Raw genomic sequence first — 144,179 nt, 5'->3', positions numbered from 1 at the left:
ACTGTAACTTGGATTGTCATCAGTACATGTTTCAAATGCTATGAAATATAACTAAACAGGAATAAAGAAACAAATGTTTAAAAATCTTGACAGGGGGAACTCCCTAATGTTGACTCAACTATCTTCCTTTGTTGCAAAAGCTACTGTAAGTGTAGTTTGGGGACACAGGACCAAGAGAGAAATCTATGGGAAATTGATGCTCAGTATCAGCTCACTGCACAGTAAATGCCTCCATGTGTGATAAAGCTGACTCCTGCTTTCCTCTCCCAGCTCATTAAGAAAATTGGGGCTGGAGAGATGGCTTAGCAGTTAAGCGCTTGCCTGTGAAGCCTAAGGACCCCGGTTCGAGGCTCGGTTCCCCAGGTCCCACGTTAGCCAGATGCACAAGGGGGCGCACGTGTCTGGAGTTCGTTTGCAGAGGCTGGAAGCCCTGGCGCGCCCATTCTCTCTCTCTCCCTCCCTCTATCTGTCTTTCTCTCTGTGTCTGTCACTCTCAAATAAATAAATTTAAAAAAAAAAAAAGAAAGAAAAGAAAATGAAGCCTTTCCCAGGCAATCCCAGCAGGGTGATTGTAGGCATCTATGCTTCTGACAGATGGGCTGAAAACCAGAGAACACACAGATTATATATTACGTGAAGGACTTGGATCCAGTCACTTCACAAACTGGTCACATTTCTCTCAAATCCCTATGTTCTTCTCATAAGGCTAGTCTCATTCCAGAAAGTATGACTCAAATATGTAGCTAGAAACAAATATGCATAAGAGATTGCATGTTTTTAGTGTTCATAGGATTGAAACTCTAATATATGTGTATGCATATATATATATATACGTATATGTATACACACACAGATATGTTAATATTACTATAGTCAGGCATATTGTGTTCTTAAGAATTCTATAATGGTATTCAAATTATTTAGAATCACAAATATTAGCTAAAAACTAATTACCTTTTATGATTTGAAGCAAATTTCTTGTTTTATTTGTACCAAGTTTCACTCCAGGAAAAATAAAATTAAATAAGCTATCTTTCCTTAGCAACTCATTATCTATTTCAAATCATATACAGATTATTTGTGAGGAGCATGCTTCCTAAATAGATTTTGTGTTGATTTCAGCACTCAGTGGCTCCAGACAGCCACTTCCCAACTGAACGACGCTCGCTCGCTAGCCTTTGCTCCCTCCTTTGTGCAGTCCCCAAAGGAATCCCGCAGTTCTGGAAATTCAGTTCATTATCTCCACCAATTTCCCCTAAAACACTGAATTGGTCAATTACTGTGAAAATCTGGTCCAAGATTCCCTGGTATTTTATCATTAATAACATGGCATAGTAGGAAAACAATATATAGAATAATCTAGAAACAGGTCTAATAAGCTAAGGATGAAAATTCTCAAAAATACAAAAAGGATTTATATGACCATAATTATATTAAAAAAAAAAAAAGAATCCAGCCTTATTTTTTTAACCTCTTCCATCTCTCTAAGTTCTACAGGGCTATCAGATCCCCAGCAATAATACATCATTCCCAGTGTATCAGTGGTGGCTGTTTATCTTTTCCTTACCCAGAACGAATGTTCCCAGATTCATATTGGTCGGTGCTGGCAGATTTGGGGATCCGCAGTCCTTTCTTTACAAGGGTTTTCAGAACCTCTGTCTGAACACTTTCTCTGTGTTTCACTCATGTTTCTCTCTGGCCATACAGCCCTCATATACTAGCTACATAGCAGTCATCTGTTCTCTGGTGTGGCCTTTCCTGATGGAGGGACATATTCACTGCCTCTATCACCATATCTTAGATTCTTCACTTTCTGGATAATGCCCTTCATGTGCCAAAGTTCCCCATTTTCATGGTGGGCAACTTACTAAGTATTTTGTTGTGTGTGCTTTTGATGTCATATCTAAGAATCCAATTCCAAATCGAAGGTTATGATTTTCCTCTCCTATATATAATAGAGTCTTATGAGTTCTTTCTCCATTTTTTTATTCGTCTATTTTGTTTTTTGAATGGGAAATTCAGTTGTCCCAGAAACATTTGCTTTCTCTCATCAATCAAATGGATTATGTACCTTTTTCAAAAAAACAATTGATAGTAGATGCAGATCTGTTTTGAACTATGAATTGTGTTATTTTTATGCCAAGTGCGCAATGTTTTCATTGCTGTAACTTGTAGCTTATTCTGGAGCCATCAGTGCAGCTCTCCTGACATTGCTCTTACTATATATTATCTGGGCTGTTGGGATTTGAAATTTTGTGGAAGTTTGAGAATCAGATTTTTCTTTCCTTCTGATGACAGCACTAGAAATTTCACTGGGACATGTTGAATTTGAAGGATACTTTGAGTACTCCTTATATAATATAAGAATATTAAGTCTTCTTATTTATCTGTGAAGATTACATACTTTCCTATTACTTAGATCTTCTTTGCTTTCTTTTGACAGTGGTTGAGGGTATTCATTGTGCCAGTGTTCATCCACTGGGCTAAAAATATTCATAGATATATTAATTCTTTAATCTTCCCTTTGGATTGTTCAGTGGTAGTACAAAGGAACATAGCTGAAATGTTGGCTATGAACTCTGAGACATCAGTAATTGTTTCTTTTTATAATATTTATTTATTCACTTATTTTAGAGGGAGAGCAAAAATAAAGAGGGCAAGTTAAAATGGGCATGGCAGGGCCTGCTACTGCTGCTTTTACTGCTGAACTCAGATGTTTGCACCACTTTGTACAACTGGCTTTCCATGGTATAACAGAGAGCATCAGGTTCACTGAGATGAACTTCCAAACAAAACACAGTTATGGAGGAAGGGATATTTATTGAACCTTAAAAGTCCAGGGGAAGTTCCATAATGACAGAGGAAGTTGGCCTGCTTTCACAGGTCCAAGCAAAGAGAGAAGCCACAAGGCAAAAGCCAAAAGCCAAAAGCTACACAGCACACTTCAGGAATTCCAGGTGGAATTAGGCACTTTGCATATCTTTATATTGGAATTTCAAATCTACTTCACATCTTAAGATCCACATAGTAACACCTCCTTCAGCCAGGTAGCTGCAGATCCAAAGTACAAACTATATAGAACACTCAATATATCGGGTGCCATCTATTCAAACTACTACACATGGTAACTTGGAATTGAACCCAGGCTATCAAGCTTTGTAAGCAAGAGCCTTCAACTGTTGAGCCATCTCTTCAGCACTGAACTGTTTCTTAAATGCAGCTACCTTCATGTGACTGCTTTGGGGTTTTCTAATTATAGGACCATATCATCTATATAAATAGAGGCAGTTTCATTTCTTTTTTTCATATTTGGATGTCTTTTACTTCTTTTGTCTTTTTCTTATATGAATAGTATAACTGGAATTTCCAGTATAATACTGATTAGCAATTGAGTAGCAGTGATAAAGTGGTCACCCTCATCTTATGTTTTTAAATAAAGATTGCAAGAAAAATATTAGACATTTGAAAAGTAAAATAATAAATATGAACTTAACTCAAAGAATAAGCTGAAAATTAAAAACAACTCATAGTTTATGAAGACAAAATGTACACATAGAGCTGCAGAGATGACTCAGCAATTAAGGTGTTTGCCTGCATTGCATAATGGCCTTCATTCTATTCCCCAGTACCCTTTTAAAGCCACATGCACAGTGGCATATGCATTTGGAAATTGTCTGTAGCAGCTGGAGGCCCTGGCACATCCATTCTCATTCTCTCTTTCTCTCTCTCTCTCTCTTCTCTGTCTTTCTCTGCTAGCAAATAAGTAGAAATATTTAAAAAAATAAACATAAAATGAAGTGACAATAATTACTTTATTTTTAAAGCAAAATATAATCCTCAGATTATCAGTTATTTCAGGAATGTTAGGTAAAAGAGACTATTATAGAACACATTTCAATCTGGGCCTTAATTACACTTCTTATTGGACTAAAACCTGTTGGTCCTTGAGAGGCCCAGGCATGAGGTCTAGTGGAACTTCCTGAACCTAGCTAAAGTTTGGTGATCTGTCTCGGGCCAGCTACACCTAATGGCTTCTGGCCTGCTACTTCCACATAGGAGTTGGAATTCCCATGCGCCTGCTTGTGACCAATCATTTCAAAAGTTGCAATATGCTATTGGCACTACACCTCATCCTTTCCTGAGATCCCCACCTTCATTCCCAACATTACATAGACAACCGCTTGTAACAATAAATCGAGTTCCTGCTTCAACAAGATTCCTGACTCAGTGTGGTTTATCTCTGTTGACTAGGAGAGGTTCTGAGTCGTCCCACGTTCACTTTCTTCCTCAACTCCTTGGGAGGAACCAGCAGGCCTGGTCCTTCCTCAGCACTACCTAGTGGGGGAGCCCAGCATCTGGCACCTAATGTGGGGCTCTGGGAACCTGGCAGACTAGTGTCCTGTGTGAGGCATTCTCGTTGAAGAGGTCAATTGGTGCACAGGTGCGGGTGAGTGTAACCTCATATGGTATGAGGCAGTCTTCATATTTAATGTGCTAAACTTTGCTTCTATAACCTGTACTTGCTTGTCAACATCTCTTCGTTCTCTTTCTTTGTCCTTTCACTTTTGGTTCGCTGACAAGCTGCATCTGCGGCTTTTGTATTTCTAACTGGGTCGTATGTCCCTGTGTGGCTTTTGACCTTTAGGTGTGTGCCTCTCTCTCTCTCTCTCTCTCTCTCTCTCCTTGGGCCTGTAAAGGCAGGCCAGCTTTTTCTGCCATTATGAAACTTCCTCTGGATCTGTAGCCTTCAATAAATATCCCTTCCTCCATAACTGTACCTGGTCTGGAAGTTTATCTCAGCAAACCTGAAGCTGTCTGATACAGAACTTGGTACCAAGAAGTGGACTAAAATAAACCTAACCATGTGGATGTTGATCTTTTGGAACCTTTGTTTTGGAGGAATAGGTATGGACTTGGTGCTTACAACTGAAGGTATCTTCTGGGATGGTAAGCCAAATTTTGTGGACTATTCTAATGAGAACTTAAAATGCTAAATGCAAACAACATTGAACTTTGAAGTTTGGCTTATGAGCTTTCTAAGGGAAAGGAAAGACTACAGAGGACTTTGTTGGAACTGGGCTACTGGCTAAGGGCTGGCTGCGTCCTGCTGCCCAGGCCCAGAGAGTTTAAACAAGGTTCAATTTATTATGGATTGATGTACATATGTGGGATAGAATTTTCAGGCTAAACCTGAATGCCATGACTAAATTTAGAGATTTTTCAACTGTTTACAGACTCTTAAGGATACTCAAAAAGTTTTATATAGGGACATAGTCTTAATCTAAATTCATCTTACATTAGACACAGGTGATGCCTATGCTAGGTGGGTCACAAAGTCATAAGTACAGCTGTAATTGGAGGTTTAACCAGGTTAAAAATAGACAAGAGTCTATCACCTTGCATTTTGCAAATGGGTAAATTTGCTATGTAAAAACAAACAACTATAGGATAAGAAATGTCAGGATGCTTATCTCTCTGCTCTATAATTTCATTTTGTTCTTGCTTTCCAACATATGCTACTTAAATTCATGGAAAGCTGGACTCTAAAAAAACAAATAAAACCCCCTTTATCTCAGACCCCATACAAGTTTAAGCCATTTGTCCCCCAGACTCTGACTAGAGACAAAATGGCCAATTGTCTCTGACAGAGGGGAATAAAAAGGTACAACATATAACTGTGGTTCTCTTTAGTTCTTCTCTTTTAAACATCTAAAGTCACATCTGTTAGATAAAATTTCTCACTAGACAAAATGTTAAATAGGTCAACTGAGTCAAGGTATTTAAACAGGTTACAAACTCCTTACATAAGATAAGCATCAGAATTACCTAATGTATACATCAGGGGAAGGGCCCCTTCATTAAAACATTTAATTGGATTAAATCTAATGTTTACCTGATGCCAAGGTTTTAATCAATGGAGCAACTAAGTCTTATGATAAGACCTCACTCATTAACAGGTCAGTGATGCTAATTTGTAATGATGTAAGGGTTATAAAACTTGCTTTAATGCTCTCTCAGTAAAGTCAATTAGGTTCCTTTTTTCATCAAGTTTTTGACTATTGTTAAGATAAAGGCTCACATATAAGTGATTATTTTCCAAAGGTGAAGTACTCATACCTAAAGACATTGTAAATTTAAAGATAGCCTCTGTCTTATTTATGCTATTCTATTAAATGATCATAACTAGGTTTAATCACTTAGGTTTCAGTGATTTAATTTCAGTAATGATAACTTTCATCTTCCTGGGCTAGGTTATGATAGCTTGCTTAAGCTTTATCAAATTTAAGTCATGGCTGAAACATAAAATGTTTTATGTTAATAAAAGTTTCTGTGGTACATAAAATCAATAGCTATCAAGCTTAAGCCAAAATCATGGGTTGTCAAATAATGTTTTTTTTTTTCCTTTCAAAAAGATTTATCAAGGGTTATATTAAAATTTAGCTAGCTGTTTTGGTTTAAAAGAATTATTAAACTCTATGGTTATGTTTCCAATGTTCTCTGGGTAATTTGTACCAACACAGATATCTAAGCTAATCAGAGATATTTTCAAACACAGATGCTAAAAATTTCTAAGTTAACTGAGTTAGTCTATAAATCAATTGGTACTGTTTTTAAGACTGGTGACAGGTTCTGCCTGTGTTTATAAATGTTAAATATTTAAAATGTGAGATATTTATAAGTATTATATATTTACAATATGAAATATGCCTACTTTCTATACCTCATATATAAGGCTTATATTATCACAGTACAACTAAAATTTTAATGATAAAATAATCAGACTCTCAAGTCTCAGTTACAAAAGAAAAAGGGGGAATCCTTACCCCCACAAGACCAACTAAAAAAGATATTTTTTACCCTAAATATTTTAAATTTTTCTAAAGAAAATAAAAAATTTATCCCCTTCTCAAAAACATTGGTCCTCATCCGTTACCTACAGTTCTATCTGGGTAAGATGGAGGGACCCATTGACTGGGGCCTAGAGAGGACCAGCACAGCTCCTCACAGCAGGGAGAGGGTTTGGATGTGTCTTCCCTCAACATAAAAAATGACCCATTTGGGTACTAGCGAGAGACATAAAATATTGGTCCCAACAAGGGGACACTGATAATCACTTCTCCATGGAGTATTCCACCCCTGAGAACTGTTCCTAAAATGGTCTTTACCCTGCTCTGGCTTTGCCTCCAATCTGGGCCTCCCCAGCTGCTTGCAGTACAGTTGCCCATACGACCTTAAATATTTGCTCAGCTACCCTCCCCATCCCCATCGAGCTTTTCCCAATGTTTCCTCTGGAACTTGCGTTTGGGCCCCATCTTCCCCTAATAATTCCAGTATAGATGTGGTTCATCCTTCCTTCTATACTTTTAACACAACTGAGCCCACTGCTCAGCGCTGCCCGCCTTCTGGAATGGTTTGTGGAGGTGGGATGGCCTATGACTTTCTGCCCGCCAATGGATGGGCCTTTGTGCCCCAGCCACCTTAATCCCAGATGTAGATATCATTCCTGGAAGCTAGATACCCTGGCTGAGGTAGTCCTACAAAATAGGAAGGGACTAGACCTACTAATGGCCAAAAAGGGAGGCATACGCTTGTTTTTACTGGAACAATGCTGTTTCTACGCCAATAGATTGGGAATCATCAGGACAAGATCAAGAAACTTCAAGAGGACCTGGAGAAGAGACAGAAGGACCTCCAGGACAGCCCACTGTGGACAGACTTACATGGCTTCTTACCCTACCTCCTCCCTCTACTTAGGCCCCTCCTTCCCCTCCTCCATATCCTCACTGTCGGGCCTTGTGTAATTCACAAAATTACACAATTTATTCACCAGCGGCTAGAGGCAATAAAACTCCATCAGGTTGAGATACATTACCATAGGCTGGCAACTCAGGAATTAAGTTCCTCAGATGACCCACTGCCACCTCCTCTGCCCTCCATGTGACCAATGACAGGTAAGATCTCAGACTGACTGAGACAACCTAAGACAGGCCATGGAGTGGGTTCTCAGTGAGCTAAATACCTAATACCCAGTAACGAGTAAGAACCCCAGACAGGGACAACCTAAGACAGGTGCCATGGTGACTAATGCTCTTACAATAACAAAAGGGGGAGATGTTAGGCCTTGAGAGGCCCGGGTATAAGGCTTAGTGGAACTTCCTGAGCCTAGCTAAAGTTTGGTGATCTGCCTCGGGCCCGCTACACCTAATGGCTTCTGGCCTGCTACTTCCGTGTAGGAATTGGAATTCCTGTGCATGTGCTTGGGACCAATCATTTCAAAAGTCACGATATGCTATTGGCACTTACTCTTTAGTTATGTTTCATGTAAACTGATCCTAAGTTAGAAAACAGAAATAAGCTAGAAAACTAGACAGTTTTCCTACCAAGAAATCAATGACAAGGGGAGGGGTGCCTAACATCAAAACGCAATTCAAGTTATTGCTGCTTTTTAGAAGAGCCTCTTAAAATATTCGTTGAGACTAATTACCATTAAGTTCCAAGTTGTTTCTAACTGTATCAATCTTTGTAAATTTGCATTGCAGAATGTGAGGCTGTGCCATAAGAATGAAAAAGAGAAAAAGAAGAAGAAAAAAGAATTTGTGTTAGGTTAACAAAAGGATAAATGGATAAATATTTTTAAAAGTTATACATCCAGAAATCAAACCAATGTAACTTAAAAAAATAAGCATTTCCATTTGATATGGCTTCAAGTTTCCATTGAAATATTCTTTACAGATTTAGCAAAAAACTCATTTTTGTGTCGTAATTATGGCTTTCTTTCTTATTTTACACTTTTCTCAGGAATACATATTTTTATGTTACAATGCTGTTAAGAAACACAATGCTGAGACTTCTCTGGAGAAGGCCTCTGTTCACCTTTGAAATTTCAATAATTTTTATATTTTTGGGCAAATGTGTGAAGCAATGCAGGTTAATTTCTTATAAAAGAGTGAAATAGCAGTATTGGGCACCAAAGCAATTCACACTATAATGATGACATCTTATTTTATGAGACCAGGCATAAGTTCCCATGAATAAATTCATGAAGCTTCCAGCTCTGACACCAATATCTCAGATGATCTGGTTTATCTACTTTCTTCCCAGCTCATTATGGCAAAAAGTAGCCAGTCTGTTTCGTTTTGATCTTATCTACCCTTAAAAGGTAAAGAAACAAAAAAGAATCAGGTTGATGGAGATCCTTTCTTATTCATTCTTTAAATGGCCAGTAAGCTTCTCTTAGTTTAATAAATTTATTGACAACAGAGCATTCTTTTTTTAGTAAGGCATCTTTATATATGCTACAACTATATTGAAAATATAATTATTCCTATCTCCAGCCTACTCTTTATTGAAACATGCCTTTGTAGTGGATGAAGTCTCATTTATAGGCAGGAAATAGTGTGATGGAGGAGTGTGTTGTCCTTGTGAGCGGTTATGAGGTCAAAGCTACATAATCACATTATGCTGAAGGGGCACATAATGGTAAGGAGCACAGTCTCTCACCCTCTTCTGAGACCTGTTCCTACAAAACTGATGACCAGCAAACCTAAAATCCACATTTATACACAGGCTCAAATATTATACACAGGTCCAGTATTAGGTGCCAAAGATCTCAAACTGGTTTATAGGGAAATTCATTACCCTAAACTTCTAATAATCACATGAATGTGGCATATTTCCAACACAGCATTGTCAATGTGTTCCTCAAAACTCAAGAAAGGATACTGATAAAAATGCATTGTATACCCACAAAGCCAGAACGAGAAAACAGAATGACATGAGAGACTTTGATGAATCTTTGGAAGCAGAACGTGGAATTGATGGAGAACTCGTGTATCACCTAGGAAAGTGGAAACTATTACTTGAGAATGTTCAGCATATGGGAGCAAATAGTAGTGACTAAAAGCTGAACCACGGATGACTGGGGACTTGGAGGCATGAAGGTAGAGAGCAGTATACAGGACCAAGCCCAGTATACTTAGCATTTTGTTGGTGTGGTGACCAAATACCTGATATGAATCACCTCCAGGAAGGATTTATTTATGCCTACAGTTCCAGGGGATAAAGCTCATCATGTCAGGAAAGGCACACCATGGATAGGAAGTTGGCTGATCCTGGTGCACAGGAAAAGAGGGTAAACAAGAAGTGCTGCCAGACTATAGAAACTAAAGGCCAGCCCATGCCCTACTTCCCCCAGCCAGGGTCCATCTACTAAAGGTTCCGTAACATCCCAAACAGCGCCACCAGCTTGGGACCAAGTGTGAACACATACATTTAGTCTAATAACACCCACAGTATAATCCTGGAACAGGGCATCTACTCCCCCATTCCTACCCTCCTTAATCTTTTTCCAACTGTTTATCTTTAATTTCTTCTTCAGATGCTTAGGGCTCAAAAGAAGTCAACAGATGATGGGGTGAACATTAACAAGGGACTAGAAACAGGCAGTAAATTGAGATTATCAAGCCTTGTACCAGACATGTGTGTCTCAAAGAACAGCGTGAGGAAGCAAAAGTGTGGGAGGAGCATGTAGACTGTGACAGATAAAGTAAATGACTAGAAACCTCAGAACAAATAATCTGATTGATCTAGGGACAGACATACTCAAAACAATAGTACCACCATTATTTTTATGCATGTATCTTGACATAATAATAAAAATAAATTTGCATATGAGTAAGAAAGAAATATAAACAAAACTATTAATGTCACCGTGGCCTCTGTTCATCTAACACTGTGGTGTGAAATATCTTTTTGGTGATTTCAAATAGCTCATGGTGACTGAGAATCTCTCATACAAACTATTGTATCACCCCCCTCACTGTAATAATATGGAAAATATTCGAGAAAATCTTAATTTAATAAAGGTAAAAATAAGTTTTCTATTTCATATACATATGTGTGTGTGTTCACACACATATTATTAGAAAAATATACCCATGTTTATTGTGCTGTTGAATTCTATTCTGTCTCTGAAACTCCCTTTGTTTCAAGTAGTTTAATGCCCAGCCTTGGTTAATTGTCTCACCTGACACGAAATCACAAAGATTTTCAAAATATAGTAGTTACACTGTCAAAGACAACTATTTCTCTTTAGTTCACTTGACATTTGTCATTCATGGCTGTTCAGTGAACAGATGATGGAGAGAAACACAAGAACAAAGCAAACAGGCAGTATTTTTGTCAGAAGCATATTCTTTGTTATTTTATGAAAATATGGGCATTTCAACACATATTCACTATGTAGCTGAAGATGAACTTGAGCTTCTGACACTCCTGCTTCTACCTCTCAAGGCTGGGACTATTTCCACAAGAATTTGGGGAGGGAGGGCTTGCCAGACATTTTATAACTAGCTTGCAGATTTTCCAGAAGCATGATTTCAAGTGTTGCTGGAGAAAGTCAATGACATTTCCTGGTGATACTGGGGTACTCCTCACTAGAGTCTTGGCAGAGCTTGCGATAGTTCTGGTGTGCAAGCCGAAGGCAATGGGAAGCAGAGTCACAAGAGTTCTGCAGCCACTGAGCCAGCTACTCTGGCTTTTCCAGAGGCAACAAGAGAGACCACATATTTCAAAAGACAAAATAAAACTGGAGGTCAGAAATTACTAAGTGCTTGCTTTAATGCTGTAAGATAATATTTAAGTAAAGGAAATTTACTTCACATTAAAATATCTCAAGAATTAGAGTATCAGTATTTCTGACTTTAGCTTAATTTAACAGCAGTTATATATTCTAAAAGCTCATTCAGTAGGGAGAAAATTTAAGACAGAAAAACCTAAGGGCACTGAAGCCCCATACTCCAAGTTTACTCCCCAGGCCACACACATCTACACTTCAGCCATAATCTTATTCTTCATGCTGTTTTGCAGGCAGCAGGGTTTCCCAAGTATAACCACTTTCCGCTTCTATAATGTTGCTCAATACAAAGAAAAATCCTCTTCATGACTAACGTTGTGTAGGCTGGGGTTTCAAACCCACCAATAATGTAAAGATTCCACGATGACACTGTCAGAAAAGGCCTATATAAGCCTCAAGCAGCTGGAGCTCAGGAGGCTGGCCAGACTTTAGAAATGATGCCCCAGACTCCAAACTGGCTTGTAGTTATTCTTTCTTGATTCTCCATTCTGCCCTCTGGTGATTAATTGTGAGTAGTCCTCCTTTCTTCTCTAACATGTCATCTCAGTTTTCATCTTTTCTTTTGAAAGTTTCCAGATCTTTAAATATGTTCACAAAATGTAAATCCATACTTAATTACATAACAACAGCTTCATGTCCCAGAGTACTCTGCCACTATTCACGTGATATTATTGTTTAATTTACTTTCCTTGTTGCTGTGACAAATGACCAATAAGAGTTACTTAGGGAAGAAAGGATCTATTTCATCATACAATTTTGGAGTAATTCAATAACGGTCATGGATGCCAGGACAGGAGGCAACCAATCCCTGTGCACCCTTAGACAGGAAGCAGTGAAAAAGTAATACTGGTGCTGAGGTCATTTTCTCCTTCGAGGGAGGGTGCTGCCCACATTCAAGGTGGGTCTTCCCCTCCTCAGTTCAAACCCTCTGGAAACACCCTCAGAGACACAGAGGAAAGTGTGTCTGCCAGATGGTTCTAAATCCTGCCAAGGTGACAATGAAGACTGGTCATCATAAGCTCTTTGCACACATGTGAAGAAGTACCTTAGTTATACACTGATTTCCAGTCATTTCCTATGATCACTTTCTTGAAGTTTTAAGAGGCTAACCCAGTGCACTTTACTGAACTTTACACTCATTTACTCTAAAATGGAAGAGACATCTGAACATGTGCTCTTCAAGCTGGTCATGGACTTTGGACTCTGGGATGTCTGTAGATATTAATACAAAAATGTATCTTGGTGGGCAGGTAGTAAAACGGATTCCTAAAATATCATGTTTTCAACCTTGTATATCTAAAACTATTTTACCTTATTATATTAAATGTTTTGTTTGGTGATACAGTAAAATCGTGTTTTTCCCATTTATGATTTTATAAAAGAATGTTGAACACTGAATGATACTCTTAAAAATATTGCTTATGGCTGGGCATGGTGGCACATGCCTTTAATCCCAGCACTTGGGAAGCAGAAGTAGGAGGATCGCTGTGAGTTGGAGGCCACTCTGAGACTGCATAGTGAATTCTACATCAGCCTGGGCTAGAGTGAAACCCTACCTCAATAAAACAACAATGAGTATTGTTTATGATGTGACACACAAAAATCCTCACAGTCTTGATATTTACATGTATAAATAATACCTGCATCTCACATATTTGTGTGTGTGTGTGTGTGTGTGTGTGTGTGTGTGTATGATTGAAGGAGCATCTCTCAATTTGTTGACATGAAAAAAACTGAAGCACACGTGTATGCACCACACACCAAAAGAAAGAAAAGAAAAAGAGGAGAGAATAAAAGAAGAAAGAGTTTGCATTTAAAGATAAATATGCTTTTTAGAATTCCACTTATCTTACTATTTTCACCTTTCCTGCATAAACAAATTTAGGGAATGGAATCTTAAAGCTCATTCTAGTTGTATCTCGGGTTTTAAGTGGGTTGTTTATAGTCTTGTGAGGAGGCCTAGAAATATGTTTTCACCACCAAGGTGCTGCCTGCCACCATGCCTTCCCAACATGCTATACTGTGTCTCCAACCATAAGCCAAAACAAATTCTTCTTAAAGTAGCCATGCAAAGAATATATTCACAATAGCCAAGGACCAGGTGGTAAAAATCTGTGAGTGGCCACTGTTCACTTGCTCTAGGGCTCAATCTTTATCCCCTTGCCTCTAGGATCCACAGTCCAACATGCTACATGTGTGCTAACTACAAAGGACGCACATCATAGATCCTGTCCATGTGCCAGAGCTGTGCCTGACATTCTTGCTCAACCGGTGGGTACTGTGGAGAAGAGAAAAGTGACCACAGCTGAAGAAAGCCATGGCAGCTGTTTGGCTCAGTGTTCTTAATTACAAATTATGAGGCCACTCATCAGGCAAGTGGATGCTCTAGAATCACTTCAGATGTATATACATACATATACATAGGTAGATAGATATACATCCAAAGGGTAAGATGTGCAATCTAAGCCAGTGTTATGAGGTTTGGATAAATACTTCATTATTGACTTGGTGACTGCTTTCCCAGTTCTGTTGTGGGTATGTGATATCCTTATTTATGTTTTAGTAGACAGCCTCATGTCACTGAAATGAACTTCCATTCCAGGAACAGTTCTGGAAAAAGGAACTTATTAAAGCTTACAGATCCAGGGGAAGTTCCATAATAGCAGAAGACATTGGCCCCTTCTTAAAGAACCAAGCATAGAGAGAGAAGCCACAGGCCAAAATAATAATAATGATGATGATGATGATAATGGTAATAAATAAATAAATAAACAAGCAAACAAACAAAAACCCCGCCACACACAAGCACACTTAGGAATTTCAGGCATAACTCAGCACTTTGCATATCTTTAGAATGTCAAATCTATAACCACACCTTAGGGCTGGACCTGAAATTCCCTGCCCCATGACACTTCCTCCACCCATGTGGGTGGCAAACTGTAATAAAATTCTGAATATAATGGGGGCCATTCATTTAAACTACACATGGTTTATTCCTTGTTTCATTTTTACTTTATCTTTTATTTTGGATGTTGTTATCACCTCAACTTCCTATCATTTCTTATCTGACTCTTGTGTACTGTGTGTGTGTGTGTGTGTGTGTGTGTGTGTGTGTGTGTGTCTATTGGGATAATGGACCTTATTTTTTCCCCCATGTTCTTAGTTAGTGGCTATACTTCCAAGATCCATCTTGTGAGGCACCCTGAAATACTCACATATAATAATTAAATAGCAATATTTACATGCTCATGTCAAAGTTTCTAAACCAAAAGGAAAGTATTCTGAGATACCATTGTTAGGTCAGGACAAAATGGAGTCACCAAAGACAACAGGAAGGTGACAGAGACATAAGGAAGTAGGTCATCCATATTCCTCAGGGAACCATCCAGCCATTATCCCTTTTTTGCCTAACAATGCCCCAGGTATATAGGTTTTCTGCCTCCTTATCTCCCACCTGGTCACTACTGGTCTCACACACTAGCTATTTCCCTTCCTCACCTTCCCTCAGCTGAAGAACTCTATATACTTCATTATCTGTAATCTCAAAATTGGCTGTACTCCTCTCTTGAGACTCAGACTGGCAGCTCATGTTTTTCCTGAATATAAGTTTCCATCTTTGCCTCAGAGGTGGTCTTGGTCACCTCTTAGCCTTGCCTCACTATCTTATTCACCAAAGCAGAGCATCTTATATAGTGAAATTTGAGTTCAGAGAAACAATCTAACTGTAGATAATAAGAAAGAACAAAATATGCCTTGAGGAGAATGTTCAGTGAAATTATCACAAGAGCAAAATCATCTGTGAAACCTCATAAAATGTGAAAGTATTTTTAATACAATTGATGGAATTTTTAAGAAACTAATTCATTCTATCTCAGTATTGTTACTTTTTATATTAAATTGCTGACATATGATAATATATATTAGTATATTTATTTCATGAGTGATTTCTGAAAATATTAGTTTTCCAACAATTGAATTACCTTAGGTTCTGTTTTATAGTGGTATTTTAGAATCAGTTTGTAAATTAACCATGGATAATCTAGTTAAGATTGCAAATTAAAATATGAAATAAATAATTTTTCATAGTATAATAGTGAAAGTAAAGGCAACCCTCATAGAATTAGATATTTATGTTAGGTAGAGACCTAGAAAGGATAATTTCCTCATTGCACATTTTTGAGAGACATTGGAGAAACTGCTAAAATTTGATGAATCATGGGGAAAAGGTGAGCATTCCAAACCTTAGCAAAATAAAATAATAGTATTGAAGAAAGAAAAGAAAAAGTTAAACAAGAGAATTGTGGGATATAATCCTCATTTCCACAGCAGAAAATCAAGAATATAGCTTTAAGCTGATAGACCAAGAAATAGTTTCACATATACAGAAAAAAAGAAAAATCCATCAGAATCATGCAAATATCTCCTGTATATAGCAGAGGAACCTGGGAAATGGGACTTGAAATTGAGGTAAAGGTGCAATATCCAGTTTAGTGCTCTCATTTAGGGATGTATATATCTTCACAATCCATTGTTGCTCATAGGTATCTCATCTTCCACCTGACAGAAAAAAATAAAACCATATTTGTACATTCTAACCTTTGAGAATAATGAAAACAGAGGTGTAATTGCCCCAGTCTTCTTTTAAGAAATTTTGCATCAAACATTTCCAGTTTACATTTAATTTAGCTAAAAGTATTTCATTCATACTTATTCCTTCCTTCCCATTATAATATCTCATAAAGCCCATAAAATATTCTATTGTTTTGAGTTTAAGACTTTTGGTGAGAGAGGAGAAGTGGGAGGGTAGAGAAGAGGTGTGAAAGAGGTAGAAGAGGGAAAGAGGGATGAGAGGGACAGAATGAGGGGGGTACATACCAGGGAAAAATCAAGAAGGCCTAAGAGAATGAGAGAGGCCCTGAGTGGATGAGAGTAGCAAAAGTAAAAGGGAGGGTAACAGTGTCATTGAGTTCCTAAAAAAACACCAGTTCATGTCAACCTGGCATGTGCTCTTCCACAAGGTCCACAAGGAATGAACTGAAAGAGGGAAAACCTGGAGTAGGTTTATCCTCTAAACGCCTTTCTCAGTAGGACTTCTAGGTTCTATTTCTAATTGTGGTTGTTAAGGTGAACCAGCAGAATAATCCACCCAGACCTCAGACAGCATGGGGTGAAGAGAACATGAATAGACAGGAGATGGGCTGCTAGGGGCTTCCCAGCAAAATCCTGCAGCAAACAGGTACTGTCAAATTCATCTCTACATATCCACATCCTTGTTGAAAGTTACATTTTATGTTTTAGCACATACTAATTTAAAACAGTGCATGAGACATAAGCCCTTATGAAGTGAACACAGAGTATTTTACTTCAAATCTATAGAAAATATTTTAGCATAGAAATGAAACCACTAGTCTTATTTTTAATTAAGAGTAATTCCCTGTTAAATCTTCAAAACTAGCATGAGATCATCATGATGTTGAAGAAAAAGTGGTATTTGCTTATGATGAGCAAGCTTAGAGATGGAACATAAACATAAGGACTATACTAGATAAAATTCTATTTCACTAGGAATTTTATTAAATAAGTACATTTTAGATACTTTTTTCTTGCATTTGTGTCTGTGGTATATGCACATATAGGTGCTATTGTGGTGCCTCATCTGCTCACTTGTGGCAAGAGCCACTTGCTCGTGGTGACTAGAGTGGGTCGTTGGTTGTCTAGCTTCCTTGCTTTTCTGCCTGGTCATGTTTTGAGCCAGGTACTCCTTGTGACTGAGCTTATGGGGCTGAGATAATTCTTGGGTCTCTGTTTTCCTGCAAGACTGGGGTTACAGGCACATGTGGACATGCCTAGCTCTTTAACATGGAAGTAGATATTTGAACTCAAGCTGTCTCAGACCCCCTCAAGCTCTGATGCTTGCATAGAAAGACACTTAACTGATGAGCCATCTCATGAGCCTTTTAGAATATTTTGACATAAAAATATGTGAGCTCATGTATTATTCTGCTTCATTTATATAAACCATTTTGTTGTTTATCGTCTTTCTATCCTAAACTTTGTGTTACTGTCTATTTGTCTGTCATTCATGTACCTAACTATATCTATCTATTTATCTACCTATATATCTATCATCTGTCTATTTTATGAAAATATGTTGTAAACCTCAAATTTACACAACCAAACCATGTGAATATTCAACAATGCTTCATTCTTAATTTATAAATTGAAATTATTACTCTTTTCATAAGTCTTAAATTAAATCTTCAATTTTTCAACTTGTTTTTAAAGTCTGTCTTATTTTATAAACCTTTTATGCTTCAAAGACCTACCCTGGGTCTGGAAAGATGGCTTAGCAGTTAAGGTGCTTGCCTTCAAAGCTTAAAGACAGAAGTTCAATTCCCTAGTACCAACATAATGCCTAATGTACAAAGTGGCCTATGCATCTGGAGTTTGTTTGCAGTGGCTAGAGACCCTGGCATCTCTCTTTCTCCCCGCTCTGTCTCTCTCTCTCTTCTTGCAAATAAATCATTTTTCAAAAAAGAATTTTAAAAACCCACTCTGTATAATCCTGATTCAGAATTAAATTAAATAAACACAGTTATATCACAGAACAAACTTTTGTCAATAGTCTTTTAACTAAAGAGCTATAGTTAACTTACTTAATAGAATATAAATTCAAACCTTACATTTTCCCCAAAGAAAAGAGCTATAAATGGAAAAATGAAGGGTTTCACAGCTTAATCTCATCAGCATGTCACTGCAAGAACTGTAAACTGTTATTAGAGCTGCTATTTCTAATAGATCTGGGATCACAAAGACTAAGTACTATGGGAAAGTGTCACATTCCAAGGTACCATGGGAATGAATATAGAGCTAAAGAGTAAACACCCGTCCCTGTGCTTAAGAGGGTAGAGATGTCATACACTGTAAAAAGTTAGCACTGCACATACAGGATCACCAACATGACATTGCTGGTAGATGTGCAAGGGTACAGTCTATATTGACTTGAATTCATGCAGGAAGATGCTCAGCCAGCATTCTTTAGTAAAACTAAAGTATAGAAGTGAGAGAATTCCCTTTCATGTTCCTTATTCAAGGCTCCTGTGGTGTGGTGTGCTTGGGAGATCAAAAAGACATAAACAAAATATATATATAGAATCATGTCAGGTGAAAGGTCCCAATGCCTAATAATTCAGCATGATTTCACTTTCACTGTCCATCTTATCAGCATTGAGGTCACCAGTGTTGGTTCCTGTGTTAGTCTGTTTTCTGCTGCTAGAAACATAATGCCACCCACAGGAAGGGGAGTTTAACATGAAGAAGTTCTTTGTGACTCTTGGTTTTGGAGGTCAAAGGTGAAAGGACTGCACCTACTGATATTGATGCCCTTCTTTCTGGCAGCATACTGCAAGGTGAAGGCATCACATAGCAATATTCAAGGAGCAAGTGGATGGTCTCTGGGTTCAGTACCACTCTCCTTATAAAGCTGTCAATGTTCAGTCATGGAGGTGCCACCACCCCATCTCTAAGCATCAATGTCTGATTGTTTGTACCCTGAACTCTGAGGATCAAATGCCAACATAAGTCTCAGAGGGGGCACTCATCTTCAAATCTCAGATGTTCTGTTCATCCATTTAACTGATACTGAATACTCTGGAGTGAGAATATTCTTGCCTTTCAGATGACTCCAGACTCTGCCTAAATGATCACCAAGATCTCTCTGCAAAGAGATTAATTCCTTTATTGCTCTGACTCTCCCTGAATTCAGTCAGCCCTGCTATGTCACTGTGCCCCTCAATCAGTGTTGTGAGAACTTCTGTGCATCTATGTCTTTGACACTATCTCTTTTTGTATACATTTTCCTCTCTCTCTCTCTCCCTCCCCCTCTCTCCCACCCTCTCTCTCTCTCTTTTTCTCCCCCCCCCCCCCCTTCTCATTCAACCTCTTTTGAGCAGCTTTGACTTGATTATTTTCACCATATAAATGGGGTGTGGGCCAGCAAGGCAAATGTGGAGGATGTTCCCAGGAAGGGTTGTTTTCTATTAGAGACTGTTGTATTGTATTGTTTAGGATCAGACAGAAGCTATCTCAGGGACAATACTACAGTGTAGAGTTAGTAGATAAATCTGAACACCTCTTCAGTGGGAGAATGAGCTTCCTACTGACTCGCTTGAGCCTGGCAGGTAGTCAACAGTCTCAGAGGTCACCTCACTTCTACCTTTTCATCATCAGCGTATCATGTTACCTGGGAAGCATGTGTGGATTTCTTTCTCTACCTCCCTCTCCCCTTTTCATTGTCACTCAACAGGCCCTTGTAGGATTTCAATTTATACATATATTTCTACTCTCCAATCATAGTGCTATCAGTTTTGTCCAAGATTCCATATCCTCTCAATATAATAGATTTAAAATGAGTTCTTCAGGAGATTTCTTATAACCAATTTTTTTCATTCATTTTCACACTGGCAATATTGTGAAATCCCCTTTAATGTTTTCCCAAGCTTAAAAGCATAAAAAGAATATTTTCATGTGGAGTACTTTCTTTTCAATTTGAAAAACATTATAATCCGATCATTTCTTATACTAAATAAACCCCAAATCATATTTAAATGCTAAATATGTAAAAATTAAGAACACAACAGCTCTAAAAGCAGCCAAATATGATATTGGAGTCAGAGTGTATATTTGTGACTTGTCTCATCTCTGAGGCAGAGATTCTGATAGAAACAACTTAAGAAAACTCTGCCCGTAGTTCATGAGATAGTCCATCATGGCAAAGAAGGCACAGTGCTGGGAGGCTCTATGCCCACAAGAGTGTGCAGTCATCAGTTACATTGTGTAAATAGTCAGGAAGTAGAGAGAAACAAGAGGGCCAAGCTACTGCCCATAAGAGCCACCCAAAGTGACCCACTTCCTCCAGCTAGATCCCACCTTCCAAAGATTCTACAACCTCCCAAAACAGGATCTGCAGCTAGGAATCAAAGTCAAACACATAGGACTGTGAGGGCCTTTTTATATCTAAACCACAGATGTCTTTCTTGGCAAAGGGAAATCCATGAACCCATAAAAAAATAGTTAATTACGTAGGCAACAAATGAAATTTTCTATGCAAGATATGACAGTGATTAAAAACTGAGAAAATAAATATATAAGATATATAATCAAAACAAGTATGCAAATAAAATAAACAACTAAAAACATTAAAATTGTTTCCACATTGTCATTTTTAAAATAAAAATGTATATCAAAACCAAATTCCATTTCTCTTGTCCACTGAATAATATTTTATAAACCTCTAAGAATGCACACTTACTCACATGGTTCTGAAAAAGGAAGAACCTAAAGTTTTGAGGACTTTCATTTCAGAGATAAAACATTTACTAGGGGCATACTTCAAACACTTACAAAGAAACAGTTTATGATCAAGAAATTCCATTCAAGCAATGAAAATGTAAATGAAACATATGGAATATGTGGTTTCAAGATCCCAAGTGAGCAAGGGAGTCTACAGAGATTAATTATTTATACAATTTTAAATAATGTATGATTGGTTCATTCAAGTAAGGTAAAAATATAATGACATCAGAATACTGAAAATATTTAAAAATTAAAATGGACTATGAAATATAATGTGGCCCTTAAAATACAGTCTGAAAAATAAAGCAACTAATCTGGTTTCACTCCATGGTTTGAACAGTTAGGTTTTCATTCTTTGGGGATCTTTGTTTTTGTCTTAGAGTGAAAAATTCTTTGTCTAAAAACTACACTTTTAATCTTAGTACTCAGAAGTTAAAGGTAGGAGGATCCCTGTGAGTTTGAGACCAATTTGAGACTACAAATTCCAGGTCAGCCTTGGCTACAGTAAAACCCTACCTCAAAAAAACAAAATCAGAAACAAACAAACAAAATAAAATTAAGACTAAAGGAGAGAAAGGGGAAAGGAAGTAGATGCACTTCTTGAGCACCAGGCAGCTGTCTGTGGAGTGTGCTCTCCTCCCCTGTCCTCCAGTGTGGAGAGGTGAACTGACACTCAGCATCTGCTCTAGCACCCTGATGAGTGAGTTCTTCCATATGACTGAGTGGACTAATGAAGACCAATAAATTGCAGTAGATCACTAAAATCATTTTGCAGGTATATTATATTTTGATGGGATTATAATAAAGTTATACATAGATTATTTTGAATAAAAGTTGTCAGGCTAGAGCGATAACTTAATTTTTAAGGAACTTGCCTGCAAAGCCTAAGGTTCAATTTCCCAGTACCCACATAAGCCAGATGCACTAGATGGTGCTGGCTTTTAGAGTTCATTTGCAGTTGCTGTAGGCCCTGGTGTGCCCATTCTCTCTATATCTTGTCTGCCTGTTTTGCTCTTTCTCTCTCTCTCTATCTCTATCTCTGTATCTCTCTCTCTCTCTCAAATAAATAAAATATTTTTTAAAAATTCTAGGGCTGGAGAAATGGCTTAGCAGTTAAGGTGCTTGCCTGTGAAGCCTAAGGACCCATGTTTGATCCCTTTCCAGATCCTACATAAGCCAGATGCATAAAGGTGAGGCAAGCACATGGTCTCACATGCCCGCTTGGTAGCACAAGTGCCTCGAGTTCAATTGTAATTGTGGTAGCTGAGGGCCAGACATGCCATTTCTCTTTCTCTCTTTCTCTTGTGTGTGCTTTATCTAAAAGTTAGTTAGTTAGTTAATTAATTATTCTAGGAGATAGTAACATTTAAAATTGTATATCATACATTTTTCATGTGATATGTTTTTAAATGGGTAATGTCCAAGTTTCTTTAGCATTTCAAAAATCATTCTAATTTATTCCTCTTCTTCCCTTGCAAAAGGCATTATTCATAGTTCTAAAACTTGGAATACAAGAGTTAAGTTCTTCAGTGGATGAATGGACATACACTGAGCTCTATTGAGTGGATTATTATTCAATTGGAAAAATCAATGAGTTATTGATCCCCCCAAAAAAAAAAAACATGGGGGAAATGTTGGCATGGGTATGTGGTGTGTATATGTTTATATGTATGCGACTGCATATGCATGCATGTAGTGAATACTATGTGCATACATGTTTGTATGTGTCTGCTGGAGTGTGTGGATGTGCACATTTGTGCATGTAGAGGACAGAGGACATCTTTTGGTGTTGTCCTCAGAAATGTCCAATTGCCTTTTTTAAAATAACTTTGTACGGGAACTTTAATATCTGAACATAATGAAAACTGGTAGTGTTCCCATTAGGTTATGTTCTTTTATTCCCTGTTGCCTGCCCCTGTTCCACTGAGGTCCCACTGGGGATACCAATTATCACTGTGGGGTCATGAATGCTCCAGTTGGTTCCTGTGGGGAGGACAGTACCCCACAGAAAGCCTTCCCACCTGTGGCTCTTACTTTCTTTTTACCCCTTCTTCAGAAATTTTCCCTGGCATTGGAGGGTTTGTTAGAAATCTCCTTGAGCACTGAGCTCTCAGCTGCCCCATGTTTTCCACTTTGATAAGTGTTGACTCTCATCAGTGTCAATTGCCATTTACATAGAAAAGGTTCCCTGGCTAGCAGTGAGAGCAGCTATTTAATCTTTATTTAATCCTCCACTTCCTCTGCAATGTTTCCTGGACCTGGGGGGTGTTGTGGTGGTTTGATTCAGATATCCCCATAAACTTAAGTGTTTTGAATGCTAGGTTCCCTCCTGATGGCAATTTGAAAATTAAAGCCTCCTGAAGGGGGTGTATAGTTGGGGGTGGAATTATGGATGTTACAGCCTGCTTCCTCTTTCCAGTGTTTGGCACACTTGCCTATTGCTGTTGTCCATCTGATGTTGCCCAGGCAGTGATGTCCAACTTCTGCTCATGCCATTGTTCTCTACCTTGTCATCATGGAGATTCCCTTCAAGCCTGTAAGCCTTTGTAAACCTATTTTCCCACAAGCTGCTCTTGGTTGGGTGTTTTCTGCCAGCAGTGCAAATCTACCTGCAACAGGTGTGGTTGAGATGACTGATCTAGTCCTAAGTATTCAGCTTTCTCTTGTCATTTTCATGGGTCTTGGATCTTTCCCATATTTGCTGACATTTGTAAAAAGGTGATTTTCTAATTAAGAGTGACAGATGCCTTGACCAAAGGGGTAAGCAATATATACTTTTAAGGCTATGTGATAGGCATAACATCTTCATTTAGCCAAAGAACAGTGGAAGCTGCTTCCCTAAGGGGTCTATGGCCTTCCAAGCCATTGGCTTCTGACTTGGTTTTCAGTAGTAGGCATGAATTCCCTCCCACTGGCCAGGGATTGTAATCAGTCAAACAGCACTTGGTTACCCCCATAACTTCTGTGTCATTTTTGTACTGGTGGGTACATATTGCCTGGCTCATTGATTTTGATTTTGTAGCTTCAAGGATCCACCACTAATTCACACTTTGGAGGATATTCCAGCACTGTCCTAGCTGGTCAGGAAGGAGATGGCTTCCATCTCAGTTCTGGATTGATTTCTTAAAGTTCTGTGAACACATCCTGTGAAGTTTTTAGCAATGGAGTCTTACCATCTAGCTCTGATGGATAACCAAGTGATTTGGCAATGTTCTTCATTGTTTAGGGGGCATCATTGGTTTCTCTGTCCAACAGATTACTGTGGAAGTTGGTGGTGACACAATTCTAAAACTGGGATTTACCAGAAACAACCCATGGTTTTAGGGTAGATTCCCCCATCCAAGCAGGGGACTTTCTTTGTCTCTCTCTCTCTCTGCTATATCGTTTAATTAGCTAATGAAGAAGTAGGTTTCAATAGTACTAATTTATGCCATATTCAGTTATGTGAATCTCTCCCCTTCCCTTCTTTACCCCTGTCCCTCTAGACCTTTCTACTGCTGTATTCTGTACTTCCATTTGCCTGTCACTGATTCCCTCCTCTTATTCCTCCCTTCTTTCCCTCTCTCTAAGTCATTTTCTAGCTTCCTTGACAGTACTACTGATGCTAATTACAGCTAATAAGCAAGTCAAACTACTTCATGTAAGAAATTTGCATATAAGAGAACACATGGCATTTGTCTTTCTGAATCTTTCTTAACCTCAGTCAGTATAATTTATTTCATGTCCATCCATTTTCCTGAGTATTTCATAATTTTATTTTTCCTTACTGTTGCAAAGAATGCCACTGTGTATCTGTACCACATCTTCATTGTCCATTCATCAGTTCGTGGCTATATAGGCTGATTCCATTTCCTAGTAATTATGAATATGGCACCAAGAAGCATGGGTAAACAAGTATCTCTATAGTACAGCATAGAGTCCTTAGGGGATATGTCCAGGACTGTTAGAGTTGGGTCATATGGTAGACCTATTTTTACAGTTTAAGAAACTTCTGTACTGTTCTCCATACTATTATGGACAGCATACAATTTTACACTCCCACCAACAGTGGACGAGGGTTCCTCTTTCCCCATATGCACAGCAGCATTTGATAACATGAGATTTTTGATTCTCGCCATTCTGTCCAGAGTGAGATAGAAACTCACCGTGGTTTTAGTTTCTATTTCCAAGATGGCTAAAGGTGTTGAACATTATATATATATGTATGTATATATATATATATATATATATATGTGTGTGTATATATATATATATATATATATGTATATATATCAGCATTTTATATACATATATGATATATATATATGTATATATATATATCAGCTATTTCTATTTCTTTCTTTAAGAACTCTCTGTACAGCTCTATATTCCATTTTTCACAGGATTGATTTTTTATTGTTTAATTTGTTGAGCTCTTTGTATATTCTAGATATTAAACCTCTGCCAAATGTATAGAGGGTGAAGAATTTTTCCCATTCTTTAGGTTGTCTATTCACTATGTGTATGGTTCGTACAGTAGCTTTTGAGTTTCTTCAGATCCCAATGATCAAGTGCTTATCTTACTCCCTGGGATACTACAGTTTTTATTCAGAAAGTCCCTATGCCTATAACTTGGAGTGTTTCAAAATTTTCTTATAATTTCATAGTTACAATAAAGTTCTTGATCCACATGGAGTTGTTTTGATACAGCATGAGAGAAGAGGATCTAACTTCATTCTTGCACATGTAATTATTCAATTTCTCTATCACCATTTGTTGAAAAATCCTGTTTTTTTTTTTCAAGCATGCATTTTTGGCTTTGTCGAATATCAGGTAGCTATAGTTACTTGAACTTATATCTGGGTCTTCTATTCTATATTTTGGTGATTGATGTGTCTGTTTTGTGATAGTACCATGCTGTTTTCATTACTATGGCTTTATAGTATATCCTGAACCCAAGTAAGGTGATACCACCAGCAGAATTCTTATGGCTGAGGGTATTTTTGGCTATCAGAGGCCTTTTGTGCTTCCATGTGAATTTTAAGATTGTTTTGCTATTTCTGTTAAGAATGGTGCCTAAATTGTGATTTGAATTGAATTGGGTCTCTATTTTGCTTTTGGGAAGATGGCCATTTTATAACATTAGTTCTCCCAACCCATGAACCTACGAGATTTTCCATTGTCTTGTGTCAACCTCAATTTTTTTTCTTTCTAAAGTGTTTTAATGTTTTCATTATAAATGACTTACACTTCCTTCATTAGCTATATTCCAAGATGTTTTATTTTGTGGTAATTATAAATGGGACAGTTTCCTTGGTTTATTGTCACGGGCACTCTCAAAGATGATTGGTTGAGAGGATTCCGCCCATGAAGGTCAATGATACAGAGACACTGGTATACTTGCAAAGGAGTTTACTGGGATGAAAGTCACACACAAGCAAGTCCAAACTATCACAACTAATATTATAGCTAATATAATATATAACCAAATCATATTCATCACTACTAACACAAGAATATTTCTAACGAGTCTAACATGTATACGACCTGATAACGCGAGACTTGAGTTGCGACGTTTCTGACGCTTTACGACCTGGTAACGCGAGACTTGGGTTGCAATGTCTCTGACACTTTATGACCTGGCAACGCGGGGTCCGTGCTGCGACTTTTTCTCTCAGTTCGCGGTGTTTTCTCGGTTCGCGGTGTTTCAAGCCAAGTCTTGATCGTTCGGACAGTGTGTCGGGCAGATGAATTCGGATCGGTGATGCGTCTCGTGGAGGTCTCGGTCCAGACTGCTGAGTAACCTTTCAGTCAGTCATAATGTCGGAAAGACTGAGCCAACGGTTGCTGAGCAGCTGGGGTTTTTATACCTTTCACTACTTATCTAGAGTTCTGCACACACACCTCCTAATCTCTACTATGTCACCACACACAGCTTAGTCTTAGTTTTGCTTACAAGGTTTGACTTTGCATTTTTACTCTCACAACAAACTTGTTTATCCTAAACTGGCCCTGGACCATATGCTGGTCCTTACATGCACATAACAGTTTATTTCTTAGTATGTTTGACTTTGGTACGCATGAAAGCCAATGATTTTATCTGTTAATTTAATATCCTGTGCTTTGCTAAAAGTGCTTATCAGTTCTAGGAGGCTTTTAGCAGAGTCATTAGGGTCTCTTTAGCACAGAATCATACCTCCCAATTAGGCTACTTTAACTTCTACCTTTCTAACTTGTATATCTTTTATATTTTTCTCTTGCCTTATTTCTATAGAAAGACTTCAAAAACTATATTAAATAGCAGCAAGGAATTGATACCTTGTTTCAGAACTTAGTTAGTGCTTCACGTTTTCCTTATTTGGTATGATATTGGCTTTAGGTTTGTTGTATATAGACTTTATTATGTCAACAAATGATCCTACTAAGATTATTATGTGATATCTGCCCTTAAGTCAATTATATATGATCTATTTATGTTTACTGATTTCCATGTGTTGAATCATCCCTGCATCCCATACTGAAACATATTTGATAAAGAGGGATGATATTTTTGATGTGTTCTTCGATACAATTTATAAGAAGTTTATTGAGAATTTCTGCATGTAGGTTCATATGGGATATCAGTCTATAATTTTCTTTTCTTGTTGTGTCTTAGTCTGGTTTTGAGGTTACTATATACTGGCTTCACAAAAGGAGTTTTGGAGCATTCCTTCCTTTTCATTTTTGTGAAATAACATGGGAAACAGTGGTTTCAGTTCATCCAGACACCTTTGATAGATGTTTATAAATTGCCGGGCTCCTCCCCAGGCAGGTAGTGCTGTGGAAGGACTAGGACTGCTGGTTCCTCCCAAGGAGTTGAGGAGGAAGATGAGCATACAATGACTCAGAAACCTCTCCTGGCCACCAGAGAAAAACCACACTGAGTCGGGAGTCATGTGGAAGCAGAAACTCACAGGAACTCGCTTTATTACTATGAGCAGTTGCCTATATCATGTTGGGGACAAAGGCAGGGATTTTAGGATGGGGGTGGGGGGGCAGAGAGGTAAGGGCCAATAGTAAACTATAACTATTGAAATGGTAATTTCAACTCCTGTGCGGAAGTAGCAGGCCAGAAGCCATTAGGCATCTTGCTGAGTCATAGCTGGCCAGAGACAGGTCGCCAAACTTTAGCTAGGCTCAGGATGTTCCACTAGGCCTCATGCCTGGGCCTTTCAGGGCCCAATAATAAATGAGAAGTGGTTTCTCCTTGGTCACTTTAGTATGCTGTCTTTGCTTTTTGTTCAATGTTTTAAACTATAATGTGTTGTGGAAACTTCTTTTCTGGTCCTGTTTAGTTGGTGTTCAGTATGCCTCTGGTATTTCAATGGGCCTCTCTCTTGTAAAGTTTGGAAATTTATCTTCTATAACGATATTGAACATGTTTCCTATGCCCTTGACCTTTATTTATTCCACTTCTTGTATGCCCATGATTTGAATGTTTTATATTTTCAAACTGTCCCATATTTCTCTCATGTTCTGTTTATATGGTTGTTTTTTTTTTTTTTTGAACTTGTCATTGATTTTGGCTTCCTGATCTAATTCCTCTGCACTGTCCTCAAGTACTCAACATGATCTACTCTTTTGCTATGATTTTTTAAATTTTTTTTAACTTGAGATATTTAATTGAGTTATTTCATTTTTTTTTTTTATTTCCATTAGGCTATTCTTCAGCACCTCTGCCTCTTTATTGTGTTCTATCTTACCTTCTTGGTTAAACTTTCTCATTGAATTTACTTGGTTATCTTTACACTCTTGGAATTCATTTGGGTGTTTGGTCTTGTCCTCTTTGAATTCATTCAGTTATTAAGTTCTTTTTGTTGACTTTCTTGTATTTCTATCAGCTGTTCATATCCTCTTTAAGTATGCTGAATATACATTTCCTAGTTGCATTTTGGAATGTTTTTGTCTAGAGTCTCCTCAAAGTTGTCTCCATTGGAAGCTTCAGCTATAGGACTAGGCAATCTTGGTGTGGATATCTTGCCTTGTTTACTTATATAAGTTATTTGTTTTTCATTAAGGTTTGCCTGTGTGGAGAAGATCCCATGGTCTTGCTAAGGATGAAGCACCAGTGGCACCTTGGGGCCTGTGTTGATGAGTCTACTCCTTCTTGCTTTGGGCAAGCACATTCAGATGTTCTACATGCCAGTCTAGGTAAGAGCTTATGGTGATGCTTGCCAGGGACTTGGAAATTTAGGGGACTAGTCTGTCTTACTCAGGGCTTAAGTGGCAAGGCATTCTATATCCACATCTAGGCTGGGTGCGATGTGGAGAGTAACCAGTACCAAGAGGCCTAGCCTCCCTACTATGGTAGGTGCTGGTTGCAGGTCTAAGCACATGATTGGTGGGGATGCAAGAGGAGTGATTACCTGGGACCTGGGCCTCCTAGCCTATCTTGTGTTTGCATTTTAAGGTACATTGAGTCAAAAACTTAAAATGCTTACAAATAAAAAATGAAGACAACTTAATGCTGAATGAATGTTTTTAAAACAAGTCCAATGTAGCTCAAGTGTACCCAACTTACATAACGTCTGCACTAGCAGGCAGTGATGCCTTTGTCTTCCTGATGCTGGCTTGCTGACTCAAATCCATTTCCACCCAAGGCGAGTGCCCCACAGAAGTGGACCATTCACATTATCTTAAACTTTTCTGGTGTTTACACATCTTAGATATGCAAACACTTACCATTCTGTTACAGTTGCCTGCAGTGTTTAATACACACTGTGTCAGTCTATAGCTTGAAAGTAGTATGCTGTTTGTTGTTTGGGTGCATAATAGTCTGTGCAATTAGGGCTGTGGAATTATACTCCAGGATGCTCACACAATGGTGAGATTCCTGTGAATTCAAGTTGATAGGATCTAGAATCACCTATGAGGGATTATGTAAAGTAGGTAGCCTCTTTGTATGTCTGTGATAGAATAAGGTTAATTGAAGTGGGATGACCCACCTTAAATATGGGTGACACATTTCATGGGCTGGTGTCCTGGGCTGTATAGAAAGGAGAAAGCTGGCCGAACAGCAGCATTCATAGCATATGTCACTCTCTTGTTCCTCACTCTGGACTTAATATGACCATCTCTGCTCTAAGCTCTTGTTACCAAGCCTTCCCTGCCATGATGACTGTAAACTGGAACTGTAAGCTAAAATAAATCCTTCCTTCCTTAAACTGATTTTTGACAAGTATTTTGTTCCTGCAATGAGAAAGTAACTAATAAGAGTCACCCAAAAGTAACAGATGGCAGTAAATACACTATAATGGGCCTTGTTATGATATATTGTATTAGAGCAAGTTATGGCCATAGTTAAGAACAGAATCTTTTTTTTATGGCCATGAAAGTGCTTTGGATTGGCTTTCCATCACCAGTTGCCTTTGTTCAGTCAAATACTTTTTATTGCTTAATGTATCTGAGAAGAGGAGCACACAGTATAGCATCCTGGAAGTCAGGAGGTAAATCAGGTATTTCTAAGAAGATAGTTTGGTGGTTGAGATAGATGGCTCAGTCAGTAATGTGATAGATACCCTTACAAGCATGAGAACCTGAGCTCAGAGCCCCAGAAACCATGTAAAAGCCAGACATAGCACATGTGTGTTCATAACCCTAGCCCTGGGAAGGTGGAGACAAGAGGATTCCCTGTAGCTTGCTAACCAGCTATTTCAGCCTACATGTTGACTACAGGTTCAGTGACAGACTGTGTCTGAAAGAGAGAGAGAGAGAAAATGGTTTGACAAGGGCATCTGAGGTTCTGTACATGTATGTGCACACATATTCATGTGTACTGATACATACTTGTGCCCATGCTTATCAGAACATGTTTTCACACTACTCATGCATTTGCGTGCAAAACTAGTAACCAAAGAAGGCAATTTGGTGCCCGGGTGTTCACCTGCCTTGCTTCATTAGATTCAATTTTAGAACCAAGTAATTTACAAATATCAACTTTGGTGAAGGAACTTTGGGCATATTCATATACTATTCAGTTCAATCTACAAAGGAAGAAGACATGGAATGGCGACTGGAAAAAGATGAAAAAAGTTAGAGAAGTTAGAAGCATCTTAACTGCTAAACCATCTCTGCAGCCTGAGAAGTTATATTTTAAACAGTCAAAAATTTTCTGTTCATACTTATGTCTACCAATTTCTCTTATATTAATCAAACGCATGTGAGGTTAGAGGCAAGTTGGTCATACAAACTCACTTGTTGAAGGGTCCTGAAAACAGTGAAAATTTTAGTAGTTAAAATTAAACTGTAAATGAGAGTCCAAATTTTTGTAGTGTTATAAACAATGGTTTCAGGGCTGGAGAGATGGCTTAGCAGTTAAGGCCCTTGTCTGTGAAGCCTAAGGACCTAGGTTCAATTTTCCAGGTTCGACAAAAGCAAGATGCACAAGGTGGCACATGCATCTGGAGTTCATTTGCAGTGGCTACAGGCCATGGCAGGACCATTCTCTCTCTTTCAGCCTCTCCCTACCTCTGTCTGTCTTTAATAAATAAAAATAAAATATTAAAAAACAATGGTTTCAGAATTATGTTGGGTGTAGGTTACAGAATCCACAAGTTACTTCAAAGAAATTTACTTTAGTGTCAAAAATGATTGGTTTCAAGTGTAGCATTTAATATTGTGAAGCAATAAATTTTGGATAAGTAAAGATTCAGTCAGAAATTGAAAAATGGATTTTTCCTACAAATCACAAAATATACGTGCCCATGATTTTTCTCTACTTCAACTAATTAAACCTCTGGAGTCATCAGAGACTGAAGCAATAGTGAAGATTTTGTTCTTGCCTTTTTGTCTGCTCCTCTAACAGCCAAGATCTCATCTTGACAGAATGTTGTACTCTGAAAGAGGGACAAAAGAATGTTTCTAACCAGTTCTCTCATGCATCTTGTATTACTCTACAGCTATTCAAGTCACTTTAAATAGAAGCCCATGACTTCAACAGATCAGTAGAGCTGATTTTGCCTTAGGAGCTAAAAGTAATTTTGTGAGGAAACAGTTCTTATAGTTGTCCTGACTGTGCACTTTTCCTATAACTTAAGCTTGGACCTGAAGCCATCTGTAGGTAGAAGAAGGTCACACTGTCCATCCCTCAAGCCTGGGCTTCTGGGAATTATACCACAGGGCATTTTCATTCAAGAATGTCTACATAGCATGGCAATGGACAAGAAACAGCTGTGTCTGCAGCCTTCCACTGTTTTAGTGCCTGCTTTGTGAGCTTTAAGATGTTACTGGGCCTCACCACGCTATTCTAAAGCTTGAAGTAATCTTTGTTATAATACTTGGAACAGATTAGGGGCATAATAAATATCTCATGGAAAGTAGTTTCTCCCTAAAATTTATGAGCAAGTTAATCTCAAAGTCTCTTTGTTCAGACTTTCTTTTATATAACTGAACAGAAACATGATCTCTAGGACCCTTTCTATATAATAGTATAAAATACAGCATACTCTAGATAGAACAAATGACTAGAATAAATATTCCAGTGCCTTGAAAAATTCTTAGCTCAACCACTAACCCATGTCTGCAGCCCAAGGACCCATGTTCACCTCTCCTTGTCCCATATAAGCCAGACATACAAGATGATGCAAGCATGTAAGGTTACACATGTGTGCAAGGTAGTCTAGAGTTCAATTACAGTGGCTGGAGGTCCTGCTGTGCCAATTCTGTCTCTATCTCTCTCTCTTTCTCCTTCTCCCTTTCATAAAAAAAGAGGCAGTCTGTTGGGCTTGCCTCAAGAAAAACGATAGTTTAGAACACAGACTATGATATTAGCTGCAATACACTTTTAAAAATATTTATTGATTTGAGAGAGAGAGAGAGAGAGAGGCAGGTAGAGAGAGAAAATGGGTATGCCCATTGCAAACAAGTCCCAAACACATGCACCACATTATGCATCTGGATTTACATGGGTACTAAGGAATAAAACCTAAGTCCTTTGGCTTCTGGATTTGTTTGTAAATGCCTTAACCATTAAGCCATTTCTTTAGTCCTTTATATACTGTTTTAAAATTAAAAATCTTTTTGTGTTTATTTTCTTCTGAGACAGGGTCTCACTATGTAGTCCAAGCTGGCATTAAAGTCTTGATCTTTCTGCCTCAGGATCCTGAATACTGGGATTGTAGATATGTAGCATCACATCCAGTCTGATTAACTAAAGGCCCGGTGTTATTATTTAAATTACAGATTAGAATTTACAACAGTTATAACTGTTTGAATTATGGCTTTGAGTGATAGTAGTTCTAGAGCTAGGCCTTAAGAAAGACCAAGATTTTGCTTAGATGGTAAACTAACATGAGCTAGAATAGTGACCAAAATTTTAAAAATGATAGGTACTTTTCTAGAAAGCAGGGAATGGTAAACAAAGCCAATAGGCCTCAGCCTGCAAATGCATTAGAGGGTGAAGCTTGATATTTCAAATGTGTTTTGTAATGCATACATTGCTCTAGATGGACCACTGTTACACAAAAGGCCATGCAAGAACTCTATAAGAGGTCTTGCCAGTAAGAAGACTTCAGAGTGGCTGGAGTAGGAATGCTGTCACACAGGTGCAGGCACATGGCTAACACTGAGAATGCTTTTCATCTCTGAACCCTTCCACCTCACATTGTAAGTATTGATAACTCAAGAAAGGCACTTTGACAAAAACACAGAGGTTGTCTACATAAGGGCAGATTCCCTCCTTTATGCACAGATAGCTTGAATTTATCAGAGGAGGCATAACTACTGTGTAGACTTTAGCCTGTGTTAATCAGGCATTTTGTTACTCTGACAAAACACCTGATGTAAGCAACTTAAAAGAGCAAAGATTTTAGCATAGTTCATTTTCATAGCTAAGTTTAAGTCCTTGGGCCTAGTGATTCTGAGCTTGTGGTGAGACAAAGTCTCATGTCAGTGAGAACCTGTAGCAGAGTTTACCTCACATAGACAAGGAGAGATGAAGGGACCAAGAACTGGTTATAAATTTCAAACATATGTGCCCAGTAACCTATTAAGCCCTAAAGTTTTTATCACACAGTAAAATAATACCAACTGTTAAAGAATATTTCCTATTCTAACTAAAATCGCCTTTCAGCCTAAATATACATCACAAGGAAAATAATGATGAGTGTGAACTTTATGATGGAAAGATTACATGTTAATGCCCAGTTTAAGACAAAACAGAATTAACTGCACAGAAGTTAATGATGTAATGTAAGCCTAGTTTTGTCTTCTAAAATAAGGGAAGGATAATCAAAACCAGCAACAAAGATAAAAAGTCATAAATAGTGAGATGGTTATTTTGCTTTTAAGTTTGATTGGATGAAAATAGTGTCTACATCAGTGAAGCACCCCTGGGTAGGTCTTGGAGTGTGTTCTAGAGAGGATTAACTCAGAGGAGCAGACTGATCCTAATGTAAGTACAATCAATGCCACAGCTGGACCTTGGTAGAATAAAGGAAAACCTCTGAACACAGACATCCTTTCTCTCTCTTGGGGCACAAGGTGAATAGTCTCTGTCCTATGCTGTCACAACATGGTGAACTGTCTCCCTATAGATGCTGAGACACAGAGCCATGTGAACATGTACCAAACCCTATGAAACTATAAGTCAACACAAATACTTCCTCCTTTCAAGTTGCTTTCTAAAGTAGTCTACTAGAAATGGGAACTGACTAGCAAAGAAAATTTATACCCCCAAATAAGTGTCCTGTCTATAGCTAAACATGAACATGTGGTTTTTAAGACTTTACCATTGGTTTGTGGGAGGAATTTAGAAAGTTTGGAGAAGTGGGCTAGAGAAAGATGACAATGCTGGAAACAAAGTGTGATAGGCAATTTTGGTGCAAGCTTACAAGAGAAGACGCCAGTGGAAATGCTGAATAAGGACTGTGCTCTTGACATTTCAGATGGGGATTGGGACTCTACTTGATGTCAGATAGAGGCCATTTGGACTATAGTCAGTCAAAAAGGTCTCTATATTTTGTCTGTCCTGAAACATTGTTGGATACTCAGTTTAAAGTAACACACTAATTAATCTGGCAGCAGAGAAAATTTCAAGATGATCCAGTATTCAAGATATGACATGGTTTACAGTAAAAATTTGGAGCAAAAAGCAGAGTAGAAAATTTTTGACAAACTTGTAGTATTCCCAGAAAGAAAAGGACATACAAAATTGGAAGCAAGAAGAGAATGTGGACATAATTCCCTGCATGATATCAGATCATAATGCTATAGTCCTAGAAATCAACAACAAAAAAACCAACAAGAGCCCCAACGGCAACTGGAAACTGAATAGCACACTCTTAAACAATAAATGGATAGTGGATGAAATAAAAAATGAAATTTCAAAATTCCTGAATTGAATGACAATGAGAACACATCATACCAAAACTTGTGGGACACAATGAAGGCAGTCCTCAGGGGAAAATTCATAGCATTCAATGCCTTCATAAAAAAGACAGAAAGATCCAAAATCAATAGCCTAACCATCCAACTAAAGGCATTGGAAAAACAAGAAAAATCCAACCCAAAGAGCTCCAGAAGGAAAGAAATAATTAAAATCAGAGCAGAAATTAATGAATTGGAAACCAAGGAAACAATTAAGGCAATTGACAAAACAAAGAGCTGGTTTTTTGAAAAAATAAACAAGATTGACAAACCTCTGGCCAATTTGATCAAGCAAAAAAAAGAAAGACTCCAAATTAACAAAATTCAAAATGAAAAAGGAGAGATCTCAACAGACATCAGTGAAATCAGCAGAATCATCAGGACTTATTTCAAAAACCTCTACTCCACAAAACTGGAAAATGTGGAGGAGATGGATAAATTCCTGGATGCATATCATCTACCAAAGCTAAACTCAGAGCAGATCAACCACCTCAATGAACCCATCACGCTCATGGAGATTGAAAAAGTAATAAAAAACCTCCCAAAAAAGAAGAGTCCAGGACCAGATGGATTCCCAGCTGAATTTTATCAAACCTTCATGGAAGAACTCAAACCAATCTTCCTAAAACTGTGCCACACAATTGAAGAACAGGGAAAACTACCCAACTCCTTCTATGAAGCTAGTATCACCCTAATCCCAAAACCAGGCAGAGACGCCACAAGAAAAGAAAACTATCGGCCTATTTCCCTAATGAACATAGACGCAAAGATCCTCAACAAAATTCTCGCAAACCGAATCCAACAACACATCAAAAGCATTATCCACCTTGACCAAGTGGGATTTATCCCAGGAACACAAGGGTGGTTCAACATACGAAAATCTGTCAATGTAATACACCACATAAACAAGCTTAAACATAAAAATCACATGATCATTTCGATAGATGCAGAGAAGGCCTTTGACAAGATACAACATCACTTCATGATCAAAACATTGGAGAGAATCGGCATGGCCGGTTCACATCTTAATATAATAAAGGCAATATACAAAGCTCCAAAGGCCCAAATAATACTTAATGGAGAGAGACTGGAGGAATTCCCATTGAGATCAGGAACAAGACAGGGATGTCCTCTCTCACCTCTGCTTTTCAATATAGTTCTGGAAGTCCTAGCCCAAGCAATAAGGCAGGAGAAGGAAATAAAAGGGATACAATTTGGAAAGGAAGAAGTTAAGTTAGCGCTATTCGCTGATGACATGATTGTATATGTAAGAGACCCGAGAGACTCCATCCCAAAACTCCTGAAGGTAATTAACTCCTATAGCAAAGTAGCAGGATACAAAATCAATGCACAAAAATCGGAAGCATTTCTGTATGCAAATGACAAAGACACAGAAAAAGAAATAAAGGACATAGTCCCATTTTCAATAGCAACAAAAAAAATAAAATACCTTTGAATAACATTAACCAAGGAAGTAAAAGATCTATACAACGAAAATATAAAAACTCTCAAAAAGAAATTGAGAAGGACTTGAAACGATGGAAAGACCTCCCATGCTCCTGGATAGGCAGAATTAACATTGTGAAGATGACAATCCTACCAAAGGCAATATATAGATTTAACGCAATTCCAATTAAAATCCCTACAGTGTTCTTCACAGACATAGAAAAAATGATCTCAAATTTCATATGGAAAGGCAGAAGGCCTCGCATATCCAAACATATCCTCAGCAAAAGAAATACCTCTGGTGGCATCACCATACCTGATATAAAGTTATACTACAAAGCCATAGTAATAAAAACAGCATGGTAGTGGCATAAAAACAGGAGTATAGACCAATGGAATAGACTTGAGGACCCGGATTTTGGGCCAAGCAACTATAGCTACTTGATATTCGACAAAGGCCCAAACAATATAGACTTGAAAAAAGATAGCATCTTAAACAAATGGTGCTGGACAAACTGGATAACCACATGCAGGAAACTAAAACTTGATCTACACATTTCACCATGCACTACACTCAAATCCAAATGGAACAAAGACCTCAACATAAGACCAGAAACTCGAAAACTACTGGAAGAAAATTTAGGAAGTACCTTCCATGATATAGGAATGGAAAAAGACTTCCTGAATAAAACCCCAGTGGCTCAAGTTCTTAAACAGTCACTCAACCATTGGGATCATATGAAGCTGAAGAGTTTCTTTACAGACAAGCATATAATAAGCAAAGCCAATAGAATACCCACAGAATGGGAGAAAATATTTGCAGGTTATCCAACTGATAGAGGCCTTATCTCTAGAATTTACAAAGAACTCAAAAGTCTAAACAATAAGAAGACAAATACCCCACTCACAAAATGGGGCACAGAGTTAAACAGGCAATTCACAGAGGAAGAGATACAAATGGCAAACACACACATAAGAAAATGTTCATCATCCCTAATCATCAGAGAAATGCAAATTAAAACAACTATGAGATTCCACCTTATCCCAATAAGGATGGCCAACATCAAAAGGTCAAATGAAAATAAATGCTGGCGAGGATGTGGAGAAGCAGGGACACTCATTCACTGTTGGTGGGAATGCAGGATGGTACAACCACTTTGGAAAGCAATATGGAGACTCCTGAAAAAGCTGCCTATAGAAATACCAACAGACCCAGTTATACCATTGCTGGGCATGTACCCTAAAACCTTCAAACCAAAAGCCAGAGAGATTTGCTCAACCATGTTTGTAGCAGCTCAATTCGTAATAGCTAAAAGCTTGAATCAACCCAGATGTCCATCATTAGAAGAATGGATAACAAAGATGTGGTATATCTACACAATGGAATTCTATACAGCAGTAAGAAAAAATGACATAAAGAACTTTGAGGAAAAATGGTTGAACCTGGAACAGATCATTCTCAGCAAACTTACCCAATCACAGAAATAAAATCGACACATAGTCTCACTCATCTGCAACACCTAACCTGAATCTGCCCAAGATGCCTTACATACCCACCAAGCACCTCATGGACTAGACAATAAGGTGGATGGGATGGTGGGGAGGGAGTCAAAGGGTGGAAAACAGTAATCTGGACCCAAGCGGCAATGGTACCATAAAATTCTACTTCCTAAAAGACAGACCAAATGGCTGAACCTTCACTAGACCCTTACAGGAAACACTTGAACCACAAGACACTGGAGAGGGTTGGATCAAGACTGACTTAAATCTCCTACATCTTCCCTCCCTCCCTCTCCCCCTCTCCCCTCTATCTCTCTCCTCTCTAACTCTTGTATATTAGTGATCTTTTTCCTCAATTTCTCAGTGGACCCCCACTTCCAGCTTGGGCCTACCATCCACAATGAGCTTTTGATCAGAGAAACCTACAAGGTTTCCCAAAACAATGACAGACTTCTGTCAGAGTAATTGATGACCCACCAAAGGCCAGTGATAAGACCCTATTGCTGAGACTCCATACACAGCTGACGCGTAAAATGGAATGACATGGCTGGAAGCCAGGAGAGAGTCAGTCCCCAGACAGTCAGCGTGTCTAGTGCCAGAAGGCGCTACATAGGCGACTGGGGGAAATGACCAAGATCTGTCCAAGCAACACATTGTTTAACCTAATTCGCAACAAATAACCGGATGTGATGCCCACACAAGTGCAATAGTGGTACACAGCCATGGTGAGGAATCAATTGCTCTTGATTTGGCTAACTGATCCACTCAGTGGTACTAGACCCTTAGCTGGAGCTGGGAAACATGTCAGAACCATACCCAAACACAAGCCCACTCTACAATATCAAGCTACCATCAATCACGGGGTATAAGAGGGCCTACACCTATCAAACTGTCTATCAAAAAAATGTTATCTCAATTTTCCGGGTGCTAACTTACTCTCCATTGGAGAATCTGTTTCTCTTTTCCAGATAAATGCAGATCCTAAGAAGAGAGCTGCCCCAACATACCTCAAAAGGGGCCCAACTGAAACTAAGGACAACTGGCGAAATAAGCAAGGGTGATGTTTTCCTGTGAACCGGATACCAGCACAAAGGGGAAGGAGATCAACGCAGAGAAAAATCAACTCCTACCAAATCAGAGAGCCAAAGCCTCAGAGGCCCCCAACACCTCAGCACTGAAGCAGACCAAAAATGAACCCAACATGGCTCAGGGAAATCTTGCGGAAGAGGGGGCGGAAAGAATGTCAGAGTTACATGTTGGGTCATGATTTGCAGAGACATTTATCATACTAATAACTGGGGGCTAACTCCACAATGCACGACCCATTTTCATTAACAAGGAGGGTCTAATGGGAGGGGGTAGATCCCAGATGAGCCTAAATAATGGTACCAAACTGCCTGTATTCACTGAAATGAAAACTAATAAATTAAATTAAAAAAAAAAAAAGAAGAGAATGTGCTTGTTAAAAAGACATGGTAAAAAAAAAAAAAAAAAAAGAACTGAAATTGACTGGGCATGATGGTGCATGTCTATAATCCCAGAATTCCCCAAGAGGCTGGGACAGGAAGATTATAAATTGGAGGCCAGCCTATATTACAAAGTAAAGCCCTAACTTAAAACCTAACAAGAAGGAGAGACCAGGTACATTGCATTGGCACAAGAAGGAAACTGCCTTAGGGACAACTGAAGAATCAATCAATCCTTACCTCTCACAGACTGAAGCATGTAACTTTTGACTTTCAGAAAAGAGCACCTCGACCCATCTCACACAGGGAGTGTTTTCCATGATTCACTCTCCAGGAAAAAAGAGACTACTGCAGCCTTGGCCTTAGGGTCTGAGCTATTCCATAAGATATTAGAAGACATTACCATAGTCCAGTGAACATTTTGAAGTTTCAGGAATGCTGAATACAAGAGGTACAAGGTCATGACTGCTTCCACCAAGATGTTAAAGAAGACTTTCGAGAGAAGTAGTGTGGCCAGGGTCAGATTCCTGCAAGCAGCTCAAGAATGGATTATAGATTCATAGTAGAGAGACACCATCCAATAGTCAGCAAGCAGGAATAGCCAGGGCTCAAACTGCTCTGAACATACCTTAGGGCTGGACTTAAGATCTGCCTCCAGAGTCATAGCCTCTAGCAAGCTGCTGGAAACTTAAATTGCAAGCTTAGTCAAAAATACCTCAGGTGGGGCTGGAGAGACCGCTTAGTGGTTAAGCGCTTGCCTGTGAAGTCTAAGGACCCGGGTTTGAGGCTCAATTCCTCAGGACCCACCTTAGCCAGAAGCACAAGGGGGCGCACGTGTCTGGAGTTTGTTTGCAGTGGCTAGAGGACCTGGCTACCCATTCTCTCTATATATATCTGCCTTTTTCTCTCTCTGTCTGTAGCGATCAAACAAATAAATAAAAATAAACAAAAAACTAACAAATATACCTCAGGTGGGCTTGAGAGATTGCTTAGAAGTGGTAAAAGCACTCATGTACAAAGCCAAAGGACCTTGGTTCCCCAGGACCCATGAAAGCCAGATGTACAAGGTTGCACATGCATCTGGAATTCATTTTCAGTAGCTTGAGGTACTGGTGAACCCATTCCCTCTTTCTCGATATCTGCCATCTGCCCCCTCTCTCAAATAAATGAATAAGTAAATATTAAGTTTTTAAAAATGCCTCAGGCGTCTGGTGTGGTGTTGCACACCTTTATTGCCTGAAATAGGAGAATCTTTGAGTTCGAGGCCAGGCTGAGCCTACATAGTGAATTCCATGTCAGCCTGGGATGCAACCATACCTCAACCTCCCACTCCCAAAAAATAGGTTAGGCTATGGAAGACACATTCCTATTACAAACACCACAGAGGCCATATCTGTAACCAATAAGGACATGAGTGGGTGGCTGCAAATAACCTTTAGGTCCCACATCCTGTCACCACACTGACAAATGCTAAACATGGATCCAGAGAATTTAATATTTTCCCTCTTGGGTTTTAGTCTGTCTTTGATGTTATTTCTTCTATTGCTTCATTTCTTTTTCTTGTAATGAGAATTTTTATGTTATGCCATTGAAAACTTTTATCACAGTAGTCATTGTTTTTTAAAAGTATGTTTATTTTTATTCATTTATTTGAGAGCAACAGAGAGAGAAAGAGGGGAAGGGAGAGAGAGAGAATGGGTGTGCTAGGGCCTGCAGCCATTGCAAATGAACTCCAGATGCAAGTGCCCCCTTGTGCATCTGGCTAACGTGGGCCCTGGGGAATTGAGCCTTGAACCGGGGTCCTTAGGTTTCACAGGCAAGCACTTAACCGCTAAGCCCCATAGTACTCATTTTTGAGGCAAGGTTTCACTATAGCATAGGCCAACCTTGAACTCTCTCATTAGGCCCAGGCTGTCCTTGAACTCACTGCCATCCTCCAACTTCAGCTTCCCAAGTACTAAGGACAAAAAGTGTGTGCCACCACACCAAGCTTAAACTTGTACTTTTGAGAGATTTTCTGTCATGAGATTAACATGAGCCTTTTGAGGGCCCATGCTGAAACATTATCAGTAACAGAAAATATAGGGTTCTAATATAGCCAACTGTCAAATGCTGTTTAAAATAGTTTTATTTTAATTTATGAAGTAATTACTTGGATTGTTGAGAAAAGGTCTTGCTATATAACCCAAGCTCTCTGTGAAATCATGGTCCTCCTGCCTTATCCAATTGAGATCTGGAGTTGTAGTCATGTGCCACAATGCATAGTTAAAAAGAAATTATTTAAATTAATTTTTTGGTTCGCATACCAGAAATAAAATTTTAAGGCACATGATCATAGTGAAAACTAACAAGAATCATTTGTTCTTTTATCTGAGACTCATCTAGGAAAGATAGACTTCTTTTCCAAATAACTCACTGCCCAGACACTGAGACAAAGATGTGAACACTACATTAGCTCTTACCTCCTATTAGAGAGCTTATGATCATTATTGGCTCCTTTTAGAGCCAACCATACACAGTTTGAAATAGAGACTCTCTTAGCCCAAGGCTAAAGCATAGGACATTCAGATCTATAATACAGTAAAAAAAGATGTGTGCTCTTTTATCTGAGACTCACCTAGGAAAGATAGACTTCATTTTTCAAATAACTCCCTGCCCAGACACTGAGAAAGATGTGAACAGTACTAGGAATGTGGACACTTCAGTGTCAAGCCACAGAGCTAGGTAATGGGAAAAGAAGAAGATAAGAGAGGAGGTAGACTTAGAGAAAGAAAAGAAGCAAAATTAATGAGTTCTGTCCTAAGTCTTAGAATAAGATACACATCTCTTTGCTTATTAAATAAGCATTATCTTTGAGATCAACCAGGTCCTGTAATTAAAAAAAATGTTCAACAGTCTCATCTTTGCAGCAGACTGACAAGAAAGTCTTGGAAAAGGGGAAGTGCTTCAGATTCAAATGTGTCTTCCCAAACTCATACCTTGAAATTTTAACCTCAGTGGGACTATATTTGGAGACAGGACTTTTAGTGGATAATTAAGGTTGTTGCAGTTACCATCTCATTGCTGAAATTTTTGACATTGACTAGAAATAGCTTGTGGGCGGAAAGGGTTTATTTCAGCTTACAGTTTCACAACAAAGCTTCTTTACAGCAGAAAAAGCATGACAGAGCAGAGGATGGCCATCACACCTTGCCATACTATCCAGAAGGTAATGGCAAGAGTGAGCTAGGTCTGGCAAGGAGGAGCTTTTACCCCATAACATCCCAAAGTCTGCCCCAACACACCTCTTCCAACACACCTCTACCTACTCCATTGTCACCAACATACAAAACACATGACCCTATGGGGAACAGTTCATTTGAACTACCACAAAGGTTAAATGAAGCCACAGTAATGAGGTCCTGATATGATAGGACTTGTGGCCTTATTTGAAGGTCACATGAGGAAACAAAGACAAAGTGGATTTATACGCCTGAGCAAGAGCCCTCACCAGAACCCAACCATGCTGGCACCTTGATTTGAGACTTTCAGTCCCTAGGGCCACAACAAAACCAATTCCTGTTGCTTAAGTCAATCAGCCTATAGTTTTTGTTGTTGCTGCTGTTGTGTGGCTGTCTGAATAAGTGAGTGCAGTGTTTGGACTATACAGCTATCATCATAGGATCTGCTGGAACCAAAACTATGACTGACAAACCATGATGTCTGGCAATCACCTTGCTGTTTGAAGCCCATCGAATATTATGTTTGCTCTGCATACTGTTGTATTAATTCAAGGTAAAACACATTGAGAACTTTGCCTTTATCAATATCCAGTATAAAATTTAAGATATCAGATTATCTCAGTATGATTGACATTTAGCAAAAATGCTTAAAAGCCAATAATTTTGGAAAACTTAATTCAAATATACTGCTTGTACTCACCAGTAAAATAATAACCCACCACTTTTCATACTTGTTGAGCTCAGTAGCTGCTGTGTGTTTGTGTGTGTGTGTGTGTGTGTGTGTGTGTGTGTGTGTGTGTGTGTGTGTGGTGTGCTTATGTTTCCCACGAATCATTCCCTGCTTTATGGTGCTCTGAGAACATTATGGTTCATGGTTCACTCCTTTCGTAATTGTTCATAATGAGGACCATTCTAAGAAAGACAAGTATATCTAATTGTCAGGTTTGATGTATAATGTCAGGATTTGGTTTATGTTTAAAACTTTTGGCAATGCATAAAAGATATGTTTTGCTTTTTGTTGTTGTTCTGGTTGTTGTTGCACTCAGGTTTGCATCGCTTGCAGAAATCACCTGACCAAGAGCAGCTTGTGGGGAAAAAAAAAGGTTCATTTTGGCTTAGAGACTTGAGGGGGAAGCTCCGTGATGGCAGAGGAAAATGATGGTATGAGCAGAGGGTGGGCATTACCCCCTGGCAAACAACTGATGGACCACAGTAACAGGAGAGTGTGCCAAACACTGGCAAGGGGAAACTGGCAATAATGCCTATAATCCCACCCCCAACAATACACTGCTTGTGTTAATGCATTAATTCCCAATTGCCATCAACTGGAGAGACTAGCATTCAGAATACCTAAATTTATGGGGGACATCTGAATCATACCGGCACAGTTTTCAGTAGCATTTCCCTACATTTCACTGTTTATAGTGACATAAAATACTGTTAGCAGTAAGTTTTAAAGGTTAGTCTTTTTAGTCCAGTTCAGCAGTATTTATTAGCTATGTTACATTTTTAAGAGAGGAACATTATTCATTCTAATCCCTGAACAAAATTTATGTCAGCCCTTACTTATCTACTCCACATCATCTCACAGACACACATTCTTTTACTGGAACTTGAACTTGTCCCCATGTTATCAGCAAAATCCTCTTAGAAAAAGTTAATAGAAGCACATTAGGTATTCAAAATCTGGAAACAGGGCTGGAGAGATGGCTTAGCGGTTAAGCGCTTGCCTGTGAAGCCTAAGGACCCCGGTTCGAGGCTCGGTTCCCCAGGTCCCACGTTAGCCAGATGCACAAGGGGGCGCACGCGTCTGGAGTTCGTTTGCAGAGGCTGGAAGCCCTGGCGCGCCCATTCTCTCTCTCTCCCTCTATCTGTCTTTCTCTCTGTGTCTGTCGCTCTCAAATAAATAAATTAAAAAAATTAAAAAAAAATCTGGAAACAAAAATGCAGAGTTAAAATTATATCCTGCACCAATTCTTTGATTTAAGTAAAAATGAACATGGTTGGATTATGTGCTTGTGTGTGTGTGTGTGTGTGTGTGTGTGTGTGTGTGTGCATGTGCATGCCCAGATGGGTAGGTATGAACCTGCAATTGCCATGCTCATGTGGGAAGGTCAGAGGAGAAGCTCCGTGTGTCAGTCCTTGACATCCACCTTGCTTGAGACAGGGTCTCTCTTGCCTGTCACTGTGAATGCCAGACTAATTGGCTTCTGAGATTCGGGATGCTCTTGACTCCACCTCCATTACCACAGGTGCATTAAGATTTCAGTGTGTGCACTACTTGCATCCAGCTTTACATGGGTTCTTGGAATCTGTACTCTTGCCAAGCTTTTGCAGAAAGCACATTTAGCCATTGTAATTCCTTTTGTGACTCTATATAGATGACATGTCCTCTAGAAGCTTCACAGTCCATGCTTTGTACTTTTTTTTTTTTTGCAAAATTGTAAGCAATAATACCTTTAATACCATTTGTGCTTATTTCTTGTACATACTTTATTAGATTTTATATTCTTTGAATGAGGAATTATATTGGTTTATTTTTTTCCATGAAGTCCAGTGCAGTAATAGACAATAAACACTCCCTTTATAATTACTTGCTGAACAAATTAAATGCACAGAAGAATTTGAATTCAGGGTCATTGGAGCTCCATCATGTAAACTTAACATTTATTATACAACCTTGGCAAATCAGTCCAGCTTTCTTTTAGGTTAATAAATGAATTATGTTCTTAAGAGTTTTTGTTATTGAGTTCATATTTGCAAAGTGTTTAGATTAGTGGTCCAGCTCATGTGAGGATTCAATCAACATCTATATTATTATCCAATATGAAAATGTGGAAGACTGTGAAACATGTATTTTGCAATAAATCTATGCTAACCTAAGAAAAGAACACATTTTAAGTCTGTGCATACACATAACAAAATGATTTCCACATTTTGCTAAGTTCTATATGTTGTAACCTTATCAACCCTCTTAACTCATCTGTTCTTCATTATAATTCACTCATTTACCAGTCTTTTTTGGCAGAATATGAAGTAAAACAATTCCAATTTTCAAGAACTTTAAATTAAGAGGAGTGTTTGTTAAAGCCCCCCAGAGCAACATGAATTTATGAGCATTTCAATAGCATCATTGGAATTTTCTGTTCTACGTTTATACTTATCTGTCTTCCCAATAGATTCTGGGTTTATTTAAGAGATATTTTATTGTTTTCATGTTCTGATTTTTACAGTAAAATGTGACAAAAGATCATATATATAGGAAAGCATTTGCTTCCAACTTATCTGCAGAATTGTGCAGAAGTTGGTTTATTAATATTTTAAAATATAAATATACAAATAAATAAATATTTTAAAATATGTTCATTTTACTTATTTTATTTTTAAGCAAACAAAATGAAACAAATTTTCCCAGGTTTTGTTTGTTTGTCTGTCTGTTTGTTTTGTCTTTTTCAAGGCAGGGTCTCATTCTAGTCCACTCTGACCTGGAACTGACTCTGTAGTCCCAGGCTGGCCTCAAAAGTAAACTCAGAGCAATTCTCCTAACTTTGCCTCCTAAGTGCTAGGATTAAAGATGTGCACCACCATGGCTGGTCTATTTTCCCAGTTTTTAATAAAACTTTCAGAACTTGTCTATGAGTATGGTGCCCTGCTCATGTGTCTCAAGGTCTCATTTGTATATTTAGAAATCATAAGGAACTAATTGGGATTTTCTATTTCTGATGATATAATCATGTATTACTAATTTAACATTATGCATACACAATAAAGATGTTCTGCCCTAAACATCTAATTCAACACTAGTATTTTGAATTATTTACTTTAGTATTTCAAAAATCTAAATGACGTTTTCTTCCAGATACAATGCTGTATTGCATGTGGATTTCATCAGTTAAAAAATACCTTTCACTAAATATCATATTTGAAAACAATTCTCATATTTACAGTGAGAATTGTAGTTGAGATATTTTGGGGAAAGAAGATAGTGGCTTGGTAAACACATGAATTGTTCTATGCAAATTCATTTCAGGGTTGAGGCTATGTGCTGCTCAAATACACAGCACTTGTGAGACACAAGAGAGAATAAAAATGGGCCCAGTGCTGAATGGATACTTACTAGGGAGTGGAGTCGGAGGCCTGGTAGGAAAACAGGACTTGGGCTAGTCTCCAGGAATGCGAACCTTCCTCTCCTTCAACTTTGTCTAAAGTCATCTGAAAGGACTAGGTAATTATATTGTCTTGGGTATTAAAAGCTTATCTGACTCTTGTTTTATGGACATTTTCACACTAGTATAATTCCTTTATTTATCTTCTGTCAGTGACTACACTGTTCTGGTCCTTGTTTCTCGGAAATACTTGGATGAACAATTTTATAGACAGGAATTCTTACCTCTGCAGTCAGCATTACTCCTGGTCCTATAAGCTCCCTCCACTGTTTCAGAATATCTGAATTTCTGTGTCCCAAAACACAGTTACTAAGATCCAAAACAGAACCCTTCAGTGTTCTGAGTTTCTGAGTTTGAACTGATCAACAGTTGAAGTCTTTTATAGAGATGAGGTGCTACTGGCTGTTTGCATTCTCTCCCTAAACATCAATGAAAATAACTTCTTTTGAATATTTGGTTTTCAGAGATTCAGATTTTTCACAGAAGTATTAATTAAGGTAGATTTAGGGGAAAAAAAAGAGGAAGGTGAGAAAGAATTAACCTGAATATTAGGAAACATCATGAGCAATAACTTTTAGAGAAGAAAGGACATGACTTTGGGTGTCCGTGGGTAGTGTAGGACAACATCCAAAGATGGTGCGTGTAGAGTATTCTTTTAATCTTGGGGTGACAGACTACATTTGGATCTGAAGCAGTACTGAAAATGGAATATTTGTGAGTAGAGACATGGTAGAATAATACCTAATCTTATGTAAGATATTATAGAGATGAAGTATTAAAGAAGAAACCTAAACAAAATTATGAATATAAGTAAAAAAAGATACTTCCAAGAGATACTTTAAATATGTATGTACATTCTATAACCTACATATTTATATATAAATGTAGGCTTGCATTAATATGTATGCATACATACATATATAAAAACAAACATACATATACATACATATCTCATATGTCAAAAGCCTATTTCCTAAACAATCATTTGACATATTTCTTTTGATGGCAGACTCAAAGGCTGTATATTCAGCATTGTTGTAAGGTTCATAATATTAGGTAGGTGCTCTTGGTATAATCATGGCAGCTGAAACAAACTGATGAACAGAGAAGTTAAATAATTCTCCTAAGGTCATCGAGCTAAAAGTTATGAAGTCAGTCTGAATCTATACATAGCGTATTAATCTGTAGTTATTCAGTAAAGAAGAAACCAGCATGAATGAAGGAAGCATATGTGAAGGTTTTTAGTAGAGGTGTACACTTGGGGGAAAGCCCACTCACCAATGTGATGCTAAGTTAGACACCTGCTATTTCTAAATCCCTATTTTTTTTCCTTTTTCTAAATGTGGCAAATAATCTATTGAAGAATATCTTTTTTGTTCACTGTACAGAGCCCATGAAACTATTTCAGAACAAGTAATGGGCTCTATTGGATTTACACTGTTCAGCATATACATCTTCATCCTATTGTAACTAATCCATAATGGCTAGAGATCCAAACAATTCAAAATGTTTAGGAAATGCTTCTGTGTTTTTCAAGTACATACTTGGGAATTTCTCTTCCAACTTCTACTCTTTGGATTAAATGATGAAGAATTTTGCCACAGTATTTGTAATAACTAGTTTTCACATTACTGTGATATCATATATACCAGAAACATCTTAAAGGAGGAGAACTTATTTTCACCCCACTTTCAGAGGATTCCATCTCCCATGATGGTGGACTGTGTGGCTGCTAGAGCTTTGATTTTGGTTGAAGCTTTCATCTCCACAGAAAAGCCTTCAGGACATTGGTAAGCTGTTATGCTTATGAGGGCTAGTACAGTCCCTTAGTATGTAAGTCACTCTAACTTGGAGTTTAGGCTAATTACAACTGCAATTACACTGACACACTCATATTTATTCATTGTCTTGATTCAGGTCAATGTCGCTACTATCATATTTGTGACATTATCTTTTGCTTTCTGTTCCTTCCATTGAGAACATTGACCTCATACTGCTTCTCTGTTCTCAATTGGTATGAATGGGAAAATAATGTTTAAGCAAATCCATCTCCCTTCTTTTTCCAATATGTAGAATCCTTTAGCCTAGCAAAGCACCAACATTTATTTTCTTTAAAGAATCTAGAATTTAAGGGTTTTTCCTTTAGCTCTAAGAATCAATTTGTTTCTTACACATTTATAAATTATTGTGGTAAAAAGTAAAAAGTGACAGTGAATTACCAGATCTTCTAAAAGGGAATAGTTTATACAGTTAGAAGGGGAGTGTTGCAGTCAGGTTCATATTGGTGGCAGAAAGCAGCCAGCCAAGAGCAATTTGTGGGAGGACAGCATCTATTTTGGCTTACAAGGGGAAGCTCCATGATGGCAGGGGAAAACTCCTGGCCAACATCAGGTAGACAACAGAAGCAGAAGAATATGCCAAACACTGGCAAGGGAAAGCTTGTTATAACACCCATAAGCCTACCCCCAACAACACACTGCTTCCAGGAGACTTTAATTCCCAATTTGCCACCAGCTGGGAATTTAAGCATTCAAAAGACTGAAGTTTATGGGGGACACCTGAATCAAACCACCACATGCCAGCTTAATTAAGTAAAAGCAAGTGATTCTTTTCTTTATTTGTTTTTGACTATTTCATACCTGTATATAATGTATTTTCCATATTAATCCCCATGTCATTCTTTTATCCCCCTTCTATTCTCACTGAACCCCCTTAAATTCCCTTCTACTTTCAGGTCAATTTTTGTGATCCACTGAGTGGTTTGCAGAGCAATAAAATATCAAACCAAAAAGGAACTAAGAATATCTAAGAACTATGATCCCTGATCGAAAGCAAAGTTAAAAACTTAAAGAAAATTGAAAGGAGCCCGGTGTGGTGGTCTATGCCTTTAATCCCAGCACTCAGGAGGCAGAGGTGACAAGATCATCATGAGTTCGAGGCCACCCTGAGAGTACATAGTAAATGCCACGTCAGCCTGAACTACAGTGAAACTCTACCTAAAAAAAAATAAAAAGAAAAGAAAAACAAAACTTGAAAGAAATTAATAGATGTAACAAAACTGAGAGATGAATACATAACAGTAAAATATATTAATAGCTTATGGATGTTGAAAATTAAAAATAAAACACATAATGCTACATTTTTGTCTACTCAGTACTATCTTACTTGAAATTCTTTCAAAACTACTCCTGGAGCAAATATGTGACAGTTGCATGAAAATGGAGGGGTGTATGTGTGTTTATGTAATATGTGGTTTCAGAATAAATTAGATAATATGGTATATAAATATTATAATATACCTTTAATAAATATCAGTATTTCACAAAGAAAAAAATTGAAATGCAGACTGGTTTCTTCTAGCACTTTATGCACATTGAATAATTTTTGAGTTCATAAGTAATTTATTTCTCAATACAGTGTATGTTACTCTTAGTTAGTCATGCTATAAAAACATGTTCCAAGGAAATCTTGGCTAATGTGGCTTATTTAAGGCAATAAATTAATTCTAGTATTGTTTCTAAACTGACAAGTCAGAGGGGACTTTCCAGTTTTACAGAGATGAGAAGTGTGAACAAGTTATATGAAAATACAAACATCAAATTCTTCATACTATAAAAGAAGTACAAATATATCTCTGGATATGAACTATTAGCCTGCTTTCTACACAAGATAATGGCTGTAGTTTATATACTAACAAAGACATATGAATGAATATAATTTCATATGTAGTTTTACAACTCAAATATTATGTAGAGAGATTAATATAATTTGTGGTTGTGTCATCATCCCAAATAAAGATTCTTTGCAAATGACAAGTGAAATTTTACCAAGTATAGATAAAACCAATCTCATCATTCACAGGTAACCAATTCTGTAAACCAGATGTTTTTCTTGTTCCATGCCTCTCCCCAAGATTTTCTCTGCTGCTTTTTTTTAGTATTTATTTATTTGAGAAATGGAAAGAGGCAGAGAGAGGGGGAAAGAGAGAGAGAGAGAATGGACACCCAAAGACCTCTAGATACTGCAAATGAATTCCACATGCATATGCCACCTTGTGCATCTGGCTTTACATGGGTCCTGGGAAAGCAAACTGGAGTCATTAGGTCCTATCTGCTGAGCCATCCCTCCACCCCTGCAGTGCTTGTTTTTGTGACCACTTCTGATGGTATTTTGTTCAATTAACTTTTGATCTCCTGTACTGCTTTATAAACTTTCTACCACTCTGATCTTTCTTTTTTTATGTCTTATATTTAACCTGATAAAGTTATGCCATATCCATAATAAGTCTCAGAAAACCAACAATGTTTACCCAATGTCTACATGTTAAAAATCAGTCCACAATCCCCCTGCTTACCTGTGGTAAACCAAGTGTGTCTCTAGGTCTTTCTGGGTGCTGGCCTCAGTCACATCCCCTGGATGTTCTGTTCCGTCTCTTCCACAGGACAGAACAGAATCAGTGGCTAGAAGTTTAGTTGTGGGCAAATGGAGTTTAAAGTATAGGGTAAACTATCTGAGAAAAGTGTGTGCATCCACTGGGTTCTCCATCAGAATGCAGAAATAATTTCTGTGGAGGTTCTAGATGAAGATAAGAAAACGGATGAGAATTATTTCAAAACTGCATGAGGAAGAAGAAAGGAAATGAGCTGCAAACTAGCCTGGGTTGGTGGCATCTATATTTAATGCCATGATAAGAAAGCTATTGTAGTGGTAATTCCCATGACTAATGTTCAATGGACTGATGAAGAGCTAAAAGTTTATCAGTAAAGAAATGTAAGAATAAGAATACCACTGGAGTGATGTAGAAAGAAAAGGGGATTAATATCCCAAAAGTTGTGGAAAATATGGCAGGAGGCTAAAGATTTTGTGAAGATCCAGCAGAGACTTCATACTTCTGAAGTTGTTGAAAGAGTAAGAAATGTCATGGTAAAAAAAAAAAAGTAGCTTTTCTCACCATCCTTTTTTCCTTCCTCCTCTTCTTTTAGTTCCTTTCCTCTACTTCCCTCTTGTCTGCTTCCTTCCTTTCTAATTAGATAACTTGGAAGGAAAAGCTACAAAACTGTGTGAGTGATCTAGGAGAGACTTGAATAAATTAAGGAAGAGGGACCACAGAGGGGTATTTGTGAAACTGTGGATTTGATCTTGGTGCTATATTACATAAATTCTTCAAATTTATAGTAATGACATTTATTAGAAAAATGGGTGTAACATAGTCCTGGTGATTAATGACCTGGAGAAGTGTAGGATCAGTGTTTGTAAATTCTGTAGCTGTATAAAGTATTCTTTGAGATGGTAGTAAGCCATTTCTCCATTTGAGTTTATGAGAAAGGGGAATGTCAAGCAAAACATTTACATCCCCACATTTCACTGAGTCCATAGATAGATAAATAAGGGGGAAGCAATAGTATTGAAACAAGTAACAACAAAAATAAACCTTGACACTTCTCTTCGGATAAATTATGGCTTGATAAAGAGGTGCCACATTTCAGAAATGTATGTTTCCAAAGATGTTATGGCTATGGTCAGATTCCTCCCTCTTAGATATGTTAACTCCTTATGCCATGCACTGTTATCTCCTCCTATCCTGGCAGTGCATATCTGTGTTTGCATAGTCAGCTCCTGCATAGAATTAAAATTCCTTCTAGTGAACTTTTCATTTTTCTACAAAGCATCTTTCATGTAAGAAGTTCAATACTTTAGGAATAATATGTTCAACGTTAAAGAACATTTTGACAAATTCTTCCTTAAAAGGAAGAAAGAAGCAGTAGTCTGAAAATAGTAACTTTTTTTTGGCATTTCTCAACTGTTGACAAAGTAAAAAAGATGTTGATTAATCTTTGTTGACATCAGCAATATAACTCAAATTAACTCATACAAGCATAGCTATATTAAGTGATTTAGCGACCTCTGTTTTTGTTAGGGATAAAAATGTCTGTTCTAGTTTTAAGAGAATACAACATACACACAGCTGTCTATAAAAAGGGCAAGGCTACCGTCATTTGTGTTGCCTCCAGCTGCATGAACTATTGCAAGCTGCCCTTGCTCCTTTACAGTGCCTTCAGGATTCACTCCATGATTCAATGGAGCCTTTGCCTTAATGCTCAACTCTTTCCTCACCAGTAGAATTTTTTTTGCTGTTTTTATGATTGCTTTCTCACTAGGTAATAAAAGGAATGGCTTAAAGGACAACTGCATTTGCTTATCCCTTTTTTCTTTTTGAAGCAGAGTCTCACTATAGGCAAGGCTGACCTGGGACTCCCTCTGTGGTCCTTGCTGGCCTCAAACTCATGGTGATCCTCCTACCTGAAACTCCTAAACTGGGTTTAAAGCACGTGCCACTACACCTGACTAGGATACCTGCATTTCTTGCATCATGTGAATGGAATACAAGGCCATGTGCTCAAGTACATTTCCTCTTCATCCTGAAGCACAGACAGTAAATTCAAGGGATGGTTTTATTTAAAATCATTTTTTTTCTTGTATGACAATATCCTTGGGTCCAATTTTGATATCCATGGCTATATCTTGACTATGCTACCCAAAAGAGACATAGCTACCCACCCTGCTACTATGAACCATATAATGATGATTTGTGAGTTGTGAAAGCAAATGACTCCCAGTAATAGTGAAAATGAAAATAAGTACATTTACTTTATAATCTTTTTGTATTTACACAAAAACCCAAGTTATTACACTGAATTAAAAAAATATTTTATTTATTTGCAAGCAGAGAGATACAGAGAAAATGCTGTACCAAGGCCTCCAGCTGCTGCAAACAAACTCCAGATGAATGTGCCACTCTGAGCATCCGGCTATACATGGTACTGGGAAATAAAACCCAGGCCATTTGGCACTGCAGGCAAGCACCTTAACTGCTGAGCTGTCTCTCTAGCCCTTATGCTGAATTTTTTAAAGAGGGATTTCTCTCTCATACAGCTTCCTGCTCTCCCTTTCCTCTCCAGCCTTGTTTCCGATTTCCCTCTGTGCTCATTCTCTTTGAAGTTCTGCACACAAACTAACATTGTGTGCTGTTTCTCATCAGATGCCTTGCCTAGGAGTCATCATTTTTCCTCTCTATCACCTGCAAATTGAAACCATCATGCAGGGTCCTGCTCAAGTTGACTTCATCTGAATGATTTTTCCTTCAATTCTTAAAAGAGTGAGTTAATACATTGAACTTGAAGACAAGCAGTGAATTATAAATAGACATTTCCCTTAGCTCTTCTCATTTTCACTGCTGCTCTTCTGAGCAACGTATGTGAACTTCCTTAGACTGTTTTCTCAGTCTCTAAGGAGAGAAGTACAGCTCAAAAAAGTTATAATATTATCAATATAATTAATTATACTCAAATATGCTTTTCTCAGAGATCTTGTTTATCTCACAAATGTGATAAAGGGCAGAAAATGTGACTATAGAAACAAAAGATGCAAAGGAATGTTTAATAATCTTTTCAACAAAATCAGGATCTATTACATGATTGAAAAGTGTACATTAAATGTATGTGTGTATTTAGCTCAATTTTCAAAATCTCCGTGACAGAAATAGATATTACTCCCTTGTACATTCCCAGTAAACAGACACTTTTCTGATATGTGTTTTTTTTCCCTGAATTCCACAAGACAATAGAGGACAGAAGATATCAAATAACTTGTAAGACCCGAGGCAATGCGCTGACTGAGCCAGGTCCTCTTCCAGCTGTCCTCTGTCTTTGTAGTGCCTTAGCAAGCAGCAGATATGTGACACTGGTATTTCTGTAATATAAATCAATAGTGTTAATTTACATTTAACATTTTTCAAAACCAGAAAGAAGGAATCCTGAAAGACTTAAATACTTGTAAACGTAGCTGTGTCTTGTTCACTGATGTGGCAAATGTTTCTGAGATAAAGCATGAGAATGGCACACATTAAGGAAAAGATCTTTCCTAGTAGTGTTTGGAGTCACAGGACCCATGTCAGTCACAGGTCATTCTTTGTGACATTCTGACACTACACTTTCATAACCCCCATGTAGTGTTTCAGACACACCAGAATGTAAGGGGAGCAAATAAAAGTATTCTGTGTTGTTGCCAACAGACTCTCTTCATTTCATAGTTGAGGAGTGTATTTTTATTCTGCGAATGAGAAGCAGTCCGACTCTTGCTGTCATATGCACTGCTTTACATTTCTAATTTTGCCTCCATGGAAGTGTTTCACATGAGTTGCCCTATTATAATTGTCTTCAGGCTTTAGAAAATTCAGGAAACATTTCCTTAATAGTGAATCTGAAGGTAGTTTTGTAAATTCAACAAATATAGTTAACAGGTTATATATATTTCAGGCTAGTAAACTATGACTTGATTTTTTTTTTCTAATGTAAAATATTCACAAATTCAGAGATATGCTCTACTGATAAGACAAATGATAGTTAAAGGAAATTTTCCTGATGAAAAAATGAGAATATTAAGAATAAAGAATAAAACAGGAAAGGCAAGTAGAAGTAGATATTGGTGGCTGGGGATATGGTGAAATGCTTATCACCCGCACATGAGGGCCTGAGGTTATATTATAAAGGCTGGCATGGTGGTACATCCTTGTAATCCTAGCACTAGAGAGCCAGAGGCTGGAAGATCTCCTGAACTTAATGGCTGGCTTGTCTAGTTAAATTAGTGAATTCCCAATTAACTGCCAGACTGTCTTGTAGAAATAAGGTGGGGAGTACTTAGAGATGTTTCAGTGGTTAAGCGAACTTCCTGCACAAGCATGAGAGGCCAATGTCAAAGTCACATATGCCTGTAACCCCAGCCCTGCAGGAGAGCAGAGACATGAGAATGTTTGGAATCTCACAAGCTCTGGGATTAATAAAAAGAGGACTCTGGCTCAAAATAAGACCAGGTGGAAGATCAAGGGAGTAGTTCACCTAACATTCCATTTTGGCCTCCAGAGGCAAGTGTGACCCATGCAGCAGGTGAGTACATGGGGTGCCACATATATGTGCATGTACCAAACACACATACCAAACCACACATATCACCTCTCTCTCTCTCTTTCTCTCTCTCTCTCTCTCTCTCTCACACACACACACACACACACACTAGTAGATACTAATTTCAGCTGATAATCTGAGGCATGCAGTCATCAGCCATGTTACGTCAAGGAAACACCACTGTTGGCCCTATTTTCTGTACTATGGTGAACTTAATACATGAAATGAGCTAGTGACACCTAGGAATCGGGCGCTTAAATTTAGTCAGTGGAGCACTGACATGCTGCTCTCTTGGGCTTCTTGTTCTGGCTTCCCAGTGCTCAGTGGGATTCTCAGGGGGTTCTGTCAGCAGGAACAGGAAGTCCTGTGTATAATTCACTCCTGACTTTGCAGAAAGCAACTTGTGTCAATATGAATACTGTGTAAAGATGCTATGAGTCAGTGGGACAATCGACCCACTTACTCACATGTTAAGTTGCTTATTCATGTACAAACTACTTCCTAAGTATGTATATTGGCAATTTTAGTCATAAAACAAAGAAACTAAATTAAAAGTCTCATGTTCTACTGACTGAGCTAGCTGGACATCCTCAACAAACTAAATTCAAGTAAAATATTTTTCCATAAATAATGTGAAATGCAAGTATTTCCTTAGATAGATTTTCAGTCAGAAAAGACATAAGCTCAGCTCTGCAAAAGCTATCTGCAGTCATGCAAATCTAGGTGGAAGCCCTCTGTGTGGCCTTCCACTACTGAGGCAGGGGCTTTGCACATGGTGTATACGGCAGCACTACAATCAGGAGCTCACCCACACTGCTGGCAGTGTTTTGTCACTCACAAGTTGACCAGCTCTGTGGCTAGTGTATCTCTAATCCTCAGAGGCCTGTTGATATACACAACCCAAAGTCTCCATCCAAAATCACACTGTCCAGCCACTTAGCCCAACCCTAGAATGCCAGGAATGAAATTCCAACATGTCCCTTCCCAACTGCTTAGGGCATGGGCGAGAACTTTTAGACAAGGTTAAGTTCTTTTCAAAAATATTTTTTTATTTATTTATGTGTTTACTAGAAGGGAGAGAGAGAGAGGAAATGGGCATGTCAGGGCCTTCTGCCACTGCAAACTCCAGATGTATGTGCCATTTTGTGCATCTGCATCTACATGGATACTGTGGAATTAAACCCAGGCTGTTAGGCTTTGCTAGCAAGCACCTTTAACTGCTGAATCATCTCTCCAGCCCCAGAGTTAAATTCTTTACTGCATGCTATCTTACACTAAACTTAGGGAAACAGCAAGAAAATCCCCAAGAATATTCTTATAGTCTCTCTGCATATTTGAGTATATGTTAATAATATCCTCAGCCCAACTGTATCAGACTTCAATCTGTGCTGTTTGAGCCAAACCCCAGAAAATGGCACTCAATACAACTGCTTGTCATTAAATTATAACTTTCTCCTGCAGTATTCACCTATACTATGGAATGCGATTTATAAGAATTAAGGAATGATATCAAAAAAAGAATTAGGGCCAGGTGTGGTGTACACACCTTTAATTCCAGCATTCCAGAGTCAGAAGTAGGAGGATTGCTGTGAGTTTGAGGCCAGCCTGAAAATATGTAGTGAATTCCAGGTTAGCCTGGGCTGTATAAGCAAGATACTTCTTCAAAAAGAAAGAAGAAGAAAAGTAAATTTTTTAATCTGCTTAGATAGATTTACTTACTATATATCAAATAATCTGTTCATTTACAAGAACTTGAAAGAAAAAAATTACAAGAATTTTGTACCATGACTCATCATAGGTTCCTCTTCACATGGAATGTTCAAATCATATGTGTAATCCACTTTTAGTCCTCAGAAAACCACCAAAACCTTTATTAATCATGGTTTCTGTTGACAGAGAATTGTAGTCCCATAACCAGATGCTTTTGTGCGTGTTTAGTAGCTATAATTTCAAGCTGGGAGATAGATATCTCCATTCTCCTGGATTGTGTTAGTTGTCACAAGATAATGAGAAAGCTCAAAAGGCTATGAATGTTCACATTCTACATCAAAAATGTAAAACAAGGGAGTGAGGGGTCATCACACTCATATTGAAGCTGTATCTCACTTACCAGCCTCGGGTCAGTTTCTGCTCAGTTTCACTGACTCCAATCACATCCATGGCAGTATTAGTGGAAAGGCTCGGAACTCGCAAGAGAAGAAGTGAGCGTACTCAGTAGAAGTGAGTGTTCCTAACTTTACATCTGGCAAATGTAAATTTTTGCATCTTCTCTTTTTTCATTTTATTATGTTTTGATTTTGCCTTATTTCACATATTATTGTGAATCCTCTTAAGTCTTTTTGGAATGACATGTGTATCTACACCTACATACTGCAAAGCAGACTTGTTCTGATTGATTCTCTGTAATACGTGCTGTGGAATCTCACTTGGAAATCCACGGTGACTTATTTCCATGAACATTGGTAAAGATTTATTCTAATACAGGAGTCAGCTTTACAGCAAACAACATTGTATCATTTTAAAGTTCTTGGACAGCAAGAATATTTTTTTAAAGGAGCAGTTTTCAAATATGATCTCATGACTAGAATATCTTCATTTATCTCTATCTCCTCTCTCTTTTCTGTTTATGACTGAGCCATGAGGTTTCTGGTCCAGGAAAGAGAGCCTTTGTGCATCCCTCACTCATAATTTAGCCTTGCCATATAGCATGTCCTAAAATCTCCTGGTCTGGCAGAGGCATGACTAGTCTTGTTTGGGATGCTTTAGAATGCAATTGTATGACTCTGAATAAGAATTTGAGGTGATGGAAGCAGAGACTAATAAAGAGATAAGACCCAAAGTTATTGTTAGCATCTAACATCTATAATATATCAAATATCCAATTCTACATAAAACATAGAAATAATTTTGATATATCTCTGATGCCAGTATCTCTATTCATGCAGAAAATATTTGTACAATTACAAAGGGTGGAAAATATGTTGACCATATCATGAGATGCTTTCTTACTTGATCTGCAAGAACTTGAATAGCTGAAATCACTTTAAGCAAGGAAAATTAATTCTCTGTGCATTGCTAAGTCTTGAAAAGAGCTTCTTGGAAGGAAAACTTGATTCTTGTGAATATTCCAAAATTGTTATATTTAAAGCATGACACTGTGAAACTTGTATTATTATTGGCACATATTAATTGTCAATTAATTGGATTTCACAGTGACATTTTTACACAAGCAGATGTTGCATATTGATTGCATCTTTTTACCCTTCTAACATCACTCCCCATCCACCTGTCATTAGAACTCTTAAACATACAGTTCAGTGGACTCTCCTTTTAAATACCCTAGATTTTCTACCTATGACATTATTTGGACAGAAGTTCTAAGCAGTGCCCTCACAGGATTTTGGAGGTGTTGTAGCTTTCTTGAGGGTTTTTGCAGCAAAGTTACTACTATAACTTAGCTCTTAAAATTTATTTGCAAGAGAGGGAGAACAAGAGAGAATTCATGAATATAGGCATGCCATTGCCTCTTGCCAGTGCACACACTGCACCCCTTTATGCAGGTACTGGTAACCAAGCCATACCACCAACCCTATAGTTTAGACCTTAGCTGTTCCTCAAAGTCTTCAGTATGACAGGCTGTTTCTGTAGCTTGGTGCTATTGGAAGGATAGAACCTTTAAGAGGTATGGCTTAGTGTGATATCTTTAAGCTATTGGAACTGTGCCCATGAAGGGGATTTTGAACTCCTAGATCCCTTTCTAGCTCTCTCATTTGTATCTCAGATACAAAGTAAAAAGTGAACCATTTGATTACCCACATGTTCCCCACCACCCCAGTCCCATATCTGAAGTGTCAAAGCTCTGCAACTGTCCAGTCATGGAAGGGAACCTCAACCATACAAGCAAGAATAAACCTTCCCTTAAGTGTCTTCTATAGGGACTGAATGCTGGCAAAGAAACCTAACCTTTCCAATTTGGGGCGAATAGGGTTTTGGCTTCAAAGGGATTCAGAGTACAATTCCAAAAGTGATGACATCAAGGTGTGGGTGTCTTGGTTATTGACAATAATATTTTAACAAACCTTCCTGGTACAATGTGTTGCAGTTTTGAAGGCAATATTGTCATAGGTCTTAAACTCCTGATTGAAGTATTTTTTATAACTAATATCTAAGAAGCTCAAGTAATCATGCAGAAAGTTGTTCCCTCATACTAACAGGTAGGAGTTATAGAAATGTGTTCACCTCCATTTCAGGTGTAATGAAGAGTCTTCAGTCTCACCTGAGAGGGAAAGGACTTGTGGAAACCATGGCACTGCTGATCCTGAGGAGTTCTCGGACTGTCCAGATGCCTTGGGTGTCCCATTGTACTTGTGATTTAGGCTTGCCTGGTAGACTTCTGACCAGGCCAGTCTTTCTGGTTAACTGGGGTAAGTGAGCCACAGTAATGTTCACCACCTTTTGATAGGAGGGAGGCAAGCTTTGGCTTGTTGTTGACATACATATGTTGCTTTCACTACTTTTCCTTTAAAATTGCAGAATTCTGTGGGCCTTTTTTTCTGCGATATTACTATTTTGCCACATCCTCTCTGGCCCATGGAAACAGTTGCTCAGCTGAATACATGCTTTTTTCAGGTGATATGGTGTGTATTTTCTATTACATGCATGGGGAATGCCTCCAAGTAATTTATGCTTACATATACAATACATTTTATACTCATATGTTTAATTTACTTTCTTTCATTTCAAAATACTGAAAAAACTTGGCATGTGTTGGGGGAATGGCTCAGCAGATAGGTGTGCTGGCCTCAAGGGACTGAGTTCAATCTTCAGCATCTACATACATTTCTGGATGTGGTCATACATGCCTGTAGTCCCAGTCCTGTGAGAGACAGAGAGCAGAATTGCTAGGATTCATGGGTCACCCAGAGTGATGGCAGCTCCAGGTTCAGTGAGAAACTCAGCCTCAAGGAAAGAAGTAGATGAGCAGTAGAGATTGGCACCCATTACTCCTGTCTCTGCATGCATGTGCACAGGGGAAGAGCACTGGGACACATACATGCATACACTGTGCACACACACACACACACACACACACACACACACACACACACCACACCAAACATACTGCACACAAAATATTGGCAAACTACTTGACCTTATGTGAAAGAAGCTTGTTTCACAGATGTGGACTGAAGATACAAAAGTAGGAATTTTGAATAAATGTTATTAGGAAGATACTTCTCAATAAAATTTAGTCACCCTCTGTATAAGTTAAGTGAAGCATAACTTCATGAACCAGATCAGCAATGATATGGGCAGATGTTGGCATTTCCACCTTTTGTCTGGTTTGTATCTTTTTAAAATGACATCATCCCAGGCAAGACATTTCACATATATTTTGCTCATTTTTATAATATATATACAAAAGAAAGCTCCACTACTTCAAGAATATTACTAGTTCTACCTGTGGTTGTCTTTATTAATCTATGCAATGTTTTTGTTGTGTAAATGCTAGAAATTTTATGTCTAAATTTGGGGCTATTTAGGATGAAGCTGTTATTCGTGGGAAACATCCTAACATATGTTTTCCAAATTATTACTCAATGACAATCACCATTAGTCACAACATAAAACCCATTCTATGAAGAGCACTCAAGCTTCCCAAAGGCTGTTGTTCTCTTCCCAAAGGCTGCTACCCCATGTTGAATTCAGCCTTGACTTCTTTTAACCAAATGCCTGCCTGATTCACTTGGCTCAGTTTTCCTATCTTGTATTTGTGAATGAATGTAAAGCTCTGAGAGATCTTCTCATTGTGGTTACCCTAACTGAGATCTGGAATTTCCCCAGCTGCATGACACAATAGAAAGTAATTAAACTTAAAGGTATCTGTCCTTAATTTATGACCACAGAGGGAAATAATCATATCAAAAATAGGGCTGGAGAGATGGCTTAGCGGTTAAGCGATTGCCTGTGAAGCCTAAGGACCCTGGTTCGAGGCTCAGTTCCCCAGGTCCCACGTTAGCCAGATGCACAAGGGGGCGCACGCGTCTGGAGTTCGTTTGCAGAGGCTGGAAGCCCTGGCGCGCCCATTCTCTCTCTCTCCCTCTATCTGTCTTTCTCTCTGTGTCTGTCTCTCTCAAATAAATAAATAAATAATATTTTTAAAAAGCCACAGCTTTGAAATGGAAATGTATTATATACTGCATATCCCCCATAAAATCAACCAGTCTTCAGAAACTATCAAGGGCTTTGCCTGTATTCCTTGCCACCTACTCTTATAGCAAAAGGAATCTCTTTCCTAAGAATTTCACAATCTCCCAGTAAAGATAGGTAGGGTGGATTTTCTTTTTTATTCTCAGTTACCTTTTACTGCTTTAAACATGGTAATTTTTTTAATCCAGTATTTTTTTATTAGTTATGTACATACTCAGTGTGTAAACAGCCATGTCAGTACCATCCTTAGCCTCCTTCCTGTACTCCCCCTTTTGAAGGGACCTTCTTTCTTGGAGACTGTGGGTCATGCATTGTGGGGTAGCCATCAGTTATGGACAAGAGGCAATGCCTCTGTACATAATGTCCCAACTTGTGGCTCTAACAATCTTTCTGCCCTATCTTCTGTGAATTTCCCTGAGCCATGTTGTGTTCATTTTAGGTCTAGACTGATGAGGTCTTGGGAGCCTCTATGTTTCTGGCTATCTGGTTTTGCAGGAGTTGAGTGTTCTCTGTGTCTATCTCCTTCACTCTTGTGCTGGTACCAGGTTCACCAAGAAAGCAACACTCTGGCTTATTTCCCCAATTACTCTATGGTTTCAGCTGGGGCCCTAGTGAAGTGTGATGGGATTAATCTCTCCTCAGGTTCTGCATCCATCTGAAAAAGAGAAACAGATTATACAACTGAGAGTGAAGTCAGCATTGGATAAATGGGATAACTGTTATTATTATTATTATTATTATTATTATTGGTTTTTCGAGGTAGGGTCTCACTCTGGCTCAGGCTGACCTGGAATTCACTATGTAGTCTCAGGGTGGCCTCGAACTCACACGATCCTCCTACCTCTGCATCCCGAGTGCTGGGATTAAAGGCATGAGCCACCACGCCCGGCACTAACTGTTATTATTTTAGAGGGAATTTAATAAGGTAGGCCCTCTTGTAGCCCAAGATTGGTGGGAGCTTGATATTGAAACTTTTGGACTCACAGACTTTTCCTTCTGTTTTATCTTCCAGTTCTGAGTTTCTATGTTCCACAAAGCTGATTTTATTCTTGAGAGCTTCTATAGAGTTTTGGGCTTGTTCAGTTTAGTTTGTATTTGCTACCACTTTCTTGTGTATAGTTTCCCTCCCTCTGTCCAGTTTCCTTTTCACATAATTTTATGACTTACTTAATTCGTCTTGGAATTCATCTTTGCATTCATTTATGTCTTCATTGAGCTTAGCTAGCGGGTTATTGGGGTCCTTCTTTTTTTCTGCTCTCCTTCAAATCACTTAACTGTCTCTGGAACCCTTACTGGTTCTTTTCTATTAGGACTAGTCTAGTGAGGTTAGCATTCATACAATTATTGGCCCTTTGTTGATTTTCTGCAAATTCTGCTAATTACTTGGCCAGGGTTGCATAGCTTACATCTTCATTTTGGGGTTTTGATCCTATTGTCTCTTCTGTGTTTTGATTAGAGACATTCATTGTGGGACTTGGCAATCTTGTTGGATTCACTTGCATTTGATTTTTCATGTTATTTCTTTTGCACAGTGGTCTGCCCATCACAGTATAGGAATCTTTTTTAGTTTAGGAGGAAGTTGTGGTCTAACCTTGAAGTGTCTTCTGTGATTATTCACCTTTATGTTTGCTTCCACTAGGCTTCTGATGATAATGGGGCCTGTCTGCTCAGAGGGAAGGAGCCAGCGAGGCTCTCATGGTGGCCCAAGGACCAGATGAAAGGGCTTGTTGGTCAGTTGTGTGGGACAGTTAAGGGGACTGGGAGTAGGGGAGAATGGGACAAAGCAGACTGGTGTTAGGGTGCTTTCTCTTAGGTATTGTTTCACCACGTCTATCTGATCCAAAAGAATAATAATTTAAGAGACAAGAATTTGCCTCTTAGAATTTAATAATATACTGATTTTTATTGAACCTTGAATTTGGATAATTTATGTCAAAAATCAAGATTTGAATGTGCTTATGAAATCATTCTCTGTAATATTTTAATACTCAGTAAAGTAACATAATATTCTGGCTAGATTATATGTAAATTTTTCTTATGTGAAAATACAATAAATTTTAAATTAAATTATGAGAATGATATCAATGTCTTAAAACTCTAACCTAATTTGTAGTCTTATTTTTTAAAGTAAAATAATTGGAATACTGTATTTTATTATAAACTGCATATTAGCATATTTCTACAATGCAAGGAGTTACACAAATTTAACAGGACAGTTTTGTTAAAAAAAATATGTTTTTGTTTTGAAGCAGAGAAAGACAGACAGACACAAACACACACATATATATATGGAGAGAGAGAGAGAGAGAGAATGGTCATACCAAAACCTCCAGCCACTGTAAATGAACTGCAGACATATTGCCACTTTGACCATCTGGCTTTATGAGGATACTGGGGAATGAAACACAGGTCATTAGGCTTTTCAGGTAAATAAATGCCTTAACCACTAAGCCATCACTCCTGACAAGACAGTATGTGTCTTAAAAGTTTTTTCCCTATTTTTGGACTTCTGGTCAAGAAGGAGACCGCCTAACTGTGCTGCACCTCCTGGGGAAAGAGAAGCAAGGCATTAAGGGTTCACTTGGTCTTTTAGGGGACAGCAATCTCTAATAGAGCACCATTGGGAGGGCACAGAGGGGGGAAAAAGGGAATTGCTGATTCCCTCACTCATGGGTAGCCCACCAGTCCCCCAAACCTCCTCCCAAGTAGCCCCTATAGCCATAGTACTAGCCTCAGGATACCCCCACACTTACTGTAGGAAAGGGGACCCAGGCCAGCATATTCCACTTGCTTCACTGCACAAGGGCAATGGGCCTGCTACACCTGCCAACGCATGCCCTCATGCAGACTCTGCCCTCTGTCCTGCTCAAGCTCAGACTTTATCTGTCCATCTTCCCTGCACATGCCTGCAGCCCATCCGTCCATGAAAGCTTAGCCTGCTCTGTCCATTTGCTGGCTTACTGCTCTGGCCATCTGCCCATCCACATGTGAACTAAGGCCAATTTCACCTGCACAGGCAAACTCAGCACACTCTGCCTGATCAACCATGCCAACTCAGACCCAATCCTCCCCAATCAAATCCAAGGAAATCTAGCAATATAACCCAGTCCTACAATGAATGTCTCTAATCAAAACAAAGAAGAGACATTAGAATCAGAATAACAAAATGAAGCTATGAGCAATGCAATGCTGACCAAGCTACTGGTAGAACTTTCAGAAAAGCAAAAAGGACTCATAATCATGTGGATGCTGCCATCACTAGACTATACCTAACAAATAAGAAAATGGAAGGAGGTCAAAGCCAGTTAAGCAATATGCAGGTCAGTGAAAAAAAAAAAAAAAAAAAAAAAGAGGACCACAAAAATCAGATGGTGATGATAAATGAAGACATAAAGAAATGCAAGGATGAATTCCAAGCAGCATCAAGAAAATCAGAAATTGATGTGAAAAGGAAGCTTGAAAGAAGGATGGAAACTATATATAGAAAAGTCACAGTAATATGATGGAGAATGGAATTTCAAAGGGGAAAGTGTGGGAAGTGGGGAGGGAGGGAATGACTATGGGATTTCTTTTTATAATCATGGAAAATGCTAATAAAAAATTAAACAATTAAAAAAATTAAAAATAAATAAATAAAGATTAAAAAAAAAGAAAATGCAAATCTAATTGAAAATGACCAAAACTTTTTAGAAGCTCTCAAAAATAGACTCAGCCATGTGAAGGATAGAAACTCTCATCTGGAAAACAGGAAAGAAGAAACAGCTCAAGAATTCAAAAGTTTCAATAAGTTCAACAATTTCTGTGAACAGAACATGAGGAAAATATGGGATACTCTTAAATTCCTAACATCTGGATCATAAGAATACCAGAAGGGGAAGAAATTTAGACCAAAGGCAAGGGGAACTTATTTCACAAAATAATAATAATAATAAAAAAAACTTTCAAACTGTCTCAAAAGAAAGGCCCATCAAGACACAAGAAATTAACTGAACACCAAACTGATTGGACCAAAGGAGAAACTCTACAAGACATATTGTCATTAATATTCTACGCATTGACACCAAAGAGAAAATCTTAAAAGCAGCTAGGGAAAAACAGCACATCACTTTTAAAGGTTACCCCAACAGAATTACTTCCCAGTTCTCAGTGGAAGCCCTGAAATCCAGAAGGTCCTGGAATGGAACACTGCAAAGTCTAAAAACCTATGGTTTCCAACCCAAACTACTCTAACCAGCAAAAGTATCCCTTAAAATAGATGATGAAAGAAAAACTTTCCATGACAAAACTCAGCTTTAAAACTATATGAGCACAAAACCAAACCTACAGAGAGTATTTCACGAAATTCTTCACAAAGAAGAATCAAATAATTGAATTCAAATGTCTACAAGAAGTAGACCACAATAACCAAACAAAGAGAAGGCACAAAAAATATCTAAGTCCAAGAAAACACCAAACCATATATACCAACAAAATATGGCAGGGATCAAACCAAATCTCACAGTCATTACCCTAAATATTAATGGCCCTAATTCACCCATCAAGAGACACAGGCTAAGAGGATGGATCAGAAAATTAGACTCCTCAATCTCTTGTCTTCAAGAAACACACCTCACCACTAAAGACAGAACCCTCCTCAGGGTGAAAGGATGAAAAACAATATTCTAAGCAAATGGTATTAAGAAACAAGCAGGCATAGCTATATTAATATCAGATAAAATAGCCTTCAAGCCAAAAATAACCAAAAATGACAAAGATGACCACTTCCTACTTATTAAGGGAACAATCCATCAAGAGGATATTATAATTATAAATCTGTATGTACCAAACATAGGGGCAACATAGTTCATAAAATAAAACCTACTTGATAATAAAAGAGAAATAACCACCAACATTATCATAGTTGGTGACTACACCATTATCAGTAATAGACAGATCATCCAAACAGAAACTCAACAGGGAGGTAACAGAAACTAACTAAAAAACTAACTAACTAACTAACTAACTAAATAAATAAATAAATAAATAAAATCACTAAGATATAATGAACATCTATAGAAAATTCCATCCCAAATCCACAGGCTATATATTCTTCTCAGCAGCCTATGGAACATTCTCTAAAATAGAACATATACTGGGTCAGAAAGCCTGCCTCCATATATTTAGGAAGATTGACATAATTCCCTGCATGATATCAGATCACAGTGCTATATTGCTAGAAATTAAGAACAAAAGACCCACCAAGAAGCCCATTGGCTCCTAGAAACTGAACAGCACACTTTTAAACAACAAATGGGTAGTAGAAAAATAAAAAATGAAATTCTGAAATTTCAAGGAATGAATGACAATGAGAACACATCATACCAAAACTTATGGGACACAATGAAGGTAGTCCTCAGGGGAAAATTCATAGCACTAAATGCCTTCATAACAAAGACAGAAAGATCAAGAACTCAAAAACCTAAACAGTAAAAAGTCAAACAACCCACTTACAAAATGGGGCAAAGAGCTGAATGGGCAGTTTACAGAGGAAGAAATACAAATGGCAAACACACACTTAAGAAAATGTTCATTATCCATAATCATCAGGGAAATGTAAATTAAAACAACTATGAGATTGCACCTTACCCCAGTAAGGATAGCAAACACCAAAAATTCAAGTGAAAATAAATGCTGGCAAGGATGTGGAGAAGTAGGAACACTCATCCACTGTTGGTGGGAATGTAAGATGGTACAACCACTTTGGAAAGCAAGACAGAGACTCCTGAAAAAGCTGACTATAGAGATACCAACAGACCCAGTTTATTCCCTTACTGGGCATCTACCCTAAAACCATTAAACCACAGGACAGAGAGATTTGCTCAACCATGTTTGTAGTGGCTCAATTCATAATAGCTCAAAACTGGAATCAACCCAGATGTCCATCACTAGAACAATGGATATCTAAGATGTGATGTATCAACACAATGGAATTCTATACAGCAGTAAGAAAAACTGACAGAATGAAATTTGAGGAAAAGTGGTTGAGCCTGGAACAGATCATTCTCAGTGAACTTACCCAATCACAGAAAGAAAATCGCCACATAGTCTCACTCATCTACGCCACCTAACCTAAATCTCCCCAGATGCCTTACATACCCAGAAAGCATCTCTTGGACTAGACAATAGGATGGGTGTGGAGGGAGGGGAGGGCAAGGGAGGGTGTGGGAAACACAAACCTAGACCTAAATGGCAATGGTACCATAAAATTCTACATCCTAAAATGGCAGACAAAATGGCTGAACCTTTACTAGGCCCTTAGAGGGAACACCTAAGCCACAAGACACTGGAGAGGGTATGATTAAGACTGACCTTAATCTTCTATATTATCTCTCTTTCTCTCTCTCTCTCTTCTCTCTAACTCTTTTATATTACTTATCTTTTTCTTCCTTCTCTTCATGGGCACTGACATGTAACTCCCAGTACCAGCAGGTGGCTATCATCCACAATGAGCTTTTGATCAGAGAGACCTACAAGGTTTCCCAAAAGATTGACAGATTTCTGTCAGAGTACTTGATGACCCACCAAAAGTTAGTGGTAAGACCCTATATCTGAAGACACCATATGTGGTTGACAGGTAACATGGAGTGACATGGCTGGAAGTTGGAAAAGAGTCAGTCCCCCATCAGCATGTCTAGTGCCAGATGGTGCTACATGGGCTATGGGGGAAAATGACTAATATCTGTCCAAGTAACTCATAGTCTAAACTATTTATCAGCAAATAACCTGTCATGATTACTACATAAGTGCAATTGTGGCACAAAGTGATGGTGGGAAAACAACTGCTCTTGATTTGGCTAACTGTTCAGCTCAGTGCAATGGAACATATAGTTGGAGCTGGGAAACAAGTCAGAACCATATCAAAAAATGAGCCCGATCTCCATTATCAAGCTACCACCAATTATGGACTACAAGAGGGCCTACACCTATTAAATTCTCTCTAAAAAAAGAATAAGGCTTAATCTATTTATCTAGTGCAAACTTGACTCTCTGTTGGAGAATCTGCTTCTCTTTTTCAGATACACACAGATCCTACGGACAGCACCATCCCATCATACCTCAAAAGGGCCTCAGCTGAAACTAAGAACAATTGGCAAAACAAGTAAGGGTGCTGTTTTCTTGGTGAAGCTGGTAGCAGCACAAGGGTGAAGAAGATTGACACAGAGAACAGTCTACTCCTACCAAATCAGATACCATAGACATAGAAGCTCCCAAGACCTCATCACTGAAGCAGACCTAAAATGAACCCAAAATGGCTTAGTGAATTTTTGCGGATAAGGGGTTGGTACGAATGTCAGAGCCACACATAGTGTCATGATATGCAGAAACATTTCCTTCTATCCATAACTGAGGGCTAACTCCTCAATTCATGGCCCATATTTCTCACAAGGAGGGGCTAGGGGGAGGATGAGGATAGGTAGGAGGCAAATTATGGTACCAGCTTGACTGTATTCACTGAGTACTAAACTAATTAATAAAAACAATAATAAAAACTTTCTGTTTTTTGATTATTATATTAAGAACACATTTTATATGGACACATAACGTGCTAGTTCTATCTTTTCCCTCCTTCTTGCCCCCATTCTACAGGGAGCCTTCCTCAGTAGGGTTGCTGGTATTCCCCATGGAGTTATTGGTTATGCATTGTCGGAACAGCAGTTACTGGGGAGATACAATGCCTCTGAGAATGACATCTCAACATGTGACTCATATAATCTGTTTCCCCCCTATTCTGAAAAATTTCCTGAGTCTTGATGGGTGTATGTAAGTATACTTCAGTGATGGGCTCTTAGGAGCTGCTGGGTTTCTGCTTTGGTAAACATTGAGTATCCTCAGCATCTGTCTCCTTCACCATGGTGTTGATTGTCAGGTTCACCATGGAAGCAGTGCTCTTGCTTGTCTCCCCTCTTCCTCTGTGGTTTTTCTTGAGCCTTAACTGGGATGTAAGGGGTGGTTTATCTTCTCAGCTATCACTACCTTCTGAAAAACAGATTCTCTAATGGAGAGTAAAGTCAGCATATGTTAAATTGAATAAGTGTTATTAATTTAGGGAGACTCTGATAGATGTAGACTCTCATTTAAACAAAGACTACTGTGGGGTTGACACTGGAGAGCATACTCTTTGTTTCCATGGGATTCAGAACTGGTTCCAAGTTCCAGATATGAGTTCATTTCCACTGAGCACATCTCTTAGCCATTCAGAAAGCCATTGGTTACCTACCAAAGCTGTGTGACACCATTGCACTGGTGTGAACTTTTTGTCAGGCTGCTTGTTTCTGAGTAGCTTAAACACCCTACTTGCCCACATTGTTGTTGGCTACTTTCCTCCAGTGGCTTATGTAGTGCTTCCTAGCACTAGACAGGCTAACTGCCTGGGGACTGGCTCTCTTCCAGATTCCAGCCAGGTCTCTCGATGTTCTGAGTTGGCAGCATGTGGTATATTCAGCAATACGATCTTATCTTTTACCTCAGGCATGTAATCAAGTACTTTGACAGAAGCCTGTCTTGTTTTGTAGACCTCTTAGGTCTCTCTGATCAATAGCAAAATGTGGATAGCACCTATTTCTTATACTGCAAGTTATAGCTCAGAGTCAAAATGTTTTATGGTTAGATTTCATCCCATCCTCTTGAGGGTCCTTTTGTTTGGGTATTCCTACTATACTCCTTTTGAGGGTTATATTTTTTAGTCTACCTTCACAGAGAAAGGTTTCCATGGTACCAGTTCATTTTGAGTTTAGTTTTATATTTATTCCCCCACCCTATCCTTACCCTCCCCACTAAAAGATTCCATCCCTATTATCTGGGCCTCAAGTTGCCTATCTAGTATGCCAGCAACTTAAAGTGATCCAGATTAGGAACCTCAGATGAGAGAGAATATGTGACATTTGTCTTTCTGAGGTTGTGTGTGTTTGCTGAGTATGATCTGTTCTACATCTACCCATTTTCTTATAAATTTCATTGTATCATTTTTTCTTACTGATGATTAGAATTCCATTGTGTATATATGTGTATATATATATATATATATATATGTGTGTGTGTGTGTGTGTGTGTGTGTGTGTGTGTATGATATATATATTTATATATTTTATTTTATATATTTTATTTTATATTTTTATTATATATATATATATATTTGGAAGTTCTATATTCATCTTTTTCAGGAATCTCCATATTGATTTTCACAGTGGTTGTACAACTTTGCATTCCCACCAAGAGTGAATCAGGCTTTCTCTTTACCCACATTATTGCCAACAGTTGTTTTCCTTTGCTTTCTTAATGATTTCCAACCCTATTGGAGCAAGGTGGAATCTCATAGTTGTTTTAATTTGCATTACCCTGATAGTTAATGATGTTGAACATTTTCTTAGATGCATGTTAGCCATTTATATTTCTTCCTTTGAGAACTGCCTATTCACTTCTCTGTTCAATTTTTTAATGTGCTGTTTGATTTTTTTTTTCTAGTGTTTTGCATTCTGTGTAGATTCTATATATTAGGCCTCTGTCACTGGTATAACTGGTGCAAATTTGCTCCCTTTATGTGACTAATCTATTAACTCTGCTTGCAATATGTTCATGCAAAAGCCTTTTAGCTTCACAAAATCCTATTGTTTGACTCTTCTGTGTAGAGTATTCCCTGAAGTATTCTCTGTAGGTTTGGCTTTGTGTTCATATAATAATAGAGCCAACTTTTTCATGGAAAATTTTCCTTTCACCATCTATCATGAGGGATACTTTTGCTGAGTACATTAGTTTGGTTTGAAGCCATAGGTTTTTAGATTTTGAAGTGTTCCATTCCAGGCCCTTATGGCTTTCAGGGATTCCACTGAGAAATCTGAGGTAATTCTGATGGAATTGCCTATGTATGTTGTGAGTTGGTTCTCTCTTGCTGCCTTTAGCACTCTTGAAGTAAGGTTAGCATTGCTGGCAGAAAACACCTGACCAAGAGCAACTTGTGGGAAAGGGGATTATTTTGGCTTATAGACTCAAAGGGAGCCTCCAGGAAGTCAGGGGGAAATGATGGCATGGGCAGAGGATGGACATCACCTCCTGGCCAATATCAGATGGACAACAGCAATAGGAGAATGTGCCAAACATTGGCTAGAGGAAGCTGGCTATAACATCCATAAGCCATCCTCCCAACAATACAGTCTCCAGGAGGTGTTAATTTTCAAATCATCATCAGATGGGAACCTAGCTTTCAGTATACCTAAGTTTATGGGAGACAACTGAATCAAACCACTACACACTCTCTTTTTTGTTTTCTTTGTTAGTAGTTTTAACCATAATGTGCCTTGGAGGGTTTATTTTTTGGTCCTGTTTGTTTGATGTTCTGTGAGCTTCTTGTAGGTGAATGGGCCTCTCTTTTTGAAAGATTAGGAAATTTTTTTTCAATAATTTGTTGAATATTTTCTGTGTGCTCCTGACCTGTATTTCTTCCCCTTATGATATATCCCTGACCCAGATATTTGCTCATTTTAGTGTACCCCACATTTCCCTAATATTCTCTTCTCATGTTTTTTTGTTTTTTGAGCTTAGCAAAGTTTTTGTACTCCCAATCAATTTCTTCAGTCTTGTCTTCAAGCTCAGTTCTGTTTTCCATATGAGTGACTCTTTTTGTGAGGGGTTCTAGAGATGTTTATAAAAGCTCTATTTGATTGTTTTCTGTTTTGTTATTTTGTATCATGTCCATCTCTTTTTTTGAGGTACAATTTCAGTTTGGGGTATTATTTTCTTGATGCTTCCTGGAATTCATTGTTGCATTTGATCAACTCTTCATTAAGATTAATCAAGTGGTTATTGAGAACTTCCATTTGTTGACTCACCTTCAATTCTGTTATATATTTACTGAGGCTTCTGAGGTTTTTTCACTTAAGTCTAGTGTATAAAGCTGAGTGCCTATGAGATGATTCTACTCAATTTTATTTATGTGATTGTTGGTTTTTTGATGGTGTGCTTCCCGTTGAGAAATTCTTTTGATCAAGGTCACATCACTTGTTGTGTTTTAGTTTTGGGACTCAGTTTCTGTTGTCTTCTCTATGACTTCATTGGATGCTTCCATTGTAGAATTTGGAATCCTTTGTGAAGATCTGACATTTTTCTTACTTTCATTGTTTTGTTGTTGTTGTTGTGTTGTGTTGTGTTGTTTTGTTTTGTTTGTTTGTTTTTGTTTTTGTTTTCTTGAGGTAGGGCCTAGCTCTGGCCCAGGCTGACCTGGAATCCACTATGTAGTCTCAGGGTGGCCTTGAATTCTCAGAGATCCTCCTACATTTGCTTCCCAAGTGCTGGGATTAAAGGTATGTGCCACTATGCCCAGCCAAAAAGTCTTATTTTATTAAGGAGGAAGCAAGTATTTGTCCTTGTAGGATCTTAAGTGAGTGTTCTATTTTAAAGTGATTCAGATTGATGTATGATGGGGTTATAAACACTGATTGCAGATTGTAAAGGTTATACATATATCAAAGGTACCTGGGGAACTGAGAGGTGAGGAACTGGGAACTCAGGCCTACTCACTCTACTTTTCACACACTCTTCAGCACAAGGGAACCAGGGGTTTGACAACCAGGATCCAGGAAAATGGGAATCCAGGGCAAGAGGCCATTTCCCCTAGTGGCCCATGTACCTTCTGGCTCAGGGAAACAGGGATTTTGGGACCCAGGGGCGAGTCAGTCACAAAGCTAGAGCAAAAGACCTGCTTCTGCAGCACACACGCAGAGACCAAATCACCCCAAGCCACCAGCAGGAGTGCTGGGACCATGAAACTGTGAGGTGCGGAAAGAGTCAGAAGCTTTAGCCTACATACCCTGCATACACATGCTCTTGAGCAGGGAATCCAGGAGTTGGGGGCACAGGGGCCAGGTCAATCAGAAAGATGGAGCAAGAAGCCTGCTTTAGCAGCACACCTTGCAGGGTCCGGGAAACCCTAAATTGGGGTACAGGAAACCCTAAACTAGGGTACAGAGACCAGGGAACTGGGAGGTGGGGAAGGAAACAGGAGCTCTGGCCTGCTCTCTCTAACAGCATGCCCTCAAAAATATTATTTATTTATTTCCAGTGGGGTCAGGGTAGAGAATGAGCATGCTAGGGCCCCCAGCCACTGCAAGCAAATTCCAAATACATGTGCCACCTTCTGCATCTGGCTTACATGGACCTGGGGAATTGAACCTGGGTCCTTTTGCTTTGCTGGAAAGTGCCTTAACTGCTAAGCCATATTTCTGGCCCCAGTATTTATATAATGTTAATGTTAACTTGGTATCACTACAATCCTAGAGAAGGTGGACCTGCAAGTACTGCACACAATTTCATTTCTAGTTATTTAAATTTGCTTAACATTTTTCCAAAAATAATTAAAATTTTCAAGAGTCTGAAATTATTTGTTTTTCAATCACTCATTATTTCCAAGAAATGTTTAATTTTTAAATTCATATTATAGTTTCTTGAATATTTTAATAAACTTTTTCTATCTAAACTATCTCAATGCAAATAAAACTAAATTAGATGCTAGAATACTACTTGGTGTTGATAACAAATACCCACTCTTTAACTATACTTTATTTTTCTATTTCCTTATATTTTATCTGAAATAAGTTATGAAAATCTTAGAACATTATTAGCCACAAAGAAAACAGCCAGGAAATAATGCCATTATTATTATTTATCTGACCTTTCAGAAACATAATTATCAGATGAAATATTGTTTTACTGATTAATCTTTTTAATTTGTAAGTTTTGTGTGAAAATCACTATTGTTACCTAAATGAGATACAGACAAGAACTGCTGGAAGATGAAATTAAACATATGATTTGTTTCTTGTATTAAATGCTTTATCCATCTGTATGTGTTTTTTATGTTTGTATAAATATATGTGTGTCATAAAGACGGCTGGATACGTTACAATGTTCAAAACTAATAGTACTTAAAGCAAAATCATAATGAGAATCCACAATATCAAGGAGCAGGGAGTATTCCTGATATGTAACAAGTCTTCCTGTGTTGAGATGGCTCATGTTTCTCCCAAGAACCACCAAAGCAATGTGGAAAGAGCCTCTGAGCTGGCCATTAGAGTCAACAATACCAACACCAGGCTGCACAGTGAAGAAAATGAATAGCTGTCTCACGTACACCTTTTATTTATGCTTAAATAAAACCAGGAAAATGCAACAAAAAAAGAAAAGATGAGTGAACAGATTAGAAGATTTGTGTATTTAAATAACTCAGCCATAAATATTTAAGAGAAGGCTTTCTGCTACATTAATAGGAATCTGGCATGTGAGTACTAATAATACTGTCCTCATGTGCATAGCACTTTTCAAAGCAAAGAAAAATCTGGTCATAAAGATAGTTAAACTCTCTACCTCTTCTAGCTTTTCTAAGTGAAAATATGTGCATATGAATCTAAGCATGCCCCCATGGACAGTCTATTATAAATAGAAATATGTAAAAGCAATTTATTACCCTAGAAAGTGAGGGTTTTGAGGGTGAAGTTCCTTGGCTGACAAATTTTTATGATGTCGTCAGAATGAATGCTTTACAAACTCTAATGGAGCCATTATTTCCTAAACCCATAAACCCAGAAGACTTAATAGCTATGTAAAGTCAATGTATTTTACAACAAAGAAAATATTCAGAGATCTATTAGCATCTCATATATCATTTTATCATCAGTATAAATGTAATCTCTTCTTTAGAAGAACACAAATGTCATATAAGTGAACTGTCCTTTGAGCTAAAGTTAAGTGGATGTTTTTATGGTCTTAATTAAATATCACTTTCAATTATCTAAAGGTAATTTATTCTAAACACATCTTTGTGTTAAAATGTAACATCAAAATGTGTAGAGAAAATGTAATTTTTTAGGTATTGCCTGTTTTTTAGAAAAAGAGAATTGTCTCTTAATGTCTCAAGAATATTTCCTTAGTACAATGCTATGGAAGCCACTGAGGTTCACACTAAGGATGGTACATTTCATGTAACTTTCCTGAGTTCTCAGTACATCATCTATTATCTTCCTAATCTAAATACACATATTCTCAGTGCAAGTTTTACATACTTTATAACACATGCCTTTACTTTCTGGAAAACTGATAATCTATAGTAACCAAGCAATAGATATATCAATGAAGATTTGGACAACACAAACTGTAAATGGTGAGAAATTACAAATGGGAGTTTATCAGCTAAACTGACATATAATAATGAAAAGATGAGAATTATATGCATTAAGTTTCTGTGTGTGAATTTTTCTAATGCTGCCCATAACTGCAACCATTTTTATCTTATGTAACTTGTGATGGTTTTAAAGATGATAAGTTTTGTCTTTATGCTCATTTTATTTCATTCAGTTGAATATATTTAATCACTAACAGTGTCAAATATATTCTTCCTTTCTGAAAAATATCTAAGCTTTCTTTTGGTAGATTTAGTTTCATATAAATATTAATATGTAAGCAGACACTGTTTAAAACACTGCATCTACAAAATATTTCAACTCAGCTAAATAGAAATAATGACTCATAAGTACTAGTGTTTTACTATCCTCTTCTAGCATATAATGGAATGTTCTGACCTTAGCTCATGTATACAAGTCATAGAAGTACATGGTAAGTATATACATATGGATTTGAAAGTTAAGACTAGCATTCTTTATGCAGCTGGTCAAGAAGGATTATGTGTACCTAGGATAATGTCTCAAGAGTACCCAGGATTTAAACATCAGACAAAGTAAGTACTGTGAATTGAAAGAATTATTCTAGTTCTTTAATAAGTCTTCACTGAGCATGTAAGTGAGTTCTGAAAGACAGGAATGTTGATAACAACATAGAACCTCTTTGTGAATTAGGTTTGAAAGAATTCCATTATAAATATTCTAGCATATTACTGTGAGGGATTGTTCTATTAGCTTTCTTAGAATTACGCAAGTCACAATAATGCTGGATGTGTCTGTCAAAGCTATCTGTTTCTATGATATACCACTCTTCTTAACTACAAGCTTCTTTAATAAATCTCTGACAGATTTGCCTCTTTTAGCATAGCCCCCTACTCCTAAAGTGTGTTGCTCTTACTGCAGGAAAACATCTTTATACTTAGAGCAAAAGAAAATGCATTGCAGTGAAATATCTCTAATATTTTTTACTTATTTTACTAATAACCAACTTAAAAAGAGATGAGACCGTTTGTTTCCTTTGTGTACAGTTATACTAAATATCCAGTTATGAAAAGATTTAGAAAAATAGACTCATTAATTAGGAAAAAACATTCCCATTTAACTATCTGGTTTTTGAAGTCTAGTAACCTACTCATACTTAACTAATACCAAACTTTATGCACCTAATAAAAGGTAGAGTATTTTTTTAAACTGAAACCTTTCATATGGTAGTTTTTCTAACTTTTGTTTAAGAGAATAGATATAAATTTTCTGATTTTAATTTTAAGAATTATCTTCTTTGGTTGTTTCCTGGTTGTGTGTGGGGTGGGTGAGGGCATTGTTTGCTAAAGAGAATTGTCTTTACCATGACCAAGTTTGCCATGTGTGGTTTTACTGAGGATCACACGGACACACATAAAGTGAGATTCATTGAGTTTGTGCATTAGAGATTAAGCCTCAAACCCAAACCCCAGGTGCTAGAGTCATCAGGAAATGGAACCTTGCTAGAGGTGGTATGTTACTAGGGGCTGACCAGGAGGTTTTTTAGTCCAGAGCTGCTGAGCCTTAGCTTGGTCACGGTTGCTGCTCCCTCCCAGCTGACGTGACCAGATGTGATGCCAAGCCTGTGCTTTGCCATGATGTAACTTTCCCTTTCGACTATAAGCTGAAATAAGCCCTTTCTGTCCAAGTTATTTTTTGGTCTGGTATTTTGTTCTAGAAACAAGGTAATTTACAGAAAATTGGTATCCAAGTTGGGGTGATTGCTTCAGTAAGCCTGACTATGTGTTTTTTTTTTAGTCTATTGGAACTGTTATACTGAGGGAATATGGAAGAATTTTGGACTTCCAACTAAAGAAGGCTTAGAGTCCTATAAGAAGAGCTTGATGGGTCATTCTAGTGACAGTTTGAAAGCCCTAAATGCAGAAAGAATTGTGAACACTGGAAGCATGGCTTATGAGGTTGCAGAGGAACAAAGAGACTTTCAGGGCTGTTCTAGAGGCAGTTCCTGTGATATTTGGGCAGTATTCTGTCCATTCCTCAAAACATGACCAAAGTGGAATTTAAAAGGCTTTCACTGGTATGTTTGGCAGAGAAAATGTGAACAGGTTCAAATCCTTGGTACAGAGGTTGCTTCTACTGCAATTGTTTGAGATTACTCCCATTAGGATTGGCCAGCTGCTTTGCATTGGAATAGGAGGAGTGCTGGCTATTTTGAAAGGTGTGCTGGTTTGATTCATGTGTCCCCCATAAACTTATGTATTCTCAATGCTAGATCCCCAGTTGGTAGCAATTTGGGAACTGGAACCTCCTGTAGGTTATGTATTGTTGGACATGGGTTTATGGGTATTATAGGAAGCTTCTTCTTGCCAGTTTTTGGCACACTGTCCTGCTACTATTGTCCACCTGATGTTGGCCACCTGATGTTGCTCATGCCATCATTTTTCCCTGCCATCATGGAGCTTCCCCTTGAGTCTGTGAGTCACATTAAAACCTTTCCTTCCATAAGCTGCTCTTGGTCAAGTGTTTGCTGCCAGCAATGCAAAGCTAACTTCAGCAGAAGAAAATTTAAAAAGATGAAGGAGTTTCCTGTTCCTCAAAGTCAGTTTTATTATTCCTTGGATTAACAAATTTCGTAGCCTATGTGGTACTTGTTTTGGAAGTATGACAAATACAGGAAATATAGGATCATGAAGTGCTCAATTCTGGAGATGGTCACTAAGATATGTGCAGTGAGACAGAGCTAAAGTCCCTGGGTGGAGGCTCTGTGAAGGCCATGGGTTCTAGCAGAATTTCCAGGATTTTGGAGATGCCAAGGAAATGGCTTGGCTGCCAAGGAAAGCTGGTCATAGTGTTTCAGATGGATATGCCTAGAAGGTAAGCAACACAGCTGAAGGGATAGAATTTGGAACCCAGAGGGTGTTATCTTGGGGCCCAGATTATGAACATGGAGCTGCAGAATTTGATGTTTACTCTGCCTGTTTTACTGGCTCTTCCATTGATCCAGTCTCTCTTTGCTATGCGTTCTTCTTACAGCATGAATGTTTAGTCTTCCCAGTTATGTGTTGGAAAATTGTTACTTGTGTTTGATTTCACAGGGCTCACAGTTAAGAGACAGCTTTGGGTCTCAAATGAAACTTTGGGCTTTGGACTTTTGAATGGTATTGGGATTGGTAAAGCCTGGGGACTTTCAAAGTTGAATTGAATGTATTTTTCCTCATGAGGTGGTCATGAGACTATATGGATCAAGGTGGAATGTGGAGGTTTGAATTTGAAATGTCCCTCACAGCCACATGTATTTGTGATTAGACCTCACATTAAATCCCCACTGCTACAACATTTGGGAGATAAAGCCTTGTTGGATGAAACGTATCACTGGGGTAAACCTGAGATTATTTCATCCAGCATCACTTGTTGCTGGCTGACATTGTCTTGCTGCTCAACGTGTGATGTCCAGACTCTGCTCTGCCATGCTTTCCCTGCCATGAAGACACATCCCCTTGAGACTGTAAGCTGAAATAGAAACCTTACCTTCCATATGCTGCTTCTGCTTGGGTGCTTTGTCTCAGCAATGAGAAAATGATGGTTAAAGACAGTTTTAGTGGTTGTTGAGTGTGTGGTGCTCTAACCCTTAAGCTAAGCCTGTCAAGGACCAAGAAAAGCTATGTCACTCTCAAAGCCAGTAACAATAATAATTAAGGCGACATTTTACAGATGTAAAAATAAATGTAACAGGGCTGGAGGGATGGCTTAGCAGTTAAGACATTTGCCTGCAAAGCCATAGGACCCAGGTTCAATTCCCCAGGACCCACATTAGCCTGATGCACAAGGGGGGGCACACATCTGGAGTTCATTTGCAGTTGATGGAGGCCCTGGCACACCCATTTTTCTCTCTCTCCCTCTTTCTTGGTCAAATAAATAAAATATTAATAAATAAATAAATAAATAATATAACAGAATCCTGGGTCTAAAAATAGACTTCTGTACACACCATCATTTTTACCAAACATACAAGAGGAAATGATAGAATTTCAACCTCAATGCTTCCTCACACAATGTATATCCAGCACTTAAACCAATAGTTGTGTCATGGAATGGGTATATCCTACATTTAACTGAAAATAGATCATAGATATAAGTAGAAAGGAAGTATTCCAGAAGTAGGACAAAATATTCTTGACCTTAAAAATATTTCTGTCTTAAATCACAATCACAATCCATAGACAAGAAAGATGATAATCTGGTCTTAGAAACATTAAGTGCTGCTGATTTTGCACTTGGAGCTTTAATGCATTGGTATCAGAAGACCGATACAGTCAATTTATAAAGAATTTTTGCCCCCCAAAAGTAACATACCTCCACCTGGGATCCAGGAAATCCACTCCTGATTGTGAACTCGACAAAAATAAATGCAGGCATCCACAAAAAAGGTTTACACAATAATGTTTTGGAAAGATTTATTCATAATAACTAAAGGCTGGAGACAATCAATCTATTAAGACATGAATGACTGAATAAATTGTGACATATTAACACAGTGGAATTTTACCTAGCACTAGCAAGAATGAATTAACTACTGACTACACAATAACTTTATTAAATTTCAGAAATACTACATAGTGGAAGCCAGGCAAAAATAGTCCATCTTAGATGCTTATTTTACATAAAATTCCTGAGCTTATAAAACTGATCTCCAGTAATACACACAGTAGATCATTCACTACCAGGCTAAATAGTTATATACAGTTATATAAATCTAAAGCTTTGTTCGTTTGATACACTATATAGAAAATACAGTTGTACAGGAATTTTGACCCAAATATGGCATGCTGAACAGATCATGCCACTAGGAAATAACACAGGGGAACTAATCCATGGGACAAATATTTTTTCAGCAGAATATAAAAAAACTAAGCATAAAGGAAAATATTGACAAAATGACTTACATTACATTGAAATTCAGTATTTTCCAGTAAAGTCACACTTTCCATGAAAGCTTTGAAAACAGTAAAAGCTAAACCACACATATGTGCATAGTTGGCAATACATTCACTGGCAAATTACTGGCTTCTTAAATAGAAGAGTTTTCCTAAAAGCCAGAGAAATAAAACACAGATAGTAAAAGAGAAAAGAAATAAAGGATGTGAAAAGTCACGGGGCAAGGATCTCTTGTTTTATGTTTTAGTCACTTGGGAAATGCAAATTGAGACTACACAGATATCTCTCCACACCCACGTGAAAAGCTATTTAAAAAGCTGGGTTATAATGAGGATTAATGAATCATGCACAGGTTTCCATACTGCTCTGTTTCATTTTTCTCAGGATAGAAGGGAATAAAAGTTCTCAAGGAAGACTCTTGTGAGTCTCAGACTTTCTTTGCCCTACATCAGACAAAGCTGTTTGGTGGCGTGTGTCTTTGGAGGTTAGTGTTACTTTGTAAACTATTCACTACAAAAACTTCTCACAGGTCTTTTCACAGTCCATAGAACCACCTTAGAAACATTTCTTGCACAGCTCACACACTACATTAAAATCTCAAACCCTAGTAACATACTCTGAAGCTATAAAATTTAAAAGTTAAGATAAAATCCTGCAAAAGACCTTCATCTTGGGAAAGATAGAATCACCTCTTTAAAAAGGAAGTAAGCCAGGCTAATAAGCAAAAAAGAATAATTTTTTTAAAAAGGTGAGGTTATTTTGGGGTGTAATTACTGAAGAGAATACTGAAGAGGGTTTCTGGAGCGATAATATTTTTTTACTACAGTAAAAATTACATATAAAATATTTGTGCTATTTATTTAATATCTGTGCATTTTCCTTATATGTGCTAATACTTTAATGGAAAATCTTTGTTTAAAAATGCAGGAACATCCCACAATCCCCACGGGGATAACTTGCAACCCCAATGAGGAGGGCCCTTTTGGAAGAGGGCAGGGATGAGGGAAGAGATGCTAGCAACATGTGTTCTTTCCATTCTAAGTATGTCCATAACTAATTTTAAAAATACTGGAGACAGGGCTGGAGAGAGGGCTTAGTAGTTAAGGTACCTGCTTGCCAAGCCTAAGGTACCAGGTTCAATTCTCCAGTACCCACATACACCAGATGCACAGAGTGGCACATGTATCTGGGGTTCATTTGCAGTGGTTAAAGGCCCAGGTATTCTCAATCTCTCCATCTCTTTCTCAAATAAGTAAATAAAATATTTTTTTAAATGCAGGAGACATTAATGTTGTTTTAGAGGTGTTAAAGCATTAAGAAATTAATACATATTTCAGCTAGTTTTTAAAGACATGCAGCATCACGTCCTCCTTTACTCTCAAGAATTAGTTTTCTTATGCTAAAATCAGTGTTTTATTTATATTTTGTCACTTATCGTTCCATTCACAAATGCATTCCTTTGTTTATACAATGTTTATGCTATTACATTCCATTATTTGAGTATCTAACTCTAACTAACTATAGTTTTTTCTTCTCTGAGAATTTAGATGGAAAGCATAGAGCTGAAAATCTCTGATTAGTGATGAAGTCAGCATTTTGCAGCGTTCTTAGTAGTGAAACCACCATCATTGAAGACCTCAAGCTCCTGAGAATTTTACTGTGTTCCTCCCAAGAAAGGGCACAAAGAAAGAGACAATATGTATGTTTGCTAGATATACAAATTCTACTTTAAAATATCCCCATGTAAATTTTAGGTTTTATTTTACAGTTTTTGTTTTCCAGGGACTACTTGCAAATAGGTTGACTATCAATCTAGCTTGTATTATTTTCTTCACAATTATCTAGACTTTCCACAAGATCTAAATCAAATATTTAAACAGAGTTGATTTTTCTTTTTGTAAATATATTTTCTTTAATTTCTCAAACATATCTACCTAGTTATCAGAATGACCAGTATTTGGTTCCTGAACTCTCAACAATGTAAGAACAAAATTCAGTCTCAGAGCCTACATTTTTTTCATTAGAAAAAAAAGAAGCTAACATTTCTAACTGGCCAAATGTTGGTGATGTTTCGTCAAAAGTTGTATGAACTAATCTATGTTAAAAATGCCTAGCCCTGTGTCAGACCTATTCCAGGAATTCAATAATTAGAAGCTCTTTTTTATTAGCATCTATATTACTTTCTTTTCCTAAATCATCAAGGTATCCCAAAAAGTGAAAGAAACTATTTTGCTTATAAATTTTCCATTTAAAGCAAAATTTTACTACCTTATGCAAGGAAATGATAATAGAAAAATTCCTTGGAGGAACTCCGAAGAGCATATCAGAATTTGTGTGACACTTTGTAGGAAAAAAAAAAAATGAGAGCATGGAAGTTTCTTGATTCCCTTGGGATAAATTGTACAAATCATTGTGCATCTCAGCTCATGCTCCATGCAATTCCTATAGAGGAAAGCAAGGAAGTCTGCACATGTGTGGTCTCCTACAAGCCATGCCCTTTTACTCATGTGGAGATCTTCAAGTTTTATTCACTTACAGGCTTCCAGCTGTCTTTACTGCACTTTGGCCTTAATAGCTGCAGGGCCCAAGTTCTTTGGCAGTGTTTCTCATCTTAGTTTCTGATAAAAAGATTATTTGCTCCACCTAGGAAATATCAGATAAGGAAATATCACTTTATCATGCAAATTACCTGATGTTTTTGTCACATTTTGTCAGTTTTGTCACATACATGCTTACATATGCATAATCTATTACTTTTTTGTGATAGAAAGATCTTACAGTTTGTTTAATTAATTAAGCATTTCAAGTCACATCTTGTTTTGACCCTAATATGCATAAGGTTCATAGCACCCAAAGGAGTGTATTTTCTCCATCACATGGGCTTGATGTATTCTATAAGACAAATGACAACTTTGTGTCTATGATGTTGTATGCATCTAGCTTTACTGCCAGAAAACTATAAAAAAGAATCAGGATAATAAGTTGACAACATAGGATCAAGAACAATGTAGGCCAGAATCTCGACTACTATGTAGGTAGAGAAAGGTATTTTTGTATTTCATTTATAGAAGGGTTAAGAGAGGCTGGGGAGATGGCTCAGTAGATAACTCAACAGGCAAGCATGAGTTCCTAAATTCACATTCTCAGAACACACAGAAAAGCTAGAAACTATGGCAGGCTTTTGTAATCCCATCCCTCCTATAAAGAAATGGGAGGTAGAAATAGGAGAATTTCCTAGAAACCAGTGGACCATCTAGCCTGCCAAACAGAAAAGAAAAATGAGGTCAAAGACACTTGGACATTGTACTCTGAACTCCACATGCACACTGTGGCATTAAGTGTGCTCCTATGCACACACATGAACATGCACACACATATACCCACAAAACACATACACACCAAAAAACAAGGTTTATTTTACTATGAATATGTTTATGAATGTGTGTATCTGAATTCTATTTCTTTATGCAAAATGAGATATAAAGACTTCTGTCATAGTATTTAAGTACCATTAATTTTACATCATAGAATTTAAGTAATGGGATATATCATTAAGTCCCTCCTTGTTTAGAAAGGGGTTAGTAAATTTTCAGTTTACCCATGACAGATGTGTCATGTTATATGGAATTATGATCTTTCTGTTTTCATTTAGAGATTAGCTATGGTTTAAGATTCAAGAGAAACAAATTGGCCAGAGGTGGACTTACAATGCTTAATTTTTTGTGTTGCCTAATTAGATCTAATAATTTACCACCATCCCCAACACACACACCCATACACACAGTGTATATGTATAACTTTCTTTGACTTCAGTTTCTCTAGAGAGCTCTGACTAATATAGGTAATGGTCTTAATTATCATTTGCTTAAGCTGTCAAGGCTAACAAGTCCAGGCTATACTCTGGGAAAGGATAAGCTCTAAGAACAAGGAAGCATCAAACCCTAGTTGTAAGAAGTCTTGCCTTTGATATTAGAGTAGAGAGCAAGCCTCCCTCTCTAGTGAAATCAGAGGGTTGACCCCCTTTCAGATGTAAAATCTAATGCTAGGAGCATGCATGGAGATCTCTATTTCATTACTAAAGCACCACTTCAATGAAGTCCACACCAATCAGTGCACTTTATGGAAAACAAGTCTGTCTCTGTGAGTGGGCATCCACAGATCTCAAAGGCAGAGTTTACTAATATTCCAGCATGATTTAAAGTAAAAAGATGCAAGTAAGAAAGAGAGAGAGAGAAAGAGAGAGAGAGAAAGAAATAAAGATAGAAGGAAAGAAAGAGAGAAAGAAAGAAAGAAAGAGAGGAAAAAAGAGAGGAAGAAAGAAAGAAATCATAGCTGCTCTGGTGTGGATCCTGAAGTCTTAAAAGGCCCATGTGTGGAGGGTGTGGTCCTCACCTTGTGACACTATTGTGAGCTGCTTAACCTTTAGTACATGGGACCTGTGGAAGTTTTTTGTCTTGGGGACATGCCCTTGAAGGGGCAAAACGCTTCCTATCTCTCTCTCTCTTTTAAAAAAAAATTATTTTAATTTATTAATTTGAAAGAGAGAGATATATACAGAAATAGGCATGTAGAGAGAGAGAAAATGGGTACACCAGGGCCTCCAGCCACTGCAAACAAACTCCAAATGCATGTTCCCCCTTGTGCATCTGGCTTATGTGGGTCCTGGAGAGTGGAACTGGGATCCTTTGGCCTTACAGGCAAGCACCTTAACCACTAAGCTGTCTCTCCAGCCCCATCTCTCTTTTTTGACTTCTGGTTATCATGAAGTCAATATGCTTTCTACCAGGATGTTCTGTACCACCATTCGTCCAAGGAAATAAGGCCATGTGACTATAGTTTCAAGCCTCTGAAATCCTGAGCCAAAATAAACGTTTGGCCCTATAAATTGATTTATCTTGGATATTTGTTATGATAACAGAAAACTATGGATGAAAATACATTTTAACCAATATTTTTGGCATATCTTTGAGCTAATAATGTCAACTATATTTAAATATTATTTTATAATTTATTCAATTTCAATAATGATTCAGAATCACATGCTTCCAAAGAATGTATAAGTTATAAAAGGAACAAGCATGAAGATAGTTTGACTCTGTAACACTGGCTTTAATTTTGTTTTTAGAGTTCTCAGTAAAGAAATTCAGCACAAAATCCCAAAAGAACAGTGTTTAGGTAGCTACAAATGAACTTGATCACTAGTTCATTCTAGTTTCAAAGTCTGAAAAGTCCCTGCAATTTGCTAATCTGACTCACACTCTTACCTATAGTTTGGGTTGTCATTTCCACCCACCCTGGCTTCTAAACAGAGCTCACCCTGTTGATGAGTCAGTCTTTCCACCAGTATATAAACAAACTGGTGTCTGGGGAGATGGCTCAATAAACAAAGCACTTGTCACACAAGCATGAGTACCTGAGTTTGTATCTCTAGGACCCACATAAAAGCCAGTCACTGTGGGAGGCATCTCTTATCCCAGCATACCTACAGCAAGACAAGAGGCAAAGACAGGAGAATCACCTGGAAGCTCTCTGACCAGTTATCCTCATGATTGCAGCAATGAAAAAAAGTGAATGACTCTGAGACTCCATCTCACTCTAGTCAGGATGCCATTCATCAAAAAGTCAAATGAGGGCTTAGTGGTTAAGGCACTTGCCTGTGAAGCAAAGGCCCTCAGTTTGATTCCCCAGGACCCATGTAAGCCAGATGCACAAGATGGCACGTACATCTGGAGTTCATTTGCATTGGCTGGAAGCTGTGGCATGTCCATTCTCTCTCTGTCTGTCTCTCTGTCTCTCACTCTCTCTCTCTCCTTCTTTTCCCTCTCTCAAATAAATAAAAATTTAAAAAATATTTTTTTTAAAAAAAGGCAGATGACAAATGCTGATGAGGCTGTAGGGAAAGAGGAACCCTTACCTATTGCTGGTGGGAGTGCAAACTTGTACAGCTGCTTTGCAAATGCCTGAAAAAGGTGAAAACAGGGTTACCATTTGATCCAGAAATACAACTTCTGGGCATATACCCTGAAGACTCCCCTCTTTCCTACAGAGAAACTAGCTCAGCTGTGTTTGTGGCTGCTCTATGCATTATACCTAGGAACTGGAATCAGCCCAGATGTCCATCAACTGATGAATGGATAATGAAGATGTAGCACATATGTGCAATGGATTTCTATTCACTGGTAAGGAAAAATGAAACAATAAAATTTACCAGTAAATGAGTGGAATTGAAAAAAAATCATTATAAACAAGGTCACACAGGAAAAGAAAGACAAACACTGCTTGTGCTCTCTTGTCTGTGGTTTCTAACAATTAGAGATGAGTGCAAATGGTTGTCAGCACCAGAAATATGGGCATAAAACTTAAATGAGACCATTAAAGAGAAGAAATGGGGAGAGAGGAGAAGAGGAGTTACCTGACAAGTTAGGGGAGGGCAGGATATTGGGAGTATTGGGGTGAGAGAGGGTCTTGGAGGAACAGATGGTAGAGAGGGTGGGGAGGGAATTACACAAAAGTTAAGACAACATGAATCAATCCCATGGAAATCCTACTTCTGACTAGCATTCTACAAGTTGTAACCACCAATAAAGAGGGTAGGGGAAAGTCTGGACAGAAGATGGGAAAAGCTTAACTTTTGTAAAACCACACAGTCTCTTTCCAGTAACTCCCAGGCCCAGGGTTGGGTTGTCCTTTTCAGTGAGCTGTTGGTCAGTGAGACCCATGAGGTTCCCAAAACAATGGAGGCCATTGCCAAATCACTTGAGCACCTGCCACACCTAAAAGATAAGACCCTATTGCTGAACATTACAGGCTGCAGTCATAGGTCACCAAAATATCGTACTGGAACAGAAAGGAAATCTAGCTCCCTCCTGGATAGCCTTTGTAGTGCTGGAAAGCCCGATGGGAGCCACTGGAGGACAATGGTCACTAGCAGCATGAATATGTAGGGGATCTTGTGGATTACAAAATCAATCAGCCACACAAAAAAGTACATTTGTGCAATAGTGGGGTGCAGCCTATGCAAGAAATCAATTGTTCTCTAATTGAACATGATGCCTGCTCAGAATCGGTGAGAGAGATCTCACACCTGATACTGTAAACCAAGTCAGATTCCAGTAGGAGGAAACTCATACTTCAGAGAGAAGCCCCCACTGCTCTCTGGAGAAGAAGAGTGGGCTTGCACAACAAAAAGTCTCTCAAATAACTTTGTCTCTGCCCTTTAACCCAAGCTGCTCTCACACTTGTTTGGAGAATCTGGTTTATGTTACAGATAGCAGAGAAAACAGATGAGAGGCAAGGTCAATCCATAAAACAAGATTATTGACTGCCCACCAAGAGAAACCTATCAAAGCAGAAATCCAGAGACTACAGAGAACTCAACACTAAAACAGACTGCCAACAAGCCTGCCATGGTTAAGCGATCATTGTGAAAGAGGAGAAAGAAAGTTTGTAAGAGCCACAGAGTGGGTGGGAATTCCGAGAGGCACAGTCCACCCACTGCCCTATGTGGACTGACTGAGGCCTTCATGACCCCACAGAAAATCGTAGGACCCCACAGAGGAGGGCCCCAGGGAAATGGGAAAAGTGCAGAGGGAATAAAAGGGCACAATCTGCTAAACAAATAATTTTTTATAAAAGTAAACTTCAACAAGGTGAAGTTGTCCTCTTTCCTCCGCATGTGTTCTGGCATCACATACATTGTACACAGACACATATGGCCGGCTGAAGTCCCTAACATAAAAAACAAAACAACAAAAAAAAACATAACAAACCCACCCTTCATGGGATGCCACATTCTCACTAGGAGTGCCCGTCTTTCTGGCCACTTACTGCCTGTATGTTTAGAATAATTGTGGCATGTCTTCCTCCAGCTAGCTCATTCTGCAATCGAAGGATTTCTGCTTCCACCTCAATTTCCTGTCACAAAGGCTCTGCTCAGAACAGCACCAAAGAGAGGACTCTTATCTTGCTTGCTCTTTGACCTCTGACATGATTTCCCCTTCCAGGCATTAGTCACCATTGTGAAATGCTACTTGTGACATGCAGTTTTTAAGAGTGCCACGACCTTTCCTACATCTGGGCTTGTGAGTGATGGGTAGCTGATCCCTTCTGTCCTATTCCCGCTCTATCTCCACAATGAGTTTAGACATAGAGCACATGTAGACATGTAGATTTCCCCAACCAGCTCCATACCCTATAAAGAATTCCAGATGGGGAAAACAAAACACCCTGTTCCTACAGACAGCAAGTCTACTGGGTGATAGTACAATATCAAATGCCTAATGAACGATTATTATTAATAACCTCTACATGTAGAACTAGGATAATTGCTAAATTTCAAGTTTTCCATAGAACTGCTTACTTTCTTCCTAACGTGTCAGAGAACAGTGCTGAGTTTTGATTTGGGAAATGTGACTTTTGTTAAAAGCTAAAGAGTTCTTTTATAGAAAAAAAGCATATTATTTGCACAGTTTAGCATCTGAAAGACTTTAAAAAATAACCTCTGTTGCACTGTATTTTCCTCACTTTTGAACTAAATGCAAACTTATCCTTCATTAATTTTTCACTAGATCAAAAACAAATCAAAGTATGCATATTTAGTGACAAGCTTACACCCCAAACAAGATGCTCAAGTAGTTATGAACTACTGATGTAGCTGAAAAGGAATTTATTTAATCCTCTGCTTCTGCCATGGCCTCTCCTCCTCCTCCTCCAAAAGAATTATAATGCAGGAGAGCATTTTATTCAAGGTTTGAGAATGTTTAGGAATTTTCTGAATTTACTTTAGCCATAGTTTGCTAGCTCTGTGGCCCTGTTTATATTTCAAAGGCTTACTTTTGTCCTCTGTACATGTTCTGTACACCCGTTTCCTGTCTTGGAAGGGAGAAATAGGGTGAAATGCTTCCACCACAAGCTCCCCGCTTGTCTTTGCCAGGGCATCTGGAGCCACACTGTCCCTATCTTGGCAAATTCTTTCTTCATCTCCTCTCCTTCCCCTAAGGAAATCTACCCTTCCTTCAGGTCTGCAACTAAAATTTAAGTTCCTCAAAGAATACCCTCATTCATTTTCAAATAGTTAATGTCCTCTTAGATTTCCTGTTCTCAGCATCCTGCCTCCAGTTAAGTCATTTGAAAGTAACTTTGTTTTTGAGGTCCTTGGGATTACAGTAAGACTTTGCACATTCCAGGCAAGCATTCCAGCATGGAGCCTCATCCCTAGGATATTTTGAGATAAATTCTTATTAAGTTGCTTAGGCAGGCCTGTACTTGAACTTGTGATCCCCCTGCTTCAGCCTCCCCTAACCCTAAGTGGATGGGATTACAAACCTACATCACTAGGCCCTACTGAAATTCACTCTCATTTTCTTAACTAACAACTTCCATAATTAGAAACAATAAACCATGATAATTGCCTTCCCTTCAATTTCCCCTTCACAAATCGACTCTCCATCATATCCCCTGCCCCTGTCAAATAGGCTTTCTTTTATTTTGATGTCACCATATTTTCCTATTATGAGGGTCATGTGTAGGTAGTACCAGGCACTGTGGGTCTTACTTATTATTCATGCCATTTTGTGTCTAGAAGATTGCATTGTAAGAAGTCTTACCCTTCGTTTGGCTCTTCTATTCTTTTTTTTTTTTTTTTTTTAGTATTTTGTTTATTTAATTTATTTATTTGAAAGTGACAGGCAGAGAGAGAAAGAAGCAGAGAGGGAGAGAGGGAGAATGGGCATGCCAGAGCCTCCAGCCACTGCAAACGAACTCCAGAGGTGTGCTCACCTTGTTCATCTGGCTAACATGGGTCCTAGGGAATCGAGCCTCGAACTGGGGTCCTTAGGCTTCACAGGCAAGTGCTTAACCGCTAAGCCATGTCTCCAGTCCTCTTATATTCTTTCTACCATCTCTTCCACAGTGGACCCTGAGTCTGGGGAGATGTGATAGAGATGTCTCAGGGCTGAACACTCCTCTGTAATTTCTTCTTAGCACTAGAGTGCCTTTTGAGTCATCCCAGAGGACACTGCCATCTTAAAAAAGAAGTTTCTCTAACCAAAAGGAGAGTAGCATTAATATATGGGTATAAACATTAAGAACAGTGCTTACAGGATAGTTTGGTGAGTATAATATGTGCATTTAGCTAGACAATAGCAGGTGTTACACTTCTAGAGCTCAAGATCTCCCCTGCCACAGGCTTTTGACATGGGATTTCAGTAACAGGCATGTATTGGCTCTCCTGAGCAGGATTCCACTCCAATTAGAGAGTGTTTGGCTTCTGCCATAACAGACATGCCTCTATTGCACACATTGGCTCATTTGGCCTGGATGGCCAAACTTAAGGCTTGCAGTATCCACTGTTGCTTACCACCCCTGTGACTTCTCTATCCGATAGGGCTGCATGCAGCATAGCTTTTTCCAACTTTCCTTCGGCTGATCTACATACTGGGAGAAGGCTTTCAGCTCAGCTCCAGCTTGATTTCACAGTGATCTTGCATCCCAAGCATGTGATGTCTTCACCAACAGGATCTTACCATTTGTGTCTGGTGGGAATCCAACAGCCTTGGCAATGTGGCCTGTAATGTTTTGGGGGTACCAGGGACCTCCCTGGCCAAAAACTCACCAGAAGGTTTCCCATCACTGGCACTGAAATTTTTCTAATAACAATCTATGGCTTTGGGGGCACCATTATTTGAAAAAGGCAGGTTTCTATATGGCTTATTCATAACATTTTAAATTTTGAATAGCCCTCCCCCCTTCCTTTACTCAATTTCTCCCCCTGGCCTCACTTAGGCCACTCCACCTATAATAATCTGTTTATCTATTTACATACATACTCCTAAAGCAAATATTCAACAGTTTTGTTTCCTTGTAAACTATTGCTTTAAAGGGGCAAAGATTTTTTTTTTTCTACCATATTATCTACTCTAACACAGTGGCTTGTACAGTGGAAGAAATAATGTATAATTAACATTAGGCAAAATAATGAGTTCATTATTTACTAAACACAAGTTGTATAAACCATGAAAATTAAGAATTAAAAGTTACTTTTAATTGTTATTGAGGAACATCCTAAGACAGAATGTCTATAATATTAACCAATTTACATATTGTTTTAAATATTTTATTCATTTTTATTTATTTGAGAGCTACAGACGGAGAGAGAAAGAAGGTGAGAGAGAGAAAGAATGGGCGTGCCAGGGCCTCCAGCCACTGCAAACAAACTCCAGATGTGTGTGCCCCCTTGTGCATCTGGCTAATGTGAGTACTGGGGAATTGAGTCTTGAACTGGTGTCCTTAGGCTTCACAGGCAAGCACTTAACCACTAAGCCATCTCTCCAGCCCCCAATTTACATATTTTATATTCAGCATACCACATGCCAACCTACCACTCTGCACAACTACCACTGAACTCAGAAATGTTCTTCCCAGGATCAAGCTGCTCCCATCCTTCAGGAGAAAAGAGTACAAGTCCTAGGAGAAGAAATTCCAAGTTTCCATGAGACAAAACTACACAATGCCCTCAGCAGTAGGAGATTACCACTCACTGGATGATAAAACCCACTGTGCTCATAGCTTCAGCAGGAAAGATAAATGAAGTCTAACACTTGCATTGTTTTTGTTGTGTGTGTCACATGTGTGTATACATGCATGTGCAGCGCCAAGTATCATCTTGAGTAGTGGTGTTCAGATATCATCTTTTATTGTCTTTTAATATTTTATTATACTTATTTTCATTTATATGTTTTATTATGTCTGTTATATTTTAATACATTTATCATATTTATTTAATGTATAATTTAATACATATTTATGTGCTCTAATATATTTTATCAATATATTATCTATTTCATTTTTTATTGTTAATATTAAAGAGTGTCTCCTTTATTATTTTTCAGATAGTGACTCTCACAAGCCAGGAACTCACAAAGTAGGCTTGACTAGATGGCAAGAAAATCCTAGGGATCCTCTTGCCTCTGCTTCTTCTGCACTGGGATTGCAGGTACTTACTGCCATACCTGGCTCTTTTCTTTCTCTTTTCCTTTCTTTCTTCTTTCCTTCCTTCTTTTCTTCCTTCTTCCCTCCCTTCCTTCCTTCCTTCCTTCCTTCCTTCCTTCCTTCCTTCCTTCCTTCCTTCCTTCTTTCCTTCCTTTCTTCCTTCCTTCCTCACGGATTTTGGGGACTGAACTCAGGTCCTCATGCTTGCAAGGTTAGCAGTTTTTAACACAGAGACATCTCCTGTAGCAAACAGCTTCAAGTTCTCTGAGATGTACTTCCAAACCAGACACAGTTATGGAGGAAGGGATATTTATTGAAGCTTATAGATCCAGGAGAAGTGACATAATGGCAACAGAAGCTGGCCTGTTTTCACAGGTCCAAGCAGAGGAAAGAAGCCAAAAGCCACACCACACAGCACACTTCAGGATCTCCAGGCAGAACTAGGCGCTTTGCATATCTTTAGGTTGGAATGTTAAATCCACCACCACACCTTAGGGCTGGACTGCCCAATGGCACCTCCTCCAGCGAGGTGGCTGGAAATCCAAGAAGTTTTAACAAACTCCTGAAACTATTGTGGGTGATGCATTTATTCAAACTACTACATCTCCCCAGCCATAGCATTTTCATTGCTGTATAAAACTGACCACATTACCAGTCCCAAGACTAAGAATGAACTCCAGCCATTCCTGTTTAATGTGGCTTCTGGGGAGCACATGCATAGACATGTATGCTATTGAGGTAGCATTTCTCAACTCCATGTTCACCCCTTTACCCTACTTTATAATTTGGGGCCCAGGATTTAGCAAAGTCCATTTTTAAATGTTTTTTTAAATTTATTTATTTGAGAGAGAGAAAGGAAGATGCAGAGAGAGAGAGAGAGAAAATAGGGTGTATCAGGGTCTGTAGCCACTGCAATCAAACTCCAGACACATGTACCACCACCATGGGCATCTGGCTTACGTGGGTGCTAGGGAATCAAATCTGTATCTTTAGGCTTCACAAGCAAGCACCTTAACCACTAAGCCATTTCTCCAGACCTACAAAGTCCATTTTAACTTTGTGAGCTACTTGGGTAGACTCTGTGTAATTTATTCTTTTCTAGCTCTGTATCTGGGAGTGTATAATGCTCTCCATATTGGGCATATGGGGGTAAATGTACATGTGGTGTATGGTGTGCTGTGTGTGGTAAATGTATGAACAAGTATGTGCAGATGAATGTGCCCCATGTATATGCTGTAGGTGCCAGATAAGAATGTCAGTGTCCTCTTCTCTTGTTCTTCTGATGTGCTTCCTTGAGTTGGAGTCTCTCCCTGAAGCCAGAGTTGCCATTTACCCTAAGTCTGGATGAGCAAGAAACTCTAGTGGTTCTCTAGTCTCAGCTCCCCACAGGACTGCAGCTATGTGTGTCTGTGGCCAAGCCCAGTTCATATTGAATTTTTATGTTTTCTGATGATTATAGATATGAATATCTAAGAACACTAGAGGAATTATGTGCTTTCTCATCACATGACATCACTGGGCCTAGGCCTTCCACTGGTGATGACAGCCATAAGCTGTTGGCAATATTCCACGTGCATCACTCCTGTGTTCCCTTAGTGAACCACTAAGGCTAACACCATCATAAAGGGGAAGTAATCACACAATTCCTGGAGACAGGAGTGTAATGTCTTGATTATTTAAAAATCTGCTAAAAGGAAAATCTATCCTTTTTTCCTCTCTTAGTGTTTTTAGTTTAATATTTATTTATTGAAAACAAAGAGAAAAAGACAGAATGGGCACATTATGGACTCTAGCTGCTACAAACAGACTCTAGATACATATACCACTTTGTGCATCTGGCTTCATGCGGGTATTGGGGAATTGAACCTGGGCTGTGAGGCATTTCAAGCAAGCACCTTAATCACTAAGCTATTTCTCCAGCCCCCTTGCTAGTCTTTTTTTGTTTCCAATAATCTTCTGGCACTGTCATGGTTTCATAAATCTCTGAGTTAAAATTATTGAGTTAAAATTGAGTACTAAAATTATTGTTGCTCAGTTAAATTGCTCCAACTTCAGTTGCTGCAAACTCAGATAACCACTTACGTCATTGTGATATATATGCCTTACCTTTCTTTTCGTTTTCCTTTGGCATGTGGCATCATAAGGTAGGTTTTGTGTTTTGTTGGAAAAGTAACAAAAAAAAATTTCTTGAAGAGGATTTTTTCCTTTATCAGCAAATGGAATTTACAACCAGAATCTTGTGGCAAGATCAGCCTTTGCTAATCAAGTTTCATTGTCACATGCATACACTTGCAAGCAAGACATATGCATAGTGTTGTATGCATGTAAAGTTTAAGTACAAATATATAAAACAGATATATGCAATGTTTATCAAAATGTTTGTATCTTTGTAAATCTGTTTTTACCAACAGTTTTCATGCTATCTGCAATATGTAGTAAAAGTAATGTGCTGATGTCGATACACTGTAACCTATCTGATGAGGTTTGTTCCAGCTGGAACTTTTAGCTGAATTTTTGGAACAATTAACACAGATCAGAGTGATTATTATGAATGTCTAACATTTTTATTCTTGTGATTGTGAACCTGAATTTTAAAAGATAGTAAAAATACCTTTGTTAGCAAGAATGTTACTATTGCATGCAAATTCAAGTTTGCCCACAGTAAGCTACTGTCTGTCAGTGGGTGTGTTCCCAAGAACCAGGTAAGACTGTGTGAGCCACACTTCTACTCTGCCCTGTGGCTTCTGTTATGCACACTGACAGTGCAATTTTGAAAAATGTATTAACAGCTCATATACTTGACTTATCAACCTACAGTTAAAGACAAAGTGACCCTGTATTAGTCAGGGTTCTGAGAGGAATACCACTGGAAAGAGGATTATGTATTATAAAGGGAGTTATTAGAATAGTTTACAGAGAGCTGAGCAGTCCAGCAACAGCTGTAGTCAAGCCAGAGAGCTGGTAGTTGCTTAGTCCCCAAGGCTGGAAGTCTCAGCATTCCCAATCTGGTGCTGGAGACCTGCAGGGTTGCTGATCTCCAGCCATGACGGTAGGCTGATGAAACCAGTTTTCACAATCCACAAAAGGTAGCACACAAGAGAGGGTCATGTGTCAGGCAGGTAAAAAGCACACACCAGAAAGTAGCATGGGCTGTGGTGTTGGGCCTTGAGAGGGAGTGTCCCATCCCTGAGGACTGTTCCTAAAATGGCCTTCACCCTGCTCTGGCATTGCCTCCGATCTGGGCCTCCCCAGCTGCTTGCAGTTTGCTCAGCCATCTTCTGCATCCCTGTCCAGCTTTTCCCAATGTTTCCTCTGGAACTTGCATTTGGGCCCTGTCTTCCCCTAATAATTCCAGTATAGATGTGGGATACATTCATCCTTCCTTGTGTACTTTTAACACAACTGAGCCCAGTGCTCAATGCTGCCTGCTTTCTGGAATGGCTTATGTTTGTGGAAGCAGGATGGCATATGACTTTCTCTCCACCAATTGGATGGGCCTTTGTGCCCCAGTCACCTTAATCCCAGATGTGGATATCATTCCTGGAAATGAGGCCCTCTCTATGCCTTCTTTTGATTATATCGAGAGAGACCTATCTCCAACAACAGCTAGATTCCCTGGCTGAGGTAGTCCTACAAAACAGGAGGGGACTAGACCTACTAACAGCCAAAAAGGGAGGCATATTCTTGTGTTTACCAGCAAAATGCTGCTTTTACACCAGTAAATCAGAAATTGTCCAGGACAAGATTAAGAGGTTCCAGGAAGACTTGGAAAGGAGGCGGCCGGACCTCAAGGACATCCTGCTGTGGATGGGCTTACTTCTTACCCTACCTTCTCCCTCTACTTGGGCCCCTCCTTCTCCTTATCCTTATCCTCACTGTTGGGCCTTGTGTAGTTAATAAGATTACACAATTTATTCACCAATGGCTAGAGGCAATAAAACTTCATCAGGTCGAAATACGTTATCATAGGCTCGCTACTCAGGAGTCGAGCTCCTCATATGACTGGCTATCCTCATATGAGTATCCCTCCTCCGCCCTCCATCTGACCAATGACGGGTAAGATCTCAGACAGGCTGGGACAACCTAAGACAGGTCATGGAGTGGATTCTCAACGAGCTGGATACATGGCACCCAGAGGGGGACAACCTAAGACAGGGGCCATGTTTTCCACCGTGCTTACAAAAACAAAAGGGGGAGCTGTTGGGCCTTGAGAAGCCTGGACACGAGACCTAGTGGAACTTCCTGAGCCTAGCTAAAGTTTGGCGACCTTTCTCTTGCCAGCTAGGACTCAGCAAGATGCCTAATGGCTTCTTGCCTGATGCTTCCATGCAGGTGTTGGAATTATCATTTCAATAGTCACAGTTTACTATTGGCCCTTACCTGTCCCCCCATCCTAAAATCACCACCTTAATTCCTAACATTATATAGGCAACCGCCTGTAACAATAAAGCAAGTTCCTGCTTCGACAAGACTCCCAACTCAGTGTGGTTTTTCTCCAGTGACTGAGTCATCCGATGTTCACCCTCTTCCTCAACCCCTTGGAAAGAACCAGAGGGCCTGGTCCTTCCTCAGCACTACCCACCGGGGGAGCCCAGCATTGTGGCTGTATGCTCTATGTTCTGCCATGTGAAGGACCACTCACACTGAAAGAAAGACTGCTTTCCCTGGTAAATTCTTCCTGGAAACACCATCACAGACAAGCCTAGTGTGATCGCACAGGCAACAGAACTTAACCATCTGTTTGTTGCAGGCAGCTGATTGTTGTTGAAGGAACATCCAACACAGTTTATGGGAGGTAGGGATTTATTTTAGGATATCTAGGGGGAGTTCTAAAACTGGCAGAAGTTGGTGCTTCCTTTCAGAGATCTAAGCAGAGAGACATCAACAAAAGCCAGCACAACAACAGACTATAGAACAGCCAGAGTGCAAACTGTTTCTCCTCCCACACCTTTAGGCTGGAATCCAGGATCAACCCCCCCTCCCCAGTGGCACACCCTTTTGTAGCAGAGCTCTTCCTCAAGTAAGGTTTAGTCAAAAATGACTGAGTCTATGGGACCATACTTTCAAACTATTATATTCAAACTACCACACCATCACAACCCCTGAAAAAGAATTGACTCTCTATGTTATATAAAACAGAGTTGATAAACATAGAGTTCCTAGCATCAATGTAGCCAAAGTGTTCATGCATACTGTCATCAGCTTTGATTTTGTTTTGGTTTCTTCAAGTCATGTGTTAGTTTGCTGTTCTTTACATAATACATTTCCTCTTGTTATTGAACACACTTGAGAGGATTGCAACTCTTGTTAGAAATTTTACACAGAGGAAACGTCAGCAGATGGGGAGAGAATGGTGCAAATATTAAAACAAACCTAATTTCCCTCTTACCCTCCTTGAACAGGGAAGGCAAGCCAGCACTTTGACCAGAGGTACTTGTGATCACCATTTTAAAAGTTTGTGCTGGTGGTAATATAACCGGGCAGGCTTCCCTTGGCTGCTTCACAAAGAAAGGAAACAATGGTGTATTCAGAATCAAAAGGTTATAAACTTAACAATTCTCCTTTGAAAAATAAAAATTAAAGTTTGCATATATTAGGACTCCATGGGTGATTTGAATTAATTACATAAACCAGACTTGAGGAAAATAAAATGCAAAGTTACTTTAAAATTTATCAGATGAAAATATTGTTGGAGATTCTTTGTCCAACACTGTAAGGATATAGTTCAAGTGGAACATGTGCACAAATCAGAAAATTGTTCCCAGCCATGTCTGAGGGCTTGCGGTATTTTAGATAAGTTAATGGGATCGTTAAGTTGTTATTGAATTCATTCCAAAAATACACCAAGGTTTATTTTCAATAATACATGTAAACCTTTATAATAGATATGATATATCATAAGAAAAATTATTTAATTAAAATGTATAAAATATATTATTTTTTTACTAATAAAATTATTAATTTTAGATGATGTCATATACAATCTGTGTGAGAATATATGTGTTATTTAATGTGTAAACTATGCTTTAGACTAATATGCAATGATATTATATAGTTTAAAACTATAAAAAATATAAAAATAAATATAACAAATATAAAAATAACAAATATAAAAATAAAATTATAACAAAATATTTTCATGTAGTTTATTGCTATGGATCTTACCAGCTCAACTATTAAAACATATAAACTATCTGATGCACATTATTATATATTAACTAATGTGAAAATCATAATAATAACCAAATTTTCTGTATCTGACAACCTACTTGTGATGGTTTCAATCAGATGTCCCCCATAAACTCATGTATTTTGAATACTTGTTTCCCAGCTGATGTCAATTTGGAAGGTGGAGCCTTGCTGGAGGAGGTGTGTTGTTGGGAGTGGGCTTATGGGAGTAGTAGCCAGCTCCTCTTTGCTAGAGTTTGGCTCATTTCCCTGCTCCTATTTTCCACCTGTTGTGGCATAGAGGTGATGTTCAGCCTCTGCTCATACTGTGCTGTCCCTGGCCATCACAAAGTTTCCCCTCAAGACTGTAAGCCAAATTGAGTAATTTTCCTCCTATGAGCTGCTTTGGGTTGGTGCTTTGTGCCAGCAATGAGAGGGAGACCACAATGCTGGTCAACTTTGCATTTTGTTCTTTTACTGTTCAAAATATTATGAAATATAATTTCAAACGATTTGTAGTTATCATTACAGTAATAAGTCAAAATTACTGATATATTTTAAATCACAAATTTGAATGTAAAAATTAAAAATTAATGAAAATTTCAGACCGAAAATTTCCAATTTATGTATTTATAAAAGGAACCTCAGATTTTCACTTAAAACATATTTGTTTTTACTCTGAGAGAACAATAATACAGGGATTCAATTTCTCTTTTTTTGTATGTATATGTGTGTATGGTGTACAGATGTGTATACGTGTGTTTGTATGTGTACGTCGTCTGTGGTTGTTCTTGCACATGTATTGAATGTATGTGGAGGGCAGAGATTGATGTCAGTGTCTTTCTCAGTCACTCTCTACCTCATTCTTTGAGACATGATCTCTTCTTGAACTTCAAGCTCACAGTGTTGACTAGACAACCTAGCTAGTGAGGCCCTGTCTCCACATCTCCAGTGATGGGATAATAGGAATATATCACAAGGCCCAGCATTTTTGTGGATTTGAAGATCCAAACTCAGGTCCTCATACATTCATGGGAAGTATTTTACCCACTGAACCATTTCCCCAGGTGTGGATCAAATTCTAGGGGAAAAAAAATTCTAATCATATAGTAGAAGTCGGAAAACAGTTTACTATTGAAAAAAACAGACTGATTCATATATGGGAAAACTGAGAGGAAGTAGAAATCTCAAAGGTGGCCTAGAGGTCCAGCTAAAACATTTTTAAACCAAAGAAAAAAATATTCAGAATTCTATTGTCTATGTTAATGAACATGTCTGAAAACACTCATTAAATCAGAGTAGCATTTTATTTTTTGTGGGAGCGGGGTGTTACTAAGATAGGGTCTCACTCAAACCCAAGCTGATCTGGAGTTCACTGTGTAGTACCAGGGTGGCCTTGAACTCACAAAAATCCTCCACCTCTGCCTCTAGAGTGCTGCAATTAAAGGCATGTCCCACCAAGTGTGATCAGAGTAGAACTTTTTTTTTTTTCAATTTTATTTATTTGAGAAAGAGAAGGAGTCAGAGAGAGAATAGGCATGCCAGGACCTCTAGCCACTGCAAACAAACTCCAGAAACATGCACCCCCTTATGCAACTGGCTTACTGGGGAATCGAACTGGATACCTTAATTCTTTGCAGGCAAACTCCTTAACCACTAAGCCATCTCTCCAGCCACAGAGTAGAATTTTTATGAAAATTTTAGTTGTAGACTTCCTCTTTCATAAGAATCTTTGGTGACTGAGCCATCCTTATCCTCCTTTAGAGATGTAAATTTCACTTACAAAAAGTGAACTTATATTTTTAGAACTTTTTTTTGCCTTTAATTTCCGGGGGCAAGGGGCCTCAAAATAATCCTTATATCACAGAGGCATATTTTAAGATGGCATATTCTAATTCCTTTCATATATATAATGCAAGTATTCTAATAAGGCAATAAGTTAAGCAATTTGCAAAACTTTCTATACAAAATTCATGGAATTTAAACAACTAAGGTGAAATCATTGGCTATCTAGGATTAAAAGGATAAGCTAATGATAAATACATGATTTAGTGAACTCCCTTAGGAGATGTTCTTGGTAGAATTTCTTCTGCTTCTCCTTGCTTTGTCCAGCACTCTAAATTCTAAAGAAAAATTGTACTTAAATAATTAAGATGTTTACTGGTAAATGAGTTTTTCCTACCTTTACAGAACCCAGAACATCTGGTGACTGTCAGATAACATCAGAATATGCAATGCTCCTCCTTAATCTATAGTTATGGGCATTGTTGCAGTCAGGTTCACATTGCTGGTAGAAATCACCAAACCAAGAGCAGCTTGTGGGAAAAAGAAGTTTATTTTGGCTTACAGGCTTGAGGGGTAAGCTCCATGATGGCAGTGAAAATGACGGCATGAACAGAGAGTGGACATCACCCCCTGGCCAACATAAGGTGGACAATAGCAACAGGAGAGTGTGCCAAACACTGGCAAGGGGAAACTGGCCATAACACCCATAAGCCTGCTCCTAACAATACACTCCCTCTATGAGGTTTTAATTTCCAGTTTCCATCAGCTGAGGAACCTAGCATCCTGAATACCTAAGTTTATGGGGGACACCTGAATCAAACAACCACAGACATCAACTAACAAAGGATGCAAATTATTGTTATGTTTAACTTGCAGTAAGAAATGTTTGTTCATTGTCTGAGGAGGTCATGGAAAAGTGGAAAGAGGACACACACCTTGAACAGTGAGAACTCCATTAGCATTCTGGCCCCCTGCTTACTGCCTCAACCTCCCCTTCCCCTTCTCTTCTGGAGTCAGTCCTTTCATATGCCTGAGGACCTGAAGGACTTGAAGACAGAGTTTGGGGAGGGAACCCTGCAATTTTGGACAGCCAGCCCTGGAATGAAATTGGATTTCCTTCTGAAGGATGTTCAACATCTAAATATTGCTTTTTGTAAGTCCAGTAATAATTCTCTTTGCAAAATTTCAAGTAAAGAAACATTACAATAAGCTTTGCATAGGCTGCATTTTAGGCAGTTGTTAAGAAAATTTGAATGAAGAAATATAGAGGGAAGAGAAAGGAAGGGAGGGGTACTTAATAGAATGGCATTGTTTATATGTAAATAGAAGAATAGATTAATGGGGGGTGAAAAGGCCCAAGTGAGGTCAGGGGAAGAGATTGAATAAAAGAAAAGTGGAGGGAGGGCTAATCAAAATCTAAGAGGATACAAATAAATCATATGGAAACCTACTTTTTTGGTCAATGGAACACTCAGGAACCATAGATTGTTTCTAGAAAAGTTTCAATGCCAGGGATGAGATACCTTCCAGTGAGATGTTGGCCAGGGAGGCCCCTGATGCCCCCCAAACATTACAGGCCATTGCCAAGGCCCTTGGTTTCCCACCAGGAATAGATGGCAAGACCCTATTGCTGAAGACTCCACATACTTGGGCTGCAAGGCCACTGAGAAATCCTGCTAGAACTGAGCTGATAACTTCCTCCATGTAGACCAGCTGAAAGAAAGCTGGAAGAAGCCATTCTGCATGCAGTTCAATGGGAGAGAGAGAAATCACCAGTGAAGATACTCAATAGTGGACATTGCATGCCTTATATTTGGCCAGCCAGGCCAAATGAACCAATGGGTGTAATAGCGACATGTCTGTCATGGTGGAAACCACCTGCCCTCTAATTAGACTGGAGGCCCCCTCTATGGGAGGGAATACATGCCTGATACTGAAAAGTTAAAACAGGTCTGGTCATGAGCCCTAGGGTTATGACGTCTGCTGCTGTCTGGTTAAATGTATATACTATGCTTATCCAACTGCCCAGTAAGTACTTCTCTTAATGTTCATACCCTTATATTAATGCTACTCTCACTTTTGGTAGAAAATCTTCTTTTTTTCAGATGGTAATGACCTTGGGATGACTCAGAAGGCATCATGGTGCTGGAAAGAAGTGACAGGAGTGCTCAGCACTGCAATATCTCTATCACATCTTCCAAGGCTCAGGGTCTATTGTGGAAGAGTTGGCACAAAGAATGTAAGAGCCAAAGGAAGGGCAGGACTCCTTACAACGTGCTCTCCCCAGACACAAAATGGCCTGGATATCCATAACCTCACAGTGACTGACACTACCTACGCAAGACCATCATAATAGGAGGAAAAGATCATGACATCAAAATAAGAGAGACTGATTAAGAAGGGGAGGGAATATGATGGAGAATGGAGTTTCAAAGGGGAAAGTGCGGGGAGGAAGGGCATTACCATGGGATATTTTTTATATTCGTGGAAATTGTTAATTTAAAAAAAAGGAAAATTGGAATGGGGGATGGGCACAGGAAGGAGCTGGGATGGGATTACATGAATTTTCAATGAAGATTTTAATTTGTAAAGTTAAGCCCTACTTTGTCTTCTATCATTCTCTGTCCTCCCATTGATGTACTCCTATCTGGCATCCATCTTTCCTTCCTTATATGTCAAAACTCAAGGTAAAGTAGCTAAGAGTGGTGGTACAAATCTTTAATCCCACTCAGAAGGCAGAGGGAGGAGGATCACTGTGAGTTCAAGGCCACCTTGAGACTACATAGTGAATTCCAGTTCAGCCTGGACTAGAGTGAGATGTTACCACAAAAAAAAAAAAAAAAAATCAAGATATGAATGTGCTTATGTAATTATTCTCTGTGACAGTGTAACTCAGTAAAGTAACAGAATATTCTGCCTGGACCATATGCAAATTTACCTTATATGCAAACAGGATAAATTTATAATTATGTGAATGGTATCAGTTTCTTTAAAACTCTAAACTGATTTGTAATCTTGATTTTTAAAGTAAACTAAATTGAAATAATGTATATTTTATTATAAATTATGTGCATATTTCTATAATGCAAGGAGTTACTTAGGCTTTTCTGATAATTTTATGTTTGGGAGGATGGTATGAAAATTTAAGAACATAGTATTTATCTGAAAATTGATTTTGACTTGGTCTCATTACAATACTTCCAATGTGGACCAAAGCCTAGTCGTTCTGCAGAGACCCTCCAGGCCTGCAGTGCCAGGCAGCTTCCAGGTTCTCAGATTTGCCAGCCTTCAGGCAGGTACTATGGGTTTTTTCAGCTCATAAATTAATCTAATAAATTCCCTTCAGAGTACATTCTACTATTTTTATCAGTTCTCTTTCCTAGAGAACCCTGTCTCAAGCATATAGTGGCTACAAAAATAAAAACAATGACAATAAAGATTCATTACTGACATCATAAAATAATTCATTTTCCAACACTAATTGTCCAAAAAAGACAATTATTTCACATTATCTAGTAACTTTGAAGAAGTGGATTAATAATTTCATCTCCTGTTACATGTGTTAGGGAAACTCTCACTTATATGCCTGGCAGATGTATGAGCCTCTTCCTCCAAAAACGTTTAGGATAAGAAAAAAAATCCTGTTTACTATTTGGAAAATGGACAAAAAATTTACTATGCTCACATGGTAGGATATTCTATAGCAAATAAAATAAAATAAATCAACCAGGAAGAGTAAATTTTTAAAAAATATTTTCATTTATTTGAGAGAGTATGAGTATGGGTGCAGCAGGGCTGCAGCAAACCGTAGATGCCTGAACCAGTTTGTGCATCTGACTTTATGTGGGTACTGGGAAGTTGAACCTGGACCATCAGGTTTTGCATGCAAGTACCTGTAACTACTAAACTCTCTCTCCTGCCCCAAGGATAAACTTTTAAAACACAGTACTAAATGAATGAAGCAAATTGCAAAAATATAGTTATATGATAAAATGTACAAGCTCTTCTAAAGCTGATACTTCTGCAATTCATTAGTATTGATATCCATAATACAGATGTAAACATGTGGTGGCCATGATGACAAGCTGAGAGCAAGAGGCAGACCAAAGAAGGCTTAAGAGGCTTGTGCTTGTATCTGCAGCATTTCATTGAAAGGCAAATGTCATCAACATGGCAAAATGACAATGTGTAAAGTCAGGACAGCAAGAAGAATGTACATTCATGATTTTATTATCATTAGGTGGTTTGAAATCTTTTGTTCCAAATAAGAGAAAAGAGTTAGAGACAGAGTTATGCAGAGTGTCCCAGGCCGTCCTGACAGCTGGTGACAGGACTAGAGCAAATCAAGGCAGCTGCTCTGCAGCCAAACAATCCAGGAATTCACCTCAGCTTTGCCCTGTTTTCAGTCCTCTCGAGCAGTGATTATATTAATTAAGCCTGTGTATGAAATTCTCTGGCTATGATTAAAATAAAGCCTGGAGGCCAGCCAGAACAATCCTTAAATAATACACCTTCCTCTGAGTATCTCGGTGATCACAAAATGTTGTGGGATGCTGAGGGACACACAGAACACAGGGTCTGTAGACATCTCAGGTGCTTTCTGCATGCTTTTCTCTCATTGCTTATCTTCTCTAAAATTCAATTTCTCAGGCTTTCTTTGAAAGGGAAAAATAATTATGTCCTTCCTTATGATAGCACAGCTCCATTTATGTAGTGAGATGCTTTGGGGAGGACCTGTGTGTCAGAAGCTTTAGAAAGCAGAGCTGCTCTAAGTTCCTGGGATGTCACACACCCTCTCAGCATCTGTCACTCTCAGGCCTTGGAGGTAAATAGTTTGACATGTCACAGTTGATGGAAATGGATCTGCTTGTGACCAGTGCTGCAGGCACTGGAATAGCAGTGCATGTGTGTGTGTGTGTGTGTGTGTGTGTGTGTGTGTGTGTGTGTGTGTATCATAGCAGCTGATTGGATACACTTCCATGGAAAGACAGGCAGAAATAGATCTGTGACATGAATTTCCATGACAGCAGTTTCAGAGAGACCATCTTTCTCATTACATCTGCCTTTGTTCTAACTCAAGGCAGTCTTAGGAACAATTTTATCTTCAGGGAGAAATGTCTTTAAATGTGTAATCTCAGAAGCTTTAGAACTGAAGAAAGAAAGCCAAGTTGCTACAATACTACAAATATGTAAGCACACATTGATAAGTTTGCATTTACAAATGTTTTTAATTTCTCTGGTTAAATTTCTCTCTCATTTACCTACCTATCTTTCTCTTTCTTCACCATCCCCCTTCCTGTCACTGGACACCAGAATATACTCCCGGGACAGACATGATGTTTATAGTCTGCCACTTAATTGAAGCCCATGATAATAACGTGCTAAAGGTGCAAATAGGAACATTTTGATAGTAGGAGAAAGGTAGTGTTTAGTACTAAGTCTAATGTCATTGAGCAATTTTCATAGGAAGCGTTTTTGGAGTCCCCTTGACATGATGACCTATGATACCTATCATCTAGAGTGTCAGGTTACTTTCTTTTGAAAGAAATGCAGATATCTAGTGTGAACATGAGGGATGCAGTTATGGTCCTACTCCTAATTTAAACTCATCATCTTAATTACCCCAGGTAATTTGATCCAATACGGCCAAAACCAACCAGGGTAAGATTTAAACAGAAATATTAATTTGCATATGTGATGCTGACCTCAGCTGTGTTACTCATCCCTGAGAGAACTAAATGAAAGTAACTTGAAGACTGATAAAGGACAGGGTAAGCCACATGTACCCCTAAGTCTCTACTGGGATTCAGGAGGTTGGGATCAATCATGTGTATACTGTTTAGCTGTTCACAGGCATGATCTCTTGTCAGATTTGTGTGGGCAATTCCTTATAGGACAACTTGTAACATTTTCTTTCCCCTCATTCACAGCTTCTCAATAAATAAATTTATTATATAGGTTTGAGATGTGGTGTTTAACCTTCACTATCAACTGGACTGGATTTAGAAACACATTGCTGTGTAATCTGTAAGGGCATTTCTAGGAGTGTGATTGAGGAGGGAAGACATGCCCTGAATATGGGCAGCACCATCCCATGGGCTGGGACCCCTAACTTCAAGAAAGGAGAAAGTGGGCCGAGGATTAGCATTCATCTCTCTGTTTCCCGGCTGCTGATGCCTGAGGCATATGTGCCCAGCTGCTTCGAGCTCCTGCTGCCATGCCTTTCCTGCCCTCAAACAGTGCACCAGAAAACCCTTCCATCCTTCAGCTCCTTTTGGTTGGTGTTTCAATAGGTGCAGCAAGGAAAGTAACTACCACACTGGAAGAGTGAGGGAAGCCTCAACTCCTGGGCTCTCCTTTTAGGTACCCATCATTGGAACTCTCTGGGTCTATCTCTCCATCCCAAGATCCCACCAGGCATGGATTTGCAGCCAAGGGACTAGCCTTAAAGTCTAGCCTAGTAAACCTCACCCCAAGTGGAACATGCTAGAAAAACTGAATGCAGGGGCAGATAAGATGATCTCTGATTCAGCTTCCTCAGCCATAGAACAAGTGCATTGCTGTTTGCCTCTATGATCATAGTTCCTAGTTTTCCTTGGGTTGGAAATTTGAGAGGCCCATGTAGCTTGTACGTTTCTCCTCAGGGGTGCTTTGACCTGGAAACTGTGAGAACTACAGGGAGATTACTCAGAAGCCACAATGATTGACCCAGAGGTGGCATCTACAGGTGAGGCTGAGCAAATGTTTGGGGGAGGAAAACATTTTCTTTCCTCTTAGTAGTATGCTTCTCAACCTATTCAGAATTCGATCCATATAAAGACAACTTTTCTGTGTTGGATCCTGCATATTCCCAGGATATTAAATGTTCCAAGGAAATGGGCTTTGTTTTGCTGTGTGAAGGTAATTGGAAGATGGCAGAAGATTCATTTCTATAGAAATGTTATATGGAGATTCTGTCTTAGAGTACAAAATGAGATTCATCTCCAGATCGGGGATAGAAAGCTTCCCATGGAGCTGGCCTCCAGTCCAATTAGAGAGCAGTTGGTTTCCCCCATAACAGACATATGACTATCACACTCGTTGGCCCACTTGGCCTGGCTGGCTAAACTTGAGGCTTGTAGTGTCCACTGTTTTCACCACTGATACCTCTGTGTCCCATAAGACTGCATTCTGTGCAACTTTTTCTAGATTTCTGTCTAATTGTTTATGGGGAAGAAGCTTTCAGCTCAGCCCCAGTTTGATTTATTGGTGATCTTGCCACCCAGGCATGTGGAGTCTACTGAAGACTTCTTGAAGGAGAGGGTCAACCATGCCAGGGGCAAGTCAAGACAATGAACACCCTAGCTCATGGTTCTTATCCCATTCCACTTTGTTCCCAGTCCCTCCACTGGTTATATCTAACCAGGAGACAGAAGGAACAGAACTGGTGAATATGCCCACCCAAATCAACTAGTAGAGATGGGTACCAGATTACAAGAAAGTAGATGAAGGACCGTTCTTGACCATGTTTCACACAGCTGAGCAAAAGACAGTAACCTCCAGAGCCCAAGAGTCTCTGGAAGAGAGGAATAGAGCAGAGGATGAAGAAAGGAGGCCACCAGGATGAAGCACAACTTCCATCTCTTTGGCTGGAAGCTGCAGCCCATTACTTCTGCAGAGTAAAAATACTGTTACCACCATAGAGGTGTGATGGGGGGAGCAGACATTTTCCTCAATACCTGCTAGCAGCCCCAGGAGGACACACAAAGCCAATACTCTTGGCCTGAAAATCTTCTTGTGTGATGGTATGAATGTGAAACTCCTTGCATGCTTGAATACTTGATCCCTAGCAAAGTGGTACTGTTTGGAAATGTGCTGGTGGAACTTTTAGGAGATTAGGCCTTGTTAGAGAAAGCATGTTCCTGAGAGGTGGGCCTTGAGAGCTATCAGGGCCTGAGTGCTGTATCCTGGCTGCTCAGTTCATGTTCATGTGGTGCTGGCTTCCTGCTTCTGTCACACCTTCCCATTATGAAGGACTTTTCCCTAGAACTGTAAGCATAAATAAACTCTTTCTTTTCCTAAGGTGCTTCTTGTCAGGCATTTTGTCTCAGTAGGGAGAAAGTAATTGAAAGAACTTGTCCCCTATTTTGGGTGAGAGGGAGACCAGGCTGTTAACAGGTCACTAACACCTGTGAATTAAGAAGCCAAATACGCTTCCGGCCAAGATGGCAACTGCCTAGCTGCGCTGTAAATCCCAGGGAAAGAAAGGGAAGACATTAAGAGTTCACTGGGTCTTTTAGAGGAGAGCAATCTCCAAGATTGTCAGTGGAAGGGCACAAGGGGGGGAGGGGCACAGGGAATCATGGATCCCCTCAGAGGCAGGTAGCCCACCCCTCCCCTTAAATAGCTGCCATGTCTGCCGCCACTGCCGCCACGTGCCATTCGATCCCTGCATGCGGAAGCTTAAGACTGCTCTGCACACTCACTAACTTACTGCTCTGACCACCACATTTTCATTGACTCCTGGAAATAACAGGGAATCTCTGATTCCCTCAAGAGTGGGTAGCCCACCCCTCCCCGTATCCATAGCTCAGCTGCACACAGATTGATCCCTTCGTGTGAAAGTTTAGACTGGTCCACCCACTTGATCATTTACTGCTACTGCCTTTGCACATTCAGTGAGTCCAGTACCACAGCTACAGCCACACAAGCTCAGACTGTGTCTCTCGCTTGTGCCAGCTCAGGTGTCATCCCCTACCTGTCTGCCACACTGGCTATCCACCATTGTCCTGTGGGAGGGGAGAGCAGACTGCTTCCGGGCCCCAGTGTTCCCAGCCAGAGTTTGGGCTGCTTCAGTGCTTGGTAACTCAGTGTCTCCCCTAGCTCAAATGCAGGCAGCTTTGGCACATTACCACTTGAGAATTCAGGCAACTTTGGTGCCCCTGCCAGGCAATAGATAGGCGGCTTTGGCAAGTGAGAACCAAAGCCCAGGTTGCTTGAAAACTGCCCTAGACTGCCTCGGATTCCCATTGCACTTGAGCCCAGGCTGATCCACCCACCTATGTCCCGATACACTGTCATGGGCAGACTACAGTGCAAAAGAAATAGCATGAAAAATCAAATGCAAGAAAGTCCAGTAAAATCACCTAGTCCTACAATGAATACATCTAATCAAAACATAGAAGAGTCATTAGGATCAGAACATCAAATTGAAGCTATAACCAATGCAATCCTGACCAACCTACTGGTATAAATTGCAGGAAAGCAACAAAGGACCAATAATCATGTTGATGCTGCCATCATTAAAGTAGAATTAATAGATAATTAATTGGAAGGAGTTCAAAAAGTGTTAAGACTTTGAGGGAAAGTGAAAAAAAAGACCTTAAAAATCAGCTGGCCATGATACATGAAGACATAATGAAATGCAAGGATAAATTCCAAGAATCATCAAGAAAATCAGACAATGATGTGAAAAGGGAGCTTGACAGAGGGATAGAAATTATACATGGAAAAGTAGTAGAAAATGCAAACTTAATTGAACAAGCCCAAAATGCTCCAGAAGCTCTCAAGAAAGGAGTCAGCCAAGTGTAGGATAGAAACTCTGATCTGGAAGACAAGATGGAAGAAACAGTTCGAGAGTTCAAAAATTTCAGTAGGTTCAAAAGTTCCTGTGAACAGAACATGAGGGAATTGTGGGATACATTTCAACGTCCTAATATCAGGATAATTGGAATACCAGAAGGAGAAGAAATTCAGACCAAAGGCATGGAGAACTTATTTAACAAAATAATTTAAAGAAACATCCCCAGTCTCTTAAAAGAAAGGCCCATCAAGACAAAAGAAGCCAACAGAACTCCAAACAGACTGGATCAAAGGAGAAACTCTCCAAGACATACAGTCAACAAGACTCTAAACATTGATACCAAAGAGAAAGTCCTAGAAGCAACTAGGGAAAAACAGCACACCACTTTCAAAGATAACCCCATCAGAATTACTTCAGACTTCTCAATGGAAACCCTGAAAGCTAGAAGGGCCTGGAAAGAAACACTGCAAAATCTAAGAACCTATGGCTTCCAACCCCAACTACTCTACCCAGCAAAAGTATCCCTCATAATAGATGGTGAAAGAAAAACTTACCATGACAAAGCTCACGTTTACAATTATATGAACACAAAACCAAACCTACAGAGAGTATTTCAGGAAGTTCTCCGCAGAGAAGAAACAAATAATCAAACTCAAATGCCTACAAGAAGCAGATCACAATAGCCAAACTCAGAATAGGCAAAAAAAAAAAAAAAAAAAAAAACAAACAAACTTCAAAGTCCATGAAAACAGCAACATATATCTACCAACAAAATATGGCAGGGATCAAATCAAATTTCACAGTCATTACCCGAAACATTAATGGCCTTAATTCACCCATCAAGAGACACAAACTAACAGGATGGATTAAAAATTAGACTGTTCAATCTTTTGTCTTCAAGAAACCCACCTCACCACTAAAGACAGCCACCTCTTCAAGGTGAAAGGGTGGAAAACAATATTCCAAGCAAATGGGAATAAGAAACAAGCAGCCACAGCTATATTAATATTAGATAAAATAGACATCACACTAAAAATTATCAAAAAAGACAAAAAAGGCCACTTCCTACTTGTCGAGTGAATGATCCATCAAGAGGATATTACAATCATAAATCTGTATGCACCAAACACAGGGGCACAACAGTTCATAAAGCAAAACCTGCTTGACAATAAAACAGAAATAAGCACCAACACCATCATAGCTGGGGACTTCAATACACCATTATCAGTAAGAGACAGATCATTCAAACAGAAACTAAACAGGGAAGTAAGAGAGCTCATCAAAACCATAAAACACTTAGACCTAACAGACATCTACAGAACATTCCATCCCAAATCCACAGACTACACATTCTTCTCAGCAGCCCATGGAACATTGTCTAAAATAGACCATATACTAGATCACAAAGCCTGCCTCCACATATGTAGGATGATTGACATAATTCCCTGCATGATATCAGATCACCATGATATATTGCTAGAAATCAACAACAAAAGACCCACCAAGAATCCCAATGGCACCTGGAAACTGAACAGCACATTATAAACAATAAATGCAGAGTGGATGAAATTAAAAATGAGATTGCAAAGTTTTGGGAATTGAATGATAATGAGAACACATCATACCAAAACTTATGGGACACAATGAAGGCAGTCCTCATGGGGAAAATTCATAGCACTCAATGCCTTCATTAAAAAGACAGAAAGACCCCAAATCAATAACCTAACCATCCACCTTAAGGCGCTGGAAAAACAATAAAAATCCAACCCAAAGAGGTCTAGAAGGAAAGGAATAATTAAAGTCAGAGCAGAAATTAATGAATTGGAAACCAAGGAAACAATTAAGACAATTGACAAAACAAAGAACTGGTTTTCTGAAAAAATAAACAAGATTGACAAACCCCTGGACAATTTGATCAAGCAAAAAATGGAGAAGCTTCACATTAACAAAATGCAAAATGAAAAAGGAAAGATCACAACAGACATAAGCGAAATTTGGAAAATCATCAGGACTTATTTAAAAACTTCTACTCAACTAAACTGGATAATGTGGAGGAGATGGATAAATTCCTGGATGCATACCATCTATCAAAGCTAAACTCAGAGCAGATTGATCAACTCAATGAACCCATCACATTCATGGAGATTGGAAAGTAATAAAAAAAAAAGAAAAAGAAAAGTCCAGGACCAGATGGATTCTGAGCTAAATTCTATCAAACCTTCATGGAAGGACTCAAACCAATTTTTCTCAAACTGTGCCACATAATTGGAGAATAGGGAAAGCTACCCAACTCCTTTTATGAAGCTAGTATCACCCTAATCCCAAAACCAGGCAGAGATGCCACAAGAAAAGAAAACTATCAGCCTATATCCCAAATGAACTTAGATGCAAAGATCCTGAACAAAATACTCGCAAACCAAATCCAACAACACATCAAAAGCATTATCCAACTTGACTAAGTGGGATTCATCCCAGGAACACAAGGGTGGTTCAACATACGGAAATCTGTCAATGTAATACTCCACATGAGCAAGGTTAAACATAAAAACCACATGATCATTTTGATAGATGCAGAAAAGTCCTTTGACAAGATACAACATCATTTCATGATTAAAACATTGGAAAGAATTGGCATGGTTGGTTCATATCTTAACATAATAAAGGCAATATACAAAGCTCCGAAGGCCCAAATAATACTTAATGGAGAGAGACTGGAGGAATTCTGTTTAAGATCAGAAACAAGACAGGGTTGTCCTCTCTCACATATGTTTTTCAATATAGTACTGGAAGTCAAGCAATAAGACAAGAGAAGGAAATAAAAGGGATACAATTTGGAAAGGGAGAAGATAAGTTAGGTCTATTCACTGATGACATGATTGTATATGTAAGAGACCCAAGAGACTCCATATCAAAACTTCTGAAGGTGATTAAGTCTTATAGGAAAGTTGCAGGATACAAAATCAATGCACAAAAATCAGTAGCATTTCTATATGCAAGTGACAAAGATACAGAGAAAGAAATAAGGGACATAGTCCCATTTTCAATAGCAACAAAAGAATAAAGTACCTTGGAATAACGCTAACCAAGGAAGTGAAAGATCTATACAACGAAAACATAAACACACTCAAAAAAAGAAATTGAGGAGGACTTGAGAAAATGGGAAGACCTCCCATGCTCTTAGATAGGCAAAATAACATTGTGAAGATGACAATCCTACCAAAGGCAATATACAGATTTAATACAATTCCAATTAAAATCCTTATAGTTGTCTTCACAGAGATAGAAAAAATGATCACAAATTTCATATGGAAAGGCAGAAGGCTTGCATAACCAAACATACCCACAGCAAAAGAAATTCCTCTGGTGGCATCACCATACCTGATCTAAAGCTATATTACCAAGCCATAGTAATAAAAACAGCATGGTACTGGCATAAAAACAGGAGTATAGACCAATGGAATAGACTTGTGGACCCAGATTTGGGTCAAGCAACTTTAGCTACTTGATATTTGACAAAGGCCCAAACAATATAGGCTGGAAAAAAGACAGCATCTTCAACAAATGGTGCTGGACAAACTGGATAACCATATGCAGGTAACTGAAACTTGATCCACACATTTCACCATGCACTACACTCAAATCCAAATGGATCAAAGACCTCAATATAAGACCAGAAAATCAAATACTACTAGAAGATAATTTAGGAAGTACTTTCCATGATATAGGAATGGAAAAAGAATTCCTGAACAAAACCCCAGTATCTCACAATCTTAAACAGTCACTCAAGCAATGGGATCACATGAAGCTGAAGAGTTTCCTTATAGACAATCATACAATAAGCAAAGCCAATAGAATACCCACTGAATGGGAGAAAATATTTGCAGGTTATCCAGCTGACAGAAGCCTAATCTCTAGAATCTACAAAGAACTCAAAAATCTATACAGTAAGAAGTCAAACACCCCACTCACAAAATAGGACAAAGAGCTAGACAGGCAGTTCACAGAGGAAGAAATACAAATGGCAAACACACACTTAAGAAAATGTTCATCATCCCTAATCATCAGAGAAATGCAAATTAAAACAACTATGAGATTCCACCTTACCCCAATAAGAAGAGCAAACATCAAAAAATCAAACAAAAATAAATGCTGGCGAGGATGTGGAGAAGCAGGAACACTCATCCACTGTTGGTGGGAATGTAGGATGGTATAACCACTTTGGAAAGCAATATGGAAACTCCTGAAAAAGCTGACTATAGAGATACCAACAGACCCATTTATTCCCTTCCTGGGCATCTACCCTAAAACTTCAAACCACAGGCCAGAGAGATTTGCTCAACCATGTTTCTAGTGGCTCAATTTGTAATAGATAAGTGCTGGAATCAACCCAGACGTCCACCACTAGAAGAATGGCTAAGTAAGATGTGGGTGTATCTACACAATGGAATTCTATACAGCAGTAAGAAAAAAATGACAAAATGAAATTTGAGGAAAAATGGTTGAATCTGAAAAAGATCATTCTCAGTGAAATTGCCCAATCACAGAAACAAAATCACCACATAGTATCACTCCTCTACAGGACCTAACATGAATCTATGCAAGATACCTTACATGCCCAGCAAGCATCTCATGGACTAGATATTAGGATGGATGTGGAGGAAGGGGAGGGCATCGAAGGGGTTGGAAACACAAATCTAGACCCAAGTGGTAATAGTACCATAAAATTCTACTTCCTAAAAGGCAGACCAAATGGCTAAACCTTCACCAGGCCCTTACAGGGAACACCTGAGCCACAGGACACTAGAAAGGGTTGGATCAAGGCTAACTTTAATCTTCTACATCTTTCCTCCCTCCCTCTCCCTCTGCCTCTCCCTCTCTCTTGCTCTCTCTTCTCTCTAACTCTTGTATATTAGTTACCTTTTTCCTCATTTTCATAGTGGGCACTGACTTGTAACTCCCAGTACCAGCATGGGGCTATCATCCACAATGAGCTTTTGATCAGAGAGACCTACAAAGACCTACAAAGTTTCCTAAAAGACAGACAGATTTCTGTCTGAGTACTTGATGACCCACCAAAGGTTAGTGGTAAGACCCTACTTCTGAAGACACCGTATGCAGTTGACACATAAAATGGAACAGCATGGCTGGAAGCTAGAAGAGAGTCAGTCCCCAGATAGTCAGCGTGTCTAATGCCAGAGGGTGCTACATGGGCGACTGGTGGAAAATGACCAATATCTGTCCAAGCAACTCATGGTCGAACCTACTTAGCAGCAAATAACCTGTTGTGATGCCCACACAAGTGCAATAGTGGCACACAGCCATGGTGGGAAACCAACTGCTCTTGAATTAGCTAACTGATCCCCTCAGTGGTATGGGACCCATAGCTGGAGCTGGGAAACAAGTCAGAACCATATCCAAACATAAGCCCACTCTCCCATATCAAGCTACCATCAATCATGGGCTACAAGATGGCCTATACCAACTAAATTCTCTATAAAAAAAAAGTAAGGGTTATCTCATGTGTCCTGGTGTTAACTTGCTCTCCATTGGAGAATCTGCTTCTCTTTTTCAGATAGATGCAGATCCTAAGGAGAAAGACACCCAATCATACATCAAAAGGGCCCAGGCTGAAACAAAGAAAAATTGGCGAAACCAGCACGGGTGCTGTTTTCCTGATGAACCAGATACCAGCACAAATGTGAAGGAGACCAACACAGAGAAAAATCAACTCCTACCAAATCAGAGAGCCAGAGCCTCAGCAGACCCCAACAACTCATCACTTACGCAGACCAAAAATGAACCCAACATGATTCAGGGAAATTTTGCGGAAGAGGGGGCGGAAAGAATGTCAGAGCCACATTTTGGGTCATGATATGAAGAGACATTTATCTCACCCATAACTGTGGCCTAACTCCACAATGCATGACCCATATACTTCAACAAGGAGGGGCCAATGTTGAGGGGGTAGGTCATGGATGAGCCTAATGATGGTATCAAACTGACTGTATTTTCTGACTACAAAACTAATTAATTAAAAAAAATTAAAGCATAAGCCAAAAAAAAAAACGAAAAAATCAAGAAGAAGCCAATTACCTGAGTAATTGCACAGGAAACTCTAGATATCATGGTAATATATTTTCATGAGTGGATGCCCTTAAGGTCTGCTATTCTTTCCCCAAAGAAGCAGAAATGATGTATGCAACGATTATGACTATAAAGCAGGCATGTGAGGAAAGCCCCATTGGAAGTTTTCCTTTTGGACACAGGGATCCTCAGTCCTCAGGCACAGAAGCTTCCAAAGGAAGAGTGGGGACATGGTGGTTCAAGCCTATGAACTGATGAAAAGCAGAAACAGTCTTCAGTAGATAATCTCATATAAGCAACCCCCTGCCCACCCCAGCTTAACTCGCTGGGGGAAGAAGGCATGAAAATAGGATGGACATGAATTTTAAAGGGTTTTGATATAGAAGGGGAATAAGAGAGAAATGGGGGGGGGTAAGATCAAAATATATTATGTACATCCATAAAAGTGTCAAAAGTAAACCTTTTAAAGGACTGGCAAATTTACTTCATAAATTAATTCAGATTTATAGTATTTATTATATTCTTCTCCATTAGAAGAAACCAAATAAAAGCAAAAAAAAAAAAAACAAATTCCTTCAGATGGAAGGTTTCAGAATGAGAATTCTAGGGCAAATTTTGAACATTCTTTTTACCTCTAAAGTTTTTGTGATACTATTAGATGCTCATAACCTCCATGAACAGCCTCAGTTTACAATTTGTTCCACAGTTTGTCTAAGATGATGGCACTTGTGATAAATTTGGAACTTGAAAAACAGTTTGGTTTTTTTCCTTGGATCTGTGGCAAATGAGTTTATATGCTTGTTGCTTATTCAGAAAGCAGGAAGCATTCTGTAGCCATCTGCTTCATAAGTGATGCCAAAAGCTACTTCAGAGTGTCTTCAATTTAAAAGATGAAAAGCAGCTGTAGAGATAGCTTAGCAGTTAAGGCACTTGCCTAAGAAGCCATGGACTCATGTTTAACTTTCTAGATCTGACATAAGCCAGCCTCACAAAGGTGAAGCCCACTAGGTGGTGCAAGTTTTTGGAATTTGATTGCAGTGGCTGAGGCCCTGACTCACCAATTTTCTGTGTCCCTCTCCCTGTCTGTCTTTCTCTCTCTAAAATAAAAAATAATTAAAAATTACAAAAAAGACAAAAAAGTAAAAATGGTGAAGACTCAAATGGTAAATTTGCCACCTATATGTAGTGGCCTTTGAAAACTAAAATTTTAATTTGAAACAAAAAATTGTTAGCAATTTGATTTTTACTGTCCTAAGCATATTATAGAAATCTTGGCAAAATATTATCCAGTGATCATTTATAGAAAGTATGGAAAAAACTTATTATTTCCAAATGAGTAATACAGATAAATAGTAATACAATTCTCTCTCTCTCTCTCTCTCTTTCTCTCTCTCACACACACACACACACACACACACACATATATATCACACACACACACTATATCACACACACACACACACACACATACATATATGTGTGTGTACATGTATATATATATATATATATATAATATACATATTATATATTTTTATATATATTATATATATGTATGTGTGTGTGTATGTATGTATATATGTATGTATGTATGTATGTATGTATGTATGTGTGTGTGTTGGGGTAGAAAACCTGCCTGTCTAGTCTATCTGAATCCAACTAAATATCTTTCAGCAAATATCCACACATAATTTTAATAGTTAGCAAAAGTCTAAGGAGGGGCTTCTAGAAGTTTGAAAACCTTCAGTGATTCTTGTCTATGCTTATCTGTTTTCACAACATAATGTAAAGTTGGAGGCACTGCTTCTGTTCAGTTGTCCAATTTGTTTCATTCACTTTAATTTAACCATTTTAGACACAATGCTATTCGGTACTGAAATTTGCATCAGAGTTTGGACTCCAGCAAACCCAACAAGCTATTTTAGGTGGTCCATCCTAGCTCATCAGAGACAAGAAATGGTGAAGAGCAGAGGAAGGAGGTGTAGTCAGTGTGGACACCTGGGGCAGAGAGGCAAAGAAACATGACCATTAAATGTCAGGTCCATGTTGAGGGCTCTGATATGAGGTTTAGTGTTAGATGGCTAGAGGTGTGCACAACTCAGCAGTGCTGGTAAGTGCTACCCTGCCCACTGCATCCTCTCAGAGGCACTGAGACCCTACAGGGGCTAGCTTCCTTGACTAGGCAGATGGATATGGAGAGGAGCTCTTGATAGGCCACTATATTCTAGAGTATCCCAACATGGAGACTGAAGATGGGGGAGAGAACAGCCCACTTCCTGGTTTGTCTTCCCCGAGAACAAAAGACACATGGATACAGTTTCCTGCTGGTGTGCTTGAATCTCTTTCTGGAGCCTGTGTTGCGCTGGATACAATGTAGACCAACCAGAACCTTCGTCTTTGTTTAAACTGACTAATCGTGTGCTCCAGCAGGGAAGGCTTCTCTCATTCAATAAAAGCTCAGCTCTCACCTCGTCCATAAGGAGTCTGTATTTTCTCTGTTTCCTTTACTTTTACTTTAAGATAATCTTTGCTTTTTAAAATTATTTTCTGCCTTTTAATACCTTAATTCGTGGAACGAAAACCCAACTACTAGATGGCAACACCAGTGTTTCCTAAAGGCAGTGGGAGAAGCAGTCAGAAATATGTGAAATCCCTTCTGGGTAGACAAGCTCCTGCTCTGGCTGGCACCGAGCTTCCGCCTTTCACTTCCTCCCAGCATGAGATTCCTGGGGAAATTCTAATTTCTGATTTCTTGAAGTTTACTGTTTCAATTAGGGAAAGAGGCACTAGTGTCTTTCTTTAGACATCTTTTCTTCTAGGACTGTTAAAATCAATAGTAATAAAACAGCTGGCTTTGTTTATTGTCTCAGACTTGACATTGAAAAATAAAAGTGACTACCAAGAATAACCACATGTCCAATTGGATTTCTTTGCCTAAGATCATGATCCAAACAAATTTTTGTAAGAATATATTAGGCACATAGAAAGGCTGACCACTATGTCCTGTTGAGCAATCAGTGAGGAGCAAGTCCAGATGTTAAAGTATTTACTTTCTATAACTTTATTTTTATCAAGAATAAGCAATAAAATTTACATGATGCTTTTTGCCATGAAATTACCTAAATTTTTGTGCTATTGCCATGCAGCTAGCTCTGTTTTGTGAGGCAGGTTTCCCAAAACTATGAAAGCAGCAGCTTCTGAAGTTACCTGCCATCTAATAAAGAAATGTACTTGGGCTTCACTAGTAGGTTCTGGTTTCCAGGGTCATATTATTACAGGAAAATTATATTGCCTTTATCTTGGCTTTAGTGAAAGTGGCCACGACTGAGTGATTGTGACTGGGTGAACCTTTAAGGAAATAGAATTAACACTCATTCTTTTAAAAAGTTAAGTAATGCATAGGGGGAAATTCCCTATTTAGTTTTAAATGTAACTGCATTCACTTTTGATTTTAAAAGTACAAGAATTGCCATGTGTGGTACACATCCCTTTAATCCCAACACTTGGGGCGGGGGGTGCTAAAATAAGAGGATTGTTTTGAGTTTGAGGCCAGAGTTCCAAGTGAGTCCCAGGTTAGCTTAGGCTAGAGTGAGATTCAACCTCAAAAAATAACTTAAAAAATAATTATGTAAGTATATCAGTGATTTTATTTTCTCAGATTACAAGGCTCACAGGTATGGGTGACAAGAACTTTTGCATAGGTTGTGCAGAGGAGATTGCTTTTTTGCTCCTTTACAGTGAGCCTGGAGAGTAAAGGCAAGCCTGGGTATGGCAGGATGAGGACCCCACCCCGTGGTCGTCCGCTCTGTGCTCTCAGTTACCTAGTTCACCACATAAAGCATGAAATAGAAAATTCCAGAAATAAGTAATTTAAAAGTTATTTTACATTCCTCCCAGGACAGTATATTATTTATTGGTCTGTTTTATTATTAGTTACCACTGTTTATGTCTTCCTATGCTGAATATATTAATTGAAGTTCATTTTAGGTCTGTATTGTAGAAACAATGGGTGGGTGTTGTCCATAATTTCAGGCACACAATTGAGGGACATAATCCATGGACAATTTCCCTGGAATATTTTACTTCTAATGACTTGGACAGATCTTTACTCTTTTTGTTACACTTCCTGGGTTCTTTAATATAGGCCTGGCAGTCTGTATTTTCAGATACCTGCATTTCTATGTTACGCATTTATCTGTGCACAGGTACCTTTGTGAAGAATGTGAGTTATTTCAAGAGGAAATGCAAAGTATTTCATTTAAAGTATGCAGGCAGGACAAATGCATCCTGTCTCAAGAATGCATTTTTAAAGTAGTGAATGCAAGAGACCCTTTACACAAAATGCTTTGAGGATGTTGCTTTCTGGTGGAGAGTGGCCATTCTATACTGCCATTAGAAATTGCCTTTTGTGCTTATTTTCACTGAAGTGCCATTTTGTTGAATCCCTTACCAAAATATATAAGATTAGTGAAGGCTCAAGGATGCAGATTTATGTCAGAAATCCTAACTGTTATTTCAAGTTAGCTTGCACTAACTTGAATGCATATATTCTGTGAAAGGAGACATATATGAACTCATCTACTGATTTAAGCTCAGGCGGGGAGGCTGCTTCCTTAGTGTCAGATGGAACAACACAAGTAGCTTTGCGTGGACCAAACCGGGGTGCCACAATCTTGGCCGAAGTTGTGTTTCATATGCTGACCAAGTTCAACACATCAGCCCTGCAAGTCAACTTTGTAAAGTTGCATTAGCATGATTTCATTTTACTTTCCAATTTATAATAGAGGCATATAAAACATTTAGTAAAATAATATCTGATAATCTGATAGTTGCTGCAAGTTTATTGCAGTTTGAGATTTTTTGTAGTTATTATTGAAAAAATTTAGTTCATGTGCTAAAAATAACTTTCAAGCAATAATGACTAAATATTAAAACAAAAGGCATATTTTTAAATTAATTTCAGTACTAATACATAAAAATGTTTCTTGTCATATAAGAAAGATCAAAAACTGAATGTTACTGGTAGTATGCTTTTATAAATACATGAGCTCAATGGAAACTTTCAGGAAGGTTGATATTATAAATTGGAATATTATCTTTGAAGTAACATATCAAATTAAACACAAACATATCAGATAAGTCATAAATTTCCTTTTCCACAGATACCTACTTGAATTTTCATGTGTTTACAAAATGCCTCTAGACTATTCATGACCACATTGTGATTAACATGCAGGTCTCTCCCAAATGATCCATCCAATGTGTGAAGGAGAAATGAAAGTCAACTGTGAGCCATTCAGCTAAAGAAATATGACATGGCAATGAAAAGCCATGAATTTCATTCATGGAACTCAGGAATATAATGTAGGATGACTATGTAGGAAACCAGAGTAGGAGTGAATGTCAGTCAAAATTAATCAATGTATAAGTAATCTAAGTAATGCATGCCCATGTGATAGAATTTTATAAAGCTACAAAATTATTACCTTGAAATGAAAGATTGAATAGAAATTTTACAAATGTTTATGTTTGCAACTTATATATTAAGCAAATATCACCTAAGTCAAAGAGCTTGGTAACATCGTGCCACTGTCCTCATTGGTGAAACAGTCATATTAGCAAAATTATAATAATTGCTGTGTTGTATCACACAGCAGTTCACTGGTCCCTTCAAATTCTTCGTACCCTGCACCAAAAAGCTGTCTTTCATTGAGCTTCATTTCATCCCTTTGAAGAATATGCAACAGACACAAACCTTCTTTCCATTACACTAGTAACAGTGTACTTGGATTCACAATTACAAAAAAGAAAAGAAACTCTAGACTAACAGCTCCCAAGGGCAAACTGGTTATCACACATTTCTTATTTATGTGGAGGCAGACCTTTAGTTATTAAACAAAGGCAATAAATTATTTATTAAAAGCACAGGAAAAATAGCTTTCAGTTAATTTAAATGGGCTGGCTGTTCTCTGTGTCCCTCCATAGGCCCTCAGGGGCTATGCTGAGATACAAGTGGGGTTTATCCATTGGGTTGGTACTCAAGTAGAGACACAATGGGTCCTTGTTCCCTGATACTTGGTGTTGCTAGTACTGGACTGGGCACAGATCCCCAAGAAAAGCTGAGTGTGAATAATTTTGTGATGCACATTTTTTTCACTGGACTTCCTAGGGTCATTTGCTTTGTAATTACATGAAGAAGAATCAGTAGCATTTTAATAATTTTGCCTAGGTGATTGCTACTGCCACAGGCTACTATCTGCAAAAGAGGACAGCTTAGTTCTCCAAATCAATTTTATTTACCTTGTTGAGATGTAACCACATAATAAAAAACAACATATATAAGGCATAAGTATAAATGGATATGTCACTTATGTTTATAAATCTAATTATATACAAGCATATTAGATAAACAACAAGATAACAACAAATCTGTACAACATTTGTTGACAAGTATATGTTTTATGTGTGTTTTCCTATATTATAAATAGTGAATACTGTCTTATTTTACTTAAAGATAAAACTGCCACACCATAAAAATAATCTAACAAAATTAAAATGTGATAACTGTGATTGTCACGCATTCTTAAGTAACTGCATTCCACTAGTAAAAATAGTAGCATTCCAATTGTAGGATTGCTTAGTGTTTCTTACTACCTGGTAGTTTCATTTTTGTTTTTCCAGAAACTTTGATCTGATTTCCAAAAGAGGGTGCCTAGGCAGCTAAAGAACCCTCCACCTACCCAGAGCTGGCAGAAGAAAGGGAGGAAGGGGACCACCACCAAGAACCACCTCAAGGCCCTGAAGGGAACTCAATTCCCATGTTGATTCAAACATGCAAGGACCTAGGCTGCCAGATAAAGGAATGTTTCCTCACCCCAGTCCAGCTGTGGAAGAGAAAATCATTCCTTTGTATGAATGTTTATCCAGAAAGAGTCCTGAGAGGTATGCCTGCCTCTCCAGTGTCACAGAACCAAACCCACAGTAAGTATCTTTGTGCCAAATATGAAAACACTATGCATGTCCATTATTTGGAAAGATCAAGTATCTAGATAGTCTCTGGTCATTTATTTATTGTCTCCGTGCTTGGGGCGAGAAGGAGAGAGGCATATCCTTTCAGCGTGGAGGCTGTGAGTCCACATGCCTGAGTGTATTTGTGTCAGTTGGAGAGGGATAGTCATTTGCAATGGAAATACTCATGGCCTATGGAAAAGCCATCAAGGGCAAGAAGGACATAAAGAACTAAAGAACGAGAAGAGGCAGGCAGCATTTAATAACATTGATTTTTTGTTGTTGTTTGGAAGGAGAAGAAAGAGCGTACACATCCAGCACCTTCACTTACATGTGATAAAGAAAGAAGCTGTAAAAAACACTGTATAAATTTGGAAGGTTTGATTGCATGCAGGTAAGCTACTAAAAATAGAAATATTTAAAGAATATCCAAATTCACAAATTATCTGGGGTGTGCTAGAGAGCCACAATGTTTTTCTTGTGTTATTTCAAATGGAATCTGAGGTTAAAAGATGTGACAATAGGCTCCTTCTACCATTTCTGATATTTCACAGACCTCACAGCTACTGTTTATCAGAGTCTAAAACATAACTCAAACTTGTGACAAAGAAGAAGGGAAGGGGCTCAAATGCCTGACACTCTTCTCATGCCAGCATACAAAATAGACCTAGGGAAACTGGCCTGTTGGCTCATAATGTCTGCCTAACAACAGCGATTGTGTGTGTGTGTGTGTGTGTGTGTGTGTGTGTGTGTGTGTGTGTGTGTGTGTAGGAACCTTTACATATGAATATATGTTTACAGAGCAGATCATAAAGCATTGATGCAATATTTGAAGGTTCAGGAGGAGTCTCCCAAGCTTATACACTCCAATTTGGGGTCTTTATCCTATTATTTTTAGCAAAGAGTTGATAAAAATTCAAGGGGGATAAATTATGAATTATTGAGTTTAAGGAGAAATAACAAATTCTGGGATATATTTAAAGACAGTTGGGGGTCTAGGGAAAGGCTGGTGTAGAGTCACAAGCATGTGGAAGTTGGAAAACACATACTAGTGTGGAAAGTACAGTACAGTTCGTGAGGTTCATTTAAGAGAAATGGAGGTCCAGTAAGAGGCTGGAACAGAGCCACAGGCACATGGAAGAGGATCTATGTAGAGAGATTTAGAAGAAACATGAACTCGTGTGAAAGGCACAGCATCCCTTTTGAGCCTCCCCCATTGAAGAAAGTTAAGAGTAAGTGATGATGGTTAAAGAATAGGAGAGTGAGCCAGGTATGGTGGCTCACACCTTTAATCCCAGCACTCAGAAGGCAGAGGTAGCAGAGGTAGGAGGGTCATGCGAGTTCAAGGCCACCCTGCGACTACATAGTGAATTCCAGGTGAAACCCTACCTCAGAAAACCAAAAAAAAAAAAAAAAAAAGAATAGGATAGGATAGAGAAAGTACTAAAGTTGAGACCAGAAAATTCAGATGAGAAATGGGTAAGAAAGAGAGTTACACCCAAGATTCCTCCAAGTTTAGAGAAATTACACACGTAGCAGGTCTAGAATTTAGAGGAAGTTCCCACATGGTAGGTCTAGAGTAAAGAAATATACACATAATTAGACTCAGAGGAAAACCATACATGTCATTAACATGAGAAATTGTCCAAAACAGAAAGCAGATGGAAAGCAGAAAACTATCCAAGCAAGAAAAAAATGCTTTATCCTACCCAGCCTACCTGGGAAAGCCAGACTTAAATGGATCCAGACAGAAATCACAGGGCAGAGATGAGCAAGGACAAGCCTTTATAGTTGATTGACATTGTATCCTTTCATGAGACTCAGGTACAGAAGGGGAAGACCAAAGGTCAGCCCATCTAGGTAGTGTCCTAGACTGTGGAGGGAGAAGGGGTTGCTGCAGCCATTGTGGTTAAACTGGATCACACAGGAGATCCATGCCTGACAATGTGGAGTGGCATCTTCTGGTTCTCTTTGGGCTCCTGTCCCTAACTGAAACTACCAAAATGAAGCTGGCTTTCTCTGAGCCTCCTACAGGATTACAAATCCATTCAGTTCACAAGTGTTTGCATAGTACCCATGACACACTAAATCAGTTTTCTAGGAAGAAGATTGTAGGTGTGGGTTTTAAAATTATTATTATTTTAATGTGTGTGGGTGGGTGGGTGTGGTGGGTGTGCTGTTGGGCACTGTCAGGCACAGGCTGGAGCCTTCAGGAGAGAAGCCTGAGCTGCTAGGCATGGCTAAGTACCCCCAGTCTATAGGAGAGCACTCCCCCTCCAAGCCCAGTGCACCTGAACTTAGGCTTTGACCATAGCCCTGTGACCTTTGGTCAGTTGCCTAGGATACTCCTTATCAGCCAGCAGACTTCACACAGTCCTGAGACATTAGATCACCTGAACCCCCTACCATTGCCTGTGTGCTAGAATGAATGTCCCTATATGCTAATCAGGCATGAGAAATGAACTTGGCAATCCAATCCCCTAAGGGTCTTCCCCCCACTCTCAGATGCTTATAAACCCATTTTCCCTTACAATAAACTGAGAGAGCTGTTCACACCAAAACTCCTCCTGAAAGTCTTTCACTTTTGCACGCTCCCCCACCCCAGTTACCTGGGCATTTTCAGGGAACCACAGCCAGCCACAGACCAGGAACGCACAGCTGGTGCCTGAACAGTGACCCTATGAGACAGATAGGGTAGGTGAGTGCTCTCCCAAAGGGATTAGGAGACATCAGCCCATGAGCCCATGTTTTTAAGGGCTGGCAGGTTTCTCTTTTTCCTCCTTTATTTTCAGTTCGCACCATAGAGTGGGACCAGACATGATGAACTGGTAACTGGAGTCTCTTGTCCGAGGCCACTCTTTGGTATTGACTGAAGGCCAGCCATCTTCAGCCTGGATCCTGACAGCCCGCTGGGTGTTGGCAAAAACCTCAATTTCTCTTTCTTCCATCATATGGAAACTATTTGTCTCTTTTTCTTCCTTTACTTTAATATTTTCTCCCAGCAAAAGGAATTACAGATTCAAAGATCATGGGCTCTTCTGAAAGTTAAGGAAATTAAGCTCTCTCAGAGGGAGGCCAGCTCCTTTTGGAAGGCCTCCATGTCACCCTCTGGATGACTTTTGGGCATCCATGTGGCCCAGAAACGTGGACCCACATAGCATATCTGGCTAGGAAACAAAAAGTTCAGAAAGGAAATTTCCCCTCACTTCCTGTAAGAGGTGAAACTACAAGCCGGCTTTGCTTAAATCAGAGTCAAGGCTGGCTCACACGTGCGCAGACAATGGCGCCTCAGCCTGTGCAGGTGTCATGTCTCTACCTCCTTCTCCAGTGGCCCGAGTGTCCTTGGGCTGCCTCCACTCCCTCCCCCTCCCCGTAAGGGGCCCCTCCTTTCCCAGTGGCTCCTGATAATCCTGGGGATGCCTCCTTCCTTCAGGTACTGAGATTCTGACTGTGGCAGTCATCTTGGCCAGTCTCCACGTGTGCTAGACTGCACCCCAGGTGAGTCCCCAGGAGCTGGGACTGATCTAAGGTGTATGCAATCCCCGCCCAGCTGCCAGCACCAAGGCACCAAAAAGACAAAAGCAAAAAAAAAAAATAGGTCACATTTAACTAAAGCCTATGGTAAATTAAAGTTTTACATAAACAATGCCATCCTGTGTTACAAGATATCATAAATATAATTACTGAGTTTATGTTCTAGGTCAACTTCAACTTACATAGAAGATTATTGAAAATAACAGAATTCTCTCTGAAGTGATAACATATAATTTGTCAGGTATCTTAAAACAATAATTTAAAAAAGATTGTAATATCCTGTTACTTAAAAGGAGGAAGTAACTGACCTGACTTCTAGGCCAGCTTGCCTAAAGATAGCAACAAAATTTGCCTTAGCTACTCCTTACAAAATCATTTTCGAGTTTGTTTGTTATTGGTACTAATGACATAAAATTGTCTCTAGACTACTTGCTTGTCAATGATTAATGGGATTAATCAATTTGGTGTAGTTTGTCTTAACAGGATTATAAGAAAGATGGTTAATAATGGTGCGAGATGAGTTGATTGAAGGAACTGGGAAGGAATTTTTAAATGATGGGTCTAGAATGATTTTTTAAAAATGCTTTTTGGATGGTACTTGGATCAAAATATTAAAGTATGTGGGTAAAGATATGTATATGTAGAAAAGACATTTTAGGCTAAACCTAAACACCATGTCTAAGGTTAGAGATTTTTCAACTGTTTACAAACTCTCAAGGAACAAAAAACTAATTTTCAGATTAAAATATGATGGGATAGCTTGGGTAAGCTTTATCAAATTTAATTCATGGGTAAAACATAAAATTGTTTTATGTTAATAGGAATTTCTATGGCACATAAAATCAATCACTATCAAGATTAAGCAAAAATCATGGTTAAGACCATACTTTCAGGGATCATTTCTATAGTTCTTTACTAGAGAAGTTTCTCTGACTGTGTAGAGCACTGGAAACTACGAGGAGGAGGTGTAGCGTTCTCTCCTGAGCGTGAAGCTGGCACTGGGTGCTGCTCTGTGCAAATGCCCTTTGCCATTGATGATCGTTCTTTTCTCCCCTGGGAGAGTAAGAGGGAGAGAATGCAGTCTGAGTGGGTTCCTTAAAAAAAAAAAAAAAAAAAAAATCATGGTTGTCAAATGGTGTCTTTTCTTTCACAAAAGATTTATCAAGGGTTATATTAAAATTTAGCTAACTGTTTTGGTTCAAAAAAAAAAAAAAACACCAGATTCTGCTTTATTGTATGTAAAGTAACTGTCTCAATTTTGGCATCTTAAGTCCAGTGCTTATAACAAAATTAACTCTTAAGACATATTCCCTACTTTAGGGTACAGCCTCATGCTACAACAATGGTCTTCATCTGAGTAAAAATAATATTCAAGCTCTATGGTTCTGTTTCTAATTTCTCTGGGTAATTGGTACCCACACAAGTATCTGAACTAATCAAAGATGTTTTCAAACACAGGTGCCAAGATTTTATACTGTTTTATTTGTCCTTTTCTGACAATTTCTAGGTTAAATTAATTAGTTTGTAAATCAATTGGTTCTGTTTTCAAGATTGATAACAAGTTCTGCCTATCTTTATAAATGTTACATATTTAAAGTTTGGGATGTGTCTACTTCATATGCCTCAGATATATGGCTTATGCTGTCACAGTAGAACAAAAATTTCAAAAATTGGACAAAATGATTTTAGAAGCTCTTGTGCCATTCTTTAACCAAATCTGCATCAGTAACCAAATGAGCTCTAAATGTACATACATCCAGACTGGTATAATTTCCTTTCTAAGTGTGTTAATTACCTACATAGAAGCCAAAGCCAACTGCAGTCATCTGAGCAAAAAGGGCCAATATTTTGGCCTGTGCTCCCAGGTCATGAGGCCCCTGGAAATGATGGGACACTTCTACACTGGCTGCCTGGTAAGTCACCTGTCTTCCTGAGCAGGGAGGATATGGAGACCTAAACAAAATTGGTGTACAGTCTGAAACAGGCACAATTTAGGAGCAATCAGTCCTCTTGACTTCCCAAAAAAGGGAAAACTACTTGGCCAGTACAGCCCTGACTCATCCTAACAGGCAAGACACCAGTAAACTATGGGGCTATTCCTGTGTCACCAAAGTCTCTTTGGAGAGCCATTAGTGACCTCCAAAATTAATCCTTAATTAAATTTTGGCTATCTGCATGGTCTTAAATACTCAGAGAGAAATGTATATCCAAAGATAAAAAAATACATTAAATATATGAATGGCCTGTTAAGTAATACTACAAGAGCTTTCCAAAAGGGGAAACAAACATTAAGACATCTTTTTCCCATAGTTTTAATTCTATAATTAAAAAAAAATTATAGATGTCAAAAAGGTTTATTTTCAAATCTAGAATATATAAATAAGTTCTGACACCAAATATACATATACAGCCTTTAATGACACCCAATGGCTCTCTATTGTCAAGATTAAATATTGTGTATATGTTTCTTATAACTCTGCTAATATCTAATCTGTTTTACAAGCTATGTCAAATACTACTGTGCCATTTAATGAACAGTTCTGGAAGAAAATCTCAGCCAGCTCATCTTCAAATGGTCCTGATGACTTTTCTGTGTGCTCACTTCTCATTAACTCCTTAGTTTTATCCATTTTCCCCAATGCTCTCTTCCAAGACTATTCCTGCACTCTGGGATCCATTAGAACAGTTCCCCTCTCTGGCAGAGACTCTCTAACTGCAGCAAGTCACCACTTCATGTCCCATTCAGCAGGAAGTAATAAGGATCTGAAGTCTTCGTCCTTTGCTATCTAATAGCAGTTAGAGTGTCTTCTCATGAGAGGGAGAAATAAAGGGGGATAGAATTAGGGTGACTGGACCCCTGAAGGTAGAAAGGACAAGAAAAATTTTCTTATCTCTTGCCCAGTTCCAAAGAACTGTTTTTCCATGTGTGCTCTGAGTTCCTGGCTCTACAAAGGACAGGCCTCATCCTCTTTGATACAGGTTAAGTTATGTCTTTCTGCCTGTCCAGATCTAAACTGACCAAAGCTGAATGCCTGCTCAATATCTCTATAATCAAAACCAGTTGTGTCAAGACACCCTCTCTCCTTTGGTGCAAAAGGAGTAACCCACACCATACATAAATACTCCCTCTCCCACTTATTGGTCCCCAGTCTTGATTGCTTTGCAGATGTAACTCTAAAAAAAAGATCTACAAACTCCGCCTGTGCCAACTACCTGCACCAACTGAAAGAGATCTTTATCCCACTGCTCGTGAGCCTGGGCCTGACCCTGTATCTGGGTTTCTCCAGTGACCAACAGACTCAAATCTCTTCAGAGACAATTGAACTTTCTCAAAGTTGTGGTACTTCAAAACCATCTAGCCTTAGACTTCAATATTCCTGAACTTGGGGGGAATGTATGATCTTGGGACAAAAATATTGTTTCCTTTGTTAATGAATCAAATGTTCTTAAACTACTTGACTACTACAGGCCTGAGGACCCCACCACCTGGTTCTCTAACCCTTCAGTTACTTGGCTTCTCCTTAGTCCCTTCCCTACTCTAGTAACCCTATTGCTTGTAGCCCCCTGTCTCATCAAATTTCTCAGATAACAACTAATATTCCTAAGGTTGCTATTAATCAGGTTCATGTACACCACCTAACTTTCTGGACCTATGGTAAATTTTAAAGAACTCATTTGGGATGACACTGCCCCATTATAAAAACAAAGGGGGCATTGTCAGGCACTGCAAGGTTCAGGCTGGAGCCCTCAGGAGAGGGGCCTGAGCTGCCAGGCATGGCTAAGGACCCTCAGTCTATAGGAATACACTCCTTCTCCAAGCCTGGCACATTTGAACTTAAGCTTTGCCCATAGCCCTGTGACCTTTGGTCATTTGCCTAGGATACTCCTTATCAGCCAGCAGCCTTCACACAATCCTGAGACCGTTGATCACCTGACACCCCTGTCATTGCCTATGTGCTAGAATGAATGTCCCCATATGCTAATTAGGCTTGAGAAATGAAATTGGTATATCCAGTCCCCTTAGGACTCCCCCCCCCCACCCTCAGATGCTTATAAACCCATTTTCCCTGACAATAAACTGAGAGAGATGTTCACACCAAAACTCCTCCTGAAAGTCTTTTACCTTTGTGCAATCACCACCCCGGTTACCTGGGCATCTTTGTGGGTACCATGGACAGCCCCAGAACAAGAATCCAGAAACCCACAGTGTGCCCAACACAAATGTGGTCAGAGGATAGCATCCTCTCCATCCACCTTCTCTGAGACAGAATCTCTCTTGTTGGTGTTTTGCCACTGGGAAGGCCCATGGAGCTGATCCACTAGCTTCCAGCTTCTCTCAGCACCTTCCAATGCCAAAGGTACATTGGGATTAGAGATACATATGGCACTTGGTGTCTGGCCTTACATGGGTGCTGGGGAATTGAACATGAGTCAGCCACTGAGCCATTTCCTCAGATCTGTAGCAGTGATTTTAAAATTTAATTTATTTTGTTAGTTTTTATTAATTTTTAAAAAAATTTAATAAACTTTTTAAAATTACTTATTTATTTATTTGAGAGAAAGAGAGAGGGAGAGGAAGAGAAGAGGCAGTTAGAGAGAGAATGAGTGCTCCAGGGCCACCAGACACTTCAAAGAACTCCAGATGCATGTAACACATGGCTTATGTGGGTACTGGGGAATCGAACTTGGGTCCTTAGGCATCGCAGACAAGTGCCTTAGCCACTAAACCATCTTTACAGCCAAGAAGTGGTATTTTAAAATACTGTCCTTCTAAAGTTTTCATCCATAAATGAAGAGATAGAAATAAAGAAGATTGGGCTGGAGAAATGGCTTAGTAGATGAGGAACTTGCCTGTGAAGTCAAAGGACTGAAGTTCGATTCCCAGTACCCGCTTAAGCCAGGTGGCATATGTGTCTGATGTTTAAGTGTAGTGAATAGAGTTCCTGGTATGTCCATTCTCTCCTTCTCCCCCGCCTCCCCTGACAACTAAAGAAAATATTTTTTTTCAAAAAAGGAATACAGAAGATAAGTAAATAGTGTGAAATAAATTTCATATTAAAAAGTGGAAAAGGCTAAGGAAAAACAAAACTGGAGTGGAGATAGGAGAAAGTGTATTGGGGAGTAAGAAATTTTAGATAAGGTGACCCAGTTGAATCTCATGAAGAGAACAGGTTCCTAAAAATCTCAATAAGAACTTAGCTGTACATGTTGAAGCCAAGGGGCACCCTTTGCTCTTTGCATTTGGGACAGAACAGCACACAGGGAAGGACAGCTTACTGGGATCAGAGGGAGGCCTGCTGTGGGCTTGGGACTGGAAACCTAACACTGTCATCAGTGTCTCAGCAGGGATGAAGGTGGGGAGAGACTCCAAGGCTGAGAACCTCCCCACCCCCAAGTGCCTGGCCTCTGGCCTCACAGATCACATGCAGCGCAGAGAAGGTGGCCTCTGCTGGGTGTGCTTTTTGGGTGGAGATGGAATCACACCCCAATCTCCAGGAATTTCAGCTTTGTAATATCTCCAGATGGAACTGGGTGGAATGGAGTGGAGAGAGTCCATTCCTGATTCTGCAGGAGGGAGATAACAGAAGATGGTGCCTGAAAGGAAGAGTGCTGGGTCCCAAGTGGCTCTCAAGTCCATTCATGCCTCTCTCAATGTTTTCTGAGGAATATTAGAAATAATTGGGGGACTTTCAAGGACAAGAACGACATGGATGGTGTAATGATGCAACTGATTTGACTGCTAGTCTGAGAATAGACAGAAAAAAAAAAAAAACAGGTAAAAAGGTTAACATGTCCTGCCCTATCCTTCCCTCCCATCCCCACCCCGAAAAGCTAATGCAAAAATAAAACAATTGAGAGTGGAAAAGGTCAAGGGAAATGATTTTGAAGTAGGACTATTGTATTTAACTTCAGATCTGATAGAGACACTTGTTCTCCTCAGAGTTGGGTTCTTGCTGGTGGGGTCTAGTCTGCCTTATTGCCTTATTCTCTCACTTCCTACCTATGACCACCTCCATGTGTCTGCCCTTCTGAATGACTGCAGCATCAGAGAGAGGGAGAAAGAGAGAGAGAGAGAGAGAGAGAGAATCTGTACACTGTCCATCCTGAAGCCAATATACAAAATCAGCTGTTTCCTAATACTCAATTTTGACAGCCCAGGCAGAAAAGGCAATCATCTAAAGAGAGACGCCTGTGCCCTTTCCCTTGGCTATCAGACTATTAAAACAATAAACCCCAAGAAAACACTCATGTCCACCTTGATTCCTCTGCCTCAAAATATTTATTTATTTATTTATTTGAGAAAGGGAGAGAGATAAGGCACATCAAATCCTCTAGCCACTGCAAACAAACTGAAAATGCATACCCACCATGCACATTTAGCTTATATTGATTTGGGGAGTCAAACCTGGTCCTTAGGTTTCACAGGTAAGCTCCTTAACCAAGCCATCTCTCCAGCCCTACAACAAATTTTTGTAAGAACATGTGAGGTGTGTAGCAAAGTCCATGAATATGGCACTGACAGACCCTTACTTATGTCCTGAATTGGGCATTTGTGGGAGCTTGCTCTTTCCTTGCTGGGGGATATTATTTAAAGGTTTAGAACTCTGAGCACCAGACTCTTCTAGTGCAGAATCCCAATATTAATATTTACTTTAAAAAAACATTCTTGAAGTCTGGTGTGGTGATACATACCTTTAGTTCCAGCACTCAGGAGGCTTGAGCTAGGAGGATCACCATGAGTTCAAGGCCAACCTGGGGCTACAGAGTGAGTTCAAGGGCAGCCTAGATTAAAGTGATATCCTGCCTCAAAAAAAAAAAAAAAAAAAAAACACTCAAAAGCCTTTTTCTGCGAAAGTCATGGCTATGAGAAGTATTATTTCATTTGCTAAAACCTGATGGTTACTCAGTACATAACTATTGAAATAATTTCTAAGGATGAAAGAAATTTAGAACATGACCTCATTTGCATCAAATTTTGTTTGTAATCAACTCAATGGTAATTTCTTTGGGATGAGACATTTGTATCTTAATTCCACTTTGATTACTTTAGTAACTCTGAGGAAAGTAGCATGGGGCCATATAATTGTTAGTTTTAAACTGTTTATGGAATAAAGTATTGTTATTTGGAAAATATATAACAAATATGATCATTGCATTTTTAGGCAGAACAAAATAAGAGCAATTATTTTGAGAGAAACATCTTGAGAAAGAATTTCCTAAAAAATTAAAAAAGACACGTGTTCTAGAATTAAGTGGATTGAGAGGCAAAAACATGGAAATCAATCTAAGAACAATAAATTTCCAACCATTCTATTCAATTCATTCTATTTTATTATTTGCATTAACATACTGGTTCCTGTGATTTTATAAATTAAATAGAATTTTAAATTAAAGTAGTTATTCAGAATCAATCTACTACAAAATTATTTTTACTATAATATTTTTATTTAGACAATTTTTGTTTTTCTTCTTAGATTTGTTACTGTAAAACAATCATATGTAAGAAAAACAAGTGAAATTACCAAAAAAAAAATCATGTCTGCTTATTTAGTACATTGAATATGAAACCCTGCATCATATTATAAGCTTCTGTTGGGCCTTGAGAGGCCTGGACGTGAGGCCTAGTGGAACTTCCTGAGCCTAGCTAAAGTTTGGTGACCTGTCTCTTGCCAGCTATGACTCAGCAGGGCGCCAAATTGCCTCTGGCCTGCTACTTCTGCAAAAATAAATTAGAGTTCCCACGCGCGCTTGGAACCAATCATTTCAAAAGTCATGATATGCTATTGGCCCTTACACCTCCTCCTTTCCTAAGATCCCAGCCTTCCTTCTCAACACTATATAAACACCTGCCTGTTACAATAAAATGAGATCCTGCTTTGACAAGTCTCCCAACTCATTGTGTTTCTCCCTGGTGACTAGGAGGGGGACTGGGTCATTGACACTCACCATCACCCCAGGGAGAGACCAGCGGGACTGGCTCTTCTACACCCCTACCTGTCAGAGGACCCGGCAGACTGGTGCCCAATGTGGGGCATCTCTCCAATGGAAGAACTCTGATGGGCCAATTGGCCTGTAGGTGAGTGTACCCTCATAAATTACGGGGCAGTCCTCACCCAACCCAAAACTCTCTGCTCACCTGAGCCCTTGTACCCATCCCTAGACCCCTTTGGAAGCACTCCTTGGCTCTCTAAGGGTCCTATGCCCCCAGATCCCCCTACAAATCCTTTTCAGACCCCCTCTGCACCTCTGTCCTACTACAGGGATGGCACCCCTGGGGGAGAAACAACCAACCTCTTCCCTGTCAACATTAACCCCGGTGGTAATCGCCCTGCCGCTTGTTACCCCTGGGAGGCTCATGATCTAAAGGATCTTAAGAAGGCTGTGTCACAGGATAGAACTAACTACCCCTGGGTGGAGACCATCCTCCAGGGTTTGGCTCATCACCAGTGAACCACCCAATATTGGAAAAACCTTGCTAAAGCTGCTCTTTCTGGCCCCCTGTACATAAAGTGGTGTGCCTTCTTTCAGGATGAGTGCCATACTCAGGCTGAGTGGAATCAGGCTGCTCAGCCCCCAGTCCCAATCATCTTCCTCATGCTTTAGGGTGCCACTGATGTGTTTTTCCACAGGTCTCCAGCAAGCTGCCATCCCTGATCCATACCGGGATCAGGTGCGGGCTTTGGGAATGACCACATGGAAGAAACTGGAGGAAGGCCCATCTGAGCGCACCATCACAGGAATCATACAAAAATCTAGTGAAGACTTGGCTGCCTTAATAGACAGGGTAATAGACAGGGTAAAAGAAAGTTTCCTCCTGGCCCCCTGCGAGACCAGTTCATTAAAATACTGGTCTGGGAAGGCATGACGAGTGACCATAAGTTGGCCTTTTGCTGGGCTAAAAGATTGCTTTGTGAGTAAATGGATTATAGCCACCAAAGACGTGGGAATCCAGCTCCCATCAGGCGAGGGCCATGGCGTCGGCCTTACAGAGCACCCACCATGAGGATATGGCCACCCTGGTCTGTGCCCTCCAACAGACCTCAGGGGGAAAGAGGAGATCTTGTTTTGGGTGTGGCAAAGAGGGTCACTTTAAAAGGGAGTGCCCCAATTGGGCAAAAAATACTCCAATAGTCCCTGTGGCCTTTAACGTGCCTTGTACCCCTTGCTCCAGGTGCAAGAAAGGGTTCCACTGGGCCAAAGATCGCAAATCCAAGTTCAGCCTTCAGAGTGAGCCTTTAAAATCCCCCAGGGACTATCCCCAGCCCCATTACACATTGGACCATGCCCCTGATTCTGGGACTAAGGCCAAAAATGACACTGGGGCTGACCATAGTGTCTCTCTCAAGGAAACAATTTGGCTGATAAAATGGCTTCTATGCCTCAGTGTAATACTAATTAGAAAGGAGGAAGTCCCTCCTTCATGGCAGTTAGTCCCTGGTATGCCTTTACTTGGTGTGGATGGACAGTCAATGTCCTGGGAAACAACCAACGGAAGCCCTGGACTGATCCTGATGGTAACCGTGGGGAGGTGCGCCCTCTGGTGGTGTCCAGCCTAACGGCCAACCTCCTAGGTCAGGATATACTTGGAGAATCTGAGGCTTATATCACCACTGAAACTATAGGAAGTAATCCCCAAGGGCTCTGCCCTAATCATCTTTGGCAAATTGATGTCACACACTATTCTCCATTTGGAAGTCTTAAATATATTTTTCTTTCAGTCAATACCTTTTCCCACACCTGCTGGGCATCCTCACATGCTGGGGTAAAATCTAAACATGCTATTAGCCATATGCTTCAATGCTTTTCCACCCTTGGACTACCTGACCAAATAAAGATAGATGATGGCCCCTGTTTTGTAAGCAAAGCTTTTGTAAATTTTCTCTAGACCTGGAGAATCTCATACTCCACAGGCATCCCATATAACCCCTGGGGTCAAGCAATCATTGAAAGATATAATCAGACTCTCAAGTCACAATTACAAAAACAAAAGGGGGAATCCTTACCACCACATGACCAACTAAAAAAAGACATTATTTACCCTAAATATTTTAAATTTTTCTAAAGAAGATAAACAATTATCCCCTTTTCAAAAACATTGGTCCTCATCTGTTACCTACAATTCTATCTGAGTAAGATGGAGGGACCCATTGACTGGGACCTAGAGAGGACCAGACCCGCTCCTCACAGCAGGGAGATGGTTTGGATGTGTCTTCCCTCAAGATAAAAAAAAAAAAAAAAGACCAATTTGTGTACCAGCGAGAGACTTAAAATATTTGTCCCAACAAAGGGACACTGACAATCACTTCTCCAGGGAGTGTCCCACCCCTGAGGACTGTTCCTAAAATTGTCTTCACCCTGCTAAACCAAACCACTCCCTCCCTTGTGGGGGATTGCTTGCTTTGCCTCTGATCTGGGCCTCCCCGGCTGCTTGCAGTAATCACCAATGATACAACTACAGTTGCCCATATGACCCTAAAAACTTTCTCAGCCACCTTCCCCATCCCAGTCCAGCTTTTCCCAATGTCTACTTCTGGAACTTGCATTTGCGCCTCACCTTCCCCTAATAACTCCAGTACAGGTGTGGTGTATATTCATCCTTCCTTCTGTACTTTCAATACAACTGAGCCCAGTGCTCAGTGCTGCCTGCATTCTGGAATGGTTTATGTTTGTGGAGGAAGGATGGCCTATGACTTTCTGCCCACCAATTGGACAGGCCTTTGTGCCCCAGCCACCTTGATTCCAGATGTGGATATCATTCCTGGAGAGAAAACCTTCCATATACCTCTTTTGATTATATCAGAGGGAGACCTAAGAGAGCTGTAGAAATAATACCTTTACTCATTGGGTTGGGAATAACCACAGGCATGTCCACCATGACAGCCAGGATGGGTATGGCAGTCTATCTCCACAGATAGCTATCTCTCCAGTTGATCAGGGATATAAAAGCAATGTCCAACGCTATCCTTGATCTCCAACAACAGCTAGATTCTCTGGCTGAGGTAGTCCTACAAAACAGGAGGGCACTAGACCTATTAACAGCTGAAAAGGGAGGCATATGCTTGTTTTTATAAGAAAAATGCTGTTTCTACACCAATAGATCAGGAATTGTTCCGGACAAGATCAAAAGGCTTCAAGAGGGCCTGGAGAGGAGATGGTAGGACCTCCAGGACATCCCAATGTGGATGGGCTTACATGGCTTCTTACCCTGCCTCCTCCTCTACTTGGGCCCCTCCTTCACCTTCTCCTTCTTCTCCTCACTGTCAGGTCTGTGTAATTAACAAAATTATGCAATTCACTCACCAATGGCTAGAGGCAATAAAATACATTTACCACAGGCTACCAACTCAGGAATTAAGTTCTTCATATGACCCGCTACCACCTCCTCTGCCTTCCATGTGACCGATGACAGGTAAGATCTCAAATTGACTGAGACAACCTAAGACAGGCCATAGAGTGGGTTCTCAGCGAGCTAAACACATGGTACCCAGTGATGGGTAAGATCCCCATAGGGAGACAACCTAAGACAGGGGCCATGGTGACTAATGCTCTTACAAAAACAAAAGGGAGAGATGTTGTACCTTGAGAGGCCCAGATGCGAGGCCTAGTAGAACTTCCTGAGCCTAGCTAAAGTTTGGAGACCTGTCTCTGGCCAGTTATGACTCAGCAGGGCACCAAATTGCCTCTGGCCTGCTACTTCAGTGAAAAAAGTCAGAGTTCCCATGCACGCTTAGAACCAATCATTTCAAAAGTCATGATATGCTATTGGCCCTTACACCTCCTCCTTTCCTAAGATCCCTGCCTTCGTTCTCAACACTATATAAACACCTGCCTGTTACAATAAAGTGAGATCCTGCTTTGACAAGTCTCCTGACTCAGTGTGTTTCTTTCTGGTGACTAGGAGGGGGACTGGGTCATTGACACTCACCATCGCACTCAGCCCCAAGGACAGACCAGCAGGACTGGCTCTCCTACAGCCCTATCAGCCAAAGGACCATGCAAGCTTCTAGAGGAATTTCCCTATTAAATTAGCTCCTGTGTTTTACTAGGTTTTGTGGTAAAAGTAAATCACCTTGAATTACTCAGTCTTAAATTTTCTAATGTGTACTATATGGCTGAACTTTTGCGCTTCCATCCACATCTGCAGAGTCATTAAAGGGATTAGATGGCAGCTGAGGCATTCAATGCTGGGGTGTCTGCTGCTCTCCAGGACACATTTGATAGTTCTGAAAGGAGAGTGTGTCATGAACACAAGCCTGTAGAGCTCTAATCACCTCCATTTCCAGAGATAACCACAGATTTTCATTTCCAAGAGAGACTATCTGCTCACATGCCCTGAGTTCAGAAGTGGACTCCAATAAGTGCAGAAGTGATTTCTACCCAGGTGTCAGCAGTCTGAAGCCCTCCCCCCATCAGCCCAGGATTGGCTTATCTAGAGAGAGCAATGTCCAGCACCTCAGTTTCCAGTGAGTGACTGACTGGAATGGTAATGGCAGTTCCCACCTCAGCCCTGCTTGGAAGGAAGGGTGAAGAAACAAGTGTTGTTCATCACAAGATGGGTGAAATAGCTAAGAGACTGTCACAAACTGGAGGATGACAATGATCTATGAACATCAAATGACTTTAAATCACAGGTTTCCCAAGAAGCTTCTAGCCAACATATTGGCTTATTTAAAATTGTTTTTAAGAATATAGTATCAGGCTGGAGAGATGGCTCAGCAATTAAAGATACTTACATGCAAAGTCTGATGGCTCAGTACCCACATAAAGCTAGATGTACAAACTGGCACATGCATTTGTTGTTTCTTTGCAGTGGCAAGAGGCCCTCCCTTACTCTGTGTCCCCTGCCCCCTCTCTTTCTTGCTCAGCCTCTTTCTTTCTGTCTCTCTCAAATAAATGAACAAAAATATTTTCTTTTAGAAAGAAAAGAGAATCTAACACTAGGCACCCCAGCCCTGGGAGGTGAAGCAAGATGCTCAGGAGTCCAAGGGTCTTCCTTGGTTATTATTGGGCTTTGAATGTGAACTGCCTGCCACAGGCTGATGTGCCTGAAAATTTGTTCCCCACTGGTGGCACTGTTTAGGGTGGTGTGGAGCCTTTAGGAGGGGAGTCTTCCTGTTCACTCTGTCTGCACTAGGATCATCCTCCTCCTGCAGCATGCTTCCTCTACATCATGGACTGTCTCCCCAGAAACTGCAATCGAAAAGAAATCTTTCCTCCCTTAAGCTGCTTCTAGTAAGGCAATGAGAAAAATAAATAATTAGAGCTATATGGTGAGTTTTAGGTCAGCCTGGGCTGTCTCAACTAACTAACCAACTAACTAATTAACTAAATGTCTAAATTTCTCATCTAAAAAGTAACAAGATTTTCTGCTTGAATTATTCTGAAAGCGCTAAGAATTCTTAGACCATGAACAACACTTTAGTTTGCTGAGTGTAGAGACTCAAGTGATGAATAGCACCATAGTGGGAAGGGAGAAGGAGGAAAAAAGCAAGAACCACAGTGAGGGCACATCTGATAGATGGTGACTATGGCTTTGTGAATGTCCAGGGCTGAAGGGCTCAGTGAGCATAAGTGCAGACCCATCCTGGGTTTGAAGAAAGTTTGTCAAGGCCTCTTCCAATAGTTGCCTTAAATGAAGGACTAAAAATTAACATTACTTGCTCGGGGCCACAAAGTTAATAAATGAGAGCCTGGCTCCAAAACCAAACCTTTAAATGCTAGCAACTGCCTCTTGCAACAATACCCTACTGGAAGAAAGACTCCCATGGGGAATGGAATCACACCCTTCAAGTAATGGTACATTATAGTCTGAAACGACTTCATATGACATTCACTCAGCCTGTGTGTTTTAAACAGGGACCTTTTAAAAAATGTCAAAATAATTTTGGAGCCCCCAAATGACTGCAATTGAATTTCTGGACCCCAGTGATTGAGGGGTACATAAAACATATGAGTTCACAGTCTCCTTACAAGTATTTCAAGGTTTATAATTTGGAAACTACTGATTTATTCCAATCCTCTCATTTTACAGAGGGGAATCCAAAACCCAGGGAAATTAAGTGAATCGCCCAAAGACATAAAGCTAGTTATTCAAAGGCCCCAGAGGCTACTCTTGTGTGCTGCCTGCCCTCCTCTCTCATTTGGGAACAATTTCTTTTTTGTTTCACTCTTGGAATTCTGTGGTTGCAGTTATCATGAGATTTTCATTCTATTTTGAGTATTCTGTTGACTTGGCAACACTGTTTTCCACACTGCTTCGAGTTGCTTCCAGTGGGGAATCCAATGTGTTCTCTGCTACTGACTAATAGAGTGCCAGCAGACAGAAGTAAAGAAAAAATAATGAAAAACAAAGATGACTAGATAAAATTACAAGGAAAAATAAACTCCAGGTATTTATCTTTATAATGTAAATGATTGTTTAAACTGAATGCTTCTATTGACTCCAATTTTTCCTTACTGGGAGGAGTGTTTCTTCCTTGCAAAAATGGAAAGATACATAAATCATTGGGGTTATTTGTCATCTGGGAGTATCCTTATAGTCTGTCATGTGATTTTCTCATTTCAGATGAAGAATAAAGAGAGAAGTAGTATTAGGTACTGTTTTGAGCATTCTATTCCACATTGTGACTAACAGATGAAAAAATAATACCAAAGATGCATTTTGTTGTGGCAGCAACTTTGCCTTGGATTAAAATGAGCAATTATTAAAACCTAACTTTTTGTCTGGGCCAGTTGCTCAGTTAGTAAAGCACTTGCCATTTAAGTGTGAAGGCTTGAGTTCAGATCCCCAGCATCCATATAAATGTTGGGCATGGAGGTGCACACCTGTAATCCCAGTGCTCTGGAGGCAATGACAAGTAGACTCCTAGGGCAAGCCGGCTAGTAAGGCTACCTGCATCTGAATTTTGGGTCCAAGTGTCTCAATAAATAAGGGGGGGGAGTAATAGAAGAAGATACATGGTGTCTACCTCTGGCCTCCTCACACATATGCACACACTTGCACACGCATACATACATACATATAAGCATGAAATTGCATATATATACTCTTGCATGACACACACATGGCCACATGCAAAAAAGGAAATATAAGAAGGTTGAGCTAATATGCAAGATGAGTTAAGAAACGTAAAATTTTGGGCTGGAGAGATGGCTTAGTGGTGAAGCACTTGCCTGTGAAGTCTAAGGACCCTAGTTCAAGGCTCTATTCCCCAGGACCCACGCTAGCCAGATGCACAAGGGGGCACACGCATCTGGAGTTTGTTTGCAGTGGCTGTAGGCCCTAGCACGTCCATTATCTCTCTTTCTCTCTCTCTCTGCCTCTTTCTCTCTGTGTCTGTAGCTCTCACATAAATAAATAAAAATAACAACAACAACAAAAAATTAAAAAAGAAGAAATGTAAAAAATCAGTGATCTGGGAGGTGTGGAAAGAATTTTTAGGAATATTAGAAATGCTTGCTAAAAAGTATTACAGACATTTGCATCTTGCTCTCTTAAGAGGACTGGATATGACAAGGGAGGAGAAAAGCTCACAGGTTTATGCAGGTTCTGGGAACTGAGAATGATGCGAGGGTGTGAGACAGCAAAGCAACACTTCCAGAAAGGAGTTGGGCTCTAGAGACACAAGCAGAAGAAAGAAGGCAGGCACTTCATTAAGGCATGAGCCTCATGTGCTGAATGTGCTCTAAAGACCAAGAGGATAGCATCACACCACCTCCTAGAGCAGGAAGAGCCCTCAGGGACACAACAGATGAAGGCAACAAAAAGGTGTCCATAACTACATGGGCAATAGAAGTTGAAGGGCCAGCTGTCTGCCTCCTAACCGCAGCCATTTCTAGACCCCAAGCCCACTAAGGGCAGGGCAGGCACTTTGTCGTTTCTATGTATGTCTCTTGTCCTTATAAAGAAGTAAGCTTAGTACCTAATTATCACTTTCTGTGTGTGATGCATTGGATGCTCAACAAGCCAAAGAGGAAGGGACCCTTTTTTGAAAACTCAGGTGTTAGCTTCAAGTACATCACAAAGAACTGTGGACAAAATGGACTGCCTGTAGGTAGGTCATCAGCTTGTGTGCTAAACACTGAAAATCCTTGAGGCTGGGACTATGACTGAACTATATTTCTTTGTGGTTCTAATCATAAAATGCAAACAATCCTGGCTAGATTCACTGTAGAACCTGTTATCCACTAAGTTCCATGATGAATATGTTGGCAGAGATACCGCCAATGCACAATGACTGTCAATTTGACTATATGTCCTAGCTAGACATACTTTGTCACCAGTTGAGATGTGTAGAGTCAGATATTTGAATATCAGCAGTAGAAGAAAATTTAAATTAGTGATTCTAAGTTTTAGTTTGGTTCAGATATTAAATGCCATGGGAACTATGTATGCATTTCATGTCTCAGTGGTTTGACGAGGGGAATGCTGTCTCAGGAAAGTGGGTAGAACTGATCTGCTTTATCCACTCTTTGCACTTGCTGGAGTGATGAGGCACTGGGCTGGCTTATTCTTGATGGTCACCTCACTGTGCAGAGGCAACCGTGATAAGACACTGAATGGATGTCAAGGGCAGCATTCTGATGTCTGAAGG

The 144,179-nt window shown here is 39.1% G+C and overlaps 1 non-coding gene across 1 annotated transcript; it reads left to right on the top strand.

The window, feature by feature from the left end:
• Nucleotides 1-128,461: 128,461 nt before the first annotated feature.
• Nucleotides 128,462-128,675, top strand: LOC123453980. Its single transcript, XR_006633138.1, has one exon. It is a non-coding gene; the product is annotated as a small nucleolar RNA U3 (small nucleolar RNA).
• The last annotated feature ends 15,504 nt before the right edge of the window (nucleotides 128,676-144,179 follow it).

This window comes from Jaculus jaculus, chromosome 12 (assembly GCF_020740685.1).
Source record: "Jaculus jaculus isolate mJacJac1 chromosome 12, mJacJac1.mat.Y.cur, whole genome shotgun sequence".
NCBI classification, from domain to species: Eukaryota; Metazoa; Chordata; class Mammalia; order Rodentia; family Dipodidae; genus Jaculus; species Jaculus jaculus.
The sequence above is the reverse complement of the archived record's forward strand: the minus strand, read 5'-3'. Positions and strand labels throughout refer to the sequence as shown.